Genomic DNA, 144,179 nt, shown 5'->3' with positions numbered 1-144,179 from the left:
CCACACACCAAGCACACACTAGAGCCAATTTAGAATCGCCAATGGATCTAACCTGCATGTCTTTGGACTGTGGGAGGAAACCGGAGCACCCAGAGGAAACCCACGCAGACACGGGGAGAACATGCAAACTCCACGCAGGGAGGACCCAGGAATCGAACCCAGGTCTCCTTACTGCGAGGCAGCAGCGTTACCCACTGCGCCACTGTGCTGCCCTAACCGAATAGTCAATTTATTTAAAAAAAACCATTAAATTATTCTGTACCAGCTTCAATTATATACAGATACAATCCTAGTTAGCTAACTATATATTTGAAACTGAAGTACAATCACAAAAAATGTAACTGGCCTGCCAAGAATATTGAGGATATCGAGTCTTTCATTTTTTGGTACACACAGGTTGAATGCTTGTACACATGCATTGTCCAAGCCAATAACACAGCAGCTGTAGTAAAAGGATTCCTGTTTTGACAGATCATTTGAAAGAAAAAAAATATGTTGCTTGATAAGCTGTTGTGTTTAAAACAGTATACCCAAAAAGAAAAGCTTAAACACAATGTTTCTAATGCGGTTGGCCATCTTTATCGTTAACAAATATATAAATTTAAAAATTTAAAATGTGATGATTTATTCTTTACAATTTCCTAAATGGATTGGACCAGATCTTGTGGCCTGATTAGTATAGGTTGGTCACTCTGCCTCTCTAGCTCTCTTATCATCTTGTCATGAAGAGAAGACGGCCTCCATCTTGACATTTCTCTCAGCAGCCATATTGAGACAGGCTTGCGGCCTGTTGCAATACTCAATTCAAAGGCCATGTGGTTGCAAGAATGAACCATGACTAAAGAAAATATGAGAGCTGCCTATGGACGCAGGATGCACTGCTAATTAGGCTGCAATGATACTTTTATCACTCTCATTTTACTTTATTAATAATTTGAGCATACTATCTGAAATGTATAATTAAATGTGTAGCTCATTCTCCTGGCTGTTCTTTCACTCTGTCTAATTGCCTGCAATTATAGATAAAGAAAGGCAGGGGAAGGACATGCTGAAGTACCAAATCTGACAACAAAGTGGTAAGTGTTCGGGATCTGAAGCATTTTGGTAAAGTCAGCATAACAAAGAGTATAAAGGGGAAAACAGGATCACCTAGGACTCTATGTGACAAAACAGTATTACTCCACAAAAGGAGAAATACAACTGTTTACTGTTTAGCTATTAATATTAGAAAGAACCCATAATGTTATTAAAATGATCCAAATAACTAAGAACTATATTTCTATCACTTTCTGCACTTTTCCCTTGTAATTAGTTAGTTTGAACATCTTTTAGCTGCAGGTTGAAAATGTCCATGCTGTACAATAATAATGTTCAGATAATGTAGCTCTGAGATTGTTTTTAGTGTAATGTAAAAATTGAGTACATATTTGTTCTCTCTATGCTTATAAAGAGACTATTACATAATACCCTTCCTGTTCAAAATAAGAGACTATTTTTAAAATTCCTTTCCTTCTTCATTTACTTCCAGGTAAGAGTCTTTTTAGAACCTTTACATGTAACTTACCTAATGCAGCAGGAGACATGAGCTGGTGTACAATACGTTTGCACACATGTGCATGCCTCCACCAGAGTTTTCACAAATGTCTATCAGGAATCTGAGCAGCTGTCAGATTAGTGAAAAAGGAAAGTTTACAAAATATACAAGCTGAAGTAACCTCTCTCAAGGTAAATATGAATTAGTAAACTAATCTATATTTAAAGTTGCACAGAATGTTTCCTTGTTTTAAGAAAGTCGAGTTTGCAAACTCAGAAATTCTTTTCAATAGGAAATTTTGAAATTTCAAAACTTTGCACAACATACTCTATTTAAGGTATGTCAACAAAAATTGTACTGCCCCAACACATTTCCCCAAAGAGTAAGTGTACCAAATTTCAATAATGGCTGTTGCAGTAGGTGCATTTAGCATTATATATGAACACACCTAAGAAATGATGGTAGCCCAAAGAAAATGTTATGTAAAAGTAGAATAGGGCAGGGAAAACAAAAAAGATGCTTTTATATTTCTTAATTGAAATGGCCCATCTAATTACTAATGGCAACAAAACACCTTACAGAACAGTGGTGTGTTGTCTTGTGTCAACCAGGACAGTGGAAATGTTCACTGACTTTCGCAAACAGCAGTTATAACCTATTGCACTAGAAATGAATGATTCTGAAGTTAATATGGTGGAATCCTTCAAATTTTGGTGCAGAACTATCACACACATTCTCAGCTGGGACATTAACACCACTTCCATCACTAAAAAGGTACAGCAGTGATTGTACTTCTTACGGCAACTAAAGAAATTAAATATTTCCCAGCCAATCCTAGTTCAATTTTACAAAGCCATAAATCAAAGTGTAATCACATTCTCCATTGTTGTCTGGTGTGGTTTAGCAACGGCACACAAATCTAAATTACAGCATGCTGTGAGGTCTGCTGAGAAGATAATTGGCTGTGTTCTTCCATCTGTGGCAGACCTGTACACATCTAGTACCACTAACCATGTCATGATCACCACAGACTCATGTCACCCAGCTCACTTATTCCAAAAACTCGCCTCTGGTAAATACTTTAGGTCAATTAAAAGTAACACTAACACACATTTCCATAGCACACCTCAGTAACTTAGCCAGTGTTCTTTGTATATTCATGTGCTCTGTCATATACTGTATGAAGGTATGTGCGTGTACAGTGTATGTACATGTTTGTGTGTGCACATGCATACACACTATACACTCACATGTTCACTTGCACATCATCATTTGCACAACTCCTTTATAATTGTACTCTTTTGCAACTTTGTTTGAAGATTTTCTTTTTAACTTATGCTATTTATGTTATTTATATGTCATGTTCTGTTCTGTTATAAGCAAATTCCTGTACATTAATTACCGTATATATTTGTGTATAAGTTGGGTCTTGAAACCCAAAAAATCGATCATAAAATCAGACCCCGACTTATACTCCTGCTCAAAAATACATTTTTTTTTTACATCTTCTTGCTTCCACCAATCTCACACCAGTTTCTCAGACACATCGAATTTTGTGGCAGCAGCGCAGTTACCAATTTCTTTCGCCACTTCAACCACTTTTAATTTAAGACCAGCTTCATATTCTGTTCTGATCGAACGCTCCATCGTAAATAAGGGATGCTCTTATGATAAAGGTGTATGAGGGTGTGAGATGCAAAAAAACACAAAACAGTGCAAACGTCACTTCGGAATAGTTCAGGTATTACTGTGTGGTCACGTAGGCACAATACATAGGAAAAAAAAGTCAGTGTGCTCCGTGGTTACTCTTTCAGGTACGGAAGCGTATTAGGGCCACGAAGAAAAAAAATACAACAACAACAACATTTATTTATATAGCACATTTTCATACAAAAAGTAGCTCAAAGTGCTTTACATAATGAAGAAAATAAAAATAAAAGACAAAATAAGAAATTAAAATAAGACAACATTAGTTAACATAGAAAAGGATTAAGGTCTGATGGCCAGGGTGGACAGAAAAAACAAAAAAAAACTCCAGACGGCTGGAGAAAAAAATAAAATCTGTAGGGGTTCCAGGCCACGAGACCGCCCAGTCCCCTCTGGGCATTCTACCTAACATAAATGAAATAGTCCTCTTTGTAGTTAGGGTTCTCACAGAAACACTTGATGCTGATGGTCATACAGACTTCTGGCTTTTAATCCATCCATCATTGTTGGAACATCACAGTGCTTTGAGTAGATGGTGGTGGCTTGCAAAAGGACACCGGAAAAGGAAACAGAAGAGAGAGTAGGGGTTAGTACAGATTTTAGTTATTAGTTAGTTAGTACAGTATTTAGTTATTATAATGAATTGGATATACAGAGTGTCAGGATTTAAATTACAGTGAAGTTATGAGAAGGCCATGCTAAAGTAATGTGTTTTCAGCAGTTTTTTAAAGTGCTCCACTGTATTAGCCTGGCGAATTCCTATTGGCAGGCTACTCCAGATTTTAGGTGCATAATAGCAGAAGGCCGCCTCACCACTTCTTTTAAATTTTGCTCTTGGAATTCTAAGGAGACACTTAGTTGAGGATCTGAGGTTACGATTTGGAATATAAGACGTCAGACATTCTGATATATAAGATGGGGTGAGATTATTTAAGGCTTTATAAACCATAAGCAGAATTTTAAAGTCAATCCTGAATGACACAGGTAACAAGTGTAGTGACATCAAAACTGGAGAGATGTGCTCGGATTTTCTTTTCCTGGTAAGGATTCTAGCAGCTGCATTCTGCACTAGTTGCAAACGATTTATGTCTTTTTTGGGTAGTCCTGAGAGGAGTGCGTTACAGTAATCTAGTCGACTGAAAACAAACGCGTGAACTAATTTTTCAGCATCTTTCAATGATATAAGAGGTCTAACTTTTGCTATGTTTCTTAAGTGAAAAAATGCTGTCCTAGTGATCTGATTAATATGCAATTTAAAATTTAGATTACAGTCAACAGTTACCCGTAATCTTTTTACCTCCGCTGTCACTTTTAATCCTAATGCATCCAGTTTATTTCTAATAGCCTCATTGTATCCATTATTGCCAATCACTAAGATTTCAGTTTTCTCTTTATTTAACTTGAGAAAGTTACTATTCATCCATTCTGAGATACAAGTTAGACATTGCGTTAGTGAATCAAGAGAATCGGGGTCATCAGGTGCAATTGATAAATACAGCTGTGTGTCATCAGCATAGCTGTGGTAGCTCACATTGTGCCCTGAGATAATGTAAGTGACCTAATGGAAGCATGTAGATTGAGAAGAGCAGCAGACCCAGGATAAAGCCTTGTGGAACACCATATAGGATATCATGTGTTTTTGAGTTGTAATTACCACAACTAACAAAGAATTTTCTCCCTGCCAGGTAGGATTCAAACCAATTTAAGATGCTGCCAGAGAGGCCCACCATTTGACTAAGGCGATTTCTAAGAATATTATGATCGAAGGTGTCAAATGCGGCACTCAGATCTAAGAGGATGAGAACAGATAAATGGCCTCTGTCTGCATTTACCCGCAAATCATTTACTACTTTAACGAGTGCACTTTCTGTGCTGTGATTTGTTGTAAAACCTGATTAAAATTTATCAAGAATAGCATGTTTATTGAGGTGCTCATTTAACTGCATAATGACTGCCTTCTCTAGAATTTTACTTAAGAAAGGCAGGTTAGAGAGGGGGTAAAATTTTCAAGAGCAGAGGGGTTGAGATTATTTTTCTTAAGTAGTGGTTTAAGCTACAGCACTCTTAAGACAGTCTGGGAAGACCCCCGTATCTAATGACGAATTTACTATGTCAAGAACATTATCATTTAGCACGCCCGATACTTCTTTGAAAAAATTTGTTGGTATTGGGTCAAGGACGCAGGTGGAGGGTTTCATTTGAGAAATTATTTTATGTAAATCAGGTAAATCTATCTTAGTGAAAGAGTTTAATTTGTTTATTATGGAGTACTGGGGTTTAGGAGGATCCTTAGTGTTGGGGAGATATGTTATTTCTAATATCATTAATTTTTTGATTGAAAAATACAGCAATAGCCTCACAGGTTTTACTGGAAGTACTTAGGAGGCATTCCTTTGAGTTACCTGGGTTTAACAGGCGATCAGTCGTCAAGAATAAGACTACGGACACAGTGAAGGAAAAAAGTATATGTCAAGAATAAAGTCGAAGAGAGGAGGTCAGTTTAAGAAGCATGTACCGAGTAACATGGGTCAGGGAACACTTAACATGAAGCATTTAATGTGCTACATTAATTATGATGGGGATTGACAAAATCTAGTAAATTAAACATTGATTTTAAAATGATGTTTACGGCGATGGGCGGCACGGTGGCGCAGTGGGTAGCGCTGCTGCCTCGCAGTTGGGTGACCTGGGGACCCGGGTTCGCTTCCCGGGTCCTCCCTGCGTGGAGTTTGCATGTTCTCCCCGTGTCTGCGTGGGTTTCCTCCGGGCGCTCCGGTTTCCTCCCACAGTCCAAAGACATGCTGGTTAGGTGGATTGGTGATTCTAAATTGGCCCTAGTGTGTGCTTGGTGTGTGGGTGTGTTTGTGTGTGTCCTGCGGTGGGTTGGCACCCTGCCCGGGATTGGTTCCTGCCTTGTGCCCTGTGTTGGCTGGGATTGGCTCCAGCAGACCCCCGTGACCCTGTGTTCGGATTCAGCGGGTTGGGAAATGGATGGAATGGATGGATGTTTACGGCGATCTACTTTAATGACAAAATAAATTACAAGAATAAAGTCAACATGTCAACTTTAATCTCGACATAAACTTAGAGATTAAAGTGGAAATGTCGAGAATAAAGTGAACATGTCGACTTTAATCTCGACATAAACGTTGAGATTAAAGTGGAAATTCAGAGGATAAAGTATGCATGTCGACTTTATTCTCGACATACACTTTTTTTCTTCACTGTGTCCGTATTTTTTTTTTCTTCTCCGTGGCCCTAATACGCTTCCATACTCAGATGGGTGTTAGCATATCATAATCTCTTGGACCAATAGCAAGAGTTTTCTGCATTCGACTTATATGACTGACATAATAAAATACCAGAAATTATATGGTAAAATCAAGCCCTGACTTATCTGCGGGAGAACTTAAATGCTAGTATATACGGTACTGGCAAATAAAAATGACTCTGATTCTGATAAAAAAAAATGTATTGATGAGAAATCCTGGAGGATTTTTAGCTGTGTACTGCCTAGTGTATATTCAATTCACTTCATTTCAGCTTAAAATTTTAACAAGCACATTTCAAGTCCTACTACAAAGGGCACTTGTACCAACAGAGGCATTTATTGTATTTGTCTGTCTGTTCAGACTTTTATACACTGGCACTCATTATATATGTTTTCAGACTACAACTCTTTATGTTTTCCTTTGTTTATGTAACAGTACTGTATTTAATGGATATAGGCATATTGGCAGCTTGTATACTCTATGGCAGCAGTCATGGTTCTTATAACGGAGTTGACATATTCCAAAAGTCCCATTACAGCAGCTGTTTGCTTGTCTTTGGTTAAAAATTTTCATCCATCCATTTTCTAAACCCACTTTATCCTAAGGAGTCTGGCACAGAAGCTGGATTCTATTCCAGCAAGCAGTGGGTGCAGTTAAAGACCATCTTACCACATGTGGAAAATTTACCTTTGCTATTGAAAACATTATTTTGCTTAAAGTGAGATTAGGTAACACCTTATGTTTTACTAAATGAAGTTTGGGTCAATTGCACCTCTCAATAAAGTGCCCTTTTCAGAAGTCAGACTAGGAGGTCAACTTCTGTATCTCTGTTCTTCTCAGAAATCATAGTTTCCTATATGTAAAAATGTTATAAATCATTTTAAATGAGGACTATTTTTAGGTCAATAATTAAATGATCAATAAATATTATATATGACACAATTAACAGGATGTAGAATTAAAGCTCATTATATAATGCAATAAGATTAGAACAGTGCTAAATGCACAAACACAGTAACAGTGCACAATTAAAACTGAATGCAAGTAGAAACAAGAATCACTGTGGATATACTGCACTGTGGAAAAATATGACAAGAAGATGAAGAATAAAGAAATAGCAATTATTGCACTGTGAACCACAACAGAGTGCCATTGAGAATATCATTGCAGGAAGACTGAGTACAGAATGCAAAAGGTTAAAGATTTTTCTTCAATATTCGTGAAAATGTTACAATTAATACATTCTTATGAAAAGACCTAGAAAATGTTTGTCAGAGAAGGATTGATAAAACAAAATGATTTTTTCAGAGTTTGCTTAGGAAAACTTTGGAACAATGAGGAGAACTGCATTACAAGATTTTAATTTGCTCACTCATGTTTGCAGTGTAGAGACCTATTGTACTGTAGTATGTTGATTTTAGTTCAATTACAGAACAACCTATAAATATTTATTTTACTTAGTGCTGTATGCACCAGCACAAGATATTAACAGAACAGAAAATTATGCAAGAAAAAAATCAGTTATGTAAATACGTAATTACAATAAAAGCAGCACTATAAAAAACAGAAATGCAATTCTGACAGATACCAGGAAAACCTTGTGAGTATGCATAACAGAATGTAACAGCAAGTATTAAAATGACCATTACATATCAAAGTAAGTTAAACCATCAGATTGCACTCATATAATTAACAAACAAAAGTACAAGATAATAAAATATTTAGTGTGTCACAGGAGGCTGGGGAACAGACCCAGCTGGGATGCCTGGCGGCGAGGGGGCAACCGCCCTGGATTGGGAGAGGACCACGGGAAAGGAGCAAGGAGGCTCAAGCCCATTGGGGCCCGTGGCCACCACCAGGGGGCGCCCCGAGCCTCAGAGGCATTCACTTCTGCCACACCTGGGAAGACGGAAGAAGAGCCTTCCAGGGACACCCGGAGTGCTTCCGGGTGCAAGGGCAGCACTTCCACCACACCAGGAAGTGCTGCCGGAATGTCATCAGGCACCTGGAGCACATCCGGGTGAGAATAAAAGGGGCCGCCTCCCTACAATCAGGGAGCTAGAGTCGGGAGTGGGAGCAGGACGAAGCTCCCGTGGAGAGTGGAAAGGCGGCCCACGGACATTTGAAGAGAGGCCTGTGTTAGGGGTGTTTAGTGTTGGGAGCACTGTGTCCTGTGTGGGACTGTGTGTATTGAAAATAAACGTGTGCTTTTATAAAGATGTGGTCTCAGTCTGGTGGTGTCCGGGCTTATCTCACAAGTTTTATAAAGCTTTCATGTAACACATCCCAGATTTTTCTATGAACTGAGATACAAAATGATACCAGTCTTCATATTCTGAAGTCCGTTAATAAACCATTCATGAACTATTGTTTTAAAGCAGTCTCATTGGACTGAGAATGAATGAGCAGAGTGAGGCTTAAAGTAGAGAAAATTACATTAGATTGAAGTAGTGAAAAGTGTAACCTCTTATGGAGTGCAAAAAATGAGGGAGATAGCAAAAACAAAAGTTTAGCAGAGCAGAAGGACTGATCAGACAGTGTCAGACTGAGAGCAGAAGTAAAGAATAGTCAATTTTGAAACTGCCTGGAATATAAATATTACGTATGAAAAGAAAGAATTTTCTGTGAAGTTAGAGATTGAGGAAGACTTATAGCAATTTTTATTAGTTTAGCGAAGTACAGCATTTCATAGAAAGAAACAGAAGGGCAGGATACTTGGTAAAAACATGTTTGAAAAAGTTAAAAGAGTTAAGATCAAAACCTGCAACTATCTGCTTGAACACATGATATTAAAGTGAAGAGAGTAGGATGGTACTTGTCCAGTATTCCAGGTTTCTCTGTGACACAAATTAGAAAAAATAATTATGTCATTGAGAAGCAGAGACTTAGAAAGTGTTACGGAAATTCCCAGCTCTTGCAAACAAAGGTTCTTTAGACACCTGCATTGTATCAAAATAATTAATTTAATTAACTATGATATATCAAGGGAGCACAGCAAACAGACCTTACCTGGTCTATGCAGCAAAACACAGCTACACTAACTTTTGATAAATTATCATAACTGCAAAAATGCTTTGTTTATCATATACTTGAAAAGCACATGGATGTCACATAAAAATATGGGGTATCAAAGCAGTCTAAGGCACAGTTATACAGTATGATAGTCTTTTGCCATTTTTTGAGGGCAGCAGCTGCACATTGGAAAAGTACCGGCCTCAAGCAGTTGGAGAACAATGTGAACTGAAGAGCTCATGAGGCTAAAGTATTACAAAACGAATTCTTATGCAAGAGGTGGAAGTGGCAGTTAAGAAGAGCAACCAGAGGTATTTCAGATTGAGATTTCCTTTGTTTTGATTTGGCCTGTTCTATGTTGATGTCTCCCATTCCCCCAAGTCCTTTTGCATGTCTTAGCCTCCACTTGCATTTGTTGAAAAACAATGGACGGTTGGGAGACAAAGTCAGAGAGGCGAGATTGTGTTGGGTTGGACATGTGCAGAGGAGAGATGCTGGATATATTGGGAGAAGGATGCTAAGGATAGAGGTGCCAGGGAAGAGGAAAAGGGGAAGGCCAAGAGGAGGTTGATGGATGTGGTGAGAGAGGACATGCAGGTGATGGATGTGACAGAGGAAGATGAAGAGGACAGAAAGATATGGAAGAAGATGATCCGCTGTGGCAACCCCTTAACAGGGGCAGCCAAAAGAAAAAGCACGGCCTACTTTGATAATTCACTCACCATAGCTGATATATGAAGGCCTCCATACTTGAGCATGTTTCAGGTTGGCCTGATATTAATAAAATGTGAAGCCATTACTTTAGTAGACCAGGATGCTTCAATTAAAATAACATCAATGCCTACAGCTGGCATTCAAGCATTGTTATCCTATGGCCTCCCGATACTGAGAAAGTCTAGCAAGTTCCTTTAATGATTGCTTTCAGATTGTTTTATTTGTTCTTCTTTTTCTGCTGGCCAGTAACTAATTTTGCTCACAGGAATTTATGTTTTGTTAATTCACATTCAGTGCTATAAGCCCGGGCGGCACGGTGGCGCAGTGGGTAGCGCTGCTGCCTCACAGTTGGGAGATCTGGGGACCCGGGTTCACTTCCCAGGTCCTCCCTGTGTGGAGTTTGCATGTTCTCCCCGTGTCTGCGTGTGTTTCTTCCCACAGTCCAAAGACATGCAGGTTAGGTGGATTGGCAATTCTAAGTTGGCCCTAGTGTGTGCTTGGTGTGTTTGTGTGTGTCCTGCGGTGGGTTGGCACCCTGCCCAGGATTGGTTCCTGTGTTGGCTGGGATTGGCTCCAGCAGACCCCTGTGACCCTGTGTTCAGATTCAGCAGGTTGGAAAATGGATGGATGCTATAAGCCCAATTTACCTTTCAGTGGATAATTTGAAGATTTGCTCTGCTTTTAATTTCACAGTTTTTATTCCTATTTTGTAAGTTACTCTAGTGGAGATTTGTTTCCTTAGTTTATTAACCTATTAACTTAGAAAAATATTTATAACTAGCCAACCTGCGGCGTAGCATACGTCGCATAATTATGTATTGATGGGTGAACACTTCCTGAAAGACACAGTTGTCCAAATGGGGTGGGTTTGAGGATACGACTGTAAGTGAATGAAAAGATGGAACTCTGGAGAGAGCAACATACAATTGTCCGTGACTGAAAACTGGAGGACTGCCGCTGCGCCCCCACCTCCCAGAGCGAGGGACGGGCTGGATGGCGGTTGGGCACGGAGAGCGGAATGGGGGGAGAGGGGAAGGACGCCCAGGGAGGATGCCCTTTCCGCCCCCTCCGCCTCTCAGGAGAGACGGCGGGGATGTGGGCCCTTAGAGGTTGCGGGTCCTAACCGTCCAATGATGGGTCGGCACAACCGGTAATGATCCTTTCGCAGGTTCACCTATGGAAACCTTGTTAGGACTTTTACTTCCTCAAGATAGTCAAGTTCGATCGTCTTCTTGGCGCTCTGCCAGAGGCCGTGAGCAACCGCGGCAGGGCCGATCCGAGGACCTCACTAAACCATCCAATCGGTAGTAGCGATGGGCGGTATGTACAAAGGGTAGGGACTTAATCAGTGCAAGTGTATGACCTGCACTTACTGGGAATTCCTCGTTAGTGGGGAACAATTGCAAGCCCCGGTCCCCATCATGAATGGGGTTCAACGGCTTACCCACGCCTCTCAGTGCCGGGTAGACACACGTTGATCCATTCAGTGTAGCGCACGTGCAGCCCCGGACATCTAAGGGCATCACAGACCTGTTATTGCTCAATCTCATGTGGCTGAAAGCTTAGCAGCTGCTATAGTTTTACACTCCAGTACATTGCGGTGAATGCTGGTAACAGTCAGGTGGGTGGGTGGGCAGACGTTCTCGTCCCATGGTCTTAGAGTTGGTGGGCGTGGCTCTGTGAGTTGTCGTCGTATCCCATGGTCTTAGAGCTGGTGGGCAGGGCTCTGTGAGTTGGCGGGCGTGGCTATGTCATGCGTATCCCATGGTTGTCTTGCGTGCCATGGTCGGCTGCTTAGTGAATTATATATATAGATTTTTAATTCTCCAGTGCTGTTTTTCCTTGCTTTTGTCTTTTTTTTAAGTTTTTTTTTTTTGTTAAATAAATTTTATTTGTTACCTTACATGATTCTTGAGTGGTCTAGCATTAGGGTTAGATTAATACAGGGTGGTCCAGATCTAATTATGCAATTATGCAATTTTCATTACGCGATAACTTATTTAAGTTCATTACATAAAGAATTCACAAAAAATTGTTTTTGTTGCCGATAGATGGCAGCACCTGCCCTGTATTCGTTTATTGCAAGATATTTCAAACAATTCTTTTCCTGCATTGCATTAAAAGTTGCATAGTTAGATATGGACCACCCTATAGGATTAATTAAATCACAAGCTGAAAGATTTGCTTAAAAGAGTGTGAATTTTAAAACTACCGTATATACTTGGGTATAAGTTGGGTCTTGAAACTCGTTAAATCGAATATTAGATCAGAGGCTGATACCAATACTGATGCTCTGTGTAAGAAAGGACAGAGCCGGTTATACTTCCTTAGAAGGCTGGCATCCTTCGACATCTGCAATAAGATGCTGCAGATGTTCTATCAGACGGTTGTGGTGAGCGCCCTCTTCTACGCAGTGGTGTGCTGGGGAGGCAGCATTAAGAAGAAAGACGCCTCACGCCTGAACAAACTGGTGAGGAAGGCAGGCTCTATTGTTGGCATGGAGCTGGACAGTTGGACATCTGTGCAAGAGCGACGGGCGCTCAGCAGGCTCCTATCAATTATGGAAAATCCACTGCATCCACTAAACAGTGTCATCTCCAGACAGAAGAGCAGCTTCAGCGACAGACTGCTGTCACTGTCCTGCTCCACTGACAGACTGAGAAGATCGTTCCTCCCCCAAACTATGCGATTCTTCAATTCCACCCGGGGGTGTAAACATTAACATTATACAAAGTTATTGTCTGTTTTTACCTGCATTATTATCAATCTTTAATTTAATATTGTTTTTTGTATCAGTAAGGTGCTGCTGGAGTATGTGAGTTTCCCCTTGGGATTAATAAAGTATCTATCTATCTGTCTATAATCAGACCCCAACTTATACGCCTATTCAAAAATACGACACTTACATTTTTTTTTTACATCTTCTTGTTTCTTCCAATCTCACATCAGTTTCTCAGACACATCAAATTTTGTTGCAACAGTGCAGTTACCAATTTCTTTTGCCACTTCAACAACTTTTAATTTAAAACCAGCTTCATATTTTCTTCTGATCGAACGCTTCATCGTAGATAAGGGACGCTCTTACAGTAAAGGTGTATGAGGGTGTGAGATACAAAAAACACAAAACAGTGCAACATCACTTCGGACTAGTTTGGGTATTAACATGTGGTCATGTAGGCGCAATACATAGAAAAAAAAGGCAGTGTGCTCCGTGGTTACTCTCTTAGGTGGGTGTTAGAATATCATGAACTCTTGGACCAATAGCGTGAGTTTTCCGCATTTGACTTATATGACCGACATTATAAAATACCAGAAATTATACGGTAAAATCAAGCCCCGGGAGAGCTTAAAAGTGAGTATATATGGTACTGTATATGTAGCATGGTTGTAATGACTGGTCTTGCTACAGATTTCACTAAGGAAATAATGTTAACATGATGTCCCCCAAGTCCATATGAGTTATAAGAAGACCACTAATCTACACCTTAAAAGTAATGATTCTTTAATGGAACTTTAATTTCTAGTCACACGCACCCTGTGATCTCCAAGTTTCAGGTAGTAGCTGTTGAGGGAGTTGAAAATGGGCTGTAGGACAGGAAGGTGTGTGAAGAAAACAGTGTTTTGTTGTATTATAATAGTAACACTTCCTCAGCAATGGCCAGTAGCAGCATTGTGAATTATAGTTCTACTGCAGTCTCCTGGGGAAGCAATCTGAGCTCAAAAGGAGCATAATGCCTGAACAATTTTATCAGGAAAGCCTGTTACATCTCACAGCGAACCCAAGACACACTGGAAACTGTGTGCTAAGAAGCACCTCTGTTGTCTTTTCTGCTTACAGCTATCAGGCAATTCAATGCTTCCTTCCAATATACTCTTTAAGTTCATCATGAAATATTTATAAAATATTTTTTCAAATAATTTATTTAATTGATTGCCTGAGCCTCTGCATTGAGAAAAGCCAATTGAGGAGGTTCAAGGCATCTGATAAGGATGCCTCCTGGACACTTCTCCGTGGAAGTTTTATGGGAATGACCAGCTGGGAGGAGACCCCGAGGAAGACCCAGAGCCTGGGAACACCAATATGAGTTGAAAGGTGTGGTTGGGGAAAAGGATGTTTGGGACTTAATGCTAAGACTGTTGCCCCCATGACCCGGCTTCGGATAAACAGTGGAAAATGAATGAATGAATATTGATTGATTGATTGATTTGCTGAATTATTTGTCCTATGAGTCTGTATCCTTGTTTTTTATGCCTCTGCTCCTTTATGCATCTGAATTTCTCCATGGTATTAATAAGGTTAATCTAATCTAATGATCTTTACAGAATTTCAGTTTGTTAATAAGATGATAATATGACATATTAGCTGTAAAAGTGACTGAGCTTACAGTATGTGGCCTGATGTCAGTTATGATGAACTGCTGGATTTTTTTTACAGTATAATAATTCAAAAGACTGACATTACAATGTACTGATCACTGAAAACTTTGTGTGAAACATATTATGGACAATCCTGAATATGGATCATGAGTGGAAAAAGTTACATCTTACTTGTCGGGTGGTCGCATTTGGCTGACAGCAACTTTCTGGTTATTTCACACAGTAGTGAGAAATCCTTTTTGAAAATAAAATTGTTCTCTACACTTTACATGCATGAACACAATATTATTGATAAATCCCAACGTTTGGAAAGGCTGATAGGCAATGAAGTGACACAAACTGCACCTCGTACAATTACTGAGCTGGCCATACGAGAATCTGTGCTGAACTAATCTACAAACCAGCAAAAATCTGCTAATGTGTTTTATTTTGATTTTAGCTTTTAGTTTTATTTTTATAAATAGGGCGGCACGGTGGCGCAACAGTAGCGCTGCTGCCTCACAGTAAAGAGACCTGGGTTCGCTTCCCAGGTCCTCCCTGCATGGAGTTTGCATGTTCTCCCCATGTCTGTGTGAGTTTCCTCCGGGTACTCCAGTTTCCTCCCACACTCCAAAGACATGCAGGTTAGGTGCATTGGCGATCCTAAATTGTCCCTAGTGTGTGCTTGGTGTGTGGGTGTGCCTTGCGGTGGGCTGACACCCCCCCCGGGATTGTTCCTGCCTTGCACCCTGTATTGGCTGGGATTGGCTCCAGCCGACCCCCGTGACCTTGTGTTAGGATATAGTGGGTTGGATGATGGATGGATGGATGGATGGATGGCTGGATTTTTATAAATTCCATTTTTGCTTTCATTTTTCTTAGATTTTACCTTAACAGCTGAAAATATCTGAAACTGTGAAAATAACAAGGTGATAGTGTAATGGTTTTTAATATTATTCCTGTCTCTCTCCTCTCTCTTTCTCTTGCTTTCAAAAACAGACAGTGAAAGACTCGGACTTTCCTTGTTTTTAATATTTGACATGACATACTGTGTTCTGATGGCTATCAAGTATAATTCTAAGCTGTGATATTGCATTCTCTGTCCTTCATTCACTGCATCACTCATAATCTCTGATGCTGTTTCTGTATTGTTTTACTGCTAATTACAAGACTGCTGCAGGTTCCTGCACTACTTGTTGCTCTAGTGTACTAATCAGCACTAATTGAGTTTAATCCTCCGCTACTCCAAAGCTTTGACATTACACACTCATTCTTCCACACTTCCCGCAGAACAGCTATGAGGGGCCTGAACAAAGGTTCAAGTCCCGGTGCTGAACCTGCCTAGTAGTAACACTCCTGCTGACAGATGATGAACACCAGAACTTATTTGGTGAAACTGTATGCAGCAATAGTCGTTATAAAAATCATAAGATCATTGGCATTCCACAAATCTGTTGTCATCTATTTATGGTTATTTAAGGTGGCTCTTAGCAATCTAAATAAATTAAGGTTCTTTCTGCATCCTTTATGTGGATAATTCTTCCCCTATGGCATCACTCTGAAGAACTACTTTGGCCCCTTTATTTTAAAGTGTGTAGGATGAAATTCACAACAAAGAAAGTAGCATGTTAAATCATTTGTAATCTTTTTCCCTGCATTATGCCATGTTGATGATGTCCTTGATCATGGCAGATCTTTGCTTCACAAGCACCGTATCACAATAAACATGAAAATAAACCCAGACACACACACCTTGTGATGAGGTCAAACGTACAGCACTATGTTTCTGGTTTTTAATATATAAAATATATGCTACATAGTTCATTGTGCCTTAGCATGGTTTAGAATTGCAAATGTAATAGCACTCCAAGTGGATGATATTTATATCATGCAAACATATGCTATAAATGTGAAACTGGCTTTTATTGTCATAATATGATTCAAATGGAATATGAAGCAACAGTGTAGATTACTGTTTAATACTACACAGTGCTTTTAGAATTAAAATATTACAATTTACAAGTTGTTTTTCTTTTTTTGTATTAAAATGTACACTTTTACAAAACCACCATAGGTTTTCACAGCTTCGCTTAGGAACACTGATATTTTAAAGAGCATGCTTAATTTGCTCCATGCAAGGAGCACTGTTAGCAAATCAGCACTAATTGAGTTTAATCTGACCTTTTGAAATCAATGTTAATGTCTTTATGACAATTTCTTTTCCAAGTCAAAGAAACCAATATTGTAATTGCTGTTCTATCTATCATAAATAATGCATGATACACAGAGAAAAGAAAAGTGTATTATTCAAACCAGAATAAAAAACACTGAATCAAACCATACAATTACAGCAGATAATCTGATTACAGGATAATTTATACAGAGATTGCGTGACACTTTTCTGACTTTTTATCTCTGATCCATTGTAGGAAATTCAGAAATTATAGAAAGGCTGTCACAAAAGTCCCCATTTTAACATTAAATTCCATGCCTTTTCATATGTAGATTTTCACAAGCTACTTCTTTTTTTTGCATTATATTATCTTTCTAGACACAGTTATGTCCTTAATTCTATGCTTCTTGCACTTTCTCTTGCTCTGCTATCTCTTAACAGAAGTACCTCACTGCTCCACACCCAGAAATGTATGAAACTGGCAAAAATACAAAAATAGCCTTTTTATTGTAGCAGATAAACTCAGAAAGTGATGCACTAAAAGGAGGTGTACAGAAAAACAGCTAAATGTGCTGCCCTTCTGGGTCTGACTAGGTTTTGAACCCCTGTCTATCCAAAGCCCATTACGGCACCATTGTAAAGCACTCCCTCCCTTCCTCACCTCCTGTCTCTCTTTCTGCCATTTCAAAGTCCAGCCCACTGTCCTCAACTGACGTCTGGCATAGAAACAACTTTAAATCCACTCGCAGGGTCAATTACAGTGATCCCTTGCTATATCGCGCTTCGACTTTCGCGACTTCACTGCATCGCAGATTTTAAATGTAAGCAAATCTAAATATATATCACAGATTTTTTCCTGGTTCGCGGATTTCTGCGGACAATGGGTCTTTTAATTTCTGGTACATGCTTCCTCAGTTGGTTTGCCCAGTTGATTTCATACAAGGGACGCTATTGGCAGATGGCTGAGAAGCTACCCAACCAGAGCGCGTACTACATATTAAATAAAACTCCTCAATGATATATGATATGCTTCCCACACTGTGCTTCGCATACTTGAAAGGCCAAACAGCACCTATTGATTTTTGATTGTTTGTTTTTCTCTGTCTCTCTCACTCTCTCTGACATTCTCTGCTCCTGACGGAGGGGGTGTGAGCAGAGGGGCTGTTTGCACACTAGCCTAGAGGATAATGGATGCGCCTCTAAAAAATGCTGAAAGACTACCTTCACATTGCTCTCTTCCTTGCAGCTGCTTTGTCCGGTGGTGCTTCGCATACTTAAAAGCCCGAACAGCCCTATTGATTTTTGATTGTTTGCTTTTCTCTTACTCTCTCTCTGACATTCTCTGCTCCTGACACGCACTCCTTTGAAGAGGAAGATATGTTTGCATTCTTTTAATTGTGAGACGGAACTGTCATCTCTGTCTTGTCATGGAGCACAGTTTAAAATTTTGACTAAAGGGTGTTATTTTATGTCTAGAGGGCTCTAATAATGTTAAAAAACGTATTTAGAAGGCAGTAAACAGGGTTTCTATGCCCTATATTCGATTTATAAATAAAGAATCCTACTTCACAGAAATTCATTTATCGCGGTAGAGTCTGGAACGGATTAACTGTGATAAACGAGGGTTTACTGTAATTGTAATATATACACATGGAAGTGAATTTGATCTTGTACTTGCCATAAGAGGTCTAATACAGACTGGGAAGTGCTTCAAAGAGGCAGAACTAAACATGGTAAGGTATACCATTAAGAAAATACTGAGGTTTTGCTACTATTGTAGCAAACAGTGCTCACTCATAATAAAAATTGCTTTATTGAGAAAGAAACAAAAAGTGATACACTGGGAGCATTAATCGAGCTTTTCTGGGCTGCCGAACACTGCAAAAGTCATACAAGGACTTAAATTTTATTTTCACAGGTAAAGCATAAGATTTTCTTTTTATTGAATAAAGGAATGCCAAGCTTGAGCTGAATGGAACAGTTATAATCTATGTGAAGTGGTGAAATCATTGCCATTTGCTTTTAGTAATAAGATTCTAATAGTCCTGTTGATGAGGCAACTCATGCAGGTATCACGCCTAACGTCTTAGCTCAGCTGGTTAGGTTGACACTGTGTCTGTGAGCATTATTTGTGAAATGAAACTGCCAATTGGGTGCCTATTTCTTAGTTATAGAATACTTTTGCATTGAATTGTAAAAAGATAATGTTGACAAACCCTATTAATAATACATTGTAATAAGAATATGGCAGCTACAAGGAGATGAACGCATATCATTATTGGTCTTTATTCTTGTACGGCTGTGATGTAAAGTGTTGATGTGGTACCATACTATTTCGTAAATGTAGCTTTTATTTTTTTTTCATGTACATGTTACCCTTATCCATATGGTGGAGTGAATATGTTTGCTCCAGGTTGTCTTTCTTAAGACATACATTTTTTCTCTCTTTTATTGACATTTTTATATTTAATTATTCTTTAAGATAAATCATTGATTTTGCAAAGAGACAGACTTTTAACACTGTTTCTCTCTCTCTGTCTTGTTACTGGTCTTTACCCTTTTACAACAACAACAACATTTATTTCTATAACAGATTTTCGTTCAAATGATGTAGCTCAAAGTGCTTTACATAATGAAGAAAAAGAAAAAAGACAAAATAAATAAGAAAATAGAATTTGGGAACACTAATTAACATAGAATAAAAGTAAGGTCCGATGGCCAGGGAAGACAGAAAAGACAAAAAAAAACTCCAGATGGCTGGAGAAAAAAATAAAATCTGCAGGGGTTCCAAGGCCACGAGACCACCCAGCCCCCACTAGGCACTCTACCTAACATAATTGATCTCACGATCAGTCCTCAAACACTGTAGGCTGTAGCCTTCTTTAAAATCATGAAAAAAAATTCATTCTTGAATAGTAGACCTTAAGCCTGCACCTAGATCTGAGAGGTTTAGGCTTCCATTTTGGCTGTTTTGGGACAGATTACACAACACTGAGGTCTGGAAAACCATTGTAATAAAGGACATAAATCTCTCATGATAACTTAATCCACACGATCAGGCTTTACAATCAACATAACCTACTGGGCTTCTCAGTGCATTGACTGCGGAGCAGGTTAGAGAGAGGTTTAAATTTGTTTATAAATCATGCTAAGGTTCTGCTGTAAAAATCCCAGATTTGACCTCAGGTGATTTTTTTGATTTCAATAAGGACAGATTTTCTTCAATTATTATTTTTTCTAGTGACTTTTCCTTTTCACCATATAACTTTTTCTGTCATCTTCAGCCATTGTTAAAGGTCTTGTAGATTTCTGTCATTTTCATTAGTTAGTTTTCCCCAGTTTTTAGGACAAACGTGCATTTCATCTCTTTGATACTCAAAGTAGTCTAACCAAAAAGAAGTGTAGATGTGCATGTATTAATAAAATCTGCCAAGTTATGTACGTGGCAAATAAAGAAATGGCAAATAAATAAATAAACACTACTCAGCACCACTATCAATCTTTAATATTTAAACTAATATTTGTGTGAAATCTACCTATAACTGAATGTGTGCTTCCATTTTCATCCTACCTATTCATCCGGCATGCTGCACTCATTTAAAAAAACCTCAATCATACTGACCCTCAATTATGTTTATCATGAAAATATTCAGCTCCTTTAACCTTTTCATTTTTTTAGTTTTTTATTTTATTTGAAGAAAATAACATTGCATAAAAGCAAGTCTAACTTATACAACGAAGAAAATAGCATTACATACAATCAAGTCGAATTCCTTTTCCTATGAAGAGCCTCATTTGGAGACCTGGCATATTCTTAATCTATTCTGGTAATTTTGCTGATTAACTCTGATGCCATCTTGGTCTCCAATTTATTTTTATGGGAAATGATCTGAAATAATCTGTCCTCTTGAAAAAGCCTTCAGATTTTCCCAAAGTATTCAGGCAGAGAGACTTGTGAGGATTTGTTTGTCTCTAAAAAATAATCAATTTATTTGGAATTGAATTATGTAAAGTTCATATCGGCTGTTGACAGGGGTTTAAGACTCCAGCTATGAGATGAGTGTTTAGGGCATAGTGATTGAAGTTCCAAGGTCAGATGGGCATGATTGGATATAACAATAGCATCATACTTGCAATATTTGATAGTGGGTAATAAATTATTATCAATAAAAAATATTTATTGAGTAACTATGATGTACTGGTCAGAAGATTTATATATTCACTTGAGTTTGTATTTAAGAAACTCCAAGAAAGATAAGTTATGATGCATTACAAAATCTATGATTGGTTTGCAACAATAGATGTTATCACCACTGTAGTTGAAGATCTATGCAGGTCTGGGTTTAAAATTGCAACAAATTAGGTGCATAGATATTTATCAAAATTACTTTAGATTTGAATAAATTACCCATCACCATGACATATCATCTTTCAGGATCAAATACTATGTCTATTACAACAAATTAAATTATTTTATGTATTAAGATTCCCACACCTCTAGTTTTCTTTGTATAGCTAGAGTGAAAAATGTGGCCATTCTTATATACTGTAGCTCATAGCTGTCAGTTCTGGAATCACTCTAGTAGTTCTTACCCTGATTTTCTCTGGTGATTTTATGCTATTTCTGTGACACAAAGACAACAACTGTTTCTAGTTTTCCAGGTGTGCATTCACATTGTATATAGGTTGTACCTAACTTCTCTTGATTTTAATTTTAATTTAAAGCCACCAGTCAACCTAACTCATGTCTGTCTGGGATGTGGGAGTAAATCCCTGTGGGTGTAAGAACAATGTGCAACCTCCACCCAGACAGTGGACGGTATCTGATCCAAGTTTCCTGAAGCTATGAAACACTTGCCCTAACCAATGCAACCCCAAAAAGCTATTCAATTTGAGCAGCATATTATAATCAAAAGAAATCAGCCAAGACCTTAGAAAAAAATTGTGGACCTGCACAAATCTGTTTCATTCTTGGGAATAATTTCCAAACGTCTGCAGGTTCCACCTTCATCTATACAAATAATAATACACAATATGAACACCATGGAACTACCCAGCCGTCATACTGCTCAGGAAGGAGGTGCATTCTGTCTCCTAGAGACAAATATGGTTCATTCTTGGGAACAATTTCCAAATGCCTGTAGGTTCCACTTTCATTCGTACAAGTATGAACACCATGGAACCAACCAGCTGTCATACAGCTCGGGAAGTAGATGCATTCTGTCTCTTACAGAAGAATGTACTTTGGCATGAAAAGTGCAAATCAATCTCAGAACAACTGCAAAGGACCTTGTGAAGACGCAGGAGGACACAGGTAGACACATATCTACATCCAAAGTAAAACAAGTCCTATATCAACATAACCTGAAATGCTGCCCAGCATGGAAGGAGCCACTGCTCCAAAGCTGCCATAAAAAAGCCAGACTTCAGTTTGCAGTGGCACATGGGGACAAAGATCTTATTTTATGGAGAAATGTCCTTTGGTCTAATGAATTCAAGATCAAACTGTTTAGCCATAATATCGGTATGTTTTGAAGAAAAAGGGTAAGGCTTGCAACCCAAAGAGCACCATGCCAACCGTCAAACATAGGGGTGGAAGCATCATGTTATGGGGAGTGCTTTGTTGCAGGAGGGACTGGTGCACTTCCCAAAACAGACAGCATCATGAGGAAGGAAAATGATGTGGATATACTGCAGCAACATTTCAAGAGCTCAACAAGGAACTTGAATCTCTGTTGCAAAAGGGTCTTCCAAATGGACTGTGATCTCAGGCCTCCAAAATTGTGGCAAAATGGCTTAAGAGCAACAAGGTCAAGGTATTGGAGTGGCTGTCACAAAGCCCTGAAAATGTGTGGGCAGAACTAAATAAGCATGTGTGAATATAGAGGCCTATGAATCTGACCCATTTACACCATCTTCAGTTCTGTCTAAAGGTATGGGCCAAAATTCCAGCAACTTATTGAAAGAAAAGTGTGAAAGTTAAACAATTTAAAGGCAATGCTGCCAAATATTATCAGAGTACGTAAATTCGTGACCCACTGGAATTGTTATTTAGTCCATAAAAACTGAAATACTCTATCTGTGAACATTGTTGGAATAAAATGACTTTTGCCCAGCAAAAAAAATATTGTCTTAAACAATATGCCAGATTTATAGTTTGTCAGTTTAAAATCTGTGGAGCAGTCATAAAGTGAATTTTAAAGAATTCACCCTAAGTTTACGTAAAGTTCTGACTTCGGCTGTATATGTTTTGTATTTGAAAAACTTCAGTCTGCCTGTTGATTTGATTTAAGATTTAATAAGTAAATAATACACATTAAAATATATTGTATATATAAATAATTAAATATATTAACCTATACTTGAATTTTGTGTACAGAAAAAATAAATGAATGTTAACTGAGAGATGAACTTATAGAACACATACATGTATATTGTGTACTAGTGTAAATGTACACATTTTCTTATTTGCACTTTTAACACATTATATTTATTTCAGAATAGAAACATTATGAAATGCTTTCCAGAAAAAAAAATCAACATGTAATTCACTTCTGTATATAAGTATATAAAATACAATGTAACAAAGGAAATAACAGGATATAATAATGTATAAAATAGAATATCAACCAATGACGTTTTCATTCTTAATATGAGTTCTAAGGTGAATCATACTGATCTTTTTTATATATTGTGGTGGTTATAACAGTTTTGATTACTGTGAAAACTATATTTACCAGAATGACAAAATAGGTAATGTAACTATCAGGAATTTAACACAACCTACAATTTACTATATTAATCAGGTAAAATTAGTAATAAGTTTAAAATCCAATATATTTTAGTAACTGATTTTTTAGCCTAACATTTTAATAAACCAATGCTTATTAATTACATCAGCATTAGAATGAGAATACACAATATTTCCAAATCCATAATTAAAGAACAAAACTGTGAAGTGAAACATATTTTACATTTACAGCACCATTCAAAAACATACAACATGGCAACAGAAATGGTTCAAATGAATAAATAAAATGTTAGCATGGTAATACCACACACAATAGTCAAAAAACAATAATGATCATAAAATGAAGTAAAACTATAACAGTAAAAAGTTAACTAAAATAAGCTATACTAAATCTAAAAACTAAAATAAAATAAAATAAAAAATAAAGTATGCACAAAATGGAATCTGCATACTCCAAAGCCTCTAAATCATGACAGCGCATGGCTCACCAGCTGAAGATAGTAACACTTAAAGCTGATATACACTTCATCTATTTATTGGCTGTGTTAGACTTGCCAATTGCAGTTGCCTCAGTTTCTGCCTTTTCTTTTTTTCTTTTTTCCATTCTGCTATGGTATGTGAAACAGACTTCAGGCAGATGAGCCTCTCTTATGTTTGTCTGGTCCAAAGCGCCAATGTTCCTAATTTCTTGTTCTTGAATTATATGCATTATACATCCAGATGAGCATTCATTGGTCGTTAGCGAATGCACACAGAGCACACCCCTACGACTAAAGACACAATCAAGCCTGTTTCATTTTATCGGAGTGTGTCGCAGACTAGTTCGAGTGATTCGTGTGGTGTGTCAGATTACGTGATCAGCTTCATGGGAGCGAGCTGCCAAATGCATCAAAACTTGCTAAGATTGTGTACATGAAGGCTATAAAACGAGAAAATCGCTGGAAGAGTCATCTAATATGACATTGCCATTCAGCAGGAGTTTTGAAATGAAAAGGGACAATGTTCTAAAATTGTGACATAGGGGAGAGCTTTGTATTTCTTTCCACAGGAGCACCACAATCTCCTCATGATAGTCATGCTGTATGGTATGAGTGGATGACCTGTAACACACGCACTTTAATGTACAGTAATGTAAAATTCATTACACCCATCATTTATCACACCAGATGGTGCTTGCTAATCCCAATTCAGCACTAACCTTAAATACTTTTAAAAGGCAGAGTTTAGAATACATTTCATACTGTTTTATAATTATGGCCAATTATAATTACATATTTTAACAACACTGTATGATGGAACAGTGCAGTGTTGAAATTATTGTAATGAATTGCTGCAAAAGCTTATATCAAGTCTTTTTATTCAATTCCTCCTCTTGTTTACCAGGATTTTGCACTGCTATATTTAATTTCTAGCACAAAAGGATGACATGAATTTGTGAGATACTAACTGGATTAAGACTTAAATTACTGGAAATAAATGAATTAGCACAGACCTTTCTAACTATGTTGAAATTTTCAGCAAAGGTGATATCCCATAAGCAAGTCCAGCATTCCAATTAAATCTCTAACTGCAAATGTCAAGAAAACACAATATGTTAGATTTTTTGCGGTGCTTCTTACTGATTTAGAGCTCTCAGGTGCTGAAGTTCCTGTGATGGCTGATTAACACTCCCAGCATTTTACTGTGGTATTGGTTTGTATCTGCAAGCTTGTTCTTTGGCTACCTTTTGGGAGCCTCTCTTTTTTGTATGCTGTTTTTCTGGTTTAGACTTTGCTTTTAGAATTTAGGATTGTAATATTGGCATTATTTGGCTTTTGCTCAGAAACTAGTTACTGTTTTGATGATCATTACTTTTGGTTCTTATTTTGAATCGATGAATTTATTAGGGCAGCACGGTGGCGCAGTGGTAGCGCTGCTGCCTTGCAGTAAGGAGACCTGGGTTCGGTTCCCGGGTCCTCCCTGCGTGGAGTTTGCATGTTCTCCCTGTGTCTGCGCCCTGGGATTGGCTCCAGCAGACCCCCGCGACCCTGTGTTCGGATTCAGCGGGCTGGAAGATGGATGGATGAATTTATTATATTTAATTTTTTAATTTTATTTAATTGATGCAATTTTTAAATGATATTAAGTATTGTGTGTGCAAGGTTTAGGCTTTTTTCATTTACCTGTTTAGGACAGTCACAAAAAAAAAACCAGCCTCGCCCTGCCCACAAGAATTAATAAGATATTTTTACGTTATATGGGAAAATAAACATTATACAGAAATTTATCTTTCTTTTTTTTGAAAATTAAAATTGTATCCGATGCAGTTACCTTGAATTAAGGGTGATAAGAATAAGAACTCTTTACGTATTTCTGCAGGTATTTTCCAAACTGATTACATAGCACATTCTCACACTTTTAGTTTTATGGAAGCTAAAAACTGTCAAACTGTCAAACTGGAAAATCAATCCTATCTTTAATTTAAACAACAACATAGATCAAAATGGAAATTAGAAAAAACATTTAGAACATTAGAACAATCTAGATCAGAACAGACCAATCAGCTCAGCAGAGCTCACCAGTCCTATCCATTTAATTCATCTAAAAAACATCAAATCTACTTTTGAAAGTCCCTAAAGTTCTAATGTCTACCACGTTATTTAGTAGCTTATTCCAAGTGCCTATGGCTCTCTGTGTAAAGAAAAACTTCCTAATGTATGTGCAAAATTTACCCTTAACAAGTTTCCAACTATGTCCCCGTGTTCTTGATGAACTCATTTTAAAACAACAGTCTTATTAATCCACTGTAATAATTCCCTTCATAATTTTAAACACTTCAGTTGTGTCACCTCTTAATCTTGCTTTGCTTAAACTGAAAAAGTTCAGCTCTTTTAATCTCTCCTCATTTTTCAACCCCTGTAGCCCTGGAATAAGCCAAGTCTCTCTTCTCTGGACCATTTCTAGTGCTGCTATGTCCTTTTTGTAGCCTAAACACTGAAACTGCACACAGTACTACAGAGGCAGCTTCACCACTGTGTTATAAAGCTAGAGCATAACCTCCTTGGACTTGTACTCCACACATCATGCTATATAACCTAACATTCTGTTAGCCTTCTTAATGGCTTCTGAACACTGTCTGGAAGTTGATAGCATAGAGTCCACTACAACTCCTAAATTCTTCTCATAAGGTGTACTTTAGATTTTCAGACCTCCCACTTAACATTTTTACTTCCTACTTGTATTACTTTACATTTACTGACATTAAATTTCATATGCCACAAATCTGTTCAAGCCTGTAATGCTGTCCAAGTCCTTCTGCTAACTATGAAACAGATTCCAAGTTATCTTCCTATCCACCTATCTTGTTATGATTTGCAAACTTAATCAGCTTGTTACTTATATTCCTATCCAACTCATTTAAATATATATTAAAAATAGCAGCGACTATAACCCTCTCTTTAAGGTTAAGAGAGGGACACCTCTCTTAACATCGGCTAATTCTGATAAGGTTCCTCCCAGCATCAGCCTCTGTTTTCTTTGTCTGAGCCAATTCTACACCCATCTATAAACATCACCCTGAACTCCCACTTGTTTTAGTTTGATGCCAAACCTCTCATGTTGCACCTTATCAAATGCTTTCTGAAAGTCCTGGTAAACAATATTATAAGCTCCACTTCGTCTTTAAAATGTCTCATTTTAAATCTGTATTCATACCTGTATTTCTATTTTCTAAGTAACATCCTATTTTCAAATAAAATCATTTTTGCAATTTAAAAAGCGCTGTTTTTTATACAGGTGTTGTCAAGCTTGGGTCATAGATTTAGTTGCACGAGAGACAGAAAAGTGAGTCCAGGTTGGGTGCTAAATGTTCTAAGCATTGTTCAACAAGCACATTATGTGGTAAGACACGGTAGAGCAGCTATGGAGTTGTCCTTGCAAAGCTGCCATTAGAGATGGCAAACCCCTGACGACTCCGGTCACAATAGTATACGTATTTTCCTCATATTCATTATAATGAAATTTCCGTTATAAGAAAATATTTTTATAGTCCCATAAATTTCGTTACAATGGGATTCCACGTGTATTTATCATCTTTTCCTAAACTTTCATTTGTCCACAGGTCCTATCATAATTGCTTCTTTACATGTGTACTATATTTGAATTTATTTCCTTTGTTAGAAATTGTTCTTTCACTTTTTATCTACTTTTTAAAAAAATTTTATTGCAATGATAGTGACATCATTCACATGCCATAGTATGCCTCTATTTTAACTTGCGGTTCTCGTCATTTTGTGTTTAATTGGCTTCATGGTAACTTTTTTGTTTACGGAAATAACAGCGCTGCCACCATGTGACTGGCTGCATTGATGTCTTGACATCACATTATTTAAGATGGTGACTTAATGTTCTCGTTTTTCTAGCTTGGGGGGGGGGGATCACTGTGTATTTTGCATTTGGTTTTATGAAAAAGTATTTTTCTGTAGCTTGTTTTTGATGGCACATGTTGCTTGACATTGACTCTGTTTTCATTTTGAGCTTGATGTCAGATTGATTAATCTTCCTGCATATTGGCTTTTGCTTGTTAAAATGATTCTGATTCTACTTGCTTCTTTTGAATCCTTTCTCAATCATATCATTCAAAATAAAAATGGAAATTTTTCCTTCATAGAAATGAGTAGCATTACAGCGTAATGTTCAGTAGATACAAATCAAATGTATCTTACAGTACATGGCACTTTTTACAAAAATGTAATAAATGTAATTATTTGTTTGGAGATACTCACAATTGAAGGATTTCATAAATATTTATTTTTGTTTTTATATACTTTTTTATGATGGTGCAAGCAGTACCAGACCCATGATGTCATGGAGACCATGTTCTAAAGGGTGGCCACATGGTTTGTAATGCGTCCAAACTGTTTCCAGAACAATTTTGCCAGAAAACACATATTTTGTGCATTTCTCCAAGGATAGAATTGTGATTATAACTTTGGTTTTGTTAATGACTTTCAATTTAGCAGTCTCTCTTGATCTATGAGAAGTGATTTTTTGACCTTTAGTGGACCTGGCTTTTACTAAGTTGGTAATACCCCTTATGTTTTCATATGAGTTCTACGTACAGCGTTATTCATGATGCCCCAGGACTCTGAAAACTTGGACCTTTGTCCTTTTGCAGATATCGGAAGTGCCACACACCCCTTTCCAGCGACTTCATGACCTCCCATGCTCTAAACCTCTTAATGAGGTCGACATTCTCTCCATAGGTAGTCACACTAATGATGGCAGTGCCAAAGAAGTCATTAAAGGCCTGGACCTTGGTTTTTATCCAGGATACCCGTAAGCCCAGACACTCAGACTCCTCGCTCAGTCTATTGAGAGCCCGGATCAGAACCATTCATTAACTCAGCGAAGATCACTGCATCATCAGCAAAGTGAAGATCAGTGAATCTTTCCTCACCAACAGATGCCCCACAGCCACTGGACTGCCCAACACCCAGTCCATGCAAGCATTGAACAGAGGAGTAGCAAGAATACACTCTCAATGAACCCCAGAATCAACTGGAAAAAATTGAGAGGTTCAGCCTCCACTCTGCACAGCACTCACAGTACCAGTGTACAGGCCGGCCATAATATCCAACAACTTTGTGAGGAGTCAAGTGCTTTAAGAAAATTGATAAGGGTGGCAAAGAATCTCTGCCGATATTCACATTTGCGCTCAATGAGAATCCTTATGGCCAGGATGTGGTTGATGGCAGATCTCTAGACTGCTCTGGTCATTTATAGGTGAACAAGTGATCACAGATCCTATTAAGGATGACCCTAGCAAGGACCTTACCCAACACCGAGAGCAGTGTTATCCCCCTGTAGTTGCTGCAATCCCTGACGCCCTTCTCCCAAATGGAAGTAAAGATTGCTTGCAATGCTAGGAGGACAGCCTTACTACCAGACTGGAGAAGTTCAAATAAATTACAAATAAATCAATGGTTCATTATTTTAATGTAAAAAATTTATTGTTTGTTTTAATATGTGGCAATGGGATTTTTTTATACACATCTATATATTTATATATATGCATATATATATATATATATTTATATATATATTTATATATATATATATATATATATATATATATATATATATATATATATATAAAACACAACACTGAGTTAAAGTTAATAATAAATAACATACGACAGTGAATATAATGGAGAAAATGATACAATTATATGTTAAAAATAAAACATTAAACAAAAAAAATGTATGCTTCAAAAGACATTGCACTTAGTATGCGATGTAATGTTTATGCAGGGATACATTACTAAATTAATACAGCAAAAAAAGTGTTCTGTCTGCTTTTTAAATTAATATTCTTTTGTAATATTTTTTAATTGATTGAGCATGTTTGCATGGTTATAACCTGTTAACATCTAATATTTTGCTTTTTAATCTTTAAGATACTGTAAACTTTAAGCAAACTTTAAGTTTCTGCTGTAGTAAATGTGTATCCACATAGCCATGATTGTTATTCATACTGTTTCATCTTCTTCACCATCTGTAAGCTCAGATATGTGCTGAGCAGACTGCTGGTAGTACACAGAATGACAACCTCATGTCAAATGAGATATACCTTAAATTGCAAAACAGACAGTGATAAGATTTATAAATTTGAAACACCGATGAGTTAATCTGATTATATTGTATTAATTACCTATACAAAATGCGGTACATAAAGTATCATGGATAAAATAATATTTTTAAAAAACACATGTTTTTATTAATAACCTTACTTAGAATGTTTTTTTTTAATCTTATTTGGAATATTGCAGCAATTAACTCTAAATATATTAATTTTTCAAACAAATGTCCTGAAAGTTTTTAAATATTATTATTTAAATTTACTAAATTTGGGCACAATTATACCATTCTTGTGTTTTAGCACATCTACACAGCTTTAGTAACTAAGAGTATGAAATCAATTATACTGTTGAGAAAGTAAATACTTTTTATTTTATTTGTAGATCACACATGAATGGTACTCTGCCTGACCTTGTATATTGTACCTACTATGTTTGTTAGTAAAGCACATAATTCTAAGAGGTAGAAATTCCAAGAAATTCAAGCTGCCAATATGGACTCCTCTCCATAGATCATTCACATCTCCGTGTGAGTTTCAATACCAGAAGATCCTTTGCCAGCAGATGTGATAGAATAAAACCTGGAATATAAAATAAACATTCTGTTTTTCATTGTAAGATATGGAACCTTCCAGTTGTCAAAGGTATAGTAATGCATGTCAATAAAATGAAAAATATAATATTTCAAAATATTTACTTTATTGATGGCAGCCCTGTGAAGCACCATTTAGCTCATAGATCCAGAGTATAAATCCAGTCATTGTCTGTCTAGATTTTGCACATTCACTACTTGTTTGCTTCTTACTCAGCTTTGCCTTGCACATTCACAAAACGTGAGTTTTAGATCGATTAGTCATTATAAGTGAGCCTGTCAGGAGTGATTGTGGGTTGCTCTGCAATAGGCAGGTGTACTGTCAAAGGCTGGTATCAAAATGACTTATGTCCAATTCTGCACGGTTCAAGTCTGGTTCAACACATCTCTAATTTAGGTCCAAGAAGATTTGAGTCAATGGTACTAAACACTGTGCAGCCTTAGACTTACCATTATCTTCAACTCCTGTAAGTCTTTTTTTAAATGACCTTTTTAATATGTAATGTGCTGCCTTTAATTTGCTGTTGTTCTCCATCCATACATTAGAACAGAAAAACAATCTAAATGAGAACCGGCCATTCAGCCCAACTAAGTTTGCCGGTCCTATCCAATTAATTCCTCCAAAATAAAAGCAATTCCAGTTTTGAAGGTCCCTAAAGCCCTACTGTCTATCACACTACACTACTTGTTCAGTGTGTCTATTGAGTGAAGAAAAACTTCCTAATGTTTGTGTGAAATTTACCTTTAACAAGTTTCCAACTGTGTCTCTGTGTTCTTGTTGAATATTATTACATATTTATCTACTGGATACATGATCCTATTTAATTATTTAATTTTGGCATTTTATATGGCGTTTTGAAAATGAAACAGATGGAAGAGTAGTCAGTGTGAGTGTAATGGTATGTGTATTGCTTGACATGGAGTAAAGCCATAAATGCCTGTGGAGTTTTTCCTTTACTTTATCCACAATATTAATCACTATGCCTACTGCAGATTGTGTCTTGAATGTCATGAAAATGTCCCATTTTGTTTTAAACTTTGCTCTAAAACATCATGCACACACCTCTGAAATGCACGTGGAAGAAAATTTAAAAAGTGGTGAAACTATATAGCAGCATTAAAAGATGGTGCAAGCAAAACAGAAGAAGTGTCAGTAATGCTGAACAAAACAATGAAAAAGTAACCTTCCTGGTTATGCAGACCATGGTAAATTCTTGTGCAAATTAATTAGAGTTCATTTAATTTACTTTCTAGCTGTTCTACCCAGCTTTGTAAAATAAATAAAAAACATATCTGACACTTATGACCTCCTTATCATAATAGAAAGACATGTATTCATCAGCATTATTTTGCATTTAGAACTTCTGAGCTTATTAAGCCAGATTGTCAAATATTACTGTGGAATGAAGTGTCAGATATAGAGAAATAGAAGTAATTTCACATTAAAGAACAATTCATACAACATTAACAAATTATTTACATAGTTCAGTAATAGTAGTAAAATGTTTTTGAGTGTTTATGATGCACACAGTCGTAACACTGAACTTGATCACTGGGAGACAAATGAGGGTTGAACAGAAGAACTCCTGGCAGATCCCCATGAAGTGTTCACCCTCTCTCATTCCAGCAGTCTTAAAAGACTTTAGTTACTTCAACTCAAGCATGGATTTCATCAAAAATGGTTAATTTGCTCACTCATTGTAGGCATAAATTGAATATGACCTTTTAGTTTGTCATAAAATGAGCATTCAGAAAAGATGGAATGGATTTTTAACATGATCAACTGTTAAAAACATATTAAACAGCAAATATGAAAATGTTATTCTTAATAATTATTGTGATCATCATAAACACCTGAAATTGTTTGTTTTGTTATACAATCGTTTCTAATTCTTTTGAAGTGAAAATCATGTCAATATCACATTGTGTTCTGGAAATGTTAAAGTTAAAAGCTCCAGAAAAAATGGCAACTTACATTGAGGTTGTCTTGGTTTTTATTTTTATCTAAATATTTATACAGAGAAAATTAAAAATTTTATTAACCTATATTTCAGGTTAGGCTATACTGGAAAAAATGCAAAGTTTTGTAGCGATAGATGTAGTGGTTTTCGTGTGACACTCAAACAGACAGGAATTCAACATACATTGCGTATATATATGTATATATATATATATATATATATATATATATATATATAGTGGCAGGCAGCTGGCATCCATGCCCAGCCGGGAAGCCCCTGCACACTATATTCAGGGGGAGCAGCCCTGGACACTGCAATACCTCCCCCTGGAAGCTAGATGGCCGCCCCCCTGGGGTGGAGCAGTGCCTCGGTTTCCCACAGGGCTCCCTGGGAATTGGAGTTGGGTGTAGCCCTGTTGGGTCCCGCAGGCACTGCCAGGGGGTGCTGTGTTTGGGACTCCTGAGCCCATGTGGGCAGCATATACATCACACCCGGAAGTGCAGCCGGAACTCGGTGATCAAGCACCTGGAGCACTTCCAGGTGAACTATAAAAGGAGCCAGCGACCACCACTCAGCGGCCAGAGTCGGGTGGAGGAGGACAAGGTTGCCTGGGAGGAGTGGTGGTGCCAGACAGGAAAGAGAAGTACTTTGTTACTTGTGTGCACGGGACTGTGTTGTGGCTGGAGGGTTCACGGGGAAGACGTGCCCTCCAGCTGAAGAAAAATAAAAGTCTGTTTATTTTACACGTGCCTCCCGTGTCTAGTCTGTGTAGGGACGGGCGCTATACAGCGGCCATCTTACTATATATATATATATATATATATATATATATAGTCACACATGTGCACATGGGAGGCAGTCTAAGGGCTTAGTTGGGACTAAAAGCCAGAGACAGGGGTTGATGAATGATACTAATGTCTTTTCTTCTTCTTCTACAGACCACCGGAATAAGACTCCATCCACTTCCTCATCAACTTCACACCCTCCTACAGACCTCTTCCTGTCCTCTTGCTATAAAACCTCAACCCTGCACTCTCCTCCTCAGTCTATTTTTGACTCAGTCTTTTTTGAACACTTATATCAGTGTTTCTACACAGTATATGGGGTGGAGTCCCCAAGCCTTTATCTGTGCTCTTTGTGTTTTCTTCACAATATATATATATATATATATATATATATATATATATATATATATATATATATATATATATATATATATATATATATTATAATAAAAAAAATCCTTAGACGAGACAAGACTTTTTAGCCTGGGATGAGACGTGCCATTTTCAGAGAGATAGTTTCATGTCCCGTAAGACAAGACTTTGTGCCAAGAGATTTAACCATGCCAGGGGGCAGAAATAAAAGACAAAGAGTAGATGACAAAGTAGAACATAGTAAAGAATTCAAAAACGTTGGCGCGATACACTTGCAAAGCAGGTTATAGATAATGAAAGTACTAAAATTCAAAAGTCTCAAAAAATGATAGTAAAGATTGCATTATTGCAAATAAACAGAAATTATTACTTGGTGAAATAACAGAGCAGCGAAAAGAGATCAAATATATTGTTTGAATTTAGAGTTGTGGATCATCTAACTCATGTTGCCATCAGGGAAAAGTAGTGTTTCTTCCCAGTGAAGAGGCATATCTACGAGAATTGAAAGATTTGTTTGGTGAAAGTGAAATCCACATCCTCGAGCGGCAGAGATGCGAAGTGGCTGGCACATAGCGCAGGTCATGGGGGTTGGCGAGCAAAGCGAGCAGGTGGGCGAGGCCCTCTAGTATATATATATAGAATAAGACATAACATAAGAGAGATACTAATTAAGCAAAGTGCAGATAAAAATGTTGAAAATCTAAAATATTATTAGCCTGTGTTCTAAGCTAGATTATGCTCTAAAAAACAGGAAAAAATTGCATTTTATATATATAGATACTCCTGTGGTGGGCTGGCAACCTGCCCAGGGGTTTGTTCCTGCCTTGCACCCTGTGCTGGCTGGGATTGGCTCCAGCTGACCCCCGTGACCCTGTGTTAGGATATAGCAGGTTGGATAATGGCTGGATGGATGGATATATAGATACTCATTCAGGATTCAGGAAAAGGCAAGAAACAAGAGTCATCAACGCATGCATGAGCTTTGCCCTTGAAAAATATGAAATGGAAAAGCACCAGTTCATACAGAACAAGGAGAAACCAGAATGGTTCAAATTTGGGAAACCTGTATGACAAGGGTACAAGCTTTCTCCATACTTATTCAGTTCATACACCAAGCAAATCATAAGACATGCAGGTACATATGAAGGAAAATGTAGTGTGAAAACAGGCTAAAGGCTCATCAACCTTTGCTATGCTAATAATAATACAATATCTTAATTAGCCAAACATGGGTGGAGCAGTGGCTCTGAAGCTAGGGATCTGCGCCAGCAATCGGAAGGTTGCTGCTTGGGATCCCGTAAATGCCACTCTGTTGAGCCCTCGAGCAAGGGTCTTAACCTGAAATTGCTTTGTCCTGGATATGATGTTAATCTGCATCCAGCCCTGCAAGCAGGCCTTCCAACTTGCAGGGAAAACTTGGGGGATGGTGGCAGCCAATGTAAAAAAACTCACACTGTCACCTGCTGCACGCAGTTCCCAGTCCAAGTGGTTTGTTGTGTGGTGGGTGCAGCAACTCGCTATCAGCTCATGTTCCCAACCTCTCTCTCACAGCCAAAGCCACAAACACTGACAATTTAAAAATCTGCTCTGCAAGATCAAAATGGGTTTGCACTTTAATGTGAATAAGACAAAGGCCCTGACAACTGGTAAACTGCATAACTTCAGTACCGATGGAGAAAAAATAAAAATAGGCAGCTTCCGCCTACTTGGATCAATAATGAGGTGACATGCAGCCAGCAATGAAATACTCTTGGCACAACAGCTAAGAAGAGCCCAACAAAGTTCTCAAGTGCAGGGACATAACTTTGAGCACAAAACTCTGACATTTTTAAAATATGGCATTTTTAATAATAGTGTATATGCTGTACGTTAAAGATAGACAGTGAAGAAACTGACAAAGAAGAAGAAAACTGATGCTTTTGACTTATAGTGTTGGCAGAGAATTCTGCATGTACTGTGGGCTGTTTGAAAAGCAAATGCATTGGTTATCCCTGACAGCTTCAATGACAAGGCTTTTAGTTTAATACTCCAGATATACAGTATCATACAATGAGAAAGACCTTTAGAGAAGGATATCATTCTTATCAAATCTGAAGGTCAGAGGAAGAAATGAAGACTTGCAAATACACAGGATTGATAACTGCTGCTATAGACATCTTTCGGTCAAAGGTGCCATTTTCATGAAGATAAAACACAACTCATGCCAACTATCCATTGAGTTGCCATGAGTCAACAGAGAACATGATGGCACTTAACTCACACTTATAATATTATTGATAAGGGAAAAGAACTGATACAGTTAATTTACAAACTGGTGTAATTGAAAAGAAAGCAGGAAAGCGAGAACCCACAGCTGAAATCACACATCATGTGTAAGCTCATGCAGATACTTTAGTTTCTATCCTGACTGATCCAAGTTCATCTCCACCTTAGCTGCCATTAAGTTTTGTGAGCATAAGAAAGTGAAAATGAATTACAAGTTTTTCCCCTCATGATTAATTAATATGGAACTTGTATTAGTTTTTGAAGAAATGAATAGTGCTCAACATGATTTGTTTTGAATGAAAGTTCCATGTATATCATGACAATTGTATATGTATGTGGCTCTAACAATATTCACATATTCAAACAATATTTTAAGTATATAACATTCTGATCTAACTATTGATTTACAATGGCACTACAAACATAATAAATTTAACCCTATCAAAACTGCCGGATGGAGTCGAGGATTTCTCTGATTAGGTGTAACAGGTTGACATTTTTCCCATATGGATACGATTTAAACTTTAATCAAATTAAAGAATGAATAAATTACAATATACTGATAAATTAAAAACTGCAGTACTTAACATATTCCATCCATCCATCCATCCATTTTCCAACCCGCTGAATCCGAACACAGGGTCACGGGGGTCTGCTGGAGCCAATCCCAGCCAACACAGGGCACAAGGCAGGGAACCAATCCTGGGCAGGGTGCCAACCCACCGCAGGACTACTTAACATATTGCAAAACTTAACTTATCGTAGTGTAAATAAAATTCCCACCCTTAACAGTACCTCATACTTTGTGATTAGCTAAATGCTCAACATGAATTGCTATATTTGTTTGCTACTCCTTATTCATGCTTTACTCTTCTGCAACCAACAAACATGCATTTGGATAAATATATTTTGTGATTTTTTTTACTGTTGTGCACAATTTTTAAAGAAAGAATTTACTGTCTGATTACTTCAGTACAAGACATTACAGAACAAAACAGAGAAAAGAGAAGGAAGAGGCTATTACAAAAATGGAATTCCATAGAAAGGAGATTTACATTCAAATTTTAGTTGAGGCGAATAAAAAATAATGGATTTTTATTGCAATATTAATGTTGTTGATAACATTGTAAAGGGAATAAACTGCAATACTTAAAATAATAATTTTAAAAACAAGTAGGAAGAAATGTCTGCAAATAGTATAATACCTTGACTTGTTATAAAGTCTTTTCCTCTTTAGTTGTTGACAACATCTCAGTTTATAGCAGGTAGCTTTGCAATCAATCACTTGGTAGATGATAGGGTTATACATTGCTGCAGATTTTGCAAGCAAGGTGGGCACCACCGATGCCAGAATAGGTACAGAATCAGGCTGTCCAAAAGCAGACCACACAGATACAACCGCATATGGAATCCAGGCTATCAAGAACCCAGCACAGATCAACATTGCCACCTGGTGGAACAAAATAAGAATAGCATTGAGCATCCAATAAAGTAATTTATGTTGTAATAAAAAGTAAACACTGTAGAAAATGTATGCAATAGAATTATAAGCATTTATTCTTTATATTTTCCAATTTCCTTTAACTCTAATTAGTTCTGTATAAATCCACAAACATTTAAATACTGTAGGAGTATTCTACTAAACAACAGATCCAACATTAAGCATTTTTGCAGTAAGAATGAGCACAGATGCTGCTACTTTGTCTAGCGAATAATAGTACATCAGCACTGTCATCCATCATTTCAACTTGCTGCATAACACAATCAAGAATGATAAAAATGTATTTCTTTTACTGTCTGTTGTTATTCAACAAACCATCCATTACCTTAAGCTTCTTTATCCTGTTAAAGGGTAGCAATAAATTTTATTCTTTCCTACAAAACATGGAGCATGGCCTATGATTAAAGGCCCAATGGGAGAACCAGTCCAGTCCTGGGCGCACACCACATATATTCATACACAGAAAGCGAATACTGTACACATACAGCTGGTGACAACTCTGTCCATCTCTGTATTTTCTAACCCAAGTATCCACTTCAGAGACAAAGGGTTTATGTGCCTTTCACGGCAACATTAGGCACAAAGTAGAAACCAACTGTAGACAAGATGTTAGTCAATCAGAGGACACAGTCATGCACAGGTTCAATACCTAATCATACATGACAATAGAAAAAGCAATTGAACAACAATGCTGAGCAGCTCATTGACTAAAGAGGCAAACTTACAACCCAAATATTCCAGTTCGTATGCAATTCCAAGGATGCTTTCATAAACTATAACATAACCTAATGGCTTTTCCAGTTCTTGGTCATAGGAGGTTTTTAAAAATATGCATACACTAATTTCAATTTACACTCTAAACAGCTTTGAGGCAGTATACACTATGAAGGCAAATGTACTGTACATACGCTGAAGATGACAGAAATGGGTCTTGGGTGCGAATGAATGGAAGTGTGCTGTCTGACCGACTGATTTGATGTCTGTCTTGTGTCCTCTTCTGCTGGGATGGGCTCAGACATCATGTGTTCCTAAATTAGATTAACTGTACTGACAAAACTGGATGAATGAAAAATATTCACAATGACGGAGAAAGTCATCCTTGTCCCTGCTGCAAAGAATGAACAATTCAGGCAAGTTCATATTCCAATGGTTTTGTCTTATTAATGTCCATGGAGATGCTCTGCACGATGACTAAAAATTCACATTGATTCTAGATAATACTTCAGTTAGTGTTAAGAAAGAGTTTCTTGCAAATAAATGTTGGTCATTCAAAACCTGAGTCTTCTGACATTTTACTTTCAAGGAATGATTATACAAAAAAGTGTGGTGGCAAAACAACAAAATGAAAGGTTAATCCATTTTGTGTTGTTTTGAGTGTTTATTACCGATGGCATCTTTTTTGACATGCTGTTTAACTTTTTATGCTCACATATGCTACATTACTTATCTAAAAATAGACTTTAAATAGCATCCTCTGAACAATAGTGTATTAGAAGGTGCTGAGTAATTCTGTAAGGCAAATGAAGGAAGGGTGCAGTACCAGCATGTACAGTCAGCTCTGAAGGTGACAGAGTCTCCTTTCTCCTTTCCTTCAATCTATCTTCTCAAAAGAACAAATTCAGGGCTGCTCCAGAACTGCTGAGCAAATTAAAACAAATGTGCAGGGCAAGATTCAGAAAACATATGGCATAAGAAACTGAAGTGTTCTGAAGTACCTGTCGCACACTCATCAACTCACCTTGGTTAGCTTTATTTCCAAAGCATGGCTGCTTTGATTTCGGGTATCAAAGTGGGCGACTTCTTTTGCTGATGTTTTCACTTTTTTAATTATTTTAATATAAGAAAATACAATGATGCCTGTAGGAAATACTAGGCAGAAAAAGAGAATAGATAATACAAAACTCTGCCCTGCTAAAGACGCTTGAGCAAGCCACCAGTCCAAGGTGCAAGATGTGCCAAAGGGTTCCGGAGCATAGTTCCCCCATCCCACCAATGGCATTGTAGCCCAAAACCCAGCATAGATCCAGATGAATGCCAAGCAGCAGAAAGCATGTTTCCTCTTTAGCCATGTACCTTTATCAAATGAAAAAGAAAAAGATACTTTAGGGTGGAAAAATATGTAGTTAAATTTCATTACATATATTCATTTCTCAGATGTGCTAAATCCTTTGCAGAGTTGAGGGAGCCCCAGTCGATTCAAAAAGCACTGTGTCCAGAAAACTGCACCCAACATGACGCCAGTCTTTTGCAAGGCGTACTCATGCACACACACTGAGTACTAATCAACCAAACATGTATATTTTTGGGGATGTCTGGGGAAAAAACCAAGGGCAGGACACCCACCCTCCACACCCTGGATGATGCATACATTTCTTTATTATGTAATAATAATGTTTAAATCAAAAGGTACTTTTTAATCTGTCAGAGTTAGTGACCCCCTGCAACAATGTCAGATTTAAATTTTAGTGCACAGGTGTCTGCCAAGTAACAAACTCATGTAGATTTTGAAGGGTTATGAGAAAAAACTAGCTGTGCTACCTGCCAATTGCATTTGCAATTGAAATCTAAGTAATCAACGTCGACATCAGCATTAACATTTTGCAGTGCACCATGCAATGTTATGTGCCATTCAATCTGAGACTTGTAAAAGCAGTAATGTTTGTGATGCGCCATCTGTTGGAATGACAGAGACACAGCAACCAGATGGACACACAGACATGTACAGTGATCCCTCGCTATATCGCGCTTCGCCTTTCGCGGCTTCACTCCATCGCGGATTTTATATGTAAGCATATTTAAATATATATCGCGGATTTTTCGCTGCTTCGCGGTTTTCTGCGGACAATGGGTCTTTTAATTTCTGGTACATGCTTCCTCAGTTGGTTTGCCCAGTTGATTTCATACAAGGGACGCTATTGGCAGATGGCTGAGAAGCTACCCAACTTACTTTTCTTTCTCTCTCTCTTGCGCTGACTATCTGTGATCCTGACGTAGGGGGTGTGAGCAGGGGGGCTGTTCGCACACCTAGACGATAAGGACGCTCGTCTAAAAATGCTGAAAGATTATCTTCACGTTGGCTACCTTTTGTGCAGCTGCTTCGTGAAGCGACATGCTGCCCGGTGCTTCGCATACTTAAAAGCACGAAGGGCACGTATTGATTTTTTTATCTGTGTCTCTCTCTCTCTCTCTCTCTGTCTGCTCCTGACGGAGGGGGTGTGAGCTGCCGCCTTCAACACCTTTGTGCCGCGGTGCTTCGCATACTTAAAAGAAAACAGCCCTATTGATTTGTTTGCTCCTTTGAAGAGGAAGATATGTTTGCATTCTTTTAATTGTGAGACTGAACTGTCATCTCTGTCTTGTCATGGAGCACAGTTTAAACTTTTGAAAAAGAGACAAATGTTTGTTTGCAGTGTTTGAATAACGTTCCTGTCTCTCTACAACCTCCTGTGTTTCTGCGCAAATCTGTGACCCAAGCATGACAATATAAAAATAACCATATAAACATATGGTTTCTACTTCGCGGATTTTCTTATTTCGCAGGTGGCTCTGGAACGCAACCCCCGCGATGGAGGAGGGATTACTGTATCCTTTTATTAAGGTGGATATGTCATCAATAAATGGATTTGTTTTTGTCTTTACATCTTGTAAATTTAGTAGCATTTATTTTTCTTTAGAAAAAGGAGAAAGTTGGATTCATGCACTTGGTTTGGAGTGCTTTCTTTTGTTTTACTTATTTATGGCTCCTAATTTATGGCAGCAATTTACCTAAGGAAGGTCAGAGTGTTGCCACAAAAAGTAGTATTCCAGCTTCTCCTGTCTAAAAGCTCTCCAGAGCAGGTAGTCAAGTTCTTGACAATAAAGCAAGAATTGACTAAAATAATAGGCTGACAACAATGCAGATTATCACAGACAAGCTTGTGGCATAATTTGCTGTATGTTATGCTGCACAGTGGCTGCCTTTATTATGATTTTTCTGTATGAGCAATAGTGCTATACTTAATATAACCAATACAAAAAAATGTTAAATTTGAATGTTTTCCTATTACAAATTTATTTGACACCATAAACCAAGTAAGCACACATGCTCCTACATCTCCGACATTAACACTGCTTTTACGAATCCCATACAAAATGATATATAAGATGGTGCATCACAAACATTTGTAGTAATGCATTTCATTAACACAAATGTTTATGATGCACCCTCTGCTAGAATGAAAAATGGAATGCATTTTGTTACTATATGTGTTGCAAAATACATTTTAATAGATGGTGCTCTGTAAACATTAATGCTGAGGTCTACATTGAATACTTAGTTTTCAACTTGTCTTAGACAGGCAGCACAGCTAGTATATATATGCATGTTGTGGGATATGGCCGGCCGTTCATCCCGGTCAATACCCCCAGGCCACCAGATGGAGCCCTCCCTGCAACATGGAGGTGCCCCAAATTCCAGCATGACCTCATGGACAGTGGAGTTTTAATGCACAGCCCTGCTGGATACCATGGGGGCCGCCAGGAGTCACTTCAGGGAGGCCCAGGGATTTATATTTTCCATATAGCCCGGAAGTATTTCTAAGTCACGGGAACGGAAGAAATGATATACTTCCGGGCTGAAGAAAAAAGAGAAGTTTTTACCTGACCTGGAAGTGCTGGATAATCACATGGACTGAGGGCTCAGAAGCACTTCCGGGTCGAGGACTATAAAAGACTGCGGGAAATCCCAGACGGATGAGCTGAGTTGGGAGGCAGGGTGGCTAAGCGTCTGGGAGATTGGAGGATTGTTTATTTGTTGTTTATTGAGTATAGTGGAGTAGTGGTGCTTTGTGCACTTTATTTATAATAATAAATATTATTATTGGACTTTTATCTGGTGTCTGACGTCTGGTCTGAGGGTTCAAGGGGTCGACAGAGCTTCTATTATCACAATGTATATATATATATATATTGCATACAGTAGTTTACTGTCAAATAAAGCAGAGTACGCGACACGTGTTTCGCCCTCATTTGGGCTCATCAGGCGTACAAACTCTACTGCTCCCCTCTTGTGGAATCGAACCTTGGATGTCAGCGTCAGAGACGATGATCTGCTTCTCGCAACTGAAAGAGGGCACCGTGGCGGATGTTTGCCGAATCGCAGACCAACCACAAGTGTTACCTGGTAGTTTACCACCTACACAATTCAGGTCGTCGAGACTCAGTCTACGAATACAGTGTATGTAATTACTCTGGACCTACAGGCTGTCAAATAAACAAACCACACGCTGTGGTGCAGCGTAAAGGGGCTTCGTCTCTGACGCTAATGTCCGAGGTTCGATTCCCTAAGAGGGGAGCAGTAGAGTGTGTACGCCTGATGAGCCCAAACGAGGGTGAAACACATGTTGCGTACTCTGTGCTTTATTTGACAGTAAACTATGCAACATTCCATGATCTGCTTCTCGCAACTGAAAGAGGGCACCGTGGTGGATGTTTGCCGAATGGCAGACCAACCACAAGCGTTACCTTGCAGGTAACCACCCAAACAATTCAGGTAGTCGAGACAGACTACCTGGGAGGAGATCCCCCAGGACACCATCCGTCGTCTCATTAGGCGTATGCCCTGAATTTGTGAGGCATGCATACAAGTACATGGGGGCCATACAAACTACTGAGTACGATTTTGAGTTGTGGCAAGGAAATTTTGGCAAAATGGACTAGCCTGCCGCATCATATTTTCACTTTGATTTTCGGGGTGTCTTTGAATTCAGCCCTCTGTGGGTTGATAGTTTTCATTTCCATCAAACTACAGTATGTGGCATCCTTTCATTCCTAACACATTACCCAGTCCATATCAGTAGAGATATCCAGGAGGATTTTATTTTCCCATTGAGATCTGATGTGTTTTCAAAGCGTTCCTTTAATTTTTTGAGCAGTTTATATATATTATATATATATATGTATATATACTGTATATATACATACATACATAGCACATGATGTATTTTACAATAGACTGGCAACAAATATAAAGGTAACAAGTTCTTTAATACATTTCATATTCTTAAGGCAGATGATAAGGTAGATATTTATGAGATTCAAGGAAAATGTTGAAAATTAAACAGTAATTTACTGTCAAAGAGAAATAGAATGCTGCTGTATTATGTTACAAAGAAACCTGGAGTTCATCATTTATAGTTAATGGCTGCAGCAAAGTTGCACTTTGTGTTTTTATTCCATTTTATTATTTATTTATTTCAGGAACAAAACAAAAAACCAAAAGATTCCAATCAATAAATGGAAGATGGAAATAACAGCATAGCAACCACAATAATATGTTGCAGAGACAATCTGCCTCATTTTATGTTTTCCTTTCTTATTTAGGTAGGCCAATGGCATCCAAAATATTTGGACTAAACGTCTTAAATCATTCAAGATTATAATGAGCTGTATGGTTTTAGGAGCCAGAATGTGCTGTTACACAATAATTCTACAACATACAGTTTAAAAAGTCCTAATAGCATTGGTTATTTTTTGACAGTTCTTATATTTTGTTTGGGTAACTTATCCTCCAAAATAATATTCTGTGATTCTATGCCCCAATGTGGCAGAATGTCTTAGTAGAAAAGGGAATAAAGCTTTAATAGCACAACATGTCTACAACTTCAGTTCCTTCTCTGACTTACTGTGCTGTTATAAAGCCACTAAAAGTGTCAGATTGTGATTTCCAGCAATGTTTGAAGCAGTGAGATGTTCACACACAGGTGCAAGTAACAATTTTTGCAACAGAAAAATAACTAATTCTGAGTGAATTTATTATTTATTAACTAACACCTCATATCTGTTTTTTGTTTGCAAAGTGTACATAGACTCTTGGTGTAGTCAATAGGAGAGTAAGGGTACACAGACACACACGACCTCTAACTATGGCAATCCTGGTATATGAAGGAAGTTGCTCTCTAAAGTAAAGTCTAATCAGAATTTGTTACCAAATCTAAGTCCCTTTTAAATAATTAAAAAAGGTTTGTGTTTGTTGCTGCAACCTCCAAATAATGAATATAACTTTCCAGTTACTTGTGGCAGACACCTCACAAGTCTGAGGTTGAGTCAGTAATTTAAAAAAATCTATTTGAAAATGAAAAACAGTAAATTATTACACTGATTAGTAATTTTGACCCACATTTAGAAATGCACATATCTTTGCATGTTCCCATACTTACCATATCTTAAATGGCATATCTTTAGGTATCTATCAAAACTGACCACAGTCATTGTTATCAGACTCCCACAGCCAAAAAAGAAACCTGCCCAGCCGTACCAACAGCAACCTGCCCATCCAAAGTACCAGCGATGATGAAGAGATGAAATAATAAAAAATGGTTTTCCTGTAACTAAAAATAGAAATGTGATCAGGAGAAATACTAATTTATATGCTCAAAGAAGCTTCTGAATATATTGCATGGGATGCTTAAGTTGGTTGGATAAGCTTTCTCTAAAAATGTGCTTTACACACTAATTTATAAAGTACAGTCTTTCTACTGTATATCAGAATAAACCCATGTAAAATACTTTCAACAGTGTGAAAGAAAGAAAGTTCTATTTATGCTTGTAGAAAAGTAAAATTCTATAATTAGTGTTCCATTTGGATGGATTCCTACCTCAAGTTCACAGTTGGTGGATTTATACTTGGCTATCACTGGTTTCATTTCAAGGCAAACACATGATATATACAAAACATGCAGTGGATTCAGAAAGCATTCAGACCCCTTTCTTTATTCACAATTTGCAGTATTGTGGTCTTATGATATAATCATTTAAATAATTTTTTTGCTTTATCAAACAACATTCAATACCCCAGAATGACAAAGTGGATTTTAACATTTTTTGCACATCTATTAAAATTAAAAAACTGAGATATCACATTCGCACAAGTATTTAGATGCATTGCCATGACACTAGAAATTTGGCTTAGGTCCATCCCATTCTTTTGATCATCTTTGAGATTGCCTTTGTTTGTAAATATTGCTTGGAGTCCACCTGTGTGTTATTCAATTAATTGGACATGATTCAGAAAGGCACACAGTTGTCTCGTTTATATAAGATGGTGCAGATGACAATGGGTATCACAGCGAAAACCAAGCCATGAGGTCAAAGGAATTACCTGAAGAGCTTACAGATGACACTGTGCTGAGGCACAGTTCTGGAAAATCTACAAAAAAATCCTGCAGCATTGGAGCTTCAGAAGAGCACAGCTGCATTCTTATTTCTTAAACTGAAAAAGACTAGAATAACCATTACTTCCTGGAGCTGGCCAACTGACCAAACTGTGCAATTGTGGGAGAAAGGCCTTGGTAAGAGAGGTGATCAAGAACCCTGTGTTCACTCTGGCTGAGCTCCAGAGAACCTTTGTCGAGATGGACAACCACCACTGTCACACTGTGCTGATCTGGGCAGACAGAAGCCTTTCTTCAGTAAAAGACACATTAAGACTGCCTGAAGTTTGCCAAAAGGCACCTAAAGGACTCTCAGACTGTGAGAAGCATGATTCTTTGGTCTGATGAAACCAAGATTAGCTGCATGTCTGGAGTAAACCAGGCACTGCCCATCACCTGTGCAGTACCATTCCCACAGTGAAGCATGGGGGTGTCAGCATCATGCTGTGTGGCTGTTTTTCAGCAGCAGGAACTGAGAGACTAGTCATTGAGGGAAAGATGGATCAAAGTACAGAGATACCCTTAATAAAAACCTGGATCTCTGATCCTCATTCTGAACCAAAGGTTCTCCCTCCAAAAGGTCAATGACACTAAGAACAAAGCAAAGACAACACAGGGGTGGCTAAGAACAATGCTGGGAATGTCCTTGAGTTGCCCAGCCAGAGAACTGGACTTCAAGCCTGTTCTCTGGAAGGACCTGAAACTAGCAATTCACTGACAGTCTCTATCCAGCCTGACAGAGCATGAGAGGATCTGCAGAGAAGAATGGCAGAAAATCCTCAAGATTCATACACAAGAACGGGGTTTTTCAACCACTGGGTTGCAACCCACATTTGGGTTGAAATGTTCTGCTGGTGGATTGTTTAAGCAATTGACAGCACTGTGCACTATGTTTCCCCATTTAAATCATTTAACAAAGGGGGAACCCTCCCTGCTTGTTCAGTTGTGGTTGTTTCACCAAAGAAGACCCCGCAATGTTCTGATTGCACTCATTTCACAAAGGTAGATGCCCTTTGGGTTTCCAATAACTGCAAAAGAGATGTCAATGAACTTAAAAAGGCAAAACTGGGCCACTGCACAAGAAGACCATACTGTAATCAGTGCCAAAGCAGCTTCAACTAAGTACCGAGTAAAGGGTCTGAATACTTGTGTCAATGTGACGTTTGAGTTTTTTATTTTTAAATCTTTGCAAAATTTTGTTTTCATTTTGTCTTCCTGGGGTATTGAGAGTTGCTTGATGTTGGGATAAATTAAATTAAACGATTTTAGTTTAAGGCTGCAACTGTCAAAATGTCAAAAACGTGATGCGGTCTGAATACTTTCTGAATCCACTGTAACATTCTCAAGCCTTCTTAATCCAATTCAGAGTCACAAGGATTTGGAGTCAATTTGCCGGAATTGGGTGTAAGGCAAGGAAGCAGTCCTGGATGGAGTATTGTAAAGGCCCTCTTATGTGGGCACCTATACAGGGCCTATTTAGAATCAGCAATCACTGACCCAACACATGTCTTTGGGATATGGGAGGAAGACCAGAGTGCCTGGAGGAAAAAAAGCATGCAGAAATAAGGAAAATGTGCAAACTTCACAGTGAAAGTGAACAGGCCAGGGTCTGACCCCTGAATGCTGGATCTTTGAAGAAGCAGTGCTTTCCACTCCACCATAATGACTAAATACAAATAACAGTGCAGTAAAGTAATAGGCCTATTAAGTTTTTAAGCTGTACAACCTACAGGACCGGCATTGCAAATGCTTTTTATAGGTTTAATATTGGTCCAGGACTGATTCAAATAGGCCAGCTGTTAATCAACAGTAATCAAAGAGAAACTGTTTTTAAGCCTTTCAATAACAGAATAAGTTACAAATACCTTTCAATGATAGAATAAGTTACTAATATGACTGTTTTCTAGCAGCATGAAGTATGAGGAAATCAATGTAATTACTGAATGTGAATGTTGCCCATAGCAATTTTGCTTGCACAACATACAGTATCTGCTTATCTACCTGATTATAGCGTCACCAACAAAACTAACCATCTTGTTTCTTATATTTTTACCTAAACTACTTAAAAGTGCAGACCAATTCTGGATGCCACTTTTATCCTTCAGTGTTTCAGAAAATGAAACTGCGACCAAGTTTCTTATGCTAAACTGCATCTCCGTTACTTATAGCTTGACAAAAATGTCTCAAGGTGGAGCTTATCAGTAGTTTTTAAAAACCAATGTTGGTTAATTTTTGCTTTCTCATAGTGTATATTTTTCCAGTTTTGTTTTTTATAATCACTTCCATTAACTTTCTGATAATACAAGTTAAGACAGCCAATGTCTTGTTACATTTTTTTAAATTTTTATATTCAGATGAATAACAAGAGCCTGTATAAAGAAATTATATATGCTTTGAGCACTAAGATGATTAAGTGTATCCTTTTGTAATATTGCACCATTTAACCTAACATGCTATATTGAGAAAACCCATGGAGACATTGAAGAACAGATAATATCATTTATACACAGTAGCAGTGTTATTTGTTTTGATGTGTACAGTGAAAACTTGATTTAGCTGAGCTTATAATGTGAACAAAAGCAGGCATTTTCAGTCATTTTTATTATTATTAATTTTCAGTCATTATTATTCAGCATTATTATTATATCATGCAAGACTAAAAAAGTGTGTTGTATTCTCTTGAGAGGAGTCAAATTTCAGAGCGGCACAATTGGTGGCTTTTTTTAGAAGGGCTGTAAAAGAATAATTCTTCAATACATAAGAGTATAGTCAGTACTGTAGTCAAGGCCACCTTTGCCAAGTCCAAGAAAAGTCCAAAAAAGCATCTAATCGAGATCAAGTGAAGATTGGGTCTATTGGGGGTCAAGACCAAGTCAAGATCAAGTCCAAACAGAGACTGAAAAAGACCAAGCCTGAAAATTCAACTGGTTCTAGCACAAATCTGATGATTCCAAAATGGATTCTTCAGGATTACAAATGCAGGATCAAATTGGGACCATATTATTTATTTATTATTATTATTTAGTTTGTTGGGCGGCATGGTGGCGCAGTGGTTAGCGCTGCTGCCTCACTGTAAGGAGACCCGGGTTCACTTCCTGGGTCCTCCCTGCGTGGAGTTTGCATGTTCTCCCCGTGTCTGCGTGGGTTTCATCCAGGTGCTCCGGTTTCCTCCAACAGTCCAAAGACATGCAGGGTAGGTCGATTGGTGATTCTAAATTGGCCCTAGTGTGTGCTTGGTGTGTGTGTGTGTGTCCTGTGGAGGGTTGGCGCCCTGCCCGGGATTGGTTCCCTGCCTTGCGCCCTGTGTTGGCTGGGATTGGCTCCAGCAGACCCCCGTGACCCTGTGTTCGGATTCAGCGGGTTGGATAATGGATGGATGGATTTAGTTTGTTTTTTCATATGGCAGTGAATTTAATTTTCTCTAAAAACAATATATGACCCTTTCTGTTTTTGATAATAAATTTTAAAATTTCACTGATATTTAAAGTAAAAGGAATCAGAAATACAATATTAACAAAAAGCAAAATCAAATTAAATAAAAACTAAGGAAAACAGTGCTACAGAAAGAAAGTTCAAAAAATGAAATAAAGGAAGAAGAGCATTTCTTTTAAAACTGGGATATCTTGCCTATATTTGCATGAATCATATACCACAGTTGCCTTTAAAGACGTAATTTAAAAAAAGAAAAGTAAAGAAAGGAAAAGTATGGATAGAATTGTGCAATTTCCTTTCTTCATATGGTCTGTGAGCACAGTAAAGACAAAAACATAGAAAGCACAAGCTTTTTAAAAGGATTTGTCGATTCAAACGAGGTCTGTACTTTTAAGGCAACAAGAAATTAAGCAAAATGAAACCTTTTATTGACTAACTGAGTCGATAACCATATGCAAGCTTCCATGCAGCCCAGGCCCTGTCTTCAGGCAAGGTGTAAATGGCTTCATTTTTCTTCACTTCTCATTGTATTCATAAATGGCTACCACGGTACATTGATCTACTGCTGTAGATGCACAAGGCTTAGATGTACAAGGCTCAGAAAGCACTTTGTAATTTACACATACTGACAGCAGATGGAGACAGACGATAACGGCTATCAAATCAACTACTGCTATACTTGTGCAGAAAGGTCTGCAGTTTCAAGTTCAAAATATTAATACTATTTCTAAAGAGTGCATTTTAAACTTATTAGAATAAACAAAATGTACCTTATTTAATCAATTTAAACTGCATTACCTAAAACATTTTTCAGAACACTGAGTTCATCATACAGTAGTATTGCTGCTTATTGATTTTTGGGTTGTTATGTAGTAACAGTAACATCAATACTTAGAAATTAAAATGGAACAGACTGTTATTATGTTTTAAGGCAGCAGGGTGGTGCATGAATCCTTCAGCATGGACTGTGAATGTTCTTTTTGTGCCATAATTGTTTTTTGCTTATCCTAAGGCTGTCTTCCATTAACAGGCCCCTTTTAATATCAGCATGTCTGTGAATGTGCTTTACAACACTAGATAGGGCATGGCACCACATCCAGGCAGGTTCCAACCTTATGCACTATCCTGCTTGGAGATCCTGTGGCCCTTTTGACTCTGAGAGGGACTAATCAGTTTCTCTAATAAAGGAAATTAAGTGGGGAGTGCATTTAAGAATGAAGCTGGGAAGCACTTCTTTATGCAAACAGAATATGAAAAAAACTACTGAGACATGTAGTTGAAGTAGAAATCTTGACAACCTTTAAAAAGTATTGAGCAGCTTAGCTATTAGCTAAACAAATGACCTTGATGGATTGAATGTTCTCCTCTCATTTGTCAAATAATCAATATATGGATGGACAATAATCATACTAACTGGAACTCAGGGGAAGAATAATATTTTCAAAGCTTTACTTTTAAAATTTTCAGCTCCCTGTACTGGTAGAAAAAAATGACAGCCATTATTTAATAAAATATGCAAAGAAGAATGTCAAAGGATGTGAAGGATCTCCTTCACATATATTGAATACTAAAGACAAAGAATACAGTCAGTCATTATCCAACCTGCTATATCCTAACACAGGGTCATGGGGGTCTGCTGGAGCCAATCCCGGCCAACACAGGGCGCAAGGCAGGAACAAACCCCAGGCAGAGCGCCAGCCCACCGCAGGGCACACACACCAAGCACACACTAGGGACAATTTAGGATCACCAGTCCACCTAACCTGCATGTCTTTGGACTCTGGGAGGAAACCGGAGCACCCGGAGGAAACCCACGCAGACATGGGGAGAACGTGCAAACTCTACACAGGGTAGACCCGGGAAGTGAACCCAGGTCTCCTTACTGTGAGGCAGCAGCGCTAACCACTGTGCCACCGTGCCGCCCCACAAAGAATACAGCGTCATGCATTTATTATTAAAATGCAGTCACAAGGTAGAAATTCATATAGAAAGGACACAAAGTATTCACTGGCGATGACCTGCTTTGCACTATAAGAGGAGACTCGCCTTCTGGTATGTAAATGCATTCACGCCTTTCACCATCCGCTTGTTTCACGTTCACAGTTCTATACAATACTCTTTCTCATCTCTTCCTCCTAAAACCAAGCTCTTACACAAACTGTGTACAATTATGAATTAGTCCTTCCTTACTAGGACTGCATGCTGCTAGCTAACAGATGGCTTACAAGTTGCAACCTGACAGCCCTCTCAGATCTTAAATTAAAAGGGCAACATTATTCCAATTCCTTTTTCCTGGGACCATGTGCTGTCCTCTGTTGGCTTGAAAGTATTTTTATCTCATGCCATCCTTCCATCGCCTTGGTTGTCTTATCAAGGAGGGTGAGGTAACCCTGGCATTTAGTGTTGGTTGCTTGCCCTCTCGCATCAGGTAGGAATATTGTGTTGTAAGTGTTCTTTATGCTGTCTTGTAGAAACTTTGTGAGCCTTGTCCCTGGCCTATCACCTGTCTGACAGTTCATTGTCTATGGAGTAAGCCTTCACAAGAGTAAACAAGCGAGAAATTTAGTAAGACAATAAATAGATATCAGTTCCTTTAAATACATTCAGCAATATTCGTCTTGCTAAGGAATACTTATACCTGCCTATCAAAAAAGCCAACTGAAGGGCTTCTGTGCCATAATGCCTAAGGACGTGGATGTATTGCAGTGGATTTTGCATGGCCTTCTTTCTCGTAGTTCAGAGCTGCTTGGGAGATGTGTATTCTTCCTGCCCATAAATCATATTTTAATTTAGACTTAATAATAGTTTATTCTTAAAGTTTCAAAGCATGCTGATATCCTTCCTGGAAGTGGAGCATTTAGACAAACAGCATTGTAGATGCCATCCATCCATTTTCCAACCCGCTGAATCCGAACACAGGGTCACGGGGGTCTGCTGGAGCCAATCCCAGCCAACACAGGGCACAAGGCAGGAACCAATCCTGGGCAGGGTGCCAACCCACCTCAGATTGTAGATGCTATTGTGCATTTTCTGGAAGCACAGCAGTGAAGTGGATAGCCACTCTGCCTCACAGTTCTCGAGCCTTGGGTTTGATCCTGCATGTTTGTTTGTTCTCCTGGTGACAGCGTGGATCTTCCTCCAAGTACACCCAAAGATGTGAGTGTTAGGTTAATCGGCAGCTCTAATGTTAGAAGTGGTTTGTGCATGAGTGTGCTATGAGAATGACTTGGGCCCAATGCTGCAGGACAGATATTGGTTACCTATGACTCGAATGGACTAGCAGAGTAGAAAGCACAGTAAACGGATGGGCTATCAGTACATGGACATTTATTTTAAGGAACATATATTGAACATTTCTTATTTCAATAATTTATTAAGGTGTTTTTGCTTTGTTTACTTCTTAACTCATTTTCAACTGTATTTAAAACTTCGTCCTATCAAATTTGGCTGCAGTGGTGAGGACTGATGTCATGCTGTGCAACAACTAGAAACCCACTTACTGGGTTCTGGAAATACTTGACAATCTGAGTGGGTAAATACTAAGAAAGAAATAGATGCATTTGAATAGGAAACTTGTTTGAACTTTTTCTCACAGTGGAAGTTTGCAATAGATTTGACAAGTTATTAAACTGGAGTAAGAATATCCACTTTTACGGTATACTGTATCTTAATCAAATGGTGAAAAAATGGGTAATTAGCTGAGCAAAATTAAGCCCCCACATTTATAATTCTTATTCTACACACAAGAAAAAAATCTGCTATAGTGATATTGGCTTGTCAAAATAGCAATCTCTAAATGAAATACTGCAGAGTTAATGTATTAGGAATTGTAATGTAATATTTTAAAAAATGGACAAAGATAACTTTATAAATAAACAGCATGAAATGTACACACCCTTAGAACATTGGGCACAACTTTTATTCATTACTTTTAAAACCTTAGTGTTTTTTTATTTTCTATTTGTATTCTATATCCCCTAAATCCTTGCTGCCTCACTGCCAGATATGGGTGCTTTGCTGTGTGAAGCTTTCTCTGTGAAAGGTCTTCAACAGATAATATGTACAGGAGAACGATGAACAGATAATCTTGTGTCTCTTTCTGTACACACTAATACGTTCCCTTAGATGGCTGCATTGTTACTCCTGCACTTGGAAATTTTACATAAAAAAATGTTACCTGAATTTTATATTTGCCTTACCCTGCTCTCAGGTCTAGAGATAAATAAACTAAATTTATACCTCAGACACTAGACCAGGGGTGTCCAACTCCAACAGTGGCTGCAGGTTCTCATTCTTAATTAGTGAGCCGCTTTTGCTGCTGATTAACTTGTTTTGCCTTTAGTTTTAATTGACGTGAATCAGACCCCTTAGTTCAGGGGTTCTCAATCACAGTCCTGGAGGGCCGCAGTGGCTGCAGGTTTTTGTTATAACTTAATTAGAAAGCAATTCTTGACAATAATTTAATTTAATGGCACGTTAGTGCTTTAACTCTGCTGTGTCATGAAGCCTAAAACCGATGAGTAATTCTCAGTCCTTCACTTTTTTCTCTTCACTTTCCTTCCAAGTATTTAATTAAACCCAATAGTGCATGATAAACACACACAGGTGTAAATGGTAACAAGCTAAATGGATAAATGCTGCTGTCTTTTGTCATTTGCATGTTATTGCTAATTAGGAGCAATTAATCACCAAGACTATAGCTGTTTAAGACTAAAATAAGCAATGAGGGTTCAAAATCTTAATGAGCGAGACAACTAAAGTGAGGCAGAAGTGTTACTTGAGCAATAAGTGGTTCTTATTAAGCAACTGGGTTGGAACAAAAACCTGCAGCCACTGTGGCCCTCCAGGACCGTGATTGAGGACCCCTGCCTTAGTTGTTTCTTTTTCCTTAATGAGCAGCCAAACAATAATGAGACACAAAACAAACCACCACATGAGCAGTGTAAAATGAAAATAAAGAAAGGTGAGGTCTCGGTCACGGTGGTCTGCTAAGGACATTAAAACATCTTGACAGTGGTCTTAGAAATAGCAGAAAATCAACAGTCTGCTGTGGCAGAATGAGAGCAGCAACAAGTCCTGACATTCAATAACGGCTTTAATTAATTGGAAGAATTGGTTTCTCATTAAGAAACTGCTTGGAGTGAAGTTGGCTGGAGTTTGACATTCCAATTTAGCTGGTTATCTGTTGGCTCGTTTTACATCTCATTTCTGTTTGGCTGCCATTTAATGAAGAAACAAATCAATTCAGAGGACTGAATCCTTAAAGACAGAGCTATTAAAATGAAGGGAAATGGAGTTAATTAGCAGTGAAAACTGCTTGCTGATTAGGAAAAGGGTTAGAATGAAAACCTTCAGCCACTGCAGCCCACCAGGACCGGAGTTGGACATCCCTGCATCAGACTATTACAAAGTCTTGGAGCCATCCAAGAACAAGTAGAGTAAACAAACCAACATGTGAATTTTACTAGTACTGGTATAGTTTTAGCAATAGTATTGCTAATACACATCACATGTACAGAGTAAAATCCACGTTACGGCAGCCTCTGAACATTCCCTCTAATTTCATTTATTTGACAATCCACAGTATAAATAGTAATTCAGATGTATTAATTTAATCTTAATAAATTAATTTTAAAGGGGAACATCTTGCAAAACGTCCAATAAATGAATTACAAATTCTTTTCTACATATTCCAGTAATTCCAATAAATTCATTTATAATTAGAAAGCAATGAATTACACAGCAGTCTGTAAAGCTTCAGAAACTGTCTTTTTGGATGTCTTTCGAATGCCCCTGTGGTTTTTCAATAAGGAATAGAGAACTCTTGTTTAGGCTATTGATTTTTCAGTAACCTCCCACCAACTCAGCTAATTCAATTTCAATTGACAGCCACACATGACATTATAACAAACAGAAAGGAGAAATCAATAAGTATTGTGAAGCCAAATAAAAAATTACAAATTATATTTTTGATCTGGGAATCTTTTTTAGAAAGTGGGTTACATATAAACATCATTTCACATGTATTTTCAAGTTAGAAAGTTGTGTTTATTGCATCTTTACTTTTCTGCATGTAGTTAGTCTCTGTATTTTTATCCTTTGGCAAACTGAAGCATTGCTGCTGCAACTCCTTCAATCATTTATTGTGATTGCTCAGTGTATATTTTATGCTGCAAGTATATGTGAAAAACAAAAAAAAGATTACTTTGTCCTTAATGTACCCTTATTGAAGAAAATGTAAAATAGTCACTTGTAGATGTGTATCTTTATAGAGGTATTCTTCTACTGTATATTTTAAATAGAAATCTACAAATAATAATACCATCTTAAATCTTTAAAATACACCTTTACATTATTTTACATGGGCGGCATGGTGGCGCAGTGGGTAGCGCTGCTGCCTCGCAGTTGGGAGACCTGGGGACCTGGGTTCGCTTCCCAGGTCCTCCCTGCGTGGAGTTTGCATGTTCTCCCCGTGTCTGCGTGGGTTTCCTCCGGGCGCTCCAGTTTCCTCCCACAGTCCAAAGACATGCAGGTTAGGTGGATTGGTGATTCTAAATTGGCCCTAGTGTGTGCTTGGTGTGTGGGTGTGTTTGTGTGTTTCCTGCGGTGGGTTGGCACCCTGCCCAGGATTGGTTCCTGCCTTGTGCCCTGTGTTGGCTGGGATTGGCTCCAGCAGACCCCCGTGACCCTGTGTTTGGATTCAGCGGGTTAGAAAATGGATGGATGGATGGATTATTTTACATGTATTATTTTATATTTGTAATTAACATTAACCCACATTCTATTCAAATTACTATCAAAAGCAATAAAAACATTTGTCTTCTGAGCAACAATTGGTTAGAATGCCACATGCTAATATCACGTTTATCATGAAATCAATATAAGATATAACATAATTTGTCTTCAGTATAAACTGCCGCTTTCCATGAATATGTTCTCTGGTGAAAAACAGATTAGTTACCTGAAATTCCAAAATCAAAGAGCGCCAAGTTCACTGTCATCAGCTCAGGAGGCCTTAGTTTTGTCTTTCGTTTACAGGACATGAAAATTACATAGCCATTTCCAAGTACTGAGAGGATCCCTATGGAAGAAAATCAGACAAAAATATGTAGAACTGATTGAAGGCAGTTATTAACACCACTTTAGAACTTCTTCTTTTATCTGTAGACTGGAGTTACACTTTTTGCTATGTCAAGTATAAAGTGCAAGAATACAAAATTTCCTATAAAATTAAATGTTATACAATGTTACATTTCTGGCTGCTGCTAGATGATGTATTTATTGGAAAGTATAATCTACACAATATACATTTTGCTTTAAAAATGTAACTTTGGTTTCCATAATAACAAGGTTAGTGATTATGTAAATCTGAAGCAGTGATGAGACAATAAGTCAGAATTTACTTGTGTGTGTGTGTGTTCATTCAACAGGGACTGAGCACCCATGCCTGAGTTTAGCTGGTATGGTATTTACACTCTTTTCACTCTTTACCTTAATTTTTCTACATTTTCAGCTACTACTGTTTTGTAAAATACAACCTAAATACATTATATAAGCTTGAAAATGTATAACATTAGTTACATTTTGTTTTGCTACATAAAAATCAGTGTTCAGGATACAACAAAGTGCCATGATGACAAAATTAAATCCAACTCAATACAATACAATACAATTTACTTTTGTATAGCCCAAAATCACACAAGAAGTGCCGCAATGGGCTTTAACAGGCCCTGCCTCTTGACAGTCCCCCAGCCTTGACTCTCTAAGAAGACAAGGAAAAACTCCCAAAAAAACCCTTGTAGAGGAAAAAATGGGAGAAACCTTGGGAAAGGCAGTTCAAAAAGAGACCCCTTTCCAGGTAGGTTGGGCGTGCAGTGGGTGTCAAAAAGAAGGGGGTCAATACAATACAATATATAGAACATAACACAAGTAATCCTCAATACAATGCAATAGAAATATTACAAGTATGGAGCAGAATTTAACAGTAGATGATATCACATAATAGGATTTGGATTTGTTTAGAGTCCTGGAGACCTCAGCCATCAAGCTGCCTCCCCCATTTGGCCATTCCACAGCTGAAACAGCGCTGGGCCAGCCAATCCAATGAAATATTAGAAACATAACACTTTTGAAATGGACCACACAGTCTGAGTTTAAGCAACAGGAAACTTTATTGATATCCTATTGCATACTGTTCTGTTATGCCACCATATCTAACAAAACTGCCTTTTAAATGGCTTTTTGCAACTTGCGTCTTTTGTGTTGGTGTAGTGGTAGCTTGTTTGTCACTTCTCACTTTCAGCCATCACTGCTGTCTTGCTCTGCTGCTTCTGTGGTATTGTGAAAAGAGAACCGAGTGAGTAAGGCTGTCCTGCAAGTATAATTAGCCTGTCCACAGCAAGTCCTGTGTAGTGCCTACAAGTGGCAAGAGGTGGTAACCAGCTGCTGAAAGGCCCCAGGCTATACCTGTAGGGGCTAGGAGGAGGTTTGGACCCCAGACATGTGCCTGGTACCCATGAATCAAACCACACAGCTAATGTGCAGATGGAGCTCATCAGCCTTGGTTGGCAATCCATTGAAGCGAAGGAAAACTCTTGATAAAAATCTTAGTAGAGTATTCTTGTCAGCATTGGTTGACAAGTAACCCCATGAGAAGGAAAACTTGGGCAAAAACCAAAGCCAAAAACAGACGGGCCTTTGATGTATAACCACAGTACAATGCATTTCCACTTTTATGAATCTACCAAAACCAGCTGACCCAAAAAGAACTTTTTGACAGATGTAGCAGGTTTCCTATGTGAAATTCTTCGTTATCATGATTATATACATATAGGTATAATCATAATCAAGATTGGGATAGTTGAGATATACTGGGTCATGTATAGACATTAAAATAGACTTCTAAATATAAAACAAACTATTACTGCAGTCATTCTCTTGCTTCTCTGTCCCTGCTTGTCTTGTTAACACAAAATCGCTCCATTCTGTTGAAAACAAATCAGGTACTCTATGTTGGTTTCTCAAAATTAAAGCTCTAAGTCATTTACACCTTACACTGGAGATGTACCAGTACTTAGAGAAAGGGACATGGAAAGATGTATCTCTCTATTAGCTTTGGGGGCTGTTATAAATCTCTCTTTTTTATGTGTATATTATTTAGCATCATTTTTGTATGTTTATTGGGCAAGGTTTTTTTATTATTTGGACAGAAACATTGTTGGTCATGAGTGCTGCCATTTTGTGTCCATTGTTGCATAGCATGGCCAAGATGCTTTTTGTTGCTGTGAAAGAAGAAATGTCAATCGGTGGCATGAGCTAGGAAAAGCAAGATAGTGTTAGGAATTTTGCAACATCATGATTTAGTTTTTGGTGCATCACTTTGATGATTCTTCCGGTTATGACTTTACTGAGAAGTTCAACTGCCATTACTGGCATCATCCATTTTCTGGTTCTTTATTACTCTCATAGAAATTACCATGAACTCCAAATGCTTCCATGGTGTTCATAACAGGAACATCTAAGAATTTCCTAAAAGGAGCCTAGAATAAAGTTGCTGACAACAGGTGACCATGGCCTGCAAATCGTGGTATGTTATCACTTGTGTGATACATTTATAAATTTATAAAGTCATTATTGTCACATGTACAGAGTTTCAGAGTTCAGTGAAATTCTTCCTTCTATGTGCTAATCAACATGCAACACATCGCCATTGTCTGACTCCATGAACAGTGAGTAGGAATACTCCACCTCAGTACTTTTGTCTTTATAACCTGAAAACGTCTTAGGACACAATGAGCTTTGAGGCAATCCAATTCCCCACAACTGTACAAAAACAGCTAGTTGCCCCTGTTGATTGGTTACAGATCTGCTTCCAAAACAGTTATATCCTTTATCCTTTACCCTACATATTGGATTTTTTAATAGGCAGAAATGTTCAATGTACCTACCAATGTATCAGGCACTGTAGAGGCTGAAAGGTTAACATGATGTTAACATTTTGCCAATTTGCTAGAAATTATGCAATATTTCATTTGTTATTTAAAAAGTCAGGCTGAAAGCCGTCTGTTTTTTCCTCAGGATTCTCTACAGTTCTGATTGCTTCTACTTGACTGATTAAATGCAGTTTTGTCCATCATCAGGATATGAGAAACATATAACGAAACTGACTTAACTGCATATTTTAATATGTTTTAATTTCTCTCGCATCCAAAAAGGCAGCGGTAATCCCAATGTTTTATACTGTAAAAACACCTCATTTCTAATGATTTGATAATCTGCCCTCTGATGTACTATTGTAGAGGAGCAGGGGAAGCTTTATCCTGATTTAGGCCAAATTGCAGATTGCCTAATCGTCAATTTAGTTAATTGAAAAATAGAGTATAGTTACAAATATATAACGCATTCAGAAAGAATTCTACCCCTTCACCTTTCTGCACACTTTACTGAACTGCAGATATAATTTTAAATGGATAAATTTGCCATTTTTTGCTCATTAATCTACACTTAATAACTCATAATGACAAAGTGGAAATATGTTTTCCAAAAGGTTTGCAAATTAAACACAAATCAAAAACTGAAATCTCTCATTCATTTAAATATTCAGATACTTTACAGTGGCATTCTGAATTGTACCAAGTTGCTTCCTGTTTGCTGTAATTAAGCTTGAGATGTGTATGGTGGTGAACTGAATCGATTGGGCATCATTTAGAAAGGCACACACCTGTGTATATAAGGATCTACAGTTTACATGCACTTCAAGACAAAAAACAAGCCACGAAGACCAAGGAACTCTCTGAAGATCTCCCCTATAAGACTGAGGTGAGGTATAAATCAGGGGAAGAGCATAAAACCTTTTTTAAAGCTCTAAGCTCCACAATGTTCTATGTTCCTCAATACTTGTGAAATGGAAGAAGTTTCAATCCACTTCCTAGAGATGGCTACCTGGCCAGATCGAGTAACCAGGAAAGAAGGGCCTTGGAGTTTTCCAGGCCACATTTAAGGGACTCGGAGAGCATGACGAAAAGGATTCTCTGGTCTGATGAGACAAAAGTTGAACTCTTTGGGCAGAAGTCTGAGCTCTTTGTCTGGTGAAGATCAGGCACTGCTCATCACCTGCATAATGCTATACCTAAAAAGAAGCCTGGCAGTGGCAGGATCATGCAATAGGGGTGCTCCTCGGTGGCAGGGACAAAGAGACTGGTCAGATTTGAGGGAATGATGAATTCAGCCAAATACTGAGGAATTTTAATAAAACCTGCTCCAAAGTGCACACGTCCTCAGACTGACATGACAGTGCACCTCTCAGCATGACAATGACTCAAAACATACAGCCAAGACAATTCTGGAGTAACTCCATGACAAATTTGTGATTGTCCTTGAATGGACCAGCCAAAGCACGGAGTTAAGCCTCATAGAACATCTTTGGAGAGACTTGAAGGTGGCAGTTTACAGACACTTCTCATCTAATTTAACAGAGCTTGAGAAGATCTACCAGGAAGAAATGAATAAACTGCCAAAGTGTACAAAGCTTGTAGAGATGTGTCCCAAAAGACTCAAATCTGAAACTGCTGCAATTAAGGGTCTGAATACCTACATAAATGAGTGTTTTCAGTTTTTGATTTTTAATAAATTTGCTAACCTTTCTGAAAACATGTTTTCACATTTTGTCACTATAGGTTGTTGTATGTAGACTGATAGGCAAAAATGGCAAATTTACCAATTTAAAATTAAATCTACAACACAATAAAGTGTGCAGAAAGTAAAGGGGTCTAAATACTTTCTCAATCTATTGTACTACTGTTGTATCATTTATAGAAGGCTGATTTTTTGACAATAGTTACATTGGTCTTATGCTGCAAGTAGTTTATCACAGATTACTTATCTTCTATGGTTTTTATTACACTTTATGAAAGGGTAACTTGGCCTGCCAGCATTCAAAATGCATCCTATAATTTTCACGTTATCTTGGACAATTACTTTGTAATTATGGTGATGTACCCATTTTTGCAACTTTATATTGTAGCTATCCTTGAATTGCACAGCTCACTCTAATATTTTCCATTTAAACATGTTAGTTATACTTTCAAAATCTGTCTGGTATTTACCAGTGGTGCATTTTCTGGTATTTGCTGTGTTGCTTTTATTGTATTGTCTTTATTATTTATTTAATACTGTACTGTAATCATGACTGTTCTGTAAAGCTCCTTGTGATTATGCGTACTGTTAATGGTCCCATATAACCTCATGGTTGACTGAACATCTCAGTGCAGTGCTCCGTAGTTTAAATTTTGTGCGGAATATATGTAATGACAATCTTAACAGACTTCACAACTGGCCAAGCCAACACAATCAAATGTAGCAGATGGATGAGGTATCTGGACAATTTAGCTATTTGGTACAAAACAATATTTATAGGCATCTTTTGGCCTCCAGAGACCATGGCATATGTACACTACTTGACCTTGCAGCTCTTGGTGTGGCTGTAGAGTCTGATTTGTATGTGGTAGTCCCTCTGGCAATGGCTACACAAAAAATGCTACTGCCTGGGTTTGTTCCCTGGTCTACTTTTCGCCATGCTCTCTTCTCTGCTCCAGCTTGATTCAATATGGTGTCTGTTTTGCTGGCTCATCTCTGGATCTCCGCTGTACTACAAAAGTGGTTAATGGCTCATTCCTTCCAGCTTTTAACGTCAATGACCCTGGACTTCATGTCACACTTGCAAACATCCTTAAAATGGTGATGGGACTGACATTGTGCCCTATTGCCAGCAGTCAGCTCATCCTTCTGGATCCTTCTGTCAGACATCTGGTGATGAGTCAAAAATGCATCCACGGGATATAAAGATTGGGGATCGTGGCGCTTGTAAAGAGCTCCTCATTTGTCATGTGGTCCACCAACTAACGTTGAGAATGTACCTGTGGTTGCGCATATGAAGGGCTTTTAATTACCTCTTTGTCTGGAGTACAGCGCCCAGGATTTGCTGCTGCACAGCAGGGTGCAGAGCATGCAGGTGTGGAGAGTCATTTTTATGTTGTTTCAGACTCTCCGAGTCAGCTTAGTAAAAGTTGAGGCAGCACGTCCAATGCTCTAGTTCATCTGTGCATCCAGGGAGAGGGTGTCAGTAACGGTGGAGCCCCAGTGGGTGAACTTATGCAATACATCCAGCTTTGAGTTGGAGATGGAGATCAACACCTTAGCGAATCACATCGGTCTTCTTCAGAGTGTTGTTGAGGTCAAATTTTTGACATTCTCTTTAGAACTAATCTGCCAGTCTCTTATGAGTGGGTAGTTGATGAAGCATCATTGGCATATAGCATATCGCTGATGAAGACCTGCTGGACTTTGTTCTTTGCTCTTGACTGTGAAAGACTGAACAGCTTGCTGTCAGACCATGTGTGAAGATACACCCCTTGAGTCAATTCCTTGAAGGCATCTCTCATCATCAAAGTAAAGACGATGCAAAACAAACAATAGTACTATACATAGGTAGAATGATTTCCTCTTGATAACTTAGTTATTTTTTAATACTTAAAGAAGAATTACAGTTTCTAAAGTACACCATTAATTCTACTGTAACTCAGGTCCACTTCTTTTCTGAATACTGATCCAAGTTCAAAGAAAACACGTTATGCTGGGATCCAAGCATCTTTCAATTATATTTCTTATAGTGTAACTTTATTGAAAACAAATATTTGAAACAATTGTAAAAATCAATTAAATTAAAAGTAAGCCTTCAAGACTAAAGTAAAATTGGAGAACAAGAAGTAAACATATTATTGGAACCCATGTCTTCAAGTGCAGCAACACGTAAGAAATTGTTCTCTGTAGGTTATGAAAAAATAGTGTCATCTTTTTGAGGAGTACAATATTTGCTGCAAGGCCCAATAGTAATTCTCAGCATGACGACTGTCAGAAGAGGAAGTGTGGAAAGCTCCAGGAATTAATCAGGACAATCTGATTATATTTTTGGGACAGGTTTCAAGGCAATAATTAGGGGGGACATGAATCACATTAATATGTATGGAAATGCAGAAGGATGTTACATAAATGTGAAGTGGTTTAATACATTTGATGTCTGATCTGTAGGCTCATTCTACGGCTAAAAGAAAATACATAAATGTTTGTATTTAAAATGAAAACAGTTATAAAAGCAGTTTTTGACCATTTAAAAGTCAGAGTTGTAAAAATATATAACGAAGTAAACATCATTTTATCAATGAATTATCAAATTGTAAAAAAACAATCTATTGTGGGAACCATGTTTCCCTAGCACAAAGTCACAGAGTGTCAGACCAAATCCTGGTTGCAAACCAAAAAACAACCATAGATGGATGACCAGTATGTCACAGGGCACACTCATTCGCGCACCAACAGTCACTCATACCACTCCAGTTTAAAAGTAGGTAGGAACATGTTACGAACCTGGAGTGCAAGGACTGAACCCAAGCACACACAGGAGGATCATGCCATTTCCACACAGATTGTGGCCAAAATGGAGGCTGAACTCCCGGTCCTTAGAGCTGTAAGACAGGACCAGCCACTACTACCGTTTCACTATTCAAAGAAAAAAAAATATATTCTAAACATAAAATCAATAAAAAAGTCAAAGAACGATACACTCTGCAAGTGCAGAGTGCAAGGTAATAATGTTTTATTGCTTATGTTTTTATTGTAATTATATATTATGAAACAGCAGCATCGAGTATATCTAGACAGAGAAAAATGTTGTTTGTGCACGGCTCACTTTTTAAACAAAGAAAGGTACAATTTTCAACCAACTCGCTTCTCTTTTTCTAACATTTCTTTCACCACATTGAGATGCCATTCCAATTAACATCATGCAAACCTCATCAAATCATTTATTATCAAAACACTTTAAATATACAGCTTCTATTCCTTGCCAGTTGGGGTTTGTATTCTAGATCAACTGACCAGATGCAAGAAATGATATTGTTATTTTCCTGCATAAAGAGAAAATATTTTTAATTTTGGACAGATGTAACTTGAAGGCTTTTGGGTAATCAGAATGAGTTTTAAAATTGCTTGTGACAAGATTGTTCTAATTGAATGGACAGTTGTTGAATAGCGGTTTTCAAACTTCTAAAAAATCTCTTGTCATTATATCACAGTTCATAAAGATTATCAATGACACTAAAATAGAAATGGAAAATGTGAGTGTTGACAAAAAAAGAAACATGTTATAAGAAATGACAAGTTCCATCACCTTCCTTCTTAAATTGTTGGATTATTTTAAGTATACAAATCTGAACACATGAAAACAACTGTGTTACTAGATGACAGGTGCAGGAATTTCAAAAGAACTCTGAATAAAACCCATGTAATATTAATGGGGGGAGTTAAAAACCTGATTTCTTGCTGATGTCAGTATGGGAGACACAGTCTATTGGACTGAGAACTTTCATTGTATTTGGGGAAAGTTTGATTTAATTTGGGAAAGTTATAAGCGTTCCAGTGTCCACTAGTCAAAAGCAGTTTAGGCATTTTATAAATAAATATATATATAATTTTCAAAAATATAATATGCACTGGAATAGAAATAATACACTTAAATGGTTCAGTGTGACTTAGGCCTAGGTAAAAATATCTACTTTTTGATTAATCATTATTTTTTGTTTAAACAATTCAATATCAGTTCTCCCCTCCTCGAACCACCACCTTATCGTGGTGGAGGGGTTTGCGTGTCCCAATGATCCTAGGATCTCTGTTGTCCGGGGCTTTATGCCCCTGGTAGGGCCACCCAAGGCAAACTGGTCCTAGGTGAGGGATGAGACAAAGTGTGGTTCAACAACACCTCCATGATGAATACAAAATTTGGACAGCGTTTTCCCTCGCCCGGACGCGGGTCACCGGGGCCCCCCTCTGGAGCCAGGCCTGGAGGTGGGGCTCGATGGCAAGCGCCTAGTGGCCGGGCTTGCACCCATGGGGCTCGGCCGGGCACAGCCCGAAGAGGCAACGTGGGTCCCCTTTCCCATGGGCTCACCACCTATGGGAGGTGCCAAGGAGGTCGGGTGCAGTGTGAGTTGGGTAGTGGCCGAAGGCGGGGACCTTGGCGGTCCGATCCTCGGCTACAGAAGCTGGCTCTTGGGACGTGGAATGTCACCTCTCTGAAGGGGAAGGAGCCTCAGCTAGTGCGCGAGGTTGAGAGGGTTCCGGCTAGATATAGTCGGGCTCACCTCGACGCACAGCTTGGACTCTGGAACCAATCTCCTTGAGAGGGGCTGGACTCTCTACCATTCTGGAGTTGCCCCCGGTGAGAGGCGCCGAGCGGGTGTGGGCATACTTATTGCCCCCCGACTTGGAGCCTGTACATTGGGGTTTACCCCGGTGGACGAGAGGGTAGCCTCCCTCCGCCTTCGGGTGGGGGGATGGGTCCTAACTGTTATTTGTGCGTATGCACCGAACAGCAGTTCGCAGTACCCACCCTTTTTGGAGTCCCTGGAGGGGGTGCTGGAGGGCACACGTTCTGGGGACTCCCTCGTACTGCTGGGAGACTTCAATGCTCATGTGGGCAACGGCAGTGAGACCTGGAAGGGCGTGATTGGGAAGAATGGCCCCCCCGATCTGAACCCGAGTGGTGTTTTGTTATTGGACTTCTGTGCTCGTCACGGATTGTTCATAATGAACACCATGTTCAAGCATAGGGGTGTTCATATGTGCACTTGGCACCAGGACACCCTAGGCGTCAGTTTGATAATCGACTTTGTGGTTGTGTCGTCGGACCTGTGGCTACAGGTCTTGGACACTCGGGTGAAGAGAGGGGTGGAGCTGTCAACTGATCACCACCTGGTGGTGAGTAGGCTTCGATGGTGGGGGAGGATGCTGGTCAGGCCTGGTAGGCCCAAACGTGTTGTGAGGGTTTGCTGGGAACGTCTGGCAGAGCCCCCTGTCAGAAGTAGCTTCAACTCCCACCTCCGGCAGAACTTCGACCATGTCCCGAGGGAGGTGGGGGACATTGAGTCCGAATGGGCCATGTTCCTTGCCTCTATTGTTAAAGCTGCTGACCGGAGCTGTGGCCGTAAGGTAGTCGGTGCCTGTCGTGGCGGCAATCCCCGAACCTGTTGGTGGACACCAGCGGTGAAGGATGCCGTCAAGCTGAAGAAGGAGTCCTACCGGTCCCTTTTGTCCAGCTGATAGGTACCGGCAGGCCAAGCGGAATGCAGCTTCGGTGGTTGCTGAGGCAAAAACTCGGGCATGGGAGGAGTTTGGGGAGGCCATGGAGAACGACTTTCGGACGGCTTCGAGGAGATTCTGGTCCACCGTCCGGCGTCTCAGGAGGGAGAAGCAGTGCAGTGTCAACACTGTGTATGGTGGGGATGGTGCACTGCTGACCTCGACTCGGGACGTTGTGGGTCGGTGGGGGGAGTACTTCGAAGAACTCCTCAATCCCACTAACATGCCTTCCAATGAGGAAGCAGAGTCTGGGGACTCGGAGGTGTGCTCCCCCATCTCTGGGACTGAGGTCACCGAGGTGGTCAAAAAACTCCTTGGTGGCAGGGCCCCGGGGGTGGATGAGATACGCCCGGAGTTCCTCAAGGCTCTGGATGTTGTAGGACTGTCTTGGTTGACACGTCTCTGCAACATCACATGGACATCAGGGACAGTGCCTCTGGATTGGCAGACCGGGGTGGTGGTCCCCCTCTTTAAGAAAGGGGACCGGAGGGTGTGTTCCAACTACAGAGGGATCACACTCCTCAGCCTCCCTGGAAAAGTCTGGGGTTCTGGAGAGGAGGGTCTGTCGGATAGTCGAACCTCGGATTCAGGAGGAACAGTGTGGTTTTCGTCCTGGTCGCGGAACAGTGGACCAGCTCTACACCCTTAGCAGGGTCCTGGAGGGTGCATGGGAGTTCACCCAACCAGTCTACATGTGTTTTGTGGACTTGGAAAAGGCGTTCGACCGTGTCCCTCGGGGAATCCTGTGGGGGTGCTCCGAGAGTATGAGGTACCGGACCCCCTGATAACAGCTGTTCGGTCCATGTATGATTGGTGTCAGAGCTTGGTCCGCATTGCCGGCAGTAAGTCAAACCCGTTTCCAGTGAGAGTTGGACTCCGCCAGGGCTGCCCTTTGTCACCGATTCTGTTCATAACTTTTATGGGCGGAATTTCTAGGCGCAGCCAGGGTGTTGAGGGGGTCCGGCTTGGTGGACTCAGAATTGGGTCACTGCTTTTTGCAGATGATGTTGTCCTGTTTTCTTCATCAGGCCGTGATCTTCAGCTCTCTCTGGATCGGTTCTCAGCTGAGTGTGAAGCGGCTGGGATGGGAATCAGCACCTCCAAATCCGAGACCATGGTCCTCAGCCGGAAAAGGGTGGAGTGCCCTCTCAGGGTTGGGAGCGAGATCCTGCCCCAAGTGGAGGAGTTCAAGTATCTCGGGGTCTTGTTCACGAGTGATGGAAGAATGGAGCGTGAGATCGACAGGCGGATCGGTGCGGTGTCCGCAGTGATGCAGGCTCTGCATCGGTCTGTCGTGGTGAAAAAGGAGCTGAGCCATAAGGCAAAGCTCTCAATTTACCAGTCGATCTATGTTCCTACCCTCACCTATGGTCATGAGCTATGGGTAGTGACCGAAAGAACGAGATCGCGAATACAAGCGGCTGAAATGAGTTTTCTCCGCAGGGTGTCTGGGCTCTCCCTTAAAGATAGGGTGAGAAGCTCAATCATCCGGGAGGGGCTCAGAGTAGAGCCACTGCTCCTCCGCATTGAGAGGAGTCAGATGAGGTGGCTCGGGCATCTGATCAGGATGCCTCCTGGACGCCTCCCTGGTGAGGTGTTCTGGGCACGTCCAACCGGGAGGAGGCCCCGGGGAAGACCCAGGACACGCTGGAGGGACTATGTCTCACGGCTGGCCTGGGAACACCTTGGGATTCCCCCGGAAGAGCTAGAAGAAGTGGCCGGGGAGAGGGAAGTCTGGGCATCTCTGCTCAAGCTGCTGCCCCTGCGACCCAACCTCGGATAAGCGGAAGAGGATGGATGGATGGATGAAATATCAGTTCTTAAAGTCTCAAGATGGATCTTGTGAATCTCTAGCCTGCTCAATTAATACATGTAGATTTTTCCTCATCTTCGTTTTTTGCTGCCTGATCCAGTTCATGTCGCTAATGTGCCTGTTAAGGCTTTCTACGGAAAAAGCACTTTACTACCTTGCATAAAGTGGTGTGTCCTCCTCAAAGGAAATTAGTGTCTACACATAAATCCGTTGTGTGGACTTATTACAGATTAAAACACTGCGTCTGTAAAGAACAACTGGATAAAAGCAAAGCCATATGTAAACTGTGGAACTCAACAGATAAGTATTGTTGTAACACAACAAATTTAATATATCTTTTATCCCAATGTTACCCATTGTCACAGGTGGCTGGGGGTGGTACCCAGCTGGGATGCCCCAGAGGACCGGAGGAGGGCTTACGCCTCCACCAGACCATGTGGGGCCGACCGCCCTGGTGGCTTTGGGGACCACGGGAACTGAGCTTGGAAGCTCAACCCTATAGGGGCCCGTGGTCACTGCCAGGGGGCACCCCAATGCCTTTGGAGCCCTGGCCCTCAGCAATTCCGCCACACCCGGAAGTGTTGGGGGGTAGAAGACCAGGGACACCCAGAGTGCTTCCGGGTGCACAGCCAGTACTTCCGCCACATTGGGGAGTGCTGGCAGAAGATAGTTGGGAGGCACCTGGCGCATATTCGGGCGTGTATAAAATGGGCTGCCTCCTTCCATTCGATGGCTGGAGTCGGGAGGACGAGACAAGGTCTTGGAGGAGAGGAAAGGAGGCAGCCTGAAGAAGAGAGGCAAAAGGCATTGTGAGGCCTGGACTTTGGGGGAGTTTAGGGGTTGTGTTGCACTTTTGTAAATATGGAATATGTAAATAAATGTGTGTTGGGTGAACCATTGGTGTCTGCCTGTCTGTGTCTGGGCCATGTTCCACACCATAAATATAATCTCAGTGAACAACCAAACTAGTGCAGCATAAACAATCTGCACAGGAGATTACATTTAGGTCTATGCTTCCATTTAATTCTCTTTGTGCCCAAAAAATAATATCATTAGTTTTTATCTCTAAAGATATGAAACCCTACACCACTGTTGAAAATGAGGGCTTTTCACAAATGATACAGGTTTTGGAACGGTGGTACACTATACCAAACAGAAACCAAAGGAGTGAATTTATTGTAAATACGCTTTATGAAGATCTTAAGCAAAACGTCGCCACATCTCTTATGTCACTACATTAAAAATGACTGGGCACCTGTGGAGGATGTGTTGCAGACAAGAGCGCTGAATGCCAGTCACACTGGGAGTAACCTCGTGGTTGAGATGGCTGGCTGTTGCTCCAGAAACCTTTCTAACATTTCCGATGCACTGTTCCATCGTGGGACCACATCAATCACAAGTTTGTGTGTTGGCAAGTCCAATAAATGTTACTTCTCTTTAAGCACTTGGCTAGCTGTAATCCTGCAGTGGAAAAAGTTTGCAAAGGCACCTCACCCAGCAGAGCAAGTGTACAATTTTTTGACTTTTCAGAGCAGCCTGCGAAACCAAAGTGAGCGTGTGCATAAAGCAGATGACTTGAAGTTTTTGGTACACTGTATAGCTCCATAAGCTGGACCACATAGATCTTATTCGCGACATTTTCAGTCACAATGGCAAGTTCTTTGTCTTTTATGTTCCATTCAGCCAACTCCTCTGTTAAAATGCATCAGATCTAGACCCTCATTTTAAAAGCTTCCTTTTCATCTGAGGAGGAACTGTGAGGACACATTTCCAAGACTGATTAATGTGACTGTTAAACAAGCAACTATAGATGTGTGTAACCTGTAGAATTAGAGAAAGACAAGAGTCTTCCTACTGTATTTTTAATTTTGACTAATTCAAGATAATTTTAAGTGTCCAACAGGGGAATACATATGCCTAACAGTTTAGTTACAAAGTGTCTGCATGGAGATTCATAACACACTAATAGGTTACTGAATAACATATGTATTATTTAAGAAGCAATATTTGATTATTTTATAACAATATTATTCACAAGATGATATAGATGTTTTATAAGGTAGGTGTCATTGCATTGTATTAAAATAAGGAGCCCCCCATAATATGTGTAGACTCTGATGTGACAATACATTTTAATTAAATTATGGTGAGTTTTAAAAGAGTGCAGTGATATGGATTTTTTTTAAAGAGCATTTGTTCCACATCTTGCAAATATTAATGTTAATTCTTCATTACTAATCAAGTAGACTGCTCAAAAGGGCAGGAATACCTGAAGAAGCTGGCTATAAAGCAGCCTTCTGAGCAGCAGGTAGAAGGGAGGTTGCAAAGAGCATTTAGAGTACTTTGGACGCGTCTATCTGCTATTAGAGCCCATTGGCTTGGAGTTGTGGCCACCAGTTAGCCTTAGATATTTGACCCTGGGTTTTGATTGGTTCACAGAGAACCATGGGAATAATGTGGAATAGAAGTTGCCTCTAACCCTGGGTGAGTGGAATGAGGTGGAGCAGGGCAACACATATGAGCGTGCAATGGGACAAAGCAGCTGGGAGCATGTGCCACACATGGAATATAAAAGAAGATACACAGATACATAGAGACTACATGACCAACAATATTTACATAAACAAGAAAAAACAATGAACAAAACAGACTCAAAAATGGCATTTGAAAAAAGATCAATCTTATGTTTGTAAAAATTGATTTATTTGTATGGAATGTTTTGTGATTTCAATAAAATAATAAGTCAAAAATAAATGGCATTTGAACCACAGCCAGTGGAGGAACCCTAGCTGAAATACGCCTGTCTAAAAATACAAATGTTTATACAATTGTCTATCTACTCAAAAAGAGCAAGGAAGCTGGACAAACCAGTTTTTTCTACACCCAGCGATTCATTGGTAAGAAGTGAACCATCAGGGTCAGTTTTATGACTTGATTGAATCCTTTCTTGTTTGTATGTTTGAAACTGGAGAAAAATGCTGACAAGAATAAGACTGGACTTAAGTGAAGGGGTGGATGGTGTTGTGCCTGAGCTGTTTCACTGGAGAGTCAGGGACATCAGAGAACAATAACAGGAGACTTGTAAAGGCAAGTCTCTCTCTGCCATTTCCATCCTGAAGAGACCAGACCAAATAATGACCTGAAAAAATCAGATCAAAATGATGATCTGAAGAGAGCTGACTAGAAATAATCGAGTATAACTACAAGATTATGTTCCACCTGAAACTGGTTGTGTACTGGTACTAGTTTGTAAGGCACATTGTATTTGAAAGAGCCAGTTGAGTTGTTTTGGGCATGTCATAAGAATGCCCTGGAGGCGGTTCTCCCTCAGTGCTGCTCTGGGTGGAGACCCTGTGACTGACACAGGACAAACTTGAGGGATTATATGTCTTGGCTGGTTTGGGAATGCCTGAGAATTCCACAGGAAGAGCTGGAATCTGTAACCTGGGGACATGGAAGTCTTGGTTGACCTGCTTGACACCACGATTCTCATTAGAAGACGTGGATGAGAAGATGACATGAGATTATACAGTATATATCTGCTGGTACCATTTTCTAAGCCCACTTAATCCTGAGCAGGGTCATGGGAAGCTGGAGCCCATCTCAACAAACACAGGGTGCAAGGCAGGAACAATCCCCTAGATAGGGTGACAGTCCATCACAGGAGAACATACTCACACACAAGTACACACCACACACCCAGTGCCGGTGCTAGGTTATTAAGCACCCTAGGTCTAGTTTATTAGTGTGCTAACTGTAGCTAACCCGTGTGGCTGGATTTATAACCCACTTATGATCTGCGCTCTAGGCAAATGCCTAACTCACCTTAATGGTAGTGCCAGCCCCATAAACACCCACTAGTTATAATAAAACTTAATATCTATAATACATAATTAAATGTGTACCGCTTTCCCATCTGTTCTTTCACTTGATCAAGATGCAGTTAGAAAATGTAGAGACTAGGTTAACTGTTTTGAAAGACATACAGGTTAGATGGGTTGGTGATGCTAAATGGGCTTCTAATGTGTATGTATGTGTGTGTGTGTGTGTGTGTGTGTGTGTGTGTGTGTGTGTGTGTGTCTCCACCCTGTGATAGACTGGCATCTTGTCTAAGGATTGTTCCTGCATTGGCCCATTAACAATGAGATACCATTCTCTAAATCAGTCAATTATTCATCCATCTATTTTTAAATCAACTTAATCTGGGAACACTGGGCACAGCTTTGGACAGGGCCTCACTTCAAAACAAGAAAACCCATTAAGAAATCTTTATTTTTTCCATACAGCTTCATTAAAAGCATGCGTCATCAAGAGGTATTTCACAGAGTAAAATAACATCCTCATCATGTTCATATCCAAAATTCAGATGATGAGAGCACTGTTTTGTCAAAAAATGAGTATGGTAACATACAACTATTTATCTATTTTTTTAAAAAAAGCTTTATTTTGTAACTTTTGTATTTTCAGCAGTGCCAACACTTCTTTTGCCATGTTATCATATGGCCAATTTTACCATTAATTGTGTTCATTTGTAACTTTTTAAATTGTGTTTTTGAGCTAGTTTTGGAGATGTGTCCATGTTTCTGCAGGCTCTTTTAAATGAAAAACAGAAACCTTTTGTGTTAAATTTTCTCTTTTATGTGATTAATATGTCATGGGTGTTTTAATTTTCATTTACTACTGTAAATAATTGCGCCTTACCATGTCAATACTTTTATGTTACACTGTGCTTGACCCTTGAGAGTGTGATTTCCTCCTTCTGTGTGACACATAACTGCCATCATAAATGAAAGCCTTTCTTTATTTCTGTTCAATTCTAGCAGAGCTTTTGCTAACTACATATGCTTTGACAGCTATCTATCTGTGTGACTGACACAGACTGTTATTTAACAGTTGTTACATTAACAAATATGTAAGTCGATCTTTTTTCATCTTTTCTCTCAAATAAAAAAGAGAAAATTCTACACTATTTCTTACTTGTTAATATGTTGAGTTGTGTCAGTGTTTGAGTTTTCATAAAGATACACATTAATTAGGGGCAGCACTCAGGGAAAACCTAGAGGGGATAACAACATTTTTTAAGAAAGGATTTACAAAAAAACAGTGTAATATATCTTTCATCATTAGGCTTTGGGTTGGATAAATAACGAGGCTCTGTGCAAAATTAAAAATGATCTTAGTTTCCTTTTTTGTTAACATATACATGTATTTCTTGGTACATAAAATTATGAATTTTCACTTCTTTGCCCTGAATTGAGTATAATGTAAGTATCTGCATAAGTTAGTTAAATTTATACACGTATTTCACCTTATAGCTTAACCAGTACAGTTAACAAACAGATTAGGCAAGTGATAAAGATTGTCTGAGCAAAGCAGAATCAGCACTTGACATGAGCATGAATTTTTTTCTTATACAAAATTGGAAAAACAACCAAACATTAATTCTTTTGCCAAATATTTCCAAACTATGACTTGTTAACAGCTGTATAATAAGCAATAAAGTGGACCAGCAAGATGTGCGATGGTTTAGGAGATACTACACATACTTCAGATCCAAGATGGGCAATTATGTTGTCCATATATTAACTTGTGAAGGAACTGTCAAGATTGCCTAACATATGTCTTCCTAGTGCATAATCAGTTGGTGGACCAACGACAGTAGATATAACTGTTCAAGAAATGTAGAAAATAGTCCAATATGAAGATGTTCGTCAATATTAGGCAAAGGAGTTGCCAACATATCTCTGTCAAGCACACACTTTAGTGAAAGTTTCAGTACATTTGCAAAACAGTTAAGGATTTAGGAGATATTGCACACAATTTGAATAAATATGATGGTTACATCCCTTACTCACATATCTTTGACCAATATACACTTGGCTATGTTCTGTAAACATTATTAAAATATAATGAATTATTGCAGTAAACCTTCCATTTTATTATAATACTACTTCACTGATAAGTGGAAAAACCAAGAAACTAAAAATGACGATTCTTTGAACTATCTTCAAAAACTTCTGTATAGCCCAGTAGCTGTGGTGGTCCACGTGTGTGTGGGTCTGTCTGTCTCCACTATTGTGGCGCTTCAGTTGCCTTATGCTACTGAGTTCCTGAAAGGATGACAGCAATTTTAGCTTTATTTTGTCTCAGCGTTAAGTCTTTTGTTTAACAGCTATTGCTCTCTCCCTGAAACCTGGAGAAATTGGGGGTTGATGTTATAGGAAAAAGCTCTGTGGGTGTAGCCTTTGCAGTGCAGATTTTTGCCACCATTCACTACTCACTTTTTAACATGTTGTCCCCAGATGTGTATTCTCGTTTGAGAATTACATCTGGTCCTGTAAGACTAATTGCATCATGTACTTCTCTGTAAGCAATTCATTGTTTGTCCATCAGGAGCAACTGTTGAGTAGTTAAAGGGGAAAATCTAAAAAAAGAAACAAGTTGAAGTAACCTCCCAAACTTTAACAGTAAACTAATCTACAATTGAAGCTGCAAAGGATGTTTCTGTTTCAAAGGTATGCAAGTTTGAAAATTCACTGATGCTTTTCAGTGGGAGGTTCTGAAATTTCTAAATGTTGTACAGTGTGCTGCAGTTCAAGACATGTCAAAGAAAACGTAATCTTCCTCAACAACTGCACATGAGGGCTGACAAACAGACTGATAGCCGTGGCAAATGCAATAGGTGTTTTTCTCATTATACGTGAGCACATATAACAAACCTTATGTACATATTATAAGTACTATGTATATGTGTATACATTTTTTGAATAGATGTTCCTCCATTTATGTTTCAATATTATGTCTTGTATTTGTGCTGCATGTCTTTTAGTTGTTCTACATTTGTAATTATTGTATAGATGTTGGGAAGTGTGAGTTATAAAAATTATTTAAAATATATTTTAATACTATATTTTGAACATGGATTTAATTTACCTAAATACTTAGTAAAGTGGAGGAACAGAGAGGAAGAACAATCTTCTCATCATTCAAGTGAAGGCGATTCATTTCTTTACTCATTTTCAAACCTTAAGTCATGTGTCTCCTCAAAAAAGTCATGCACTCTTAGGATCAAATAGCATTTGTTCCGCACTTGGCTATCTCCTGTACAATGAAAAGTTCTGCCAAAGTGTAAGGATTAGTCATCACCATCTCACTCACACATAGGAGAGGATAAGAGTGGAGACAGTTACAAGAAGAATCACTTAATTTAAAAAATGGGGACTACTAAGACTCTGGCATGCTAACAGTTGGAGTAAGCTCATGTTTTTTTAAATATTCATAAGTTGTTTTTTAGTAATTTTATCAACGTTGTAAATAGTGTTTTATTATTAACATGTCTATAGAACAATTCATTAATAAGGGAACTGATTATTAAAAAACTTCCTCATTTTAGTAACAAAAAATTGTAAACAACTTTCAACAATCAAAAGTGTTTAGATATTTTAAACATGTGTTTTAAGTACAAAAGGCGAATTCATATTTGGATTTGATGCAACATGTCATTTTAGATTATAAATAACAGAATGACATGTCTTATGATTGGTTTAGAAAGAAAGAAAGAAAGAAAGAAAGAAAGAAAGAAAGAAAGAAAGAAAGGTTTCTGCCATATCTAACACATTATAAATAATTATCATTTTAAAACCAGGCAGTTTAATATAACATTGTCAGTTTCATGAAGTTTGATTTTGTGAACCTCATACTAATAAAATATGTATACAAAATTATAGTTTAACACAAGAATTCCTGAAGCCTATGAAAAAACTCATAATCCTGGCCCACCTTAAATCCCTTCACACCTCTACCATCAGCGTCTTTTGTTTTGTAAATGCGTTGATCAGCACAAGCAGCAAGTAGCCTGCTGTGCCATCCCCCACTTTGACGGAGCTCAGCTTGAACAAAAAGTTCTCCCAGCTCAAGCCAAGGCTCCTTATTTGTATGTGAGGTTCCTGGAGTTGTATAGGGTAAATAATACAGTATATCATTATTTGGAATACATGCATTTCATGTGTGTTCCGTGTCTACAAAGATTTGGGTAAGTGTAGGATGAAAGGAAATGCGAGAAATGCTGAACACATACATAAGGCAGAAACTTTTTCCATCTTATACTAATAATGACAAGAAGTGTATAATGTGTGAAGACTTTAGTCCAAATATCAAATAAACACGTGCACTTTTATTCAAGAATATAACCAAAGAAAACAAAAAGCATTTGATTTACATGTGGCAGTCAATGAGTTAAAAACTCAAGTTCAAATCTCAGTCAACAGGGAATTTACACATATTCTTGAAAGGTGCAGAGGTAAGAACTGCTGCCTTGTAACCAGAAGGTCCTAGGTTCAAAACCGGGTGCTTTGTGTTTTGAGGAGAGAGCTGCTATTATTATTATTATTTCTACAATATAATAAAAACATATATTTGACTTCAGCCTGTAACACTGGTGTAAACTTTGGCTACTTGTAAAAGTTAGCTCTTGTTTTTTTATTATTCAGTTTTATTCTCTCAGTGACGTTCACTTGGTACAACGAACTTGCCTCTCCCTCTCTGAGTTGATTGTATTTATCTCCATTCATTTCACAAGAGCAGAGCTGTGGCTGATGCCTGCTCAGAACTGTTTGTTGTAGCAGCGATCAAAGATACAATGTCCTGTGACCGCCATCAGACCGCCTGCTTCACAGCAATTTCACCGGCTAATAGACTGCTGCAACACAACGCAACTCTGCTTGGCACCATAAGTAAAATGGGAATTCCACCTGCAAAATAAGAAGCATTTGATTTTAGTCTGTAACAGGCGGTGTAAAGTTTTGCAAACTGTAAAAGATATAGCAGAAGGGGTATAACCAGACACACAAACGCTGGTGAATCATGTCTTCTTAGTATCTTGTTGTCACTTGAATTTTTTGTTATTCAGGTATTCTTGAATAAAAGCACACTTGTTATACCTTTGTGAAAATGTTTATTTTATATTCCAGTAACCACTTGAATGAGATCTAATCCATCTCTGCCTCTCTCGTGCATGCATGTCATTATTTGAAAATGCTATGCCAGATCTTGCCTGTACTTCATGTTATGGTGCATGATACTGAAAATGCAGACATGGTGCATGATACTGAAAATGTAGACAGAGTGGAGTACAGGCAAGATCGAAAAAACACTATGCCGTTTAAATATGCAAACAAACAAAATGCAAAAGACGCTGATGGTAGAGGTGTGAAGAGATTTAAAGTGGGCCGGGATTACGAGTTTTTTCGTAGACTTCAGGAATTCTAGTGTTAAGGACAGCATTTCACACAAGCCACCACATAATCCTGCATGCAATGCTAAAACGTTCTTAATACAACTAAGAATTGTTGAGTTGACAGAAGGAACAAAGACTGCAATGAAATTTCATGGGTGGTTTGCAAGCATGGCAGCAGAAATAAAAAAGAACCTTGACTTAAACTGATACAGCACAGTCCTGGATGCTATTGGACAAATGGTTTTAGTTTTTGGGTTAATTATTGTGGGAGTCAATTATGGATAGCTCTTTGTTTCACCAAACCCCTTTGATCAGTTGTATCAATGATAACCTTACCTAAAGCAAACCTCTGATAAAATTACCCAAATAATCTTTGGGTTATTTGAGCCTGCCCACCATGTCAACGTCAAGATCCAAGAAAAACAACATTATTGTATTCAGCAGAGGCATACAGTACATAGAACTTGAAAAGAAAACTGACCAAATTCACAACAGCCTTAAAAATGGAATAGTTTTTTGGTTAAAATGAAGCTTTGAAAAAAAAAGCATTTATAACAAAGTACTAATGCATCAAAAATGAACATTTCATATAACTATCCTTCTCAAACTGTTGTTTAGGTGTAAGAGCAAGAAAATTTATAAGAAAAAGGCATAATACATCAGCACTGAACTCCAAATAATCTAAAGCTAGAATAAAGATAGAATACAACTTCTAGAACTGACTCAGCCATGCTGTAATACTCTTAGTGAATAATAATCTTTGTGAAAACCACCTGACCATTTTCACATGTAGCTTTTCATGTGTTACTTTTATTACAGTGCCATGTGTTTGTTTCATTTTTTAGAATGTAAATTGTGTATTGATATATTTTTATATTCTTTAATAAAACTATAATACCCTGTGAATAGCACTGCAGTATGTGATGCTTAGACAGAGCTACCAGATACACAGACAAACAAGAGCAGAGCAGCTACTGGTTGACTGTGTTCAAAGCACTGTAGAGACTTCACAAAAACAATGTGCACAACCATCGAGCATGAGAACAGGGGGGTATTTTTCATATGTGGATTAGTTGTTTAGCCGGATGTAATTGTTGATGATTTGGCCTGATCCTGGATCTGTTGGTTTTTTGAAACTCTTGCTGGAAGTGTTGTCATAGCAACACATCCTAATCTACGTAAACAAGGATTAGCTCACACACGTAATCAGTGTCCGTGCGTGGAATTCATTCAGTCATGGCTTCGCCGTTCATGAATGAGTGACCAATTGATATTGGTGTGCAAATTATAAGACGAGAATTTCATATAGAGAGGGGTTTGCGCGATCGGCAAGATCCTTTATTGCTCCTGGAGGAAATTCTTTAGCCGAGGGGGAATATTGTACCTCAAAGATTTATTAGCACCTTATATTCGAAGTCAAACTAGGCGAAGTCGGGCTCTCACAACCACACAGACTGTATGCATTACTTTGAGATTTTTTACAAGCGCCACTTTTTTATATACTGTAGGTGATGCGGAAAATCTAACTAAAAGTGCAGTTTGCCAGGCAATTTGTAAAGTCTGTTTGGCTCTGAAATATTTCCTTCGGGTTTTCATAGTGTTTCCTGGACACCTTCGTGTGCAGACAATAAAAGAGGCGTTTCATGCCATTGCAGGTAGGTAATACACAGGCAAAAACACCCACAGTTCCATGAAGAATCTCAATCAGCCTAACATTCTCATTACCAGGATTTCCAAATGTGATTGGGGCACATGGGACTGATCAGAGTGGAGTTTGATCAAACATTATTTGGAAAATGTACCTCTCCTCCTGATGAATAATCAGACACAGTGTCTTAATCAAATATTTGACCTTTGTCAATATCCCGTTGGTCAGACACAGGTTCTAGGGATATGACATTCCCTGCAACTGACCCAACAAAAAAGAGGGCTATATGGAACATACCTATGGCACACATGGAGGACAAATATATGCAATGACCTTTACCTGAAATGAAGTGACCACTGTATCCTGCCACTGGTTCTGAGGAGGAGCTTCCCCCTGGAATGCCCTCAGAAACAGGGCGATGGGCATTTTGCTGGAGAGCCAACTCTTCTGCAGGGGTTGGGTCTGGACCGCGTGGACCTCCACCTGTTTTTTGCTTGTCTGCCTTCTTATTAGACTTTAAAATTAATGTTTTTTTTATATTATATATGATTATTTATGTCAACAATTCTTTAAATAGTTATATACCAATATTTGAAGTATATTCTTGTACTTCACTTTAACCTGTTCTCATGTTCTCCTTGTGCTCACGTTTGATCCGGAATTATGACATATTAAATAATAATTATTCTGACACCTAGGAAATGAAACGCTGCATTCAGTAAGTACAATGCACACTACTTAGCGTTTAATTTGTCGGCCACTTTTTGCCAATCGTCTTTTCTGGTCTGGGCTGCTTTTGCAGTGTTACCCCTTGTGCATATTAAATCTTGAAATTCTTCATGTCCTTCGAATAAAAGGTCTTGCGCTGCGTGTGTGAAAAAAAAAATGCGCCCATTCTTTCGTCGTTTTGTTACAGCCTATCAAAGACTTGCTGATCATGTTTTCTAGACTCAATATATATGGGCTTTTCAATCAGTGCGGGCACGCGCATTCATCTCGGATGATTAGATCCAGCTAAACTAATCTACTACATGGCTGCATTTGAAAAACTGACCTATCCCGGATGAGTGTCACCGGCATTAACTTATCCAAGATGAGGCACCTGATCTCGGATGATTTAAGCGACGTATGAAAAATACACCCCAGGCTGACTGCACACAAATAAACAAAAACAGCAGCTACTGAGTGATTGTGGTTTGTAGCTACTCAGACTGAAAGATGCAATTGACAAAGCAGATCTCAATAATATTTAGAATTTGGGCATAGCCGATACAGAATACTGTATATGAAGGCAGCAAAGAGCCACTGCAAAAGCAAAATATTGCCTTGTAGTGCTACTGACAACTCCAGATTATAATAACTCATTGACAATACAGGGACTTGAACTAGATTCCTAAACAACAGAACAAAACAAAAAAGCTTTGATTTGTTTCGAACCTTTATTTTTTTTTCTTTTTGTAAAACTTGAGTTATGTGTATGCAATATTATTTGATTTTAATAAATTGAATAAAATTAAAAAAGCTCTTTTTGGAACGTGTCTCAGTCCAGGTTTTCAGTTTCTCACATACATGATGTATCATTTTCAAATGGGTATAACCTCACTAGAAAAAAAAATAGACAAGCGTGTTTTAGTTTGATGGCAGAATATGCCTCAAAAAGAAAGGTGTTTTCTATTTATCATACTTCATTTGTTACAAAAGTAAAAAAAGACTTTTCTCTTTTTCTTAATAAAAATCTGGATTTTTCTAACAACATTTATTTCTATAGCAAATTTTCACACAAAGAAGTAGTTACATGCAAAGAAAAACAAAACAAAATTATACAAGAAAAATAATGCATACATAGTATACCAAAAAGAAAATAGGCACACTTACATAAGACAAATAAACTGGAAAAAATAACAAAATCTATAGAAGTTCCTGCTGGGTATTCTACCTAACATAAATGTTCTTAAGTTGTTCTTTATTGGTTGTTTTTAAGGCTTTTAGAGGATACGATGCAGTTGGTCTCATGGCAGATTGGGGTATCTGCTTTCAGCATCACAGGTGGCTACACAGGTTTTCTACAAAGCATCAGAAAGAAAGCTATATCTTCCTCATGACTTTTATCCAAAATATTCTCTGTGATATGTCTTACCAACACGTTAGTCATGCTAAAAAACATAAAAGATACCAGGAAACAAATAGGTAACAGAGATAAATGAGCTTTAATTCAATACTAAAAAACAGCACATACTGAACACTCCAAATACCTGAGGGTGCAAAATGTTTTAAAACTGAAATAACATTTAAGTTTCAGAATAAAGTATGTTATGACATTTACTGTGAAAACACCTTTGAAAAACCTATGCGTTAGTATTAAATTGTGAGGGCATCAAATCTATAATATACAGTAATTCTTAGAAATCCCCATCTATGGATGATGAGGGGGTGGTAATTATAATAATAATGTATGACTTCCAGAGGCAGGTTTCACTCTATTACCAACTTTGCAAGATCTTACATACAATATTTTTGGATATCTTTATTTATTGTTGGCCACGAGAAATATCTAGGGATAAGAGGAGTGGTCTTTGCTGTTCCTAGGAGTTCAGCCAGTACAGAGCAACTTCCCCATCGGAGAACCGTATCTCAGCAGGAATCTTAAACAAATTCCAGTCCTTCTTAAATGTTCTGATTTTTTCTACAGTGTTACCTATTTCATTTACATGAACTGCTGCAATTAACTGTTTTCATGGAGAATGTCATTTGGTTTAACAGGGGATTCAATTTCTTTAAGCTGCATGTCCACTTTTTAATTTTTATTTACTGCCCAATACAAAACTATTAAATTGAAACAGATGAAGACAAGAGACCACAATGCCACTGTTAGATTTAGAAAAGTTTCTTGTGCCATTGAAGTCCAGAGGAGAGATGATATTTCTTCAGTGTGATGTTATCGGAGGTATGACAGAACTAAAATTCTTAATAAACCTCCTATAATAATTTGCAAATGCCTTACATCGTTACACATGTTTGATGTAGGGTGGTGTTTGCCAGTCTTGTATAGCTTAGATTTTTGTTAATCCATGCTTACAGTTTGTGGTATGTGACACCCCAAGAAAAAAAATACTTGGAAGACTTGGAAAATATGCATTTCTCAAACTTTACAAATGAATATTTTTTTTCTTTGACAAAAAAAAAACCTCACAGAGCTACAGCAATTGATGTTTAACACAGCATGACCTTTCCTATTTGGTAATGATGGCTGCATGCCTGCACTCTCCCACCATCTCTTTCTGAATTAAAAAAACAGTACAAGATTTATTCTAATTGCATTCAAGAGTGACTAAACCACACAGAAGCTTAATTTGGTTTAATGAGACTATTTTACACTCTTAAATTATAACAGCAAAAACTATAGCATAGGTGCAGAACAACAAAGCTACAAAGGTCTCCCAAACTGTGTGGACTAGCAGAGTTAAAGTATGAAAACAGCCCCTGTTTTTACAGCCCCTCTGACTATTATTCTTGATTAACAGATCACAACAGCAATAATACATGTGTATTGTTTACAACATTGGTTAGTCTAACAAATAGGAATTCTGAACTTGCATGCAGAATACGTACAAATATTACCATTGCAAATATGAGGGGTGTTCAATTATAAACAAGAATTTTCATGCTCTGTTCTTATAAATAGTGCAAGGAAGACCTGACTCACCGGACAAACACATGCATATATGAACATGTCGTTAGTAGTGCTAGTTGCTCTTTCCCCCTTTCCTGTCAGTTGTAATCAGCATGTCGGGAGCAGGAGGTACACAGTAGTGTTGCACAGCACATTATTATTCAGTTTTTGACAAATGAAGGAGTCATTCCATCTCAGATTTATTCGAGACTTAAAAAACAGTTTGGGGATGACTGTCTCTCTCTCTCAGTCTAGAGTGTATGATTGGTGCAAGTCATTCAGAGAGGGACTATCATCTCTTCAGTCCACTTAAGAAATTTTTAGAAGGGAAGAAATTCAAGCCAAATGAGGAGATTATTGACACTGTGCACGAATGGGTCAACATGCAGTCAAAAGACTTCTACTCCTCGGGGATTAAGAAGCTTCCTGAACACTGGAACAAGTGTATTGCAGTGGCAGGAGACTATATATAAAATAAAATAGTGTGTAAGTCATTTCATTGTATTCAATAAATAAAGCATAGCTCATAAATTCCTGTTTATATTTGAACACCCCTCGTATTATGAACTTCTTTAATGATAAAATTGATAATATAATATCACAAATCACTTTAATCATTTTAACTCGATAACAGAACAGGAAGTCATAATTTTAACACTTAAAAGAAAACCTAGTACCTGTTCTTCAGACCCAACCCCAACAAAACTAATTAAAAGCTAAGTGGCTGTTCTGACAGTGCCCATTCTTAGCATTATTATGTTGCTGACTGTCACAGTTCCTAATGAACTAAAAGTGTCAGTGATCACAAACCTGAAAATTACAGAACTATTTTTAGATTTACATTTTATTTCTAAAATACTTGGAAAAAGTAGTTGCCACACAGCTTCACTCTCACCTTATACATCACAGTTTGAGAAATTCCAGTCTGGCTTCCGCACCGATCACAGTTCAGAAACAGCACTAACCCATTTTGTAAGTTAATACTAGAATAATTATGGCATTAGATTTAAGTGCAGTCTTTGACACCATTGATCTCTCTCTCTTGGATTACATAGGCTGCAAAATTATGTTGGGCTCTTGGGCACCATGTTTCCATGGCTTACTTCATATTTATGAAATTGATTTCAGTATGTACAGAAATGTGCTGACAGTACTCTGCCATTATATTAAGAAATGTAATATGCTGTCTCACAGAGCTCAGAACACTGACCTTTACTGTTTTCACTTTACATGCTTCAATTAGTAACTATCATTAGAAAACACAACATTAATTTTCACTCACATTCAGATGATACCAAGCTAAACCATTTTTAGACCACATGATTTTTCTCCAGCAGTGTCTTTAATTAATTGTGTCTAGGAATTAAAAAAGTGAATCGATGATAGCAAAAAGAGAAGTGTTACTTGCTATATTGGTGGCAGTGATGCAGACCACAGCAACATTCTATCACTTTTTAACTCAGTGAGTATAACTATGTCAGTTTTCTTGAATTAGCATGCAACTTGGGCATTACCTTTGATACCATTATGTGTTTTAAAATGAACATTACAACACTATCTGAAACTTATTTTTTTTTCAGCCTTAAAATATTGGAAAATTAAGACCATTTCTAAGTATGGAGGTTATTGAGAAATTAATTATTGCATTCATTTCTAGTAGGACTGACTACTGTAATGCATTATTTACTAGTTGTTCAGATCCCTCTATATGCATCTTTCAGTAAACTTGAAAATACTGCTACATGAATCATTATTAAGAGTACAAAGTACAAACGCATAAATCCAGTTCTTAAGTCCCTACACTGGCTTCCAGTTGAGCTTAGGGCTAAATTGAAAAAATCCTTCTTCTTACATATTCAGACTTAAATGGTCATGACTCTGCTTACTTCTATGAAATTACCATTACTTACAAACCAGAGTGAGCATCAAGATCTCAAGGTGACAGCCTACTTAAGATTCTAAGGATTAGCAAAATAACAGTGGGAGGTCGAGCATTTAGTTACAGGCCCCCAAACCTGAGGAACAATCTGCCTGCAGATACAAGAGATGCCCCTTCAGTCTTCGTTTTTAAAATCGAGGCTGAAGACTCACTACTTTAAGCTAGCATACCGTAACTAGAGCTGCCGATTAGCTATGCATACTGCATTTCAGTTTGTTAGTCATTTGTATAAAAATAAATATAATTCAACAATTATGAACAGTTACTAACTCTCACCCATTCTATTTCTTTCTCTTGGTATCCTGCAGTTGGGCTTGGTATCAGTGCTTTACTTCCAGGCTGTTTTCATTCCCTTTCAAAGGAAAGACACCTGAGATACTGAAAGCCCTACTGGAGTTTTTGTTTTCCTTTCTTCTGCAGTATACTAGCAAATGATGATGTTAATGGATATTGTCAGGTAACATTTATGTTAATCAGTTTGGAACTGATTATTTTGTGTTTAAGTAAATCTGTAAATATAGGTGTATGCATTATGTAATTAATAATCTGTAAAGGTGTAATCACATTTTACCTGTGAACTTGTTGCAGTGCTCAATGAAGAGTGCTCCACAAAAATAAACCACATTGAATTAAACTGAGTAGTTCAGATAGATAGGGCTGTGCAATATCTTAAAAGTTCACATCATCACATTCTGCATTTCATTTTTTTCCAATTAACTGAATCTATTAAAAGCAAGTAACATTCAATACAAGCAAGTCAAACTTGACAAAGCTAAATTCAATTTAACCCCCACGCATGAAAAAGTGAGGAAGGCCAACAGTCAGAGTAAAACTTTGAGAGTAGTAAAGAGGGAAAGAAATCCTTTTCCCCAAAATAAATGCTTATTCAAAATGTTATTGATTAGATCCTGCCAGGTTTTAAAAGAGAGAATTTGATTTTCTCCAATTTCAAACAGTATATGACATGAATTACCCATTGACTAAAAAGAGGTAGGCTAGGATTCTTCCAGTTGAGCAAGATAAGCCTATGTGCTAATAGTGAAATAAAGGCAATCACAGTTTGTTTGTCTTTCTCCACTTTAAGCCCACCTGAGAGTACACCAAACACAGCTGTTAATGGATTAGGAGTGATTGTGACACGAAGGCTGTCTGATAGGCATTTAACATTTTTTGTCAAGAATGATGTTAATTTGGTACACGCCCAAAACTTGGAGATTGATTGCAACATTCTCCGGGAGGATCTTGCCCTGGAAACAGTTTGGACAATTTTAAACGAAACAAAAGAATTTAAGCTGAATAATTATATGATTTGTGCATATGGAGCTAGAGTGAATTCTATGCTTGGCTGTCTTCCATTCCTTTTCTCAGATATTGAGTAAGAGACTCTTTTCCCACTGTACTCCGGTATCTCTGAAATAAAGGGACTTTAAAATGTTTTTATATATTATAGAAATGCTGTCTGAGTCCTCAAGACTGATGAATATTTCATAGAGGTATAGGTAAGGAAAATTGGGCATAATGGAAAAATGGTGTTGATGGGAAGTTAAATTTGGAGTGTAATTGTTTATAGGATGCAAAGACGTTACCTATGTACAAATCTCTAAGTGATTTAATCCTGTATGTTTTACAAACATTAAAAACTGAGACGGTTTGAGAGGGTGGAAAAAGGTGGTTATCGTGCAAAGGTGCCACCAATAAAAGCTTGTCTATCTTGAAGTACTTCCTTCATTGGTTCCATATTCTGAGTGAATGAAGCACAATTGGGTTATTAGTATATTGACAATAACTTGTATTAACTGGAGCACAAAGCAAGGAACATAAAGTAGTACTGCAGGATATTACTTCAATTACGGACCAATCCTGTGTGTGCTTATCTATTTGTGTCATGTATATTTGCCACTCGGTAATAAAACTGAAATGTAGGTAGAGCCAAACTACCTTCTGCCTTAGGTCTTTGTAGGGTCACCCTTTGGATACGTAGATGTTTTCAGTTCTAAATAAATGAGGTTATGACAGGAATCTAATTTCTTAAAAAATAATTTGCTAATGTGTATTGGGATGCTTCGAAATAGAAAAGAAGCTTAGGAAAGATATTCATCTTGACAGTGTTAATTCTCCCTGCTATAATGAGACGGAGGGTAGACGATCTATGTAAGTCTTGCTTGTTTTTCCATGATAGCAGCAACATTTTGTTGAAAAAGAGCTTTTTGTTTACTTGTGATGTTTACCCCTAGGTATTTAAACTGATCTGTGATCATAAAAGGGAAGGTGTCCAATCTAATATTGTGTGCTAGAGAGTTCACTGGAAAGAGCACAATTTTATTCAAATTAATTTTGAGTCCAGATATCTTTTGAAGTTGTGCTAGTGCTGTTAGGACTGCAGGCACAGTGTTTTGTGGATCTTATATTTATATTTCCATATCACTTGCATATAGTGATATTTTCTGTTCAAGTCCTTCTCTGATAATCACGTTTATTTCAGAGGCATTTCGAAAGTGAACTGCCAGTGGCTCAATGGCAATTGCAAATAGCAGTGATGACAGGGGACATCCTTATCTAGTATCACATTTTAGTTTGAAATACAGTAGTCTGAAACAATGTTGTTACAACTAAAGTTTCTGGACTGGTATACAGTAGTTTGATCCATGCACATATGTTCAGACCAAACCCAAATTTGTGCAATGTAGTGAAAAGGTAGTCCCATTCAAACATATCAAAGGCTTTTTCTGCATCCAACGATAATAAGATCTCCGGGGTATTAGACTTGGTGGGTGAATATATTACATTAAATAGGCATCTGCCTTTAATAAATTTGGTCTGGTCTTGTGATATTACCAAAGGAAACACTTTCTCAATCCTTCTAGCTAGAACTTTGGAGGATATCTTAACATCATTATTCAGAAGTGAAATTGGTCTGTATGAAGCACATTGTAATAAGTCCTTATTTTTCTTAGAAAAAACGGTTATTTATGTTAGTCACAAAGTTTGAGGTAGAATTTTATTGTCTCTGGCTTCTGTAAATGCTGCTAATAAAAGTGAAGCTAACTTGATTAAAAAATTTTTATAAAGTTTGGCAGGGTAGCCATCATGGCCTGCCGCTTTTCCACTCTGAAGTGAGTTTATAGCATCTAGTAATTCTGAGAGTGTCAGAGGTTTATCCAGTTCCTCTGCACTGAGAGTATCTAGCTGTGGACGCATTAGATTGTGTCTTGTCTTGTTTAAACTGAGTGGAATATAAGGACTTATAGTACTCTCTAAATGTGTGCTTACTAGCCTTCTATCCATGGTCATAGTAATGATGGCTCGATTTAAAAATAAGTTGTTTTGTTTCTTTTGCTGTCAAGAGGTTGAGTTCTGAATGCAAAGCCTGTCTTTTCCCATAAAATGCCTCATTTGGAAACCAGGCAGATTCTTGATCTATTCTGGTAATTTCACTGATTAATTCTGATGCCTTCTTGGTTTCTGATTTATTTTTGTAGGAGAGATATGAAATAATCTGTCCTCTTAAAAATGCCTTCAGAATTTCCAGAGTATTCCTGCAGAGACTTCTGAGGATATATTTGTCTCTAAAAAGAAATCAATTTGCTTGGATATAAACTCTGTGGAGTTCTCACCAGCTAATAAAAAACGGTTAAGACACCAGCTGTGAGATGAGTATGTGGGGAGTAATGATTAGAGCTCCATGAAAGGGGTGTGGTCGAAGATAACAATTGCATTGTACTTGCAAGATTTGATCGTGGGCAAAAAATTGTTATCTATAAATAAATAATCAATTCTTGAGTAACAGTGATGAACTGGTGAGAAGAAGGAATATGCTCTTGAGTTTGGATTTAGAAATCTCCAGGGGTCTGATAAATTGTGATCAATTACAAACTGTGCATTTGTTTTTGCAGTGTTAGATGTTATCGCCCCTGTGCACATTCTGCATTTCAAAACATCTATAAACTACGATAACATTGGAGGAATGCAGGGCTAGAGATAGAGAGATGCGTGTGGATTATGAAGGAAAGCATCTACACTGTACAGGGGGTGGGAGAGGAGGGGGATGGCTCATGGGCATTTTAACTTTGGACACAGTAATTTTGATAACAGACATGTTTGAGCATTCTATGGTATGTAGTACTTATGTCCATGCACCTACATTAAATTCATTTCTGATGCTTAATTCTGTCATTCAAACCCCTGATTCTTTTCTCCTATGTCTGGCTGAGAAATTTTACAATTGTGTTTGGTATAGGTTACTGTTATAACATCACACGACAAGAATGCCCTTTTCAGTGGATCATCTCTGAATGCTTGATTACTGCAGATGTTGTGATAGTCTAATATTTCATAATATAATAATTATGCATACTTTTAATTAGTCATACTATTTGAACATACATCAATAATTAATATGCAATGTGTATGAAAAGTAAAAAGATGTTTCATTATGCAATGAATGAAACTACAGCATGCCAAGTTACAATTAATTGATTAGTCCTACCTATGATGATAAGGTAGAAGGCAGCTGCTACATCCACTTCTTTAGGAAGTCTTGAGGCAAATGGGTCATCTTTAAGAAGATAATGAGGAATGTAATTTTTATTTAGTGAAGTTTCATTTTCACTCATTGCCATATTCAAGTTGAGATTACCTAGAGAATAAAACAGCATGCATTACAATCACAAAACAACTGAAATGACTTTTCATATACAATTACAGTAATCCCTCGCTATAATCGCACTTCGCCTTTCGCGGCTTCACTCTATCGCGGATTTTATATGTAAGCATATTTAAATATATATATCGTGGATTTTTTGCTGGTTCGCGGATTTCTGCGGACGATGGGTCTTTTCATTTCTGGTACATGCTTCCTCAGTTGGTTTGCCCAGTTGATTTCATACAAGGGACGCTATTGGCAGATGGCTGAGCAGCTACCCAACTTACTTTTCTCTCTCTCTCTCTCTCTTGCTCTGACATTCTCTGCTTCTGACGGAGGGGGTGTGAGCAGGGGGGATGTTCATACACCTAGACGATACGGACGCTCGTCTAAAAATGCTTTCACGTTGCTCCCTTCTGTGTAGCTGCTTCGTGAAGCGACATGCTGCACGGTGCTTTGCATACTTAAAAGCTCGAAGGGCACGTATTGATTTTTGATTGTTTTTATCTGTCTCTCTCTCTTTCTCTGCTCCTGACGGAGGGGGTGTGAGCTGCTGCCTTCAACTGCTTTGTGCCACGGTGCTTCGCATACTTAAAAGCCAAACAGCCCAATTGATTTGTTTGCTTTTCTCTCTCTCTCTGACATTCTCTGCTCCTGACGTGCACTCCTTTGAAGAGGAAGATATGTTTGCATTCTTTTAATTGTGAGACGGAACTGTCATCTCTGTCTTGTCATGGAGCACAGTTTAAACTTTTGAAAAAGAGACAAATGTTTGTTTGCAGTGTTTGAATAAAGTTCCTGTCTCTCTACAACCTCCTGTGTTTCTGTGCAAATCTGTGACCCAAGCATGACAATATAAAAATAACCATGGAACGCAACCCCCGCGATTGAGGAGGGATTACTGTACATAATTAAAACAGACTAAAAAACACTACAGATAAAAGAGGCAATTTTGTTATTTAACTTACTAATGGGTCACATAGCCATGCAAGGGAGGTCCAGGGGGAAACCGACAACTGAATATTGCCTGGTTTAAGTTTACAGTTCTCCCCATGTCTGTGTCAGTTTTCCTCCCACATCTCCAAAGATGTGAAGGTTATGCTAATTGACTTTTTGAATTTGGCTTCAGTGTAAATTGTGAAGTGGGAATTATGATGAACTGGCACACGTCCCAGCGCTGTTTCCCACCTTTTATCCAGTTGTACCAGGAAAGGCCTCAGTCCCCATGACACTAAACTGGATTAAGAGGGGTCGAGGAAGGGATATAGCATTGAATTTCTCTAGACAAGCTAGCAACATTCACTTGGTGTTTCTAATTAAGGTCAGGTATCTACAGATTCCTAAACTGTTCTTTTCAAAGTCGATTCACAAAATTAATAAAAGAGGATAACAAACTTCAAAGGACAAGACTTTCAAAACAATTTTACTTCTACTAAATGTTATAATATGACAACAAATGATGTACAAACAGAACACATTTAATGCATAATTGTCTGAAATAACATATTTCAGGATCCTTAATTAAATTAATTTAAAATAAGAAAGTAAATGAATATACAAGACAACTTCTACAATAACAAAAGCAAAAATTGTCCTATGCACATCATTTCTGGCCACCCATGACGATGTCAGAAGGGGACATTTTTTGTACACTGGGTGGTTCCATTTCTCTCTTAGACAAAGGAACATGTAAATTTTACATTTAAAACACAACAGAAGAAGAGGCAATAGGTATCCATTGTTGGGACTGGGGTGAGAAGTTAAGAGGCAAATTTCCTGGGTAATCCCGTTACTAATTATTGTCATGGCTGTCTATAGGATATAGGTATTTGCTGTCTTACAAAAGAATCACCACTTTGATGAAGTTTTAACTGGTTGGAAAATGTTTGTATTTACCTGACTTGGAAATTAACGTCTGTGAATACTGGTTTCTAATCAGCATATGTGTACTCATTGATTGTTGCTACGGTAATAATACATTTTGTTAACTTGTGTTTACACTATTTGTTAAACCCAGGAGATTTGGATGTGCCATTGTTTAATCCATTAATCTAGGCAGGGCCTGAAGGAGATTTAAACTTCTGGGCAGGAGAAGGCAGGGAGAGGAACGGTCCACTGAGAAAGCTGCCAAGACATTCACACAGAACAGAGGGGCTCGCATGAAAGGACCAAGCAAAGCTAGCAGACGAGAAATGAGGCGTGTCGAGGTCACAGCAAAACATGCAGCCCAGAGTGGAAAAAAAGGAATAACGAAGAGACCCTGACAAGGATTCAACGATTTGACAAAACTTCTGTTGGGAAACGAGCGTCAAAAACGAGTGCATCCAAGGACAGTTGGACGATTAATTGTTGGGGCAACACAGTGCGCAAACTGGACTCTGCACCATTAAAGGTTGTATCCTCCACTTCATGTTTTTAACGGACTATTACAGTATGGACTGTGTGTGCTTTCCTTTTAAAAAAAGGAATTTCGTTCCTGATATTGTTAGAATTTTTTTATGTTCATTTATCTTTTTAATGTACTTTAGATTGTCTTCTGTAACAAAAGTTACTGTTGCTTTTCTGTAATTACTGTTGTGTCTTTCATTGTGTGTTTACTCACCGCCCAATTTAAAGAATCCTATGTGCTATTATCGATAAATTTCAAGAGTTCCCAGTCTCTTAATAAAACTGGGGATATTTTAATGGTGTCTAAGTTAGATTACCTGTAAGTGGGACCAGAAACCTGTCACAACACCATAATGTTCAGTCTGACTAAATGATAATTTACTCATTTTTTAATACATTTATATCTATCCATCCCTCCATTATCAAACCAAATTAAGGTCAGGAGGTGCAGGAGCCTATCACAGCAATATCAGATGGATGGTAAGTATGAATCCAGGATGGAGTACTGGTTAATCTTTGACTTTTTATAAAATTTTAATTCTCAAATAAACCTGTTTAAAACCCTATTTATGTTGACACCTCGAAATTTAATTATTTAATTTAATTAAAGATGAAAGAATGTGACAGAATGCTGGAAATGAATGGATGAAGTAAGTTCATTATAGTCATGTGCATTTCCACAAAGAAAGATACACATAAAACCATCAAAATGTTTGGTTTTTTATGTGGCATGATGGTGCGAAAGTTAATGTTTCTGATCATGGCTTCAACAACTAGGGTTTGAATCCTGGTCTATGTTTGCTGTTGTTTTTTTTCATTTTCCCAATATCAAGAGTAGAGAGAGAGAGAGAGACACAGAGACAGAGAGATAGAGGTTGGGAGGATGTACTGATACAGCGCATTGACACACCTACCACACGACGAACCACCTCAGGATCCCAAATTAGGACCCAAGTGCAGCCACACTAGCTCAATAGAATGGAACGGTTTGCTTTTAATGTTTATTCAGTCCACGTTCTAAAGATGTTCTTCTAGGTTATTTGGTAGCAATAAAGTGTCCCATTATGAGTGAGTGCATGTGTGGACCAAGGTGACATTTATAATGAGTTACACTCAGTGCTGCCAGACAGACTAACCATGATGTTGTGATACAGGAGACAGATTTAAATAATGGACAAATGGATAATCTCATTCAGCTTTTCTTAATATTTCTCCGGTCAGATCACTAAGGCTCATTTCTTAACATATATTGTAAACAAATAAAAAATTGTATTTGTAAACATAAAAGCAAAAATAACAACTTCATTCCTACATTAAAAGCAAAATATTGGCCAGGGTTCAGAAGAAATATGCATTAAAAGTGATGCATTCTCAAATTACATATAAAAAATTACTTTTAAGAAATTAATGTAAAAAATTATAATAGGCAGCATCCTTTTACTGTTTAAATTATATTTTAAAAATAACAAGGATAAAGGCTTGTTTGTTTGCCAAAATAGTTTACATTTTTTCTTTTTCCCAGATTAGTGCTACTGTTTTTTTTCATCGATCTTGTGATCATGCCATTAGATTACATGTTTGAGTAACAATAAAATGGAACTGGTTTGGGACAAAGAATTTTGTAGCTTACCAGCTCTACTTCTTCAATTAAATAAGATAGAACTTTATTTGTCCCCTGGGGGATTTTAATTATTTATTCTTTCTATATATTTGTATTTATTTACTGTATTTTTTACTTTGCTATTACTATTAATGTGTTGTTATGGCTTAGATGTTAATTATTTCTGAAATATCCGAACACTGATTAAATTTAACAATTTGTATAAGTCTGAGCCACCCTACTGAAAAATGCTTTTTACAAGGATGAAACAAAATATTTTTTCTATATTTTGGGGTGACAGGGACATCAAGACCAAGTCATTTTGGCTGAAGTGCTGCTTCTGATGCCTGTGTAACAAGTGAATATCATGTTCACTTTTAATTTTTTGATCACTCAGTACTCCTGATACATTCTACCAATGCTACCACTTTTCCAAGGTATTTACATGTATATACTGTTTTCAATAGCTCCCTGCAGGCTAACCTCTGAATTCTGCTCATAATTAAACCTTAAATATTCTGTCTTCTTCCTATGTATGTTTAATCCACTATCTTCCAAAGCCCTTCTGCATTCTACCATCTTTCTCTCCACCTTTACCTTTCTGGTACTATACAACACAATGCCATCAGCACAAAGCATGCACCAGGAGGACTGGTCTTTTATCCCTTGAGTCAATACATTCATAAGGGCTTAAAGAAGATCCCTGGTACTCTAACTGGGTTCTTGTCTGTTACCCTGACATTGCTTCTAACCCAAGTCCTCACTCCCTCATACATATCCTGTAAAATCATTACATACTTCTGCAGTACTCCTTTCTCTCTCATGTACCTCCAGACCACTTGACTTGGTACTGTATCATAAGCTTTCTCCAAATCAATAAACACCATACATAAGCATTTCTGTTTTTCTGGTATCCATGAAAACTATTTAACACAAGTCTAATTGGGCTTGGTTTTTAACTACATTATTGTAAAATCCTATTAACTGACTATTCTACTCTCTTTTACATGTAATTGCATTTTGTTATAACAGTCATTTTCAATATTGTTAAAAATATTTAATAAACAAGGAAGTTCCTGGGTGCACCTGAATGATAAACCATGCAAATATTGTCTAATTTGTTTTTTTTTTGTGGGTGTTTGTAATAATAATAATAATTCTTTGCATTTATATAGCGCTTTTCTCACTACTCAAAGCGCTCAGCAATTGCAGGTTAAGGGCCTTGCTGAAGGGCCCAACAGAGCAGAGTCTCCTTTGGCATTTACGGGATTCGAACCGGCAACCTTCCGATTGCCAGTGCATATCCCTAGCCTCAGAGCCACCACTCCGCCTACTGTGTACACTGCATCTTAAAATAAGTTTCAGCGTTCTAGTCTCTACAAATGTGAAAATTACTGACTTAAACTGAACTTAATGCCACATTCCTGCACATATACCCCCTTAACGTATGGTTTTATCCTAAGCAAGGCAGTTACTCTCTGCTAAAATACGCATCATATTTTACATACTATTTATTTTTTGGGCTGAAATCTGACCATAAATACCTTGAAAACACTACAGGTTTATTCAGAAAAGTTATCATTTTAACAATAAAGCAAAATGAATTAGTATTCTCAAAGTAAAAATATTTTTTTTTCTGTAATACTATTTTTTCTGTAATAGTATCAAATGTAGTTTATGTACTATTATTTCTGGATTAACAGCAATACTTTTATTTTTCTCTCACTCCATCCATCCATCCATCCATTGTCTCCCGCTTATCCGAGGTCGGGTCGCGGGGGCAGCAGCTTGAGCAGAGATGCCCAGACTTCCCTCTCCCCGGCCACTTCTTCTAGCTCTTCCGGGAGAATCCCAAGGCGTTCCCAGGCCAGTCGAGAGACATAGTCCCTCCAGCGTGTCCTGGGTCTTCCCCGGGGCCTCCTCCCGGTTGGACGTGCCCGGAACACCTCACCAGGGAGGCGTCCAGGAGGCATCCTGATCAGATGCCCGAGCCACCTCATCTGACTCCTCTCGATGCGGAGGAGCAGCGGCTCTACTCTGAGCCCCTCCCGGATGACTGAGCTTCTCACCCTATCTCACTCTTAATGCACAAAAGGCATTAGATGGTAATACTAAACTTTGTAGTGAGCATTGAATCAAATGCCAAACTACCACAGCTTGATCATGATGATCTTTGCCAGTGAGATCCCACAAGGGCTGACACATTCATGACCTCACAGTTCGTAATATAACCAACTTTAATGATCAGATATAAAAAGACACAGGGTATTCAGCTCTTCACTAAAAAAAGAAAGGGTGACGGACTCAAGAGTGTCTACTGAGAAAACTGTATACAGAATGTTGTTATAACTTTTTACAACAGATGTTTATGCTTTTGAGATCAGATTATAATTTTGATTTATTACATTTTCAGTACTGTAATGAGGCATTACACTAAATGTGAATATTTAAACTTTCAGTGGTTCGGCCCTGTTATACTATATTCTAGACTAGCAAAATACCCGCGCTTCGCAGCGGAGAAGTAGTGTGTTAAAGAGGTTATGAAAAAAAAAGGAAACATTTTAAAAATAACGTAACATGATTGTCAATGTAATTGTGTTGTCATTGTTATAACTGTTGCTGTCTTTTATATATATATATATATATATATTATATATATAATATACACACACACATAAACATTTATATACATATACATATATATACATATCTACATATACACATCTACATATATATACACACATACATAAACACACACATAAGACTTACTGACTGAAACGGGCTTTCATTGACAATCATGTTACGTTATTTTTAAAATGTTTCCTTTTTTTTTTCATAACCTGTTTAACACACTACTTCTCCACTGCGAAGCGCGGGTATTTTGGTAGTATATATATATATATATATATATATACATATATACACATAATTACATTCATTGCATTCCTAGTCTGAATCACAATGTGATTGTATGGGTGGTTACCTGGCACTGTAGGGTTGCCACCCGTCCTTTAAAATACGGAATCGTGCCGCGTTTGAGAATGAAATTGCGCGTCCCGTTTTGAATCAATACTGGACGGGATTTATCCCGTATTTTTTTTATCATTTTTTTTTTAAAGCAGCGTCTCATGCAAATCATCCCACATGCATTTTATGAAGATGCCTCCTTTCCTACTTTTGATTGGGTAATACTTGATGTCATCGTTAGTTTGATTGATGTTTTTAACTGTCCAGTGAGGAGGGCGTGTCTTTTAACTACAGTCTGCAAAGTGTTGGCAGTGAGATGTGGCGTCAGCGCCATAGTTGAAGCCCCTAACGTTGCGGTCAGCAAGTCGGCTAACATCCGCCATGTGCCGTCTTTCAGTTGCGAGAAGCAGATCATAGAATGGTTGAAACTGTTGCCCCTAACGTTGCGCCACGGCGTGTGGTTCGTTTATACGTCGTGTCTTCTCATTAAACTTTTATCTCGCGAATATGTTATTGCAATCCGCAGCGGGAGCGTTTGTATAAACTTAATTTAAAGTTACGTTTTACACCGTGCTTTGTTTCCCTTATGAACATGCTTGTATGCTTAACTCGCTCCATTCTCAATTGTTTAATTAATTTTTTGCTCTTCGCTGTTTGCGGCTGTTCCTCCATTTCCCCCTACTTCGTTCTTTTATCTCGCGAATATGTTATTGCAATCCTTAACGGGAGCGTTTCAATAAACTGATTGAAAATAGTTTTGCATTTACCTTTTTAGTAAAAGGCGAGCTTTTAAGCCTGAGAAATCACCCCGTAAATGCACACGTTTAATTGGACATGTGTTAATATGTATGGTTACACAGTATTAAAAGACAGTGAACAACGTCAGTTACCTTTGTTCCCGCGTTTGATAAAAGGTGAGCTTTTAAGCCTGAGAAATCACCCCGTAAATGCACACGTTTAATTGCACATGTGTTAATATGTATGCTTACACAGTATTAAAAGACAGTCAAAAATTAACGTCATTTACCTTCGTTCCCGCGTGTGACTCGTGCTGTAAATCTCTTCCTTGTTTTTAGTTGACGTGATTACGTAGGAGGCGTGATGACGCGATACGTGACTCCGCCTCCTCCATTACAGTGTATGGACAAAAAATATGTTCCAGTTATGACCATTACGCTTTGAATTTCGAAATGAAACCTGCCTAACTTTTGTAAGTAAGCTGTAAGGAATGAGCCTGCCAAATTTCAGCCTTCCACCTACACGGGAAGTTGGAGAATTAGTGATGAGTGAGTCAGTGAGTCAGTCAGTCAGTCAGTGAGGGCTTTGCCTTTTATTATTATAGATTTATAGTATTTGGACTTTATTGCCAATAGATACGTATCTCTACTTTATTCCTTCTACACTGCTGCCTGGGTGCTTGCTTTGTTCTGGACGTGCTCTGTCTCTAGGCCTGTCAGAGATTTGGGACTTTGCGAAGTGTAGTCTAACCTCACTTGGGGAGGAAAAATAGTGGGGGCAGGGGGTGTGGGGGAGGAGAGAAAGAAAGAAAGCTATTTCTGATCTGTCCTTTTTATCCCCACAATAGTAAGTGCCAACACAAAAATAGGCTTCATAGCCATAACTCCTGGCAATATTGGAAATTAAGGTTAAAGCTATTGTATGTAATAATGTACTACCTTAATTTAAGACTATAAAATGACAACAAAAGTTCAGAAGCAATCTCTCTATAACCAACTTTGTGAGCTGGAATGTCAAAGGTCTCAATCATGAATTACAGAGGAAGAAAGTATACTCTCACCTAACAGGTATAAATGCCAAGATAGTATTTTTACAGGAGACTCACTTAATCAACAAGGATCACTTTTGGTTGCAAAGAGACTGGACTGGACAAATATTCCATTCTAGCTATATAAATAAAACAAGAGGTGTGGGAATCTTAATACATAGAACAATTTCTTTTGCAGTATCTAATCCTGAAGGGCGAAATGTGATGGTGATGGGTAATTTATTTAATTGTAAAGTGATTTTGATGTATATCTACACACCCAATGTGGATGATAGAGACTTCATCCAAAATGTATTTGCATCCATTCCTAACTTGAACACTCATAAAATTACAATGGCTGGAGACTTTAATTGTGTTTTAAATTCAGAAATTATCAGAATTACTAGATGTTATAAACTCACTCGTGTGTAGGAAAGCAGTAGGCCCTGATGGCTACCCATTGTAATTTTATAAAAAAAATTTAAAATAAGTTAGCTCCACTATTATTAGCTATGTTTAAAGAAGCTAGAGACGACAAAATTCTACCTCAAACTTTTTGCTAAGCATTAACTGCCGCCTTATGAAACTCCAAAATTCTAGCTAGAAGGAATGAGAAAGTGCTTCTTTTTGTAATATCATAGGACCAAACTGGATTTATTAAAGGCAGACACTAAATTTCTAATCTTCAACTTTTGTCTTAATGTAATACACTCAACCCATGAAATCTAACATCCCAGAGGTCTTATTATATTTGGATACAGAAAAAGCATTTGACATGGTTGATTGGGACTACCTATTCACCACATTGCAGAAATTTGGGTTCTGCCCAAATAAATGTGCTTTATACCCTTCCAGAAGCCTCTGCTTGTATTAACAACATGATCTCAAACTACTTCAAACTAGAATGTGGTACTCAATACTCGACAAGGATGCCCCATATCACCACTGCTCTTTGCAATGCCAGATCTTTTCAATTCCATTGAGCCTTCGGCCATTCACTTTTAAAATGTATTGGAGATAAAGGGGACAGAGAAGGGGCGGCACGGTGGCGCAGTGGGTAGCGCTGCTGCCTCGCAGTTGGGAGATCTGGGGACCTGGGTTCGCTTCCCAGGTCCTCCCTGCGTGGAGTTTGCATGTTCTCCCCGTGTCTGCGTGGGTTTCCTCCGGGCGCTCCGGTTTCCTCCCACAGTCCAAAGACATGCAGGTTAGGTGAATTGGCTATTCTAAATTGGCCCTAGTGTGTGCTTGGTGTGTTTGTGTGTGTCCTGCAGTGGGTTGGCACCCTGCCCGGGATTGGTTCCTGCCTTGTGCCCTGTGTTGGCTGGGATTGGCTCCAGCAGACCCCCGTGACCCTGTGTTCGGATTCAGCGGGTTGGAAAATGGATGGATGGATGGATGGGACAGAGAAGGCTGTAAACAGAAAAAAAACACTATATGCTGATAATATGATGCTGTATATAACAGACCCACAAACTTTCATTCCAACATTCCTCAATGCACTAGCAGAATTTCAAAAAATATCTGAACTCAATATTAATTTGAATAAAAGTGTGCTTTTTCCAGTGAATTCTCTAGCACACAATATTAGACTGGACATCTTCCCATTAATTTTATCAGATGAGTTTAAATACCTAGGGGTAAACATTACAAGTAAATATAAATATCTTTTCAACAAAATTTTGCAATCTGCAAAGAAAAAAATTAAACAAGATGTGCATAGTCGTTTTACCCTCTATCTCACATTAGCTGGAAGAATCAATACTGTCAAGATGAACATCCTTTCTAAGTTTCTTTTACTGTATCAGGGCATCCCCATATACATTAACAAATCATTATTTAAGAAATTAGACTCAATTATAACCTCATTAACTTGGAATTTGAAACATCCATCCAAAGGGTGACTTTACAAAGACCTAAAGCAGCTGGGGGCATGGCACTACTTAACTTTCAATTTTATTACTGGGCGGCAAAAATGCAAGCTATAAAGACCTGGAAATTGACACAAATTAATGAATATACCTGTCTGCAATAGAAGTAATCTCTTGCTGTACTTTGTTATATGTCCTGCTTTGTACCCCAGCAAGTACAAATTATTATACTCATAATCCAATTGTCTGTCAATCACTCAGAATAGGGAACCAATGTAGGAAAAACTTTAAGACAGAGAAGCTTTTATCTGTTGCACCTCTACATGATCATCACCTTTTTCTGTCCTCTCAAATCTACACAGTATTTAATGTTTAGTAAACGTCCTGGATTAAAACACCTACCGAACTTAATATAAATAATGTTCTTGGCATTTTATGAACAATTAGCTTCAAATTTAACTTTCCATCAACACAATTTTTCCACAACCCTTCAAATCAGAAACGTTGCTAAGCGGAATCTGCCCAATTGTCCTCACTTCTCACCCATTTCTATTCCACAGGCAATATTGATCAGTCTTAAATATATAAAAACATTTTAAAGTCCCATCCTTTCAAAGATCCCAGGATACGGTGGGGAAAGAATCTTTCACTTAACATTTCAGAAAAGAAGTGGAAGGCAGCCATGCATCAAATACACTATAGTTCCATATGCACAAAGCATTCAATCATTAAACTTAAAACCTTTTATCGAGCACATTTATCTCATTTAAAATTTTCCAAAATGTATCCTGAGAAAGATTCATACTTGTGAACATTGCAATCTAGCTCCAGCCTCACTAGGCCATATATTTTGGACGTGTACAAAATTAACAACATTCTGGTCAAAAATCTTTGAATGACTATCTTTACAGCCTTGGAGTTACAATCACTCTTAACCCACTACCAGCTTTGTTTTGTGTACTCCCAGATGGGCTTAAAGTGGAGAAGAACACATTGATTGTAATTGTTTTTACCACACTTACTAGCACATAGACTTCTCTTGTTGAACTGGAAGAATCACAGCCTACCTGTTATAAGTCAAATATACCATTTGAAATTGGAAAAAAAATCTCACTTAGAGGATCTGTTTAAAACTTTTTTAAAATGTGGGAAGAAGTAATTAATCCAATCTTAGAATCTATAATAATAAAAGGCAAAGCCCTCACTGACTGACCGACTGACTGACTGACTCACTCATCACTAATTCTACAACTTCCCATGTAGGTGGAAGGCTGAAATTTGGCAGGCTCATTCCTTACAGCTTACTTACAAAAGTTAGGCAGGTTTCATTTCGAAATTATACGCGTAATGGTCATAACTGGAACATATTTTTTGTCCATACACTGTAATGGAGGAGGCGGAGTCACGTATCGCGTCATCACGCGTCCTACGTAATGACGTGAACTAAAAACAAGGAAGAGATTTACAGCACGAGTCAAACGCGGGAACGAAGGTAAATGACGTTAATTTTTGACTGTCTTTTAATACTGTGTAAGCATACATATTAACACATGTGCAATTAAACGTGTGCATTTACGGGGTGATTTCTCAGGCTTAAAAGCTCGCCTTTTACTAAAAAGGTAAATGCTAAACTATTTTCAATCAGTTTAATGAAACGCTCCCGTTAAGGATTGCAATAACATATTCGCGAGATAAAAGAACGAAGTAGGGGGAAATGACGTAAGAGCCGCAAACAGCGAAGAGCAAAAAATTAATTAAACAATTGAGAAGGGAGCGAGTGAAGCATTTAAGCATGTTCATAAGGGAAACAAAGCACGGTGTAAAACGTAACTTTAAATTAAGTTTATAGAAACGCTCCCCCTGCGGATTGCAATAACATATTCGCCAGATAAAAGTTTAATGAGAAGACACGAGGTATAAACGAACCACACGCCGTGGCGCAACGTTAGGGGCAACAGTTTCAACCATTCTATGATCTGCTTCTCGCAACTGAAGACGGCACATGGCGAATGTTAGCCGACTTGCTGACCGCAACATTAGGGGCTTCAACTCTGGCGCTGACGCCACATCTCAGTGCCAACACTTTCCACGCTCTACTTAAAAGACACGCCCTCCTCACTGGACAGTTACAAAGACCAATCAAACTAACGATGACATCAAGTATTACCCAATCAAAAGTAGGAAAGGAGGCATCTTCATAAAATGCGTGTGGGATGATTTGCATGAGACGCTGCTTTAAAAAAAAAATTATAAAAAAAATACGGGATAAATCCCGTCCAGTATTGATTCAAAACGGGACGCGCAATTTCATTCTCAAATGCGGCACGATTCCGTATTTTAAAGGACGGGTGGCAACCCTACAGTGCCAGATAACCACCCATACAATCAGATTGTGATTCAGACTAGGAATGCAATGAATGTAATTACCCCGATCTACATACAAGGCGAAAGTCTTGCAACATTCAAAGATGATGGTTTCCGATAAGTACACCATACAACATAAAAGAGCTTATGAAGCCTTGAACCGAAAAAAGCAACATCTCAGAGATCGTAAAAAAAAAAATAGGAGGTAATGTCGTTTTACTCGCTGTAGATTTTATTCAAACATTACCAGTTATTCCACGAGGGAGACCAGCAGATGAACTCAACGCGTGTTTAAAATCCATGCTTCTCCCACGCTCGGTTATATGTCGCGTGTTCTCGGGTAGGTACACCAAAAAATGTATACATTTAAGCATGTAATGGACAAACAAAAAATGAGGTATACCCGAGGGCACTGCAGTAGTACTTAATCTAACTTTACTTCTTAAATGTTAATGTTTTACTGTTTAATAATTTATACGCTTCTTATATGTTGTTCAAATTCTTTTATCAAAATACCAGTGACAGCGCAATGCACGATAACATGGAGTGAATACACCATACGCATCCGCCCACGGCCGCCCTGGTGTGCGCAGATACGAGTTGATTATACAATAAAATAAAATAAACATAAAAAGAGTAATACAATCATCACCCATAAAGCGAATAGTAGACGTGACGTACTATATGTGTACCAGATTTCAAGTCAATAGGTGAAACGGTTTTGCGAGCTACAGGTGATTTAAAATCCTGGACACACACACAAATTGCCACGGTAGCAAATTACAGAAGAAGATTTTACTGTTTAATAATTTATATTTATATAAAATGTGCTTCTTATATATTACTTCATATTCTCATATGATAATGATGTTAATGTTTATATTGATTTCTATGTTATTGAAACTGCATGTATGTGTGTATATGTATGTGTAATATATATATATATATATATATATATATATATATATATATATATACTAGCAAAATACCCGCGCTTCGCAGCAGAGAAGTACTGTGTTAAAGAGGTTATGAAAAAAAAAGGAAACATTTTAAAAATAACGTAACATGATTGTCAATGTAATTGTGTTGTCATTGTTATAAGTGTTGCTGTCTTTTATATATATATATATATATTATATATATAATATACACACACACATAAACATTTATATACATATACATATATATACATATCTACATATACACATATCTACATATATATACACACATACATAAACACACACATAAGACTTATTGACTGAAACGGGCTTTCACGAAAACAGTTAGGGCTTTGCTACAGGATACACCCTCCACAAGTTAACCAAGTAAAAATAAAATATATATTTCTGTTTTATTTAAACCTTTTAAGTTCATATGCATAGCCCCATTTGGCTGTTTAATTTTTTTTTTCTTTCTGCAGTAATATATATATATATATATATATATATATGTGAATGTATGTATGTATATATCTATGTCTATATATATATATATGTAGATATGTAAATTTGTATATGTATATATATGTTTATGTGGATGTGTATATACGTATGTATATGTAGATATGTGTATATGTAGATATGTATATATATATATGTTTATGTATATATATGTTTATGTGTGTGTGTGTGCATATTATATATATAAAAGACAGCAACACTCATAACAACGACAACACAATTACATTGACAATCATGTTACGTTATTTTTAAAATGTTTCCTTTTTTTTTTCATAACCTCTTTAACACATTACTTCTCCGCTGCGAAGCGCGGGTATTTTGCTAGTACATATATATATCTGGGGAAAAAGACATTCTTCTTTCTTTGTTGTTTTTAAAGTTTTGCCATGCTGTTCGCTCTCCTCACTTTCTCTTGGGCAGGGGTTGAATTCTGGTTTGTTAAGTTTGACTTGTGTGTTTGGAATGTTGTTTTCTTTAAATAAAATCAATAAAATTTAAAAAAAATGAAAAAATACATTTTCTAATTAATTCTTTATTTCCTTGAACAGTCTGGTTTCTAGTAATTTACATGAAATGAGATGTGCAAAGGTATTCAGTTATGACAAATGTTAGGGGAAAACAGAAGTTAATGGCAAACTTTATCACAGTGAGAGACCATTATGGATATCAGATGAACGTGTCGCTCTGATGATAAATTATAGGATTACTAGATTTTCAAAATCCCAAACCAGAACACTGGCACATGCAACGGTTTCTGTGCGTGCCTTGCTAGGCTTGCTGATAAGAGGACTGCAAGCAGCCAACAGTGAAGGGGACTGCCCACCCTCACATGCAGTCTGCTGGGTTTGCATTAACTTCTGTTGAGAACCTGTTTGCTGTCAGTATAGTATCTATCAGATGTGAAAAAGAGGAAAAGATACAAAACACTGAAGTTGTAACCGCTTTCAAGATAAAACTGAAACAGTAATCTAATTCATAGTTTAAGCTGCACGGAACTTTACTTTGTTTTAAGTGAAACGAATTTGAAAATTTGCCAATACTTTTTAATGGGAGATTTTGCAGAGTGCTATGTAGAGTGCAACCTGACAAATGAAAATTGAACTGTCTCGACAAATTTCCTTGAATAATAAGTGTGCCATTTTTTAATAAATTGGTCCATGGGGGTGGGAGCAGTGAGTTGTTTCATGCAGACAGACAGACATGGGTATCGTAATTAAAAAAAAAGTTATTGCTGATTAATTTATGGAAGACACTGTGGAGTAGCAGTTAGAGTTACCAAAACACAGAACAAGACTCTGCTTTTATTCCCAGCTGTGTGGCGCTTGCATGTTCTCTTCACATTTAAATGGATTTTCTCTGAGGACTCTTTTTTTGCTTATACTCTCCAATGATATGCTGTTAGGTCAAACAGTGACTCCGAATTGTTTTTTTTTTTTGTGAGTGGATTTCAATGTCTTTCACAATGTGCATATAATGGACTAGTGTTTGGGACAGGCTGCAGCTTCTTGTGACATGTACAGTTGAAATAAAATAGATGGGCATCATCTTCCTCATGAGCCTTTTCTGGATAAGCAGACTTGTAAAATGGATAGATGGTTAAACAGATGATATGTTTGTTTCAACATAACATTGCTAAATCTGCCAAACCCAGATCAGGGGGGTATTTTTCGTACGTCGATTACTCGTTTAGCCGGATGTAATTGTTGACAATTTGGCCTGATCCTGGATCTGTCGGTTTTTTGAAACTCTTGCTGGAAGTGTTGTCATAGCAACACATCCTAATCCTCAAACCTGCTCGGAGCAGGTTTGTTTGATGTAAACAAGGATTAGCTCACACACTTAATTAGTGTTCATGCGTGGAATTCATTTAGTCATGACTTTGCCGTTCATGAATGAGTAACCAATTGATATCGGTACGCAAATTATAAGAAGAGAATTTCATATAGAGAGGGGTTTGCGCGATCGGCAAGATCCTTTATTGCTCCCGGAGGAAATTCTTTTCGAAAGCTACCGCTTTAGCCGAGGGGGAATATTGTACCTCAAAAATGTATTAGGACCTTATATTCAAAGTCAAACTCAGCGAAGTTGGGCTCTCACAACCACACAGACAGTATGCATTGCTTTGAGGTTTTTTGCAAGCAGCACTTTTTTTATATACTGTAGGCGATGCAGAAAATCTATCTAAAAGTGCAGTTTGCCAGGCAATTCATAAAGTCTGTTTGGCTCTGAAATATTTCCTTCGGGTTTTCATAGTGTTTCCTGGACACCTGCGTGTGCAGACAAAAGAGGTGTTTCATGCCATTGCAGGTAGGTAATACACAGGTAAAAACACCCACAGTTCCATAAAGAATCTCACAATCAGCCTAACATTCTCATTACCCAGGGCTTCCAAATGTGATTGGGGCACATGGGACTGATCACAGTGGAGTTTGATCAAACATTATTTGGAAAATGTACCTCTCCTCCTGATGAATAATCAGACACAGTGTCTTAATCAAATATTTGACCTTTGTCAATATCTCGTTGGTCAGACACAGGTTCTAGGGATATGACCCAAAAAAAAGAGGGCTATATGGAACCTACGTATGGCACACATTGAGGACAAATATATGCAATGACCATCCTTTACCTGAAATGAAGTGACCACTGCATCCTGCCACTGGTTCTGAGGAGGAGCTTCCCCCTGGAATGCCCTCAGAAACAGGGCGATGGGCATTTTGCTGGAGAGCCAACTCTTCTGCAGGGGTTAGGTCTGGACCGCATGGACCTGCACCTGTTTTTTTTTGTCTGCCTTCTTATTAGCTTTAAAATTAATGTTCTTTACATTATATATGATTCTTTATGTCAACAATTGTTTAAATAGTTATATACCAATATTTACCAGTTTGAAGTATATTCTTGTACTTCACTTTAACCTGTTCCCGTGTTCTCCTTGTGCTCACATTTGATCTGGAATTATGACATATTAAATAATAATTAATCTGACACATAGGAAATGAAACGCTGCTTTCAGTAATTACAAAGCACACGCGTTTAATTTGTCGGCCACTTTTTGCCAGCCGTCTTTTCTGGTTTGGGCTGCTTTTGCAGTGTTAATCCTTGTGCATATTAAATCTTCAAATTCTTCATGTCGTTCGAATAAAAGGTCCTGCTCTGCTAGTGTGAAAAAAAATGCGCCCACTCTTTCATCATTTTATTACAGCCTGCTGATCGTGTTTTCTAGACTCAATATTTTTAGAGCTTTTCATTCAGCGCGGGCGCACGCATTCTTCTCGGATGATTAGATCCAGCTAAACTAATCTACTATACAGCTGCATTTGAAAAACCGACTTATCCCGGATGAGTTTCACCAGCATTAACTTATCCAAGATGAGGCATCTGATCTCAGATGATTTAAGCGACGTACAGAAAATACCCCCCAGATTTGCAATGAAGATTATGTTTGTTCCCAAACCGTTGTGTGCTATGCAGAAAATAGTCCCAGACAGGACATCAGACCTTTGCACAGTTTATTTTCACTTAACTTAGTACTTAGTACTTAGACGAAAACCCACACAGAGGAGAACTTCACACAGACAAGAAAATACTGCATATACTAGCCATGCTGTCTATTATTTTTAACTGTTTCATATATACTATACACATAATGCTAATTTTAACAACTTAGTTGATATTTGGTGGACAGTGTGCTGATGCAGTGAGTTGCACAGATACAAGATCCTGAGTTTGAATCCCGCATCCACATGTTGTCTGTGTGGAGCCTGCATATTCTCTCTGTATGTGTGTGGGTTTTCTTCCATGCCCTCTCGTCTTACAAGTATATCCCCAAAGATGTCTGTGCTGTTAAATTGGAGGTTCCCATGTGAGTGTGAGTGTAGGTGTGCTTGTGAGTGGATCCTTCAATGGAGTGGTGCCTTCTGCAGATCTGTTTACTGTTTTGAGCCCAGTAAATGTTGGAGTAACCTCTGGCGTCCTCTTGTCTGTAAATTGGATTAAGCAGGTTTGAGAATGTTAGGTTATGCTTCATTTTTGGTTGGTTTATTATCAACACTGGTTTCTTGTAGAACGATGAAGACATCTATAATAGACCAAAGGTCACTATTGATGCTTTTAAAGAAACATGCCAATATTTTGTTGTCATGTCAACAGTATTATTAAACCAAGTTATTAGCAAGACATTCAATAAGGATGTCAACTAGGATCAGGATTTACAGATCCTTAGTTCTTTCTTTCTCTCTCTCTCTCTATCTTAGGTTAGCCTTCCCTAATCAAATTTGAAGGGTCAGTTGTATGTGTTTTGGTGTAGAATTTATGATTTCCTAGAAATTACACTGCTATTTCACCTTATAATCATCACAAAATCTAACCACTCATAAACAGTTTTAAACTGAGTAAACCATTCTGATTAGTGCTAAGCATGTAACTGTTTAAATGTACTTTAATGATAAGACTCAATATATTAGACACTGAGCAATATTTGGAAACATCACATTAGCTTTAAGTCTTCCAAACATATTTTCATATCTATAAAGCCATCCATTATCAAATTCATTTATTCCAATTCAGATCTGGAGGGATTCAAAGCCTCTCCTTGCTCCTTTGGGAAAAAAGGCAGGAGTCAGCCTTGAACAGAGCACCCAGAACACACTCTCACTTACCCACAGTCAGTCATTTTATTGTCACCAGTTAACCTAACATACATGTTTTTGGATTGGGATGACCAGAGAAAAAACACACAGTAATGGGACAAAAATAAATACCAAAACAGAACGAGACTATGGATTCAAGCCCTATTGCCTGGAGTTGAGAGGTGCCCTAGTTTATCAATGAAACATTATGCCATCCATCTAACAAACTCTAAATTAATGTTTAATTTTAAATAGAATATGACTATTTCATAAGTTATTCACTCTTTGATTCAGTATTTTGAAGAAGCCTGTTTTTTTAAAGAGTTACAACTGCAAGTCTTTATGGATAAGTGTCTACCTACTTTGCACATCTTGCTACCACAATGTTCTGCCTATTCTTCTGTGTAAAACTGGTCAGTTGTTCTCAAGTTAACCAATGATAGTAGATAAACAAATATTTTCAATTCTTGTTGTGCATTCTGAAATTTTTTAAATTCCAGTATTTAATTTGTGGTATTATTTGCTTCATTAAATGTCAAATTTCTCAAACATTTTATTCTGTTCTCAACTGCAGTAGGTTTTTCCCAACGATTTATTTTGACAGTCATTCTCAACAATTTATTTTCATCTTCACCTTGGTCACAGAACACTTTAATTCCTTCAGAGTCACAAAACACTTTTTGGTGGCAGTGCCAACTACCATTCTTCTCGCTTGGATAGTGAGACATTAACAAGATCATGTTCTACAGATACTGACATTTGCACCCAACTTTTACAATTTCATTAAACTGGATTTTGCTGCTTTTGGAGATGTTGTCTGCTATATTTCTTTTATCATTCCCCTGATTATAGCTTTCAAAGATCTTACGACAGAATTATTAGGAATGGTGTTTTGCTTTCATTATGTTATTTCAAACACTAGAAACTCTGTTATGGCCAGATGTAAACCATCATCAGGACTTTCCTGAAATTTAAAGAAAAAGGTCATCAATGAACCTGAAGTTAAGGAATCAGAAAATGGTGAAGACATAGTGCAATGAGCGAGAGTCAGTTTATGATGAAAATAAAAACACAAAAGTACGATAAAATCCAGAATCACAGTATCAAAGCCAGTGGTCTAATACACAAGGAGATGACAGCAAAGGAAAATGCCAGAAAAACAGACTAGGGAAGACTTGCACTGGCAAAAAAGCACAACTGGTATAAACAGTGAATTAAAACTAATGGATCTCTTTAATGAAGGGAGCATGGCAAAAATAAAAACTAGTAACAGAAAGAAGAGAGAACAATAGCACACTCCTGACAGATGTGTGTTTTTGTGGTGAGCTGTGTTAATTAACTGAGGAACAGAAATGGATCTAATAAAAAGTCAGTGGAAACACCTTGAGAGACTTCTAAAGACTAAAGATAACAGTGTTTTTGAAGACATGTTCATCAGTGGGAATATGAATTAAAATTTTATATTCAGTCAGCATGTTGACATGTATATTTTTCCACGGTTGCCTCCAGTCTTGTATCAGATGCTACAGGAGTAGACTCCACTGTGGTAAAATAAGTAGTTTAAAAATAGATGCATGAAAGACTCAATAGTGTAAAAGAAATAGTGTAAAATAAACTCCATGGATGTGAACATGTGGACACGGAAACAGGTGGTATTAACTTCCCTCACTCCGCTAATTTCAGAAATGGTTTCTATCATGTCTCTGTTTGCTTAAACTTAGAAGATTAATCTCATTCAGTCTTTCCACGTAATCTAATTCTCCACAATCTCAAAAATTATTCTATTTATTCTTCCTTTAAGGTGCTGTGGAGAGCAAAACTGTGCACAATATTTTAGCATTCCACAGCCTCGTGCATCCATAATGCCAGAAGTTCATAAGCTTTTTTGTAACCCCATTTTGAAATCTGAGCTTTTCCATGACCCCAGCTGTTTGAAATACTGACATTCATTTCCTTTTCAGTACATTGTTCAATAGTGATTTACAGTATTATATTACAGAACATTTAACAAACATCAAAACATAATATGTTGGAAAGTACTTACAATGTTTCATGAGATGGTTGTGCCTGTGTCAAAGTCAGGAGGTATAGTTGAGAATGCACACCTCATGTCATCAGTCACATCTAGCCTAGACCTCTACTTTAATTTCAGGCAAACCAGAACACTAAATCCAGCTTCACACAAGTAAATAAATAAAAGCACACAGTGAAATTTCAGAGTAATCTGCTTTGGTTCCAAACCAGAATTTCTCCAATGAGACAAGAGAATGCAGTTCTTGGGAATATTCGATCGCAAGACAGCTCAATCAGCTGTTTGAAGACACAGAATAGATCCACAGAGGTAGGGTTGCAGTGAAATGGATCAGTCACCAGGTCAAAGTGTGTCGTCTCCAATCCTTGAAAGTTGTGAAGTGCTCTTCCAGGCATTGTAGATGATCAGTCACTGTTTGAGTGGGGCACTAATCAGCAAAACTGCTGTCTGTCAAAAAACTTGTACAGCTGTGAAAAAGAGGCATAATTTCCTTTGGAAATATTTTGTCTTCCTCGAACGCTAATTTCACCCTGAATCTATTAACTCTTTCAGGGCTGATGTCAACTTTTTTCAAAAGGAGGAGTTGACAATGGTAATCAACTGTAAACTGTGACAAAACCAACCGTTATGTTTTTACTTGGAGTCTCGTTGCTGAAGGTAAATTAGCTTTGTTGGTTTTGACTGAGATTTCCTGCACTCCCATGAGTAGCAAGGCACAAACAACAGCAAAAATGGCCCTGACATCTGGCAAGAGATCAAAGCAGATGCGTAAAGCACAATATTCCGGGGACAATGTTTTGCCTATTCTCTCTGAACTGGACTGGACCATGACTTGTCGGACTCTGATTTTGATACAAGCGATCGAGGACAAATGTGATGTTCCAGCTTCAGCTGATTGGTCTCCAACTATTCGTTGTGCTGAACAGGTTCAAGTAGCTGACATGCCTATGGCACTGTTCGCCTGGGTGGACTGCCACTTTACAATGATAAGAGGTAGAAACCAGATTGCAATAAACTGCGATAGTGACCGCTGCTGCTGCCCCAGCCATGCAAAGACAGCCTGGCAGCAAGCCTGCCGCACATTCTTAGCACACTGGCAGCCTCAGCATGCAACAACATATGTGTTTTGTTGAGTTCTGTGGAAACCCATTGCTTTTCAGAAAATTATATGTTTTGGAAAAAATATTCAGCCCTCAAAGAGTTAATACAATCACTCATCTGCATGTTTGTTTTGTCCCTTTATACTTACATTACGTTAATTAATTTTTTCAAATATGTCAGTTACAAAGGCAAGATAGGTCATTTTGTTCTGGTCACACAAAAATGGAACAAATTTGTTTTTTTTTTACATTCATGAAAAGTGGTAATAGTTCATCCATCCATCCATCCATTTTCCAACCCGCTGAATCCGAACACAGGGTCACGGGGGTCTGCTGGAGCCAATCCCAGCCAACACAGGGCACAAGGCAGGAATCAATCCCGGGCAGGGTGCCAACCCACCGCAGTAATAGTTCATATCTGAGTTCAAAAACTCTTTATAGCATTCTTCCTCTTGACAGTCATCGTGATTCTTTGCAAAAAGAGCAAGTTGTCATGCTCAGAATCCAAATTAAAGCAAAATTTTGCATATAAGCACTGTGGATATGGTTTGATAAAATTGACCATTACAGTTACCAGGTTTAAAACATCTGTGAGGGCCCCGCTTAGTTCCTTTACTGTGAGTTGTTCACAGTGGATCAAGCAGTGCGTTTATATTGCTGAAGGGGCCACGACCATGATTAGTGTACGTAAGCCATCCTGTCAAACAGCCATGGATGGTGCTCCATCTGTACAGAATCCCACTATCCTATCCCATGGAATTCCTTTATCCTCCATAAAGTTTTTTAAGACAGCAAAAATGTCCTGTGCATTTTCGTGCTCAGGAAGTTGAAGTCAGTATAAAATATTCTAATTAAATGCATTCTGATGAAGAAAAGTCAAAAAGTAAGCGTGTTTCCCCACTGTGCGAACATCCATTTTTAAAGCGTAGGCTGGGGAAGTTTTAAGTCTCTCTGTTAGTGTGCTCTCTTGATTCTTCGCTATTGCCTCAATTCTTTGCTTCACTGTAGTATTAGACAGGGGTATATTCTTTAGTTTTTGTGCTTGATTCTCACCACATCCCATTTTTCACCATATCAATTGCTGCTGGTAAAATCAATGTCTTGGTGATTCTGTGTGGTTTCATGGCCTTGGCCATGTGATAACTCATTTCAAATAATGCTCACAGAGATTTCTCACCTGTAGTTATTGCTTTTCTGAATTGTATCTGCAGAGCTCATTGTGTTTTCTTTGAAAATATGATTTTGGCTTTCCAATGTATTCTTTGTGTGTAGGTTCAAAGTGACTTTTAAGTTTTTTTGGCTTCATACTCTCCCTAGACAGTATGTTTCAACACAAGAGGCATTTAGACCTTTCCTTTTTTCCTTTATTTTTACAGTAACGCTAATAAATCCATATTGAGTAAACAATTCATCATATTTTCGTGATCGTTTCGAATACTAATGTTGAGGATTGGGCAAGCCTACACTTGATGTGGACGAAGCACCTCAGTCAAGAAATCGCTCCATTTTGCTTATTTATTTAACAAGCTTTTTAACGTAAAGAAATTTACGAGGGAAAAGATAGGATGGCTTTTTAAAAATGTTCATGTGTCATATTTCAAACACCCTAGTTTTTAATGTTTTAAAGTTTTTGAAGTATATTAAATTTGAAGTTAATAATGAAGTAATCTTAATTAAACTCCATTACATTTATATACTTGATTTTTGTTTCTATTTTTAAATATTTTCTCGCAACCCCATTAGCAAATCAGGTGACCCCACTTGGGGTCATGACCCCAATGTTGGGAAAGGCTGCATTATACCCTTTATTCAGAATCTCTCAATCCTTGTAATCCACTATAATAAAAAAAATGCCATTTTAATATATGTTGTCAACTTTCTAATTGTGCACTAAATATTATTTATATATAAATATATTGTGTAACTAAATATTTCATGATTTTGTTCCTTTTTTTTTGCTTATGTAATGCTGTATCTTCTAGCTATCTCCTGTTTAACTCTTTTGGATTAATTAATTGGTAAATCCATATTTTTGGATTGATTATTTATTATGAGTATTAAAAAAGATAAAATGTACTTGAAAATAAAGTGAAAAATCAAAATAACAATATAAATACATTTTTCTACAGACAAACATGTGTACACACATACTGTATATAGTACACAAGGACCAGACCTCATTCACCCAAATGAAATGGAGAAAAAAACGATCATTTGATGCTGATTACAACTAGAGATAAATAAAAGTATTAAACAATTACATATGTATGTTTTTGTAATATTAATAAAAATCACCTCTAGCTTAACCATTTGTGTTTTAGCGTATTAAATGCATAGAAATCATTTTGTTAGTAGATGATGGTAAGTTGACTATGCAGTGTCTACATACTTACCTAAATCATCTCCAGTCCAGAAAAGTGAACATTAAAAGCACTTTATATTACTTTTCATTAAAGGACTTGGACCTACTATAAATGACCACCACCATTAAAATGAACCTCGGTATCGCGCATTACAAATAATTTATGTTAAAAAAAAATTGTTGTTCAGCATTAAGCAATGCTAGAACCCCCAAGTAGCACAGTATTTGTCTGCTTATTCATACTGTCCATTTATTTAAGATAATTTACTACATATCTTAGGAAATTTTGAACCTGTAATTCAGTAAGTACATTTTTCTTTGCTATTTTTCATAGCCTACATGTAGAAACAACAATTCATGTCTAAACAGCATATTGTTCTTCAACACATGTAAAGAAGAAGAAATTAATCATTCACACAGAGAAAACTCAACACATCCTTTAGACTTTTCATTTAATTTGTTTTTGGTTTTGCCTCTGAAGTGACACCATCTATTATTTACAATTTTTTCATTTTTCCATTCTTTGTTAAGTGTTATCTAGATGTTTCTTCATTACTGTTAAAGTCTGCTTTTTGCAAATGGTAAGTCTTTGGACTGGTATGTATTGTGTGTTTTGAAAGTTGATTTCAGATTTAATAACGTTAAAGTCATTATTGTTTAAAGGACTGATAACATCTGCTTCTGTTATCCTGTCTGAACTGGATGAGAAAATGTTAATTTCCCATAAGCACCATTCTAGTTTTTTATTCTGTATTTCCAAGAGAGAAACCCAATCACTTTTGGAAAGTTAAAACTCCCCATAATAACCACTTAATCTTTATTGCACATATGTTATAATAAACTATTGTTTGAAATATTTTATGTATATATACAATATTTCTACTTGTCAAAAACTACAATAACTAAATCTCTTTACCTCTCCCCTACAACTGTAGCCCACCATGATTCTGACACGTTCCCTTCTTCTGTGTTGATCTTTTGAGCCTGAATATTACTTCTGACATGTAACACCACAACTCCTTCTTTCCTGCTTTGTTTGTTTTTCCAGAAGGATGTGCATCTGTTATGATTTGGATTTAATTTTGAATTTAGGTCTCTATTTCATTTTTTAGTAGCAAAAATTATTTCTTTTTTATGGACGTCATCTATTTGTCTGTAATTTGCCATAAGGTTGCTACTCAAAGATGACTAGGAGCGCATGTCCACATAACATCACTGTTGTGACAGGGCCATGCACTTTCTGGTTATCCGAGATTGTGGATACAAATAAACTTAGAGTGTGTTGTTTGCGCTTAAGTGTTTTGCCTATAGAATTGTTTGCTTTAACTTTTACTTTTATTTTGGCTTAGTGATTTGGCTCGGACGATTCATAGTTTACGATTAATAGACGATTAATGACTACTTAGTAATAAACTTGGCCTGATGTCTCAACCACTATACATCTTCTCTGGTCCCTTATTCCTAATATCTGCCACAAAACATCATTTGGTATAGTAATTGCCACTAATATTATATTCCTTTTCTCCTCTTTTATTTAGCCATTATTCTGTAATTTTTTAAATATTATACAAATACAGACAATTTTCACTAATAGGAGATGAGTCACCAGCAGTATGAGCCGGCATTTCATCATTCAAATGACCAGGTTCAATGTCAGCTGCACGGCAACTGATAAAAATGCCAACCCCACCAAAGTCACATGAATTCTAACTCCTGAAGCAACAATGAGCTGTCTCTTTAAGTACAAGGAACTACCTAAAAAGAGCAATATAAAACAGCAAGAATCCACTGCGTTGGCTCCTCTGGGCACAAGCGAGGTGCTACAATATTAAAGTGCCAAGATCATATTGTAACCTCTAGTTCATTATGTTTTATTTTGAATGTTCCGATGCATTAAGGAGTAAACATTTTAAATGAATATTATGATTTAAAAATGTATTTATCCTATATTTCTTCTAAAGTACAGAGTTACTTGTTTACAGGTTGGCAATTGTGATCTCCATTATTATTCATCTCGGTATGGATGTTCTCTTATGTTATCATTATATTTTGTATTTTCTGCATCACCTTTTTATTTTTTAGCTTCATGCTCCTGTTCTGTTTTCTTTTTAGCTTTGTTTTCCACTCTGTATTTACTCCCCTCTTGTGTTATTTAATTTAATAGAGGTAAAACTTTAATTACCGTATATGCTCCAATAAACACAGAGTCTCTTATTGTCGCCGGTCTCTAATAAGCACAAACTCTCTCGGTCTCTAACAGTAGCTGGGTCTTTGATATTTGCCTACTAGCATACATTGTAAGCGTCTGTATCTTTATAGACTTGTGTAATACATGTGCATGTCAGCAAATTTCATATATAAGAAATACAGATATATCGGTTTCTAAAACTGTCTCATTTTGGAAGAAGCAGTGCGCAAGGCTGGTGCCGGTAGTGGATCAGCAGAGTTTACCATAGCAGTTTTTTCACCTATACGGTCACGTCGATCTACAGTACATTGCCTTCCAAAATGCTGCCGAAATGGTCATTTCACATTGCCTTTAAGATTCATGCAGTGGAATATGCGAAAGAAACTTCTAGTGAAGCGGCCGCTCGTCATTATGGTGTTGATCCAAAAAGAATCAGAGAGTGGAAGAAACAATATGAGAGTCTTGTGTCTGCAAAAGTGGACAAAGGTGCAAGCAGAAAGCGGATAGAAGGAGGAGGAACCAAGAAAGTTAGTGAAGAACTTGAAGACCGTGTATTGTCCTGGATTCTCGAGCAGCGGCGAAAATCTATCCGCGTTTCCAAAAAGATGATTCGTGAACGAGCGAAACTGATTTTCAATACCGAGATCGATGAAGAATCCAAGAGAAAGGAGACTTTTGTTGCGAGTTCCGGCTCATTGCAAAAATGTATGGAGCGTAATTCGTTATCTCTCAGACGAAAAACAACTGTGGCTCAAAGAGATCCAGATAAACTAATTGACAAAGTTGTTTCTTTTGTGATGTGGATTTCTCAGTTGCGGATGACCAAAGGTATCCGAGAATGCAACATTATTGGAATGGATGAGACGTCAGTTTGGTTTGACATGCCGGATGAGACAACCGTTCATCCCAGCGGAGCAAAAACAGTCTCTATCAAAACTACCGGCCATGAGAAAGATCATTTTACGTTAGTTCTTGCGACCAAGGGTGATGGAACCAATATCAAGCCGTTCATCGTATTTAGACGCAGAATACGAGAAGTGACTAGGTTGCAGCAAGATGTTCAACTTCAAGGAGCCATCATAACGTGTTCCCAAAACAGATGGATGAACGAAGATCTCACAATCCAATGGCTGCAAAAAGTTTGTGGGAAATTTTCATTCCACAAGAGACTTCTGGTTTGCAACTCTTATCGTTGCCATATCAGTGCAAACATTAAACGGGAGCTCAAAAAGTACAACATGGACACAGCAGTCGTTCCAGGAGGTGGCACAAAATATGTGCAGCCAGCAGACGTTTCATGGAACAAATCTTTCAAGGACAACATCAGAGAATTTTATGAAAATTGGATGGCAGTTGACAATGACAAAGAACTCACACGAGGTGGAAATTTGCGCACATCTTCACGACGTCTGATGGTGACATGGATCATGTCTGCATGGGATGAAATCTCAAATTAAATGATTCGGGAATCTTTCAAAAATTGTGGCATCACCAATTCTACTGTCAGCAGTGAGGATTCATTAATTCATTGCCTCAAAGAAAATCAGCCGTGTTTTGAAGGAAGAGAGAAATTGTCGGCGGCAAGAATTGAAAGCGTCGTGACAAATCTGGCAGAAAAGGAAGACGACAGTGAACTGGACAACAATGAACCCATCATTGCGGATTCAAACGACGAATAGCAGCAAAAGGTACAGAAAGACATTGACATTTATCTTCAACAGTCTTATGCAGCATGTGAAATTCAAATAAAGTAGCTGTTTGTAATATTAGTCGATATTTTTGTGTACCTACCTGTACCGACACGCGTGAAAAAATATTGCGTTCTGAAGGTTTTTGTTAATAATGGCCGCTCTCTAATAGCAGCCGGTCTCTATTAAGTGCCGGGAGCCGAGGCTAGTTTTGTAAATAAATGCCAGGGGCCTCTATTGGAGCATATACGGTACCTTTCTTTCTGCTTGGTGTTTGCCTGTATCAGGAAGAATGCCTTGACAGCTCCTAAGTTTTAATTGAAGTTTTTGAATATTTATTAAGTAAGGATTTATTATTAACTAGCAAAATACCCGTGCTTCACAGCGGAGAAGTAGAGTGTTAAAGAGGTTATGAAAAAGAAAAGGAAACATTTTAAAAATAACATAACATGATTGTCAATGTAATTGTGTTGTCATTGTTATGAGTTTTACTGTCATATATATATATATATATATATATATATATACATACACAGACACACATAAACATATATATACATATACAGTAATCCCTCCTCCATCGCGGGGGTTGCGTTCCAGAGCCACCCGCGAAATAAGAAAATCCGCGAAGTAGAAACCATATGTTTATATGGTTATTTTTATATTGTCATGCTTGGGTCACAGATTTGCGCAGAAACACAGGAGATTGTAGAGAGACAGGAACGTTATTCAAACACTGCAAACAAACATTTGTCTCTTTTTCAAAAGTTTAAACTGTGCTCCATGACAAGACAGAGATGACAGTTCAGTCTCACAATTAAAAGAATGCAAACATATGTTCCTCTTCAAAGGAGCAAGCAAATCAATAGTGCTGTTTGGCTGTTAAGTATGCGAAGCACCACAGTACAAAGCTGTTGAAGGCGGCAGCTCACACCCCCTCCGTCAGGAGCAGAGAGAGAGAGAGATAGAGAGAGACAGATAAAAAAATCAATACGTGCCCTTCATGCTTTTAAGTATGCGAAGCACCGTTCAGCATGTCGTTTCAGGAAGCAGCTGCAGCTGCACAAAAGATAGAAACGTGAAGATAATCTTTCAGCATTTTTAGACGAGCATCCGTATCGTCTAGGTGTGCGAACAGCCCCCCTGCTCACACCCCCCTACGTCAGCACAAGAGAGAGAGAGAGAAAGTAAGTTGGGTAGCTTCTCAGCCATCTGCCAATAGCATCCCTTGTATGAAATCAACTGGGCAAACCAACTGAGGAAGCATGTACCAGAAATTAAAAGACCCATTGTCCGCAGAAACCCGCGAAGCAGTGAAAAATCCGCGATATATATTTAAATATGCTTACATATAAAATCCGCGATGGAGTGAAGCTGTGAAAGGCGAAGCGCGATATAGCGAGGGATTACTGTACATATATACATCTACACATCTATATATCTACATATACACATATATATATATATATACAGATACACATACACATATATACATATATATATACAGTAATCCCTCGCAATATCGCGCTTCGTCTTTCGCGGCTTCACTCCATCGCGGATTTTATATGTAAGCATATTTAAATATATATCGCGGATTTTTCACTGCTTCGCGGGTTTCTGCGGACAATGGGTCTTTTAATTTCTGGTACATGCTTCCTCAGTTGGTTTGCCCAGTTGATTTCATACAAGGGACGCTATTGGCAGATGGCTGAGAAGCTACCCAGCTTACTTTTCTCTTTCTCTTGCGCTGACTTTCTCTGATCCTGACGTAGGGGGATTGAGCAGGGGGGCTGTTCGCACACCTAGACGATACGGACACTCGTCTAAAAATGCTGAAAGATTATCTTCACGTTGCTATCTTTTGTGCAGCTGCTTCCTGAAATGACATGCTGCACGGTGCTTCGCATACTTAAAAGCTCGAAGGGCACGTATTGATTTTTGTTTGTCTCTCTCTCTCTCTCTCTCTGCTCCTGACGGAGGGGGTGTGAGCTGCCGCCTTCAACAGCTTTGTGCCGCGGTGCTTCGCATACTTAAAAGCCAAACAGCCCTATTGATTTGTTTGCTTTTCTCTCTATCTCTGTGACAGTCACTGCTCCTGACACGCACTCCTTTGAAGAGGAAGATATGTTTGCATTCTTTTAATTGTGAGACGGAACTGTCATCTCTGTCTTGTCATGGAGCACAGTTTAAACTTTTGAAAAAGAGACAAATGTTTGTTTGCAGTGTTTGAATAACGTTCCTGTCTCTCTACAACCTCCTGTGTTTCTGTGCAAATCTGTGACAATATAAAAATAACCATATAAACATATGGTTTCTACTTCGCGGATTTTCTTATTTCGCGGGTGGCTCTGGAACGCAACCCCCGCAATGGAGGAGGGATTACTGTACACATATCAATATATATATACACATACACACACATACACATATACATATATACATATACACATACATACATACACATACATATATATATATATACACACATACATACATACATACATATATATATATATATATATATATATATACACACACACAGACACATATATATACATATATATATTTACATATCTACACATATATATACATATCTACATATATATACACATATATATATACATATCTACATATATGTATATATATATATATAGACATACATATATACATACATACATTCACATATATATATATATATATATATATATATATATATATATATATATATATATGTGTGTGTGTGTTCCTATAAACTTAATTTAAACTTACAGTTTACATATGCGTCACTCGCTTATTGTTTCGCTGCCTTCTCAATTGTTCAGTCAGTTCACGTGAACCGCTCTCTTGTGTGATGTTGCGATGTCCACGGCTTTATTTAATGTTAGCTAAGACACGGCACTTAAAAGTTTCTCGCTACAGCAATTTTAACTCTGTTTCAAAGTGATCCAAAGTCTCGTTTATACCTCGTGTCTTCTCATTAAACTTGTATCTCGCGAATATGGTATTGCAAACGGCAGGGGGAGCGTTTCTATAAACTTAATTTAAACTTACGGTTTACATATGCGTCACTCGCACGCTTCTTATTGTTTCGCTGCCTTCTCAATTGTGTAATGAATGTTTTCTTCAGCACTCTTTGTAGCTGTAAGGAATGAGCCTGCCAAATTTCAGCCTTCCACCTACATGGGAAGTTGGAGAATTAGTGATGAGTGAGTCAGTGAGTGAGTCAGTGAGGGCTTTGCCTTTTATTAGTATAGATATATTACAGCAAAGTTAATAGAGACCCCAGTGGAAGACCTGCAGCAAACAAACAAATCACTGTGCAGCAGTAACTGGTGAAAATGCTGTAACAAACAATAATATAACTGAATATTATTAATAAAAAATAATTGTAGTGATGTTTTGTTTTCTTGAGTGTTGTACATTTTATAATGAATATTCTGCTGGTTGCAAATATAAAGGCAGTATTATTTCAAGTGTTCCTCAGAGTATCCAAAGTCCTTAATTTGAAATAATAAGTTATTCCAAGAAGTGCAAAAGGGGGTAAGTGCCAATATAAAAATGTCCCAGCAAAATAATGATTCAAATCCACACGAGACTTTAAGAGTGTTCAGAAATACCAGCAAGCCATTAAATGTCTGTTTTCCATTAACACTGATATCAGCCTAATTCTTAAGTGACCATGTCTAGGTTTTGCTTTGAACATTTAATTTCTATATATAGTAAGAAAATGTATGAGGTGTAGTCCTACATTTTAATATTTTAATAAAGAAATCAGTTTCTTCAAGCTTTGAAAAGCCTTTGGAATATTTACTAGCTGTGCTATCTGTCCAGGACAGGTAGAAATCTGTGTAACCAATGTACACCTCCTGCTTTTTATTTGACACATGGTTGTCCATTTGGTCTTGTTCCCTCATGGCGGCCTTCTCCTCCTTGGATAAAGCCGTCCATTTTCATTGCTTTTGTGACATCTCTTTGAACTGACCACTGTTACAGTAAAAGTGTTTTGTTGGGAATATGTGGCAGTGGTCGTTACCTCATTGTCCTGGTTCAGTGGCTCTAGCCTACTCGTGTTGGGGTTTTGGTTTCCTGATGTGCACTACAATTGTTCGTCATTTTCACTCATCTATTGCCTACCATGCAAAGTTATCTGTCAGTTTTATTACAGCTATAAACTTTGTTCATGCAGTCTAAGCAGGTGCAAAAAATTCACTACTACACTTTTGTTGCTAGCATTAAGCCGATAAGACAAATATTCTTATTTTTACACTATTTGGTATTTTTACATGTTTTACCTATTTTTAAAACTTTTCTTCCTAACCCTAGCAACCAGATGGACACACAGATAAACATGCACACACACAGACACTTGTCCTTTTAATAAGGTGAATTGTACACAATAACAGTGGGGCAGTGGCACAAAACTACCACCTAACTTGGGACAGGCTTCGAAGAGTCTGTGCTTCAAGACAGGAACCCACACTGATAATTGCAGAGGTCTTCCTAGTGCTACTATGGGAAATCAGCTAAGGTTTAAAATGTTTTGAATTGTGCGTAAGAGGTAAATATTCTGTGAGGAAGCTTTAAATGGGGAATGCCCCTTAACTGTAACCTGGCAAGTATGAGAATCCAAACAGAACAAAACACGAGAATAGTCCACATTATGGAGGGAACACAGTATAGAATCTACCAAGGATGCTAGGCCAGAATCATTTGAAATTGGGGCTTAGCAATGTAGGACTTTTCCATTCCTGTGCGGTGCCCACCAGTGGCCCATTCAGCTTGGCGTCTTGGTGCAACAAAGGTTCAACTAGCAGGAGGTAGTGTCACAACAAGACAGTAAAGCTATGATGCTTTTGGATGGTGAGCAAGATGGTAGGCCTGACAGTTAATGACACTGCGTAATCAGGCCCAGTGAGGCAGATAGTCTGTTTGGTTCTTTGGTAGTTTGTGATTTCCCTTTGACTAATCTCTCCTTGCCAGTTTTTGTTTAATAAGCACAATTTTTTACAAATGCTGGACATGGACATACCTTTTTCCAGGTTAAGGATGCACATAGAAATGCCCTATCAAAATATATTAGGAAGGATGGCTCAATAGTAGACTGATAGCAGACTGAACAGATGAATCTTTTCATTTAGATGGTATGTTCTAATGCTCTAAGGTGTGAATTTAGATGAGACAGCAGATCTCCTTTATTTTTATCCATTTTTGCAGTTTTAACTGAGCATGAATCTAGCTCATAAGTACTGACAATAAAATAGTACAGAAGCATGACATGCACTATGTGAGAAAGAAAGGGCAGTGTAAGCGGACTGCGGGTGGCACACACAACTTTACATCAGAGATCAAAGTGATTGTTGAAATAATGAGAAATATGAAGAAACAGAATTACAGGCTGATTCGATACCATTCTATATTGCTCTTCACGAGTTGTATTTTATGCTACTACACATGACTTTGTCACTGTCTAGAGGGACTCTCATCTCATATGTGGCTTCAACTTGTCTCTTACCCTAATTTATGATATCTAGGTTTCTTTCTGTCCTGCACCATTCCACAGTAAGATGCCAATTCTCTCACAATTCAAGACTGCATTGGTGGGAAAATTCAATAATCCATATTGACATCTTTCTTTATAAGTTGATTCCTATGGTTTATTACTGTCACAGCCATATTTTCTCCAAATTTGGCTCTTGGGTATGTGTGGCATACTGCCAACTACAAAGTTCAACTATATAGATGTTTTGCTCTTTCACCCCTTGGACGTCCAACCTTTCAAAAATATTGTGACAAAATTATGTAGGTATGTTGCACAAATTAGCAAAATTGCCATTGCTGGTTCATACAACTACTTTTCTTTTCTCCATTGTCTTTAACTTTACAAGTAAAGTGCACAAACTGGAAGCAATCTGTCTCATAAAAGTTCTCTATTTAAAAACAATACATTTATAGTGGTAGTTTAGTGGTAGTGCTGCTGCCATGCAGCAAGGAATCCGCGGTTCACATCCTAGGTACTCCCTGAATGGACCTTGCATGTTGTCCTTGTGATATTATGGGTTTTCCAAAGACATACAGGTTAGGTGAACTGGCATTGCTAAGTTGGCCCATGATGTGTGCGTGTGTGTGTGTGTGTGTGTTCACCCTTTGAACCCTGTCCAGGGATTGTTCCCTGCTCAGGATAAGCAGGATTGAAAATGGATGGATGCCTATTATGAGTGTAAGAAAACTGCATGTGTATGTGTTGTTTGTTTCAAGCAGATTAAATTCAGCCCCAAACACAGTATGAATATTATTGTATTCTCAGTAATTTATATACAGTACATGCCAGACTAGTAAAACAAAGTCTCTGGACAAGAAGAGTCAAGAATTACTTTACACCTATTGGTTCATGGTTTGGTCCAGCACTGAAAATTGAATAAATTAAACTAATTTATTATTTAGCATCAGTAAACAAAAGGACAATACACAAAATGCATACACACAAAATTAATATAGTAAGTGTCAAGTGGTATTTTCGAAGGCTCTGGTGGCACAAAATTTAGGAAAATTACCAGACCAGATATTAAGGGATAGGTAATATTAGTTTAAACAGGAGAAATTTAGTTTAATAATTCTCAAAAATTTTATGAAGGACAAGCTCAATATTTAATAGAGACTGTCCATAACCTGTTGTCTATCTAGAAGATTTTGATATAGTACCTCATTAAGGAAAGTTTAACATAGCTGCAAGCAATGGAACGTTAGGGAGTAGAATTTTCTTAGTAACAGTAACATTTCCAAACCTACATAATCCAGTTCCAGGCTGTGGGGTTCAGAAGTTTATTCCAGAAGCATTGGGCTAAAGGGGGGAACCAGGGCCAACTTATGCACACACTCACACTCACACAAGGACAATTTCTGTACTAATTTAGTAACTATGTTGCATATGTTTTTTGTTAAATGTGTTGTCTGTACAATGCTCAGTGCTGTTTTTCTTACTTTGTACATTTGTTTTTTTAGGTGTCAATTCCACCTAACTGCCATTTTAAGGTAAAGTAAATATATAAACAGCATAATGTGATGTTAGAATGTTTTCCTAAATTAAGAGATACTTAAAGTAAAGTCTTTCAGTGATTAGTGTTGAGTCTGCTACAGTTTTCAATTTACATAAATTATATACATAAAAAAAATTTTTAGAAGACAATTAGACAAACTCAATTAAACCCCCACGATGAACTCAAATCAAATTGAGATTAGTGCTTAGATGTGCCAAATTAGTTTAAATATAAATAAAATGTATGTTAAGGAAGAAAAAATTAAAATGAATGATTTATGGCCAAGAAATATGGGAGTCCCAGTGGATTACTTTCCACAGTCAGACAATGCAGAGAAACAATTAAAAATGTGAAGATGATATTGGGTTATACAACACCCTACATGGAGTACAAGCCAAGAGATATTATGGCATATCTACTGTACATAAAGCAATTCTGAATACTGTAAAAACTGTCTCCAGTTTTAGTCTCTATCCTAAAGGGATAGATCAACTCTATTCATAAAATAAAATCCAGATAAAAGCAACAAACTTATTCCGGGGCTATGAGCTATGAAATGCGAGGAAAAATTAAAACTGAATTGTTTGGGTCTAGGCAAACCAGAAGTAAAATAAGACGTGAGGATTTACCATAGATACTCGTGTATTAGTCGATCTCGCAGATAAGTCAAGTGTATTTTTTAAGCCGAAAATTACGAAATTTGTTATGACCTGCGTATAAGTCGAGGGTAAAACTTGACAGCTATCAGAGATAGAGGGCGACAATCAGCTGTTAATGGCGACAAAACTCACTGTCATGTCATGTCACAGGCATTCCCTCTGTGCTTGGAGAAATGCTAGACTCGTTGACTCGGCAACTAATCCTTGCATGTGCGTGAGTTGCGAAATGTAAACAAATGTAAACAAAGGCAAGATGGCATCGACATGTCACAAGGGAACAAAGCAGAAAAGAAAACACTCGGCAGACAATGTTTTGCACTTTATCGCTGAGTCGGACTCTGATTATTCAGAATCGGATTTTATTGACAGTGATCAGGAATCGAGCAACAAAGTGAGAAGCCGGCATCAGCTGATCGGACACCAGCCGATGCCGCGCCAGCTGAACGCATTCGCACAGCCGATGCAGCTACGGCAAGGTTCGCGTGGGAGGAATACCCAGACATTGATCCGTGGGAGCCGAACTGGCTACCGGACTTTACAAGACAGCATGGCTTGCTGTTGGTACGACAGATCACCCGCTGCTGGACTACTTCAGGCTGCTCTCTCCTGATGCTGCTTTTCAGCTACTGTCAGACAAGACAAACAGGTAGGCAGAGAAATTTTTTAAATCGCGGGCTGCGTTTGCATCGCATTGATAGCGTGCGTTGCCTTGGTTCTTTTGATTCCAAATCTGATTGCACGTGGCAGCTAATGGTATGTTTGTTATCCAAAACCTGCAAAAGCTAATGCTCAAATTCAAGTATTTCACAGTTTAAAGAATTATCTAATGAAATTAGAAAAAAAAACTAGCTAATTAGCAATAGTATTGCTGGCTTATAATTATTTCAAAGACCATGGGAAACGGCAGATGACTGGTGACTTAACACTGTGAAGCGTTGAGTGTACAATGTTATTACCCAAATTCTATGGACAATTGTGTTGCCCCGTGGATAAGTCGACCCTGTTTTTTTGAATGAATTTTAAGGCATAAATTTTTCAACTTATATGTGAGTATAAACGGTAAATCTTTACTCAGTATCATTTTGGGCACATTAGTTGAGTAAAATGTGATTTGTTCATTTGTAGAGTCTCTGATGATTAAATCTGTAACTATGTGTTTGTTAATGGTCTACCTCTGGGAGCCCTACAGAGTAAAGATGTTATGCACAGAAATGCATGATGTTATTGCAACCCTAATTACTACTGGCATTATTCACCAAGTTAGCTTTTATTTTTGTTCTCTTTCAGCTCCCTGAATTCTTTTGATTCCCCTTGATATAATCCTCTCTTAGACAGAGATATTCACATTGGCCATCAGAGTACACCTATGCCCTGAAGACCCAGTCCTTTAATGTTTACACGGGGCCTAGAGGATCAAGGACCTTTATAAGCTGCACAAAAGATACCTAGCCTGTTTGCCTTGTTGCCAAAGGATGCCACCTTCATCCAAGTGGAGATGCTGAGGCTTTGCTTAGATTTTACCCAAGTACAAGTCCATTACAATTTAAATATCATTTGTAGAACTACAGAAGATATCATCACCTTGATCCTACATATTGTATGGCACTCTCCCACCTGGACAACAGGAAAATGAATTACAGTATGTGCGAATGCTATTTCTAGACTTTAGTTCACTGTATAATGCAATAAACTCCTCTAAGTTCACAAACAAGCTCAGGGGTCTGTGTCTGAACACTTCATTGTGCAACTCTGTTTTTAATTTCTTCACAGGCAGACTTCAGGAGGTTCGAGTAGGTCACCACACATCATCATCTCTTACTCTCAACACAGGGGCTCCACAGGGCTGTATTCTGAGTCCTCTATTATTTTCTCTCTCTACATATTACCGCATGACTGTATATTACTATAACATCATTGTCAAGTTTGCTGACGACACAGCTGTGGTGGGGCTGATTTCTAAAAACAATGAACAGAAGAGTTATCTGGATGAAGTGGAGAGTCTGTCACACTGATTTCAGGACAACAGTCTTTTCCTGAATTTCAGAAAGACAAAGGAGTTGATTGTGAAGTTTGGGAGAAAACAGCACAGGCATTAACAACCCCTGAGTATTAACGGTGCTCTGGAGGAAAGTGTTGACAGTTTTAGATACCTTGGCCCCCACATCATAGAGGACCAGACCTGGTCCAAACACATTGACACCTTGGTGAAGAAGGCACAACAATGTCTTTACCACCTCAACCACTTTAGGAATTTTAGGGTACCATCGCACATAATAAAGAACTTGATCATATCCCCCTACAAAAGTATCCTGACAGGAAGTATTACTGCCTGGTTTACAAAAAGCCTGCAGCAGGACCAGAAGCTTCTACAGAGGGTGGTACAGTCAGCTGAAAGCATCACTGGGTGCGCACTCTCTAACTTCTAGGAAATCTACACCAAGTGATGTTGGACCAGGGCAAGGAAAATTATCAGAGATACCAGAAATCCCAACAATGGCCTCGTCCCTATGCTGCAGTCAGGGAACTGCCATGGGCACTGCTTGAAGAGCAGTTCAGAGTGTCTGAGGAGTAGGTTCTGACGACAGTCCATCCGCATCCTAAATTAGGACAGTGCCCAGAGCTACAATACATGATATCCTATTGTTTAATTGTCTTGCATCAAGTTATTTTTTTATTTATTGCTTACTTTTATAATTTTAATACATTGTATGCTATTGGTGACATATAATGATTTTCATTGATTTTTATAAAGTTGTATATTATTGTTTCCTGTCTTTCTATATTCTTTTTTAATGTAAAGTCTAGGAGTTTATCTACTAAGCATTTCACTAAATACTGCACTGTGTGTATAACTGTAAGTGACATATAGAATTTAATTTGATTTTGTTTGAGAACAGCTTCTAAAGGTCTAAAGAAGGGTTGAACATAGAGCTTTCTGGAAGAGGAGAAGAAGCAAAGACTGAGACATCGACAGGAGGTGAGAAGAGGACATCAGTGTAATGGTATCAATAAGTTAGAAAGTGAAGAAGCCATTCCACAATCTAGGACATTTATATATATGTATCATCTAACCTGCATCTGTGTACAACATATACTTATTTGTAAATGCACAAACACATGGATATATACAAATTTATACATATACATATATACACTGTGACCGCTGCTGCAGGGGTACGTGGCCACCCTTCAAAAACCCCCTCTTAAACAGTTTTTCAATGGAAAACAAACATACTCTTCAGCTGCCGGTATGCCTGGCTTGCTGCGTGACGTGCTCCTCGCGCGGGGCCTTAGCCGCGGCAGTCCTGTGTTCTCACTCTCCTGTCTCTCTTCCCCCAGACTCCTTCTGCTTTAGCTGCTGCTTCCAGGTCACTGCACCCCCTTGATGAAGAAGTCTTTGTGTTCTTTTGAGCAGGACTTGGGGCCGATGCTGTTCCTTGCAAGGCCGGATCGCCTCTGAAAGAGATTTGTGTTTGTAACTGCCTGAACAGCAATAAAGTTTCTGCTCCTTGGAAAACCTTCTGTACTCTCCTGTGCAGTCTCTATTTAATAACATTTGTGAAACAAAATAGGTCATTCTGAAGAGCTTAGTGACTTCAAGCATCAGACTGTGATAGGATGCCACCCTTGCAATAGGATGGTTTGTGAAATTTCATCCCTGCTGAATATTCCACAGTCAACTGCAAGTGGTATTATTGGAAAATAAAAGCGTTTAGGAACAACAGCAACTCAGCCATGAAGCATAAGATCACATAAAGTTACAGAGCTGGGTCAATGACTGCTAAGATACATGGTGCATTTAAGTCAACAAAGCTCTGTTGACTCCATAGCTGAAGAGTTTCAAACTCCCACAAGACAAAAACTCTGCGACTGGAGCCTCATAGAATGGGTTTCCATGGCCGAGTAGCTGCATGCAAGCCTCACATCACGAAGTCCAATGCCAAGCCTCAGATATAGTGTAAAGAATGGTGTAAAGAACACCGCCACTGGACTGTGGAGCAGTGGAAACGTGTTTCATGGAGTGACAAATCATGCTTCCCTGTTTGGCAGTTAGATGGGAGAACATTACCTGCCTGACTGCATTCTGCTAATTGTGAAGCTTGGTGGAGGAGGGATAATGGTGTGGGGCTGTTTTTCAGGGTTTGGGCTAAGCCCCTTACTTCCAGTGAAGGGCAATCTTAATGGTTCAGCATACCAACACATTTTGAGACAACGCTATGCTTCCAACTTTGTGGAAACAGTTTGGGGAAGGTTCTTTTCTATTCCAACATGACTGTGCCCCAGTGCACAAAGCAAGGTCCATAAATAAATGGTTGGATGAGTTTGGTGTGGAAGAACTTGACTGGCCCACACAGAACCCCTACCTCAAACCCATCAAACACCTTGGGATGAACTGGAATGGAGATTGAGAGCCAGGCCTTCTCATCCAGCATCAGTTACCTGAATTCATAAATGCACCATATCCCACAGAAACACTCCAAAGTCTTGCGGAAAACCTTCCAAGAAGAGTGGAAACTGTTATAGCTGCAAAGGGGGGACCAACTCCATCTTAAAGTAAATGTATTTGAATTCAATGTCATTAAAGTCCCTGTTGGTGCAATGGCCAGGCGTCCCAAATAACTTTGTCCATATAGTGTATATACAGAGAGTGAGAGAGAGAGAGAACAGGCTTAGTGTATAGATTACAAGATAGTATCTACAATTTAGTATCTTCTAAAAGATAGAAGAAATGCTTTAAATGATTTCAGTTCTTTCCTGAACGTAAGAACTTTAAATTATGGCATACAATTCCTTCAACAGGTGGCTATCAGACAGAATTAGAAATTGCAATGAAAGTGGCTTGGGCGGCACGGTGGTGCAGTGGTAGCGCTGCTGCCTCGCAGTTAGGAGACCTGGGTTAGCTTCCCTGGTCCTCCCTGCGTGGAGTTTGCATGTTCTCCCTGTGTGGGTTTCCTCCGGGTGCTCCGGTTTCCTCCCACAGCCCAAAGACATGCAGGTTAGGTGCACTGGCGATCCTAAATTGTCCCTAGTGTGTGCTTGGTGTGTGGGTGTGTGTGTGCCCTGCAGTGGGCTGGCGACCTGCCCAGGGTTTGTTTCCTGCCTTGCACCCTGTGTTGGCTGGGATTGGCTCCAGCAGACCCCCGTGACCCTGTAGTTAGGATATAGCGGGTTGAATAAAGGATGATGGATGAAAGTGGCTTCTTTTGATCTGCAACAGTAGAGACATAAACCTTGATTTTTTTATTCATAAACATCCAGCTTACAGTTTTTGTAGAAGCTCTGAACGAAATATGAAGGGAAAAATGATGTATTGTTAAAGAAAAAAGAAAACTAAAGTCTCAGACTGTAGTCATAAATAATGAAAATGCTTAACCTTAAAACGTAAAAATGACTTATTTCTGTAAGCAGAGAAAGAGATCTAGAATAAAAGATTTGAAAAAAGACATTGCTATTTTTATCACAAAATCTGTTTTCGGCTCTTTATAAGCACAGCGTTTATTTTTGTGAATATTCAGTTTGCTATATTCTAAAGTGCTTACAAGTGGTCTCCTAGAAGTGTGCTGGTAGGACAGTCTCATTGAACTGGGGGGCAGTACTCCTTAGGGGGGTCCTACTTCATTCTTTACGAAGTTATAGTAAAGCCTCTCTCGCTGATAATTTAAGATAATCTGTCTGATAGGGTGACACTTTCTTGTTTGGCATACTACTACTTAATTTTCTTGGAACATAGCTTAACATTAAACCACACCATATTAGCAAAACTGGTTACTGAAATTAACAATCCCCTATGAAATGGGGTTAAAATAAGTTCACCGTCCATCTTGCATTATGTGAAAGGTAACTAAAAAGGCTTGTGTGAGATAGATAGATAGATAGATAGATAGATAGATAGATAGATAGATAGATAGATAGATAGATAGATAGATAGATAGATAGATAGATAGATAGATAGATAGATAGATAGATAGATAGATAGATACTTTATTAATTCCAAGGGGAAATCCACATACTCCAGCAGCAGCATACTGATACAAAAAACAATATTAAATTAAAGAGTAATAAAAATGCAGGTAAAAACAGACAATAACTTTGAATAATGTTAACATTTACCCCATGGGGTGGAATTGAAGAGTCGCATAGTTTGGGGGAGGAATGATCTCCTCAGTCTGTCAGTGGAGCAGGACAGTGACAGCAGTCTGTCGCTGAAGCTGCTACTCTGTCTGGAGATGACACTGTTTAGTGGATGCAGTGGATTCTCCATAATTGACAGGAGCCTGTTCAGTGCCCGTCGCTCTGCCACGGATGTTAAACTGTCCAGCTCTATGCCTACAATAGAGCCTGCTTTCCTCACCAGTTTGTCCAGGCGTGAGGCGTCCTTCTTCTTAATGCTGCCTCCCCAGCACACCACCGTGTAGAAGAGGGCGCTCGCCACAACCGTCTGATAGAACATCTGCAACATCTTATTGCAGATGTTGAAGGACGCCAGTCTTCTAAGGAAGTATAGCCGGCTCCGTCCTCTCTTGCACAGAGAATCAGTAATGGCAGTCGAGTCCAATTTATCATCCAGCTGCACTCCCAGGTATTTATAGGTCTGCACCCTCAGCACACAGTCACCTCTAATGATCACAGGGTCCATGAGGGGCCTGGGCCTCCTAAAATCCACCACCAGCTCCTTGGTTTTGCTGGTTTTCAGGTGTAGGTGGTTTGAGTCACACCACTTAATAAAGTCCTTGATGAGGTTCCTCTACTCCTCCTCCTGCCTACTCCTGATGCAGCCCACGATAGCAGTGTCGTCAGCGAACTTTTGCACGTGGCAGGACTCTAAGTTGTATTAGAAGTCCGATGTATATAGGCTCAACAGGACCAGAGAAAGTACAGTCCCCTGCAGCGCTCCTGTGTTGCTGACCACAATGTCAGACCTGCAGTTCCCGAGACGTACATACTGAGGTCTGTTTGTAAGATAGTCCTCGATCCATGCCACCAGGTATGAATCTACTCCCATCTCTGTCAGCTTGTCCCTAAGGAGCAGAGGTTGGATGGTGTTGAAGGCGCTAGATAAGTCTAGAAACATATTTCTTACAGCACCACTGCCTCTGTCCAAGTGGGAGAGAGCATCCTTTTGTGGATATTTATGCTCTAGTAGTTCCTAAGATTTGTGTGAACCTGGAAAATGGCTGTTAAAGTGGCAGAGAGAGAGTTTGCTTTTACTGAGGCATGATGAGGCCCCAGGATGTCGGTTTCACATTCCAGCCTAGTCATTGCTTGTGTTGGATTCTGCACACTTTCATCGTTCCTGTATGTTTTTTCTCCCATGTTATAATCCAGTGATTATTAGATTAAACTGGCTGTTCTTATCTGGTGTGTGTGTGTGTGTGTGTGCGTGTGTGAGACTGTGCACTACACTAAACGGGAGTCTAAAACAGCGTTGGTACTTTCCTCATCTCTGATACTGGCAAGATAGGCTCCAGCACCCCTGCAACAGCATAATCATCTTTGACCAATGATGAAAGGATATTTGTTTTATAAATATAATATCTTTCTTTAACTGTTGCTTTTTCAGTGTGTTTTTCAAGTTCAGTATCGATGCAATGCTTACATATTTCTACAGATAAAAGGTAATTTAGGTGATATGCTCAGTGGAACAATACAGTCTGCCTAAAGGAGAAAATACACATATTAGTAATAAGCTAAACTGCTTTCAAAAATTAAAGTAATAGTGAATTTACACACTCCAAAAAATCCTCAAAAAATACATTACATAAACCATATATTTTCAAAGTAAGAAACTGTAATATGTACAATAAACAGTTATAACAATTGTTTTAAACTTAAGGAGACATGTAAATTTACATTTAAGCAGTTTTGTTAGCTGTCAGGATCAATTAATTCAATATAACTGACTGATTTATGAATAATTGCCATATTACCATAAAGTCACAATGGCACAGAATTCAACTTTAGATAAAGTTTGAACATTTTTGGTACATTGTATTAATCCCTGAGGGGAAATTATCTTTTCGCATGATCTATGAAGGTCAGAACGCAACACTGCAAATTGTTCCAAATGACCTCCACACCTTTATAATGTGGGAAACAAAAACTTAAGATGGGTAGTAAGCTTATCCCCAATTATTATGGGTTTTTGTGGTTATGAAAGCTGGTTTATGGCAGGTTTATTGTTTTCCATAAACTGGCGAACCTGTAGCTCACCCAATATCACAAAAGCAACCTTTCCTTCTCTACCTGATGGCATAAAGAGCTTTGGTGAAACATTACACTCATTTCAGTGTTAAAAAAATGATTGCCTTATCACAATTACTTTAATTATTATCTGTAAAATTTGTTGTTAGTGTTATACAGGCATGCAAATTGAGTATCATAGGTAGATTGTAAATGAACAATTGAATAACCCAACTGGTTAGCTTGAATAGTTTTGATCTGAGATAACTGTGCTGAAAAAGAAAGTTCAGTTTAATTTTGGAGAAAATCAAATGTTTGCCTGCATTAATTTTACTGATTCAGACTGTTCAATAATCAATGCTGTCTTTGACAATTAAATGATTGGAAGCTCAGCTGCCAGTCATTAAACTGTTAAATTACAGCAGTTTTTTACAGAGTGTAGAAAAAACCATTATTAATGACGCTCAGACTTTTTAAAAACATTATCACCATACTGTTTTCTTTTTTTATCCTAAATAAAGTGAAAAATTTTTTTCAAAACCTGCAAACAATTATGCCACTGTTATCAATCTGTCAGAGATTTGTCTATAAACCTTTGTCTATATCTGCTAAGCCACTGGTCCTCTAACACTAACTTTGGGAAATGTTCAAATTGAGCTGTTGGCCTCAGGTATTCCTTATGTACCTGAAGAGAAACAGATATGTAGATAGTAGAAAGTGAATTTCAACATAAACCAAAGGCTGTTATTTCATTTAATTGTCATCCAACACAGAAAACATTTCCAAAACCTAAAAGTGCTTACAATCCACAACAACAAACAGACTAATATTTAAAAGTATTTCTGGACAAATACAAAGTTGAAACGGAGCGTTTTTCGCAAATGATATTGATTATATTAAGCAGAATTTTAAACTATACCGGGTATTTCATTCTTGGCTCGTTAACAAAAAGAAATGATACTGTATAGCTACTGTATAAAACTCTAGCCAATTTCTAAAATGACTGCTTCAGTGCTTTTAGAAAAAATTGCGATGTATCAGTAAAAAGCCTATAAGTGCATGTATTAAACATTATAGAACCGATGAACTGCAATGAGGTAGTTCTTATAGGCAGACATTAACAGGCCGCTAAAAGTCTCAGGACACAGATGCTGTAAGTACAGTATGTATTTGATACTGTACAGCAAGTGAATTTTTTAGGATATTTCTTCAGAAAACAATAGTGTTTGTGAAAACAATAGAATACAATTCTTCAGAGTAACGATACTGAGCAAACTTTTCTCCGTTCCGTTTGGACTTTAGGTGTAGGGTACTCCTCAATTTGGAATTCCATGCATCCTTCTGCTCGTTGACCACAACACGTCCGTTTCCTAAACTGGACTCTCGAGCTGAGAGCCGAAGACAGCGCACGACAGGGGACGTCAACTTGGTGACACTTATCAACAGGGCAATCTCAAGCAAACACCAACGCACGCTAATTGATCAAGGAGAATGGAAGTGAAAACGCCCGCAGAAACTATTATAGGTAGGAAAACACACCAAACCTTTCGGACCTCCCCCTCAGTAGTGAATGGGACCAAACGAGTGTCAAGGGGCAATGATCCTTACTGCACCACTACTGCTGCCCCTACACTCCTGGCTCTTTATTTTTTCACATGCGGAAATAAGGGAATCAAACATTAAACGGACCAACTTTTTGTTATGCCATATAAAGTTGTAATGTAACGTCTATGCCTCTCTTTTCGCGGAGAATCCTTTACAGCCGGACTGTTCTCACGTAATCGTTTACACTGAGGCTATGATTGCATTTTTTCAATAAATCCGACATTGTTTAAAATCTTACGGGTCTTAAGAAATATCTGCTTAATTAATCGTACTGAAAACTATACATCCATTCATAATTTATAGCCGCTTCGTTCAGTTCACGGATGCTGGGACGGAGCCTATAGCTGTAGTGTGACGTATGAATCAAACTGTGCGACTATCAGGGACAATAAAACATAAAATAAAATAAAATAAGCAAACAGAAACGGCCATGTAGTGGTAATAAAACCGCAAATACATTTAAATAATTATCTCACACTCAGTGTAATAAAAAGTGATCCACCAAATAACAATAAATCATATAAATAAATCCCTAAAATCTCCACCGGGTCACATCAGCTCCGGGTGTTAGGCAGGAACCAGCCATGACCGTGAAGATATAACTGCTGTTTGCTAATTTTAACTTTCTTGTGTCTAGGCGTATTTTGTGCTTATTTTCATTGTAATGCAGCTTATGAATAAAGCAACAGTTGCCATAAATATTTGCTCATAGCTTTCATAGTATATTGCCGTTTCATTCAGTCAAAGTTGACATAAACAAATAAAGTAAAATACACGACACATCGCCATTATTTGTATTCATTACTTATTATGTTGTACGGCAGAAGTATGATTTGATCCCTGTATCGTATATTGAATCAATTTATGAGCAACAAGCGCTCTATGCTTTTAATGTTGTGAAATTCGCATGTTTACTTGGAACTGAGCAGATGTACAAACTTGAAGAAAGGAACAACAAATTACAAGTTACAAGTTAGTATTACAGAAACGGATAATGGAGATAAAATACCCCAAACAAACGTTTTGAAGATGTTTTTTAAGCCGCACATTATCGCGGTCCTAGTTTAGTTAGGTTAAAACCCGTACCATTATGTTGTTTTATGAAGAGTTAGATTCCATATTGAGAAGACACGTTTAAATAAAAAAAAAAATTGACGAGAAAGACGAAAGTAAATCGGAAACCCCTCCTTAGAATGACGGCTTTTTACATAGGTGGTGGTGAATGTTTCGTGATAATGTGGGTGAAGGAAATACATTCTGTAGCTGTGCCGCAATGCAAAGTGTTTTGTATTCAGAAAAATGAGAAAAAAGAAGACTTACTTTTGAATCGCTATCTTGAAGAGAACTGAAATTCTAGATCAGGTGTATTTAATGCAGCAGTGCAAAGCTCCGAGTATTCCAGGAGGTGTTGAGTTTTTTTTCCGCCTATTTTAATGATGAGCGCTCCTTTCCAGCGCTTTCTGTTCTTCTATCACCAGGGTTGTCAAAAAGCTGCGCAGCGATCAGCGCAATCGCGTCAATACTGAAACAAAGTCAGACACAGATTACAGAATCACATGTGCTCCACTTTTAGTGAGAAGACACTCGCAAGCCTTCATCTTCTCATCTTTTACTGCAGGCAAAGTGATTACACAAACAGGAAGCATTATATTTACTGTTAAAAACGTGAAAACGCAGCTTCCGCGCTTCTGCGACCGGAGGGGCTTCACGCGCACAACAGGCGAATTACAGAATCTGAAAGAGAGACTTAATGTGCGGCACAAAAGCCAAAAAGCCTTTCAAAGAATTAGAGGCACATATCAAAATTACAATTTTATCGCCACACCAAACCCTCTTGGATGGGACGTCCATTTTCTCTAAATGCACCCCTGTACACATAACCGCATTGTTTTGTACGGGGAAAAATCAGAGACGTCAGTCACTGTGTCGTGAAGTGATGTGAGAAGAAACTGTACCGAAAATGAAAGACGATACGGTCGGAAAGTGCAAGTTATCCTCTAACATTACGGATACCTTTTGCGATACATGCCTGTCATATCGCAACAGTCACACCTTTCTGCATAACATTTTAGATATTAAATCCAAATCAAACTTCTCCTTTAACCTAATTAATCAAAACTTCTCCTTTAACCTAATTAATCAGTCTGTAAGGACCGGTCATTCAGTACACTGCCCTCGAAGATATCCCACTAGTGAACCTGCCAACCTGCTATAGTTTAAAAGAAAAATATCCATTACTCCACACAGTTTCTGAACATAAAGAGAGTGCCCTCACAGACGAAGATCAACCCCAGCCATAGACTAAATCACTTTTAATCTGGAAAAACTGAAATGGCCTTTCTCTGTCATGATTTAAAAGTCTTGATTTAATAAATCCGATTTCCAGTAGGAAAAATAAGAGCTAATAGAGGGCCAAGGGAGATCTTAAATTAAATCTTGGCTCTAGTAGATTATCCTCAGGCTAAATGATATGATTCTGCAAGTTCAGATCGGCAATGGATTAGGCTACCTGGGATATTTCAATGAACTTGAAAGACTACTGCCAAGGCCTGACAGAAGGATTTTTATTTAGAGGAGCAACACACTTAATGATTCTAATGAAATCAGTTTTTCTGCCTGTTTATATACAGTATGCAGAAAAAAAAATGCAGGTGACATAATTAATTCACTTGAGCCAAGGCTTATATTGGAGTCTATTTGAGAAAAGCCTAACTCTATGTAATGGAGTCAGGACCAGGACCAGGACCAGAACCAGCTTTAGCTTTTTTTCTGCCCTAATTGAAAGTGAAAATGTTGTGCATCAGCCATGGAGTTTTGATGGCAATGGCTTTACATCTGTTGTGCTGCCCTATTTGTTTTTCGAGTGAGATGTTACAGAGAAAGTTTTTCAAAGAGCCTAGCTCTCTTACAAATACTGCTCTTTAACAGAATTTTATGGTTCCTTACTGGGTTGTATGGTTTCTTGTAGAACAATTGCTTTACAAAGCACCATTTCATTCTGGGACAGGTTCTTTGCATATGAAGTTTGTTGTTTGTGCACTAAAAAGCTTACAAATATGTAGAAAAAAAAAAATCTTAATTAATGTTATGCTACCTAGCAGGACACTAACAGATTAAGAAGCATGGATTTAGGCCTGAGTTATTGTATGAATAGGGTGGATTAGTGGCTCTGAGTCTAAGGATCTGTGCTGGTATCCCGAAGGTTGCCGGTTCGAATCCCCATCACTGCCAAAAAGAGATCCTACTCTGCTGGGCCCTTGAGCAAGACCCTTAACCTGTAATTGCTCCAGGGGCGCTGTACAATGGCTGACCCTGCACTCTGACCCCAAGGGGTATGCAAAAACTAACAAATTCCTAATACAAGAAATTGTATATGGTGAAATAAAGAACAAAAAAAAAAGCAAGAGTCCTTTTAAAATCAGGACCCTATGGTATCTATTTCACAAATCTGTTACCATCTATTCATGGTTATTTACTGTATGAAGTCTGTTACAGATCTAAATAAATAAATGTTGTTTCTAGAACTTTCAGGTGGATGAGTTGTTTGCGATCCAAAAATGGCTCCTCAATGGATGGCTCTGAAGAACTGCTCTGGAACCTTTATTTTTAAAAAGGTTAGAGTCCAAGTTTTTTTTTTTTTTGAGTTTTTTTATAGAAGCATTATCTATGATAGCCAACAAAATACTGCCACCCAAAAAATATGCTGTCCTATAGGTGACCCTCCTAGTTCACATATATGGTAGGGTTGGCCCTGGTAGTGGCAAATAAAGACCTAATTAAGGTTCAGACATGAATTTAATACAATTTATTTTATATAAAGCAACACAAAGTGAGCAAACATGTGGACCTCTTTTATAAAACATATGAAAACATTTGGATATATATATTCCTAAAAGATCTGTCTATTAACAACTAACAACTGAATCACTAAAATTGTGTGCAAATGAAAGACCATCAAAATATCACAAGTAACATACCACCCCTCTTCATGCAACTTTTGGCCCAGTTCCCTGTAGCTTTTTTATTTAGTTAGTTACTTTTGGTAGTGAGAAGGATAAAATTTTAAAAAATCAGAAAGTGAATATGTGGGAGTCATCTCCAGGTCCCTTACTAATGTCTCACACAGTGGCTATATTCATGAGCTAATACAGATTACAACAGTTAATTTTGCATTGTCTTACATCTCATTAATCTGTGCTTTACAAGGGAGAGCTTGATAATTTTTTGAAGACCACTCTTCCTTGGAGTTTAAATCATGACATTATGTATGTACAGTATTACAGTGTGTGTGTGTGTGTGTGTGTGGGGGGGGGGGGGTGTCTTCTGTTTGAAGTTGTACTGAGCTAGATTTTTTTTAAAACAAAATTTTGCTACCCTAGGTGACTGTCTAGTTCGCCTATATGACAGAACTGGTCCTGGCCAGGACTTTAGGAAAAATAATGTGAAGCCTTCATAAATGCACCAGAGAAGGCCAGGATCTGCACTGGTCGGTCCAAACGAGCCTCAGCCCCATCCAGCCAGATCTCACAATACTGCCTGAGGCTTCAGCCTACCAGGGCCAGAAATGGGGAAACTAAATTCAAAAATGCCTTTAACCCATCTATAATATCAATGAAATCTTCCAAGGGAAAGGAAACCATTAAAAAACTTTTGGCTTGAACACATAAACTGAACAAATGAATATTTATACATAAGGGTTTCATTTAAAAAAAGGGAAAATATAAGTTTCAAGGACATATATTCTATAAACAAAGAAAAGCAATAAGATGCTGTTACAAATTAATCCAAAGATGAATGTTTTTATTGCAACAAGCTTGAAGGAATTGAGTTAATGTATTCAAGTCAACCAGTTCACTTTTGCAAAATGACTAAAATGACAAAGCTAGAGATAAAAACACAGAAAGTTAATTTACATATCATTCAAGTAATTTCAGTTTATACCAATTTATACCAGTGCACAGATAAATGGTATATCCTAATGCCATACCTATGTATTTGATATAATCTAAAGGTTCCAAAATACGACTGATTCAAAATATCTTTGGTTTCGTATGAAAGACGCACCCAGAACACTCATAAGTTCACACAGAAATAATAAAACACACAGGGATTCATTTTTGTTTTTTTTGCTATGACAAGAAAAAGATCAAAGGAGCAAAAATAAATTGTCTAAACAGGCAATTCACAGCAAACAAGTCTCAATACACAATTATAAAGAATAATCCATGAAATGGAGGAAATACTTAAAATGCTCCTTCACAACTACAGTGTGCCACTCTTGAGCTTCCTCAACTCTGACCTTAATAGTCAGAGGGAGGGCTTAGGAGTGATGATGTCAGGGTGACCCCTCTACTCAGGGTACCACCCACAAGGTACACGGGATCTAAGAGAACATAATATTACACATACAAGAGACATTCAAAAAGTTTCCACACTTTTTTTTAACTCTGTTTATTAAGAATTTCAAAAACAAATGACATCACCTTTCTACATAGTCACTTTTGTTTGCGATGCAATTTTCCCAGCGTCGTACCACCTTTTTAATGCCCAATTACTACTCCTCCTGCCTTCACCATATCCAACGAAAATATAAAACCCTAACCTTTTTGAATGTCCCTCATAGAAAACTTATTATAAATGAAATAATTGAGAAAACATAGTCAAAGAAAAAACATTATTTTACATAAATCAATAACAGAAATAATGAAACATCAAAACTTAAATAAGAAGAAAAACATTAAATATACCAAAAATAAATGACAATAAACATTGCTCAACCATAACACCTTCTTCTTTGCAAGTACTGATGGTCTTGAAGTTTTTGGAATTTGTAACCTCCTTTCATTGTGAAACTGAAGGTATGTGTGGTGTAAGTTAATCGACTCAATTTAGAATAGTTCAGAAAGACTTCAGCGCTATTTGTTAGCTGAAAGACTATTACATCAAGTTCCCCAGTGCTGCTACCCAGGCCCTCTGCAAGGTAGGGTCCAATGAAAAAGAAACTTCCCTGGAGTCATTGGCTGCATTGATGGATGTCACATTCCAATCAAGTGTTCCTCTACCTCAGAGGCTGAGATGTATTGAAATCATACAAACTGTTCTTCTCTAAGTGTACCAGGCATGTGCACTTCCAATATGGAGTTCTACAACATTGTTAAATTTTGAAGAGATTCAGCTTATGTCTGAAAGATTTTTCCAAAGTCCTTTATGTATGCACAGTTTGAACGAGGGCAGCAAAGTGGAATCCTACTTGGCAATAGTGGTATACACAGACCAACTTCATAATCACTCCCTATCCTTATTCAGGTCAGACCTGAGCAACATTAGTGCAACCAAGCTTATACCGGGAATACATATTTGATTTATAAAAGAGGTGATGCCAGTGTCACAGAAAGATATTGCTGTATTGGCGTTATTGCAACAATGGTGCTTCATAATTTCCTAAACTACATGTTCCCATAGTTGAGGCAGCCAATGACAATAGTGGCTTGCAGAGATACTTCTTATAACAAGCAAATCTCAAGTGATTTGAAGAAACAGGAAAAGACTGGTAACAAAAAGTTGTTTTTTTTTATTTCAAAAGGAAATATTAGAACTTTTAGAATTAAAAAAAAAATCATATTGCCGATCCTTCAATTTTCCCTCTTCTTCCATCATAAAGGGTTTTCATCTGCATTTCATGTTCCTCTTTAAAATACTTTAATTTAGATTCATGAAACTCCTTGGCCAGCTTTTATGGAACAGTCCACTTTTTTGGCACTGTCCTGCAGTCCTGGTTAGTAGTCCCATCCTCCTTACTAGCTGCTGCAGATGTTTGGGAAAAAAATTTTCATTCCATTAGCTCCTAGAAAATTACTTTAGGTTAACATGTGAGAACATTATCTGTTACAGAACAATTACCGTATGTAATTTCTGTTATCTGCGGTGGGTTGGCACCCTGCCCAGGATTGGTTCCTGCCTTGTGCCATGTGTTGGCTGGGATTGGCTCCAGCAAACCCCTGTGACCCTGTGTTCGGATTCAGCGGGTTGGAAAATGGATGGAATTTCTGTTATGAAAGTGCAAGTGCTGCCTGGCGGCAATATATACTGACTTTGATTGAGTGTACTTTACCAAATGGTATCTCATCAGAATTGTCCAAATAATCATTGTCAGGGATGCCTGTTCAGAGTTGCTGGTTATCAATGATCCCAGTCAAAACATCCTCCATATCATCTATCTCTTGTCTTACTGCAGCTCCACCACCTATCTTGAAACGCTCCCTATAAGATGCAGCATTTGTCTTTTTTAAGCTTATTTTTTCATACTTTTTCAAAGGACCTATGAAGATAATTCAGTCTTCTTCTTCATCTTCTTTTGGCTGCTCCCATTTAGGGATCACAACAGTGGATCTTCCATCTCCATCTATCCCTGTCTTTGATATCATTTTCTGCCACACTGACTGCCTTCATGTACTCCCTCACCACTTCCATACACATCCTCTTTGGTCTTCCTCTTTTTCTCTTGCCTGGTTGTTCCATCCTCAACATTCTGAAAATGATGATAATTCAATGTGGAACTCATATTAGTAATTCCCTATATATTGTTATTTACATTACAACAATACATTTTTGGCCACGTCTTATACTTTTACATAATGAAACAAATATTTTAAATTGAATCTGATTTGTAAAACTCAGCAATAAATACATAAACATTCTTACCTGCATTTTTCAGAGTGTCCTGTTGGTTATTTTTTTATATGAGTTGAATTCATTAGGATTGACAGTCCATGTGTTCCTTTCCTTAGTTTCTGTCAGTGAATTATGCTGCTTGCTCTCAACAACTAGGTGGTCTGACATATTTTGCTTCAATAGGTTCTTTTCAAAGTCTCTGAAGCTCTTTGAACAATTTCTCTGAGCTTTTGTCATGTTTCTATTGTTCAGGTTTTATTCCATTTCCAAACTTTATTTTCCATTCCTACCTTATTCAGTGCTTGCATGGACTGGGTGTTGGGTATGGTCGTGGGGTCCAGTGGCTGTGGGGCATCTGTTGGTAATGAAAGATCCACTGATCTTGACTTTGCCATCGATGTTTTCAATGGACACTCTGATTGGGGATCTCGAAATGAGGAGTTTGAGTGTCTGGGTTTGCGAGTGTCCTGGATAAAAACCAAGACCGAGGCCTTTAAAGACTTCTTGGGCACAGCCATCAGCTGTGTGTCTGTCTGTGGAGGGAATGTCGACCTTCTAGAAAGGTTTACTTACCTCGGCAGCAACATTCATGTCTCTGGTGACTCTTCCTATGAAGTCAGTAGATGGATTTTGAGAGCAAAGGGGATCATGTTGTTGCTGGAAAGGGTTGTGTGTGGTGCTCCCAATATCTTTGCAAAAGGATGAAGGTCCAAGTCTTTAGAGTCCTGATGCTTACTGTTTCGGCTATATGGTTGTGAGACATGGACTGGACTCCTCGGTACTCCCTTTGTAGAAACCTTGGGTAACGCTGGTTTGATTTTTGTGTTGAATGAGCAGTTGCCCACAGAGGCACATTACCTGCATTGTGAGGGAGCGTCAGTTAAGGCACTACGGCCATGTGGCACATTTCCCTGAGGGTGATCTGGCTCGCAGGATCCTCATTGCTGAAGCAGGTCAAGGGGACACCCACTGAACACCAGGCTGCAGCAGATAGTTGGTTATTTCTGGAGGGCGGGGTTGCCAACCTGGATCCCAAGCTGTTTCGTCATGTGGTGGGTGTGACAATGCACTGTACCAGTTCATGCTACCCAACCTGATCTGACCCAAACTGACACTTTATGTACGTGGTCTAATTTCAACACCATATTGTTAGGTGCACATTTTAGTCAAATCAGTCTTCAATAAGATTAGCTGATTAGTCCTTGATTGCGTCAGGCTGGGATTCCCTAGTCTGGAACTACTTAATTTC

At 38.1% G+C, this 144,179-nt stretch overlaps 1 protein-coding gene across 1 annotated transcript; it reads right to left on the bottom strand.

Moving 5' to 3' along the window:
* Positions 1-30,490: 30,490 nt before the first annotated feature.
* opn5 (opsin 5) lies at positions 30,491-89,355 on the bottom strand. Its single transcript, XM_028799108.2, has 6 exons — positions 89,215-89,355; positions 56,195-56,314; positions 44,809-44,979; positions 39,351-39,685; positions 37,317-37,561; positions 30,491-30,717 (listed from the first exon to the last, which is right to left on the bottom strand). The coding sequence occupies exons 1-6, from the start codon at positions 89,345-89,347 to the stop codon at positions 30,654-30,656; spliced, it is 1,068 nt and encodes a 355-aa protein (XP_028654941.2). The 5' UTR covers positions 89,348-89,355; the 3' UTR covers positions 30,491-30,653.
* Between the last annotated feature and the right edge of the window lie 54,824 nt (positions 89,356-144,179).

This window comes from Erpetoichthys calabaricus, chromosome 3, assembly GCF_900747795.2.
Source record: "Erpetoichthys calabaricus chromosome 3, fErpCal1.3, whole genome shotgun sequence".
NCBI classification, from domain to species: Eukaryota; Metazoa; Chordata; class Cladistia; order Polypteriformes; family Polypteridae; genus Erpetoichthys; species Erpetoichthys calabaricus.
This window is presented reverse-complemented; position numbering and strand designations above follow the sequence as displayed.

Coding starts and splice junctions, on each gene's coding strand:
- opn5 (XM_028799108.2), bottom strand. CDS start 89,347: ATGGCAATGAGTGAAAATGAAACTTCACTAAATAAAAATTACATTCCT. Junction 56,315..89,214: donor CTTCTACCTTATCATCATAG/GTAGGACTAATC, acceptor TTTCTTCCATAG/GGATCCTCTCAGTACTTGGA. Junction 44,980..56,194: donor CTTTGATTTTGGAATTTCAG/GTAACTAATCTG, acceptor TTCTATTTTTAG/TTACAGGAAAACCATTTTTT.